At 37.7% G+C, this 122,594-nt stretch overlaps 5 protein-coding genes across 7 annotated transcripts; 3 read left to right on the forward strand and 2 right to left on the reverse strand.

Moving 5' to 3' along the window:
* The first annotated feature begins 411 nt into the window (after positions 1-411).
* Positions 412-29,950, forward strand: LOC588654 (transcription initiation factor TFIID subunit 2). Of its 2 annotated transcripts, none has more exons than XM_030983178.1 (29): positions 412-529; positions 2,050-2,104; positions 3,451-3,523; positions 4,116-4,212; positions 4,590-4,708; positions 5,187-5,284; positions 6,143-6,381; positions 6,931-7,033; positions 7,463-7,581; positions 8,104-8,317; positions 8,831-9,148; positions 9,458-9,550; positions 10,101-10,277; positions 15,121-15,230; positions 16,270-16,335; positions 16,953-17,085; positions 18,302-18,421; positions 19,605-19,745; positions 20,484-20,594; positions 20,928-21,038; positions 21,480-21,696; positions 22,406-22,475; positions 23,797-23,901; positions 24,467-24,566; positions 25,216-25,311; positions 26,556-26,726; positions 27,983-28,103; positions 28,988-29,257; positions 29,338-29,950. In XM_030983178.1, exons 1-28 carry the CDS (start codon positions 471-473, stop codon positions 29,233-29,235), a joined length of 3,684 nt encoding a protein of 1,227 aa, XP_030839038.1. In that variant the 5' UTR covers positions 412-470; the 3' UTR covers positions 29,236-29,257; positions 29,338-29,950. The 2 variants fall into 2 exon arrangements, with proteins under 2 accessions (XP_030839038.1, XP_030839037.1); XM_030983177.1 differs by having other exon boundaries at positions 28,988-29,242.
* Positions 29,951-36,559: 6,609 nt separating this feature from the next.
* On the reverse strand, positions 36,560-63,058 carry SFK5 (src family kinase 5). Its single transcript, NM_001142381.2, is given in 12 exon segments — positions 36,560-37,367; positions 37,919-38,050; positions 38,773-38,926; positions 39,534-39,647; positions 40,272-40,417; positions 40,731-40,886; positions 41,990-42,145; positions 44,432-44,535; positions 48,105-48,200; positions 50,409-50,523; positions 58,662-59,050; positions 62,719-63,058. Coding segments are annotated over 11 exon segments (1,506 nt in total). The 5' UTR covers positions 58,786-59,050; positions 62,719-63,058; the 3' UTR covers positions 36,560-37,158.
* Positions 63,059-66,265: 3,207 nt separating this feature from the next.
* On the forward strand, positions 66,266-75,890 carry LOC586215 (tRNA dimethylallyltransferase). The gene is made up of 9 exons (XM_030983179.1): positions 66,266-66,445; positions 67,211-67,447; positions 67,838-68,478; positions 69,130-69,272; positions 70,676-70,793; positions 71,165-71,361; positions 72,066-72,172; positions 73,075-73,195; positions 74,329-75,890. The coding sequence occupies exons 1-9, from the start codon at positions 66,323-66,325 to the stop codon at positions 74,526-74,528; spliced, it is 1,887 nt and encodes a 628-aa protein (XP_030839039.1). The 5' UTR covers positions 66,266-66,322; the 3' UTR covers positions 74,529-75,890.
* A 2,076-nt stretch (positions 75,891-77,966) lies between these two features.
* On the reverse strand, positions 77,967-94,744 carry LOC756255 (F-box only protein 32). Of its 2 annotated transcripts, none has more exons than XM_030983181.1 (9): positions 88,366-88,504; positions 86,672-86,793; positions 84,865-84,914; positions 83,675-83,767; positions 83,330-83,423; positions 82,377-82,546; positions 80,227-80,412; positions 79,505-79,651; positions 77,967-78,548 (listed from the first exon to the last, which is right to left on the reverse strand). In XM_030983181.1, exons 1-9 carry the CDS (start codon positions 88,380-88,382, stop codon positions 78,420-78,422), a joined length of 1,008 nt encoding a protein of 335 aa, XP_030839041.1. In that variant the 5' UTR covers positions 88,383-88,504; the 3' UTR covers positions 77,967-78,419. The 2 variants fall into 2 exon arrangements, with proteins under 2 accessions (XP_030839041.1, XP_030839040.1); XM_030983180.1 differs by lacking the exon at positions 88,366-88,504 and adding an exon at positions 94,333-94,744 and having other exon boundaries at positions 77,968-78,548.
* Positions 94,745-94,959: 215 nt separating this feature from the next.
* LOC586170 lies at positions 94,960-99,476 on the forward strand. Its single transcript, XM_011665181.2, has 3 exons — positions 94,960-95,090; positions 96,914-97,109; positions 97,732-99,476. Exons 2-3 carry the CDS (start codon positions 97,015-97,017, stop codon positions 98,615-98,617), a joined length of 981 nt encoding a protein of 326 aa, XP_011663483.2. The 5' UTR covers positions 94,960-95,090; positions 96,914-97,014; the 3' UTR covers positions 98,618-99,476.
* The last annotated feature ends 23,118 nt before the right edge of the window (positions 99,477-122,594 follow it).

A 122,594-nucleotide genomic window follows, 5' to 3' on the forward strand; every position in this document is an offset into this window, starting at 1 on the left:
GGGAGGGGGGAGGACACTGTGCCCCAGGCGAAGCGCAGCCTCTGCATTTAGCCTATAAATAGAGAATTGAGCGTCGAACACAAAGAAAGTCTTAATTGTATTATAGATTCGATTATTGTTTTAATTTGTTATGTTAAATATATTATTTATTGTTTAATGGCTCACATCCCACCAGTGTTTTTTTCATTTGTTTGTGCGTGCGCGTGTGTGTGTGTGTGTGTGTGTGTGTGTGTGTGTGTGTGTGTGTGTGTGTGTATATGTGTGTTAGAGGGGAGCCGGGCTAACTCAGACCAAAGACCACTCGGACCCCCACCCCCCCTCCCCCACCCCCTAGCTAGTCGCTTTACTTTAGTGTAGTCTAGTATGTGTACAGTTTTTTCTTTTTCTTTTTGAAGTGACTTCTTGCAGACCCCGTACGCGTAACTTGATTCAAAGTTTACGGTTTCGGAAGTCATGAATATGCCGTAAAAATGAGTAAAAACGCAAGGAAACCTGACAAGTCCTATGAGACGTCGAGGGCATTCAGATTATAAGTATAATTTATTTGTCATTTTTAGTCTTCTACATCGTATTGAAACGTTATTTGCCATTATGAATATCTGTTTAAAATGTCTCAGACTCAGTCCCACACGCAAAGTTTGGTGGTGTGACGATAGTTCGCGCGTGATAGTAGTTCCAACTTCCATTTCTAAAAGAATTGTTAAGATTTCGACATCAACAATAGAAAGAGGAACGTAAGATTAACTAGTGTAGAAATTTTCTTTAGAATTGACTGTAAAATTATGATAATATTCTCAAAAGATCAGCAAATTTCCAGTCTTTGCATTGCTTGCGTCCGCGTCCGTTTAGAAAAATATGAATGGAAATCGAATGAATGGAAATCGAAATTATAAGTAAAATCACACATACTGGTAGGCATAGCAGCATTACTATCTTGGCTGTATGGTGGTGTGACCAAAGTTCGCACGTGACCTAAGTTCGCTATCTCAAAAAATCAGTAAGATTTCGAAAATCGGATATCACCAATGGAAAGAGGAACATTAATTTTACCCAGATATGAAATTCTCTTTGGAATTGTGTACAAAGTTGTGAAAATATTGACAAAAGATCGGCAAATTTTGCAACCTTTTGCGTCCGTTCCGAAAAATTATCAATTTACCAATAAGGGTCTGAAAATCTTCAATTTGAGAGCAGATTTCCTCAAAATTGTAAGAAAAAAGTGGTACCAACTGATTGTATGATGTCTTGCCTTGCAAATTATGACATTACCTTATTTTTGATGCATCACATTTTTTGATAAACCAACTGTAAACCCCTGTGCGTGAAGTTCTCGTTGTTTTTATGACTTTTTTAGATTCAGCGCGCACGCACGATCGGACATCAAATTTTTAGATCCCAATATCTCCAAAATCCTTCCGCGATAATTGTTTTTAGTTGAACCAATCTGTAGCAAAAAACTTTGCCGTCTATTCGGTAATAATTGAAATAAATAAATTTGTGTAGAATATGAGAAATCATAGATCGTCTATCACATTTTGTATTGTGTTCTAAAATGTCTGTGAACTTTGGTCACCCCATCATATATTAAATATTACGATAGTCAACACTGTACTGCAGTACATTCACGCAATATTTTGTAAAACCTGCTGTATGATAGATCTACTCTTTCAATGATGAATTTCACATTAATACAACAGCAGAAAGAATAAAAAGCAGAGAAAATTTTGATTCCATTTCTGTTGCCGGAAATACCGTTGCTTGGAATGTGTTTCTCATTGACTTGTCTGTAATTCTTCCTGATTACTTGCAAGGGGTCCTACATATATACTGATTACAGTGTACTTTATAGTGCCTCAAAAGAAGCATGAAGTCCATTGTTAGAATTTGTGCTATGACTGCTATCATTGCCATCAGAACGAATCTTGATTCATGAGATAGACTCTATCTCAAGATCTATGTGTAGATTTCAGAATCCAATTTCAAATTCAAGTTCTTAATGTTTCAAATGCTAACTTTCCACTTGTATTGTCTTTTTGTTTCTATTTTTACGAGTCACCAGATACTATGCATCACAGCAATCAACTTCAACAGGAGATCCATTGTTGTAAGTAGACCAGTAATAAATGGTTCCTCTAATATCCCGCTATTTGAACTATCCCGATCGCAAATTTATCCAGTAAATTTGCGTCGTCATCACCCCAAATATTTGGTTGGGATAATCATCCCAAGATATCTTGGGTTAGTTTGCAAAATATCCCCCTTTTTTCCCTGTGCGTCTTCACCAGCCAGAAGACTCACACTATGCGTGAACGCTGAGCAAAATATCTCGAGCTAATTTCTCAAGCTCGAGTTTCAAGTTATGAGGTCAAGTCTCGAGCTGATGAAGACACGATTTGTAACTTCAGGATTTTTTCCCAAATCAGAAATAGCTGGCTATTTGGCAATCTCGGGCTGATGAAGGCAGTCCTTATAATGGGCCTACTGTTTCATGGTGTTCAGCTCTCTCTCAGAGCCCTCTTTTTATGTTTTTTAGTGTTATATTATTTGAATAATCTATAGTAAAAACAAAATTGTGAAACAATAAAGGAAATATCAAATATTTCTGAGTATGCTCCCCCAAGTTGCCTTGGAGGAAAAAAAAGAGTGATTTCAGTCACTGAGATGTGACTGTCAGGACTTTCCTCTCGACTTGACAAACCATACTCTGAAACACTAAATAAAATGTCATACAAATAGTTTGTAACGCTTGGTATTTTTTTATTAGCAAATGGAATCAACTTGTTACCTTTATATATTTAGCATGGCTGTCTGTGTCTAAGAGACTTGTGATCTTAGCTAGTAATACAATGTGATAATGTTTTGTTATCAAATATTATCAAATACTTGACTTGAGTTGTGATTTCTCATAAGCCATTAACTGTCCATTTCAGTATGATTTCCAAAATAGAAGAAGAATAAAGCTTCACTTCTGGACAACCCTTTGCGGAATCGTATCCCTTATGTGAGAACTCGTACTGTAAGACATTTTGATCTTTGTTTCAATCTCAAATTTATATGATTTGGATGAAGATGATTTATAAGTCCTAACCACTTTTCATTACCTAATAACAATTAGCAATTTTGAAGAATAGCATCAAATACAGACATACTAGATACTGCTTATAAGTATCGGCTTGCATGGTGATGTACAGTGTAGATATACAGTAGGCCTGCGGTTGCACCACAAGCAACTGCAAGCCTACTGTATACTGTACATTATACAACATACTAGTTTCTTGTTTTTCGTCTTGCACTCATCAGAAGAAATCGCTAGAATGAACAGGAAAGCTGACATCAGACGATATAAAAGGAAGCTATATGTACAAAGAGTGTGAAAGAAAAAAGCATTTTTCATGGCTGAATAGTGTAAAATATATGTAATTTTGTAAATCTCTTTTTTTTCTTCTTCAGGGTTTCACCGAACTACATTTGCTTCCCCTGAGAGCTGGAGTGAACAGAATCAAACTCAACTGCAAACAATGCAATATCCTTTTTAGCAAAAAATGGAAGAAAAATAATTTGAGAGGAAGTCTTTTTGAGAGAGGGAGAACATGGAAAAAAATGTATCATGAACAAAAAGGTCTATTCTAGCAGTAAGATATAACATGAGAAAACATATTTAAATTTTTTTTTGCGTACACCGCACCAGATTTGGAGCACTCTCTGTGTGATTTCATGCGTTATTGTATTGCCAAATCCAACTTAAAGTCGATCTTAGTCTCTGTGAAACACTCCCCAGATCTGATATGATAGGGAAATATTCATCAGCCCGCAGTTTCTATTAGCGGGATATTTGGTCGAGAAAATATCCAGAGAAATCTTGGTCTTGTTTCCAAAATATCGGGCTATTTGGGTAATAGTGGGCTAACTTGCCCCGTCCAAGCTAGTTTGTGATGGGCCTATTGGTCTGGTGAAGACGCAATTTAATATTGGGTTATATGGCAAACTCAAGCTGATGAGGACAGGCCTATTAAGGCTACCATTAAGATATGATATTGCAAGATTTTAAGTGAGAAAAATTGTGTGGACTTTTGATCCTTGACCTTTAACCCTTGACCTGGGGGCTTCCTGAGCACTGGTTTACAGGGTTGTAATCAACGACCAATGGGACGTGACCAAAACCATCAGCTACAACGACCCCACCCTCTCAATATGCCAGCAGGAGATGAAACAGTGAGTCAAACAAAGCTTCCATATATATTTGAAATGTATGTAGTTATGCAGAGATGCCAACCAGTATAATTTCATATATTTAGTATGATAATATGATATCGCCTCTTGAAATATGATTTTTCATCTTAAAAAAAAAACACAAAAACATAATAACCACGGAATTGCATAGAAACATGTACAAGTAAACCCCTGAAACCCTGAAAACATCTTTGCTTTACAATTTTCTCATTAAATGTTAATGAAAGAGCAAACATTTTACTTGACTGTTCTTACAAGAAAAACATTTTTCTGACATTTTACTGGCCAACGGGTATCGGGTTTTCGTAAATCTAACCTCTTGTATTACTATTATTTTGATTTCTTTGTTTGTGTTCCAGACGGAACCTGGTGTTCTTTTCCAACCGCCACAAGGAGGCGGTTGCGTCCGTTTCGTCTGATCGCGGATACGGGGAGCTCATCGTAAAGATCCCCAAATCAGCCATGAATCTAGTCAATGGTATGTTCTACTTGCTCTGTCACTAAACTACAATCAGTCTACGTTGACCCATAGCTGAATCTGCAATAATATACAAAAGGTTCTTGCCTTGTAGATAGCTTTCATTCAATATTCACAAAATGTTCATGTTTCAAAAGTTTCATGCTCAATATTATTAATTCAGATGATTTTGTTCTAGGCCAGGCTATGGAAATCATTCCTTGCTTGCATAAATTCTAACAACATTTTTACTGGCACTATGTATATATACCCTTTCGCCTCCACACCTGGGCATCCCGATGTTGCCACACACATGCACTTATACATCTGCAAAAATAGATTATGCTGAAGAAGAAAAAGAAGAAACTTTCAATTGGTAAAATAGTGCTTCTCTTTCACACCATGGCAGTTACCTAACTTTAACTTCAAATGATAAGACACCAAGATTAAGAATCACTGTGGCATTTGATCAATGTTTTATCCTCCGTTCAACCCTTAGATTACAAGACATTAAGACTGAGCATCGAGTTCTCCCTGGAGAATCCGTCCGGTGGGATTCACTTTGTAGTACCAGATGCAGAAGACACTATGGCAGAGGTAAAAGCCTATTGCAAAGATTGTTCTTTTTGTCAAACATCTGAAACCGTTGCAGATGAGCATGAGACAAACTCTTGAAAGGACTATCATCTTTTAAAATAGCCATACTAATGTCTCCCTTGACCCAGGTGTAATGGGGTTCATCACATAGTGTGATCTTTGGAAATTATGCTCTGGATTCTAGGAACTAAGGCCAGAATTTATCTTTGATTTTTTAAGGTCATGGTTATCATTTTTCAAACACTTTAGACTTGAATATGTGATATCATGATAAAAAAGACCTGTACAAAAAAGAAATTGTTATTATTGTCCTTATTCATTTTGCCTTACTACAGTAATAAATTAAAAATTGCATAAATCCCATTACATGGACCTTAAATATGATACTTTCTCTTATCATCATTAGAGGGTAGCACACATGTTCATGTAGAGTCACAAGAACTTCCGTCTTTGGATCCCCTGCATCCACCCCTCTTCTTGGAATATACTTGTAGAGAATTATGAGAGAATTAAAAGTTGTGCATGAAGTCCATTATTGTTAGTCTTGCCTCAAATCATCACGGCAGGTCGGGTGGTCGCGTTACCCTACCTTTTGTGAAAACATGCCCCTTTATACACAAAATGTGTGGGGTAATGTTTGTTAAATCAACCCCTCTCATCTACAAATGTTCTGGCCCAATTTAATTGACACTTTGTAATAACCCTACAGCAAATCTACGAAAGGTCGCACGATCTTCAGCTTTCGTTTCGATGACCCGATGATTCGGAGTAAGCCTCATTGGTGATATTTCAGATATTTTGAAGTAAGCCTCATTGTTGATATTTCACTTTCCTTTAAAACCACTCTACAACCACTAGAGGGCAGCACACATGTTCACCTACAGCCTCGAGAACTCATCCCGTCTTTGGTTCCCCTGCGTGGACTCCTACTCCGAACCATGCACGTGGAAGCTGGAGTTCACGGTGGACTCTGACATGATGGCCGTGTCAAGTGGTGAGCTGATCGAGACGGTCTACACGCCAGATATGACCAAGAAGACGTACCATTACATCCTCAATGTGCCCACATCTGCGTCGAACATCGCCCTCGCAGTTGGGTGAGTATAGTGACTAATTTTTGTTGTTGTTGAAATAAATCTTTATTCAGATACAAAAACACGGATAACATCATACATATATATTCATAACAAGCACTTTATCAAATGTTTCAATGAGATTAAATTCTGTGTTTACTTGAAAGCAGATTGTAGATGCATTTCCTGTATGGAGACTAACAAATATTAAAAATGTATTTTATCTATGTCCGGCATCGCCTTTGCAGATGGAAGAGTTGAGTGTTGTATGGTGTAACAGTGAGCTGCACATGTATAGATCTGTTGCAACAAATGTGTTTTCCAACAAATCTGAACTTGTCAGATAATTTTATTGCTTGAAATGCAGGTGTACCTCACTTTTGGTTTGTAGGCTGTTGTTGCACAATTTGTAGGCCAAGGCGTTGCACAGTTTAAAGGCCAAGTTGTGGCACAATTTTTAGGCCTCCTAATTTGAATGGAACCCTGTGGGATTTAGAGACTTGTGACAAGTGACAAAATACAATTATAAAACTTTTTTATTTTTAATTTTTTTTTGTTGTTGAATATGTTTAGGCCATTTGAGGTTGTAGTCGACCCAACGATGCACGAGATAACACACTTCTGCCTTCCAAAGCTCAAACCACTTCTGCAACACAGTACAGTGTTTTTTCACGAGGTGAGTTGAATCTCTTATTATCACTCATTGTTTTTTCATACTTGTCATCTTCCTCTTCATGTTCTTCATTGTCATCATCAACTCCACCAACATCATCATCACCCCATCATCATCACCCCATCATCATCAACCCATCATCATTATCATCAGTTTTAGCTTCTTCTTTTTCTTCTTCTTCTTCATCTTCATCATCGTCTCCATCATCAACGTCTCCTTCTTGTCCTTCTACTTCTTCATCATCATCATCATCATTATTGTGGTCGTCACATTTCACAAGTTGTTCAGGTATAGACCTTTGAAGAGAAGCCAACACAAACATTTTGAAATCTTTTAGTTCCCCTGAAGAATAGTTTAATATGATATATTCTAGCATTAGAGAATTTTTCTGAGGGTAAATCATATATTTGCTCTCCTTTTTTCTTCTCCCAGGTGATAGAGTTCTATGAAGAAACAGTTGGGACGAGTTTCCCCTACACATGCTACAAGCAGGTCTTTGTAGACGAGGCGTATGATGACAGCCAGGCATATGCATCAATGGCAATCTTCAGGTAAGAGGGCTTGGTATAGATCGTGCAATTGTGTAGAGTAGCCACTGCAGGGGGATGTTTCTCTCAAAGATCCTAAGTTGAACTTATCTCAAAATTGGACAATTATGGAAAGCTGTTAGCATCTTTGAAAATATTTTGTAAAAGTTATTTCAAAAGGCATAAAATGATGATTCAAATCATTCATATTTTCTATTACCATGGGAGATTTCATGTTCTTGATGTGGAGTTTATGAAAAGTCCAAAATACTTCAAGTTTTGCTTTTGAATATATTTCATTATAAGGCTACAAATGGCTCTCCATAATTTTAAGTCCAATTTAGAGTTAAGTTTGACTTAGAATCTTTGCGAAACGCTCCCCAGGTAACAACAGATGTTTGTTGACAGCCGGTCGTACCAGCAGTCCCTTTGGAGCTCTGCTGCTTGGACTATATACTAACCCCAGAACAAAATATAGCAACAAGACATTTCTTGCTTTCCGGATCCGTCTTATTTTGCTAAATTTCATTATTATTCTCTTTCTAGCACCAACCTACTTCACTCGGCACGCATCATTGACCAGACATTTGAGACCCGACGTCTGCTTGCCGAGGCCCTGGCCAGTCAGTTCTTCGGCTGCTATATCTGCCCAGAGACGTGGGCCGATGCGTGGCTAACGAAGGGTATCACCAAGTACCTCGCTGGGCTCTGCTTGAGGAAGATGTTCGGAACCAACGAGTACAGGTCCCAGATTTATTCTGTAAGTGAATATGCAATATGGCATATATCTAGCTTGTTGGCCAGTGGCCTTTTTTGAGGTTCAATTTGTCTCTCTGAGGTTTGTTTATTTTGAATGGGCCAGTCCAAGGTATTTTTTTCGCATGTTACCGACATCTTCAAAGTCTTTTTAGGATACCTGAGGATTCTGTCAAGTTGATACCCTCTATATAACAAACAATGCATAATCGGTGACCATTGGTCTCCCATGATCCTCTTTTTCTTATGTTTTTTAATTGAGAGCTGATTTGATGAGATAACCACCTGTCCAGTGACCTTGCAGGGTGGTCTAATCCTCAGAAATTTCTTGTAATAGTTTTATTATTTGCAAAGTGTATTTGTATAGTTACCCAAAAAAATTATGTATGAAAAAAATGTAATATCTTTGGTTACCTTTCTGTTGGAAATGAAATAAATATGAATTGAATTGAATTGAATCCCTCCTGTAAACTAGTACAGATGGGCTTTAAACCATCTTTGTCTTTTCCCTCTATAGGAGCTGACAGAACTCTGCAAGTATGAGCAGGAGACCGGAGGCGTGGTCCTCCACCCCTACCCCATGGAGGAGCCCTCCACCGGTTCCAAGTCTTCCGGTGGTGACGCCGGAGCCGATAGCGCGACCCCGTCCTTTAAATCTGCACAGTCATCATCACTGGGCAAGACCACCAAGCCGTCGGTGTGGGGTGGGAACCTTCACTTCCCCTGCACCCAGCCCCACACCGTCTCCTGGAGGCACTGGAAGATGATCATGATGAAGTCCCATCTCATCATGAGGCTCATCGAGATCAGGGTGGGACAGGAGTTGCTCCTCAAGGTTTGCATTTTCAAATTTGTGATGATGAAGAAGATGGTGATGCATGAGTGTATAGGATCACAGCGTCTGTGATATAATATAATAATTATAGAATAATGTTCCGCTTTTATATAGCTCTTTATACAACTACTATGTCTCTTCCTTTAATTGCAAAGTTCAAAAATTTCCCCTTCCCAATAATTTCTTACAATTCTTAACACACAATGATTTATTTTATGCATTTCTTTTCTAAAATATTTCAATTTAATAATCTTTCCACTCTTCTTGTTATATAAACTTGCGTAATTCTTTTTTGTCTCATCGTTCCAGGTCTTCAACAAACTTCTGTCCTTGGCAACTTCAGCATCTCATCAAAAGTTCATGAGCTGTGCCTGGAGCAACATGCTCATTTCAACATCAGGGGTAAGTTAGGTCTCTTGATTGTGTTATAAGCTACTGTAAATGAGGGTCAAGTGCCTTTATAAGCTATGATTGAAGAGGGTAGATATCCCTTGATTGTGTTATAAGCTATAATAAGTGATGGGTAAGGGGATCTCTTGATTGTGTTACAAGCTATGATATATGAGGGCTTCCCATAGCAGTGTTTATCGGTATCTCATCATTATATCAAACTCTTGGTTGACCAAGAAAAATTAAAAGCTAGTTTAATAAATTCATTTGAAGAAAAAAATTGTAGATGATTATGGCCATATTTGTCTTCATAAATGTAATGTGGGATATAATGAATCAATAAAATCGTAGAATGATTGTTGTGGTTGATCACTGGTTAGGTTAGCAACTACTGACAGAGTTAGAATTTTACTTTATTTGTATTTCGTTATCTGATTACCGAATAATTCAAATCTTTACTCAGTAATTTGTAAATCATCTTTGCCTTGTGTCAGAAACTGTTCTTGATATCAAGACAATGCAGGACAATGATGATTTGGTTATTATGTCTTGCATTCACCAGTTCTTGAAGTCCATCTCGACGGTGTCTGGCAAGGACCTCAAGCTGTTCATCAACCGATGGGTGTGCCAGGGGGGCATGGCTCAGTTCCGGGGCACCTTTCACTTCAACAGGAAGAGGAACATCGTAGAGCTGGAACTAAGGCAGGATCCCGGCAGGCCGGGTATCATCAAATATGTGGTGAGTCATCCTGCAGGAGTTGATTGCTCTCTCTCTTTTCTTCCTTCTTTATCCCTGTATGTCTTTCTCTTTCCCTCTCTTTCTTTCTCTCCCCCTCTGTGTCTTTCTTTCAATCGATCAACCTACTTCCAATATGGATGAGCGCATAGGCATTTGCACATGTCCTTTGCTTGCTCTCCAAAAAGAGCTCCTGATTGCTTGTTATTCTTATGTATTTGTACAATTTTATGTTACCATCTTTTTGTATTAGTAACCTGGAAACTACTAGACAAGTTGGAGTTCATGAAGTGTTGTTTTTATGTCATATTCTGATGTATCAGTTTTTGGATTTGGTTGTATCTCCAGTAGTTTGGTAGCCATGTATTCCTGTGTATTTCTATGTAAGTACCATTAGCTATTGTGCATAGCCTGCTTTATTGAACTTGAATGTAGGGATTACAGATCAAAACACAATGAGGTCTATTCATCTTAGTGTCTTTGTTGCACTATGTTTAGGTGCCTCAGTGATTTACTTTGTGCAATGTAGTGAAGAATCTTTTGTACAGCCCATTCAATATGGTCCTCTCACCAGAAAGCACTTTCTCACTAGAAAGCACTTTCTAAAGAGAAGAATTTCCTACCATCCAAACTGTACAGCTTCCTTCCAACTAGAACTCCTGCATGCTGGAGATGTTCATCCCAATCCAGGGCCGGATAGGGAAGACGGTGATACACTCTCGTCATCAGTGAGACATCATACTGATCATCATTTTCAACATGCGACTAAGTATCCCCCAGCCGAACTCTTGCAATGGAGACATCCAAGGTTTCAGCTTCCCCAGGACGTCAATGATATCATTCAGTCACTTGGAATTCATCGAAGGAGAACGCGCAGAGGATCTCGGGGTGGCCAAAGAAAGAACAGTATCAGACGGAAGAGCCATGGTAATCCATCTTCGAACTTTCAACTTTGCTCTGTAAATGTACGGTCTGTCTGTAACAAGACTGCTCTGATACATGATTTCATATGTGATAGCAACGCGGACCTGATTGCCATTACAGAAACCTGGCTGACGGACAATGATGCAACGGTTCTGCATGAACTCATCCCTACTGGATATCGTTTTGTTCACCAACCACGGATGGGCCGTCGTGGTGGTGGAACCGGTCTCGCTTATAAAGAGACAATCAACGTCCATCAAGTTGCTGCGGGTGAAAAGGACTCCTTTGAGTTTGCAGAATATTCTATCTCATGTAAATCATTTCGCTTGCAACTAATTAATATCTATAGACCGCCCTATTCTGAATCACATCCAGTGACGGTTACATCTTTTGTATCAGAATTTAATGACTACATTCAATGTCATTTGTTGTCAAACACTCCTTTATTAATCATAGGAGATTTCAATATTCATGTGGATACTGCCAATGCAGATGCTAGACTCTTTGTAGATCTTCTCGAATCGCTCTGTTGTAAACAATTGGTTAATTTCTCTACACATGTACACGGTCACACCCTTGACCTCATGATATGTCGTCAGTCTGATGATATCGTATTTGGGTCACCATGGCCACATAGTTCTATATTATCTGATCACATTCCAGTCATGTGTTTTCTAAACTCTTCTAAACCTCCATTGCCTTCTAAACTGATATCATTTCGAAAGCTGTCTGCTATTGATGTGAATAGATTGAAGTTAGACATCGCTGAAAGCGAGCTCTGTATGCACACACCTAGTACCCTCACTGAACTAGCTTTGTTGTATGATACTACGCTTAGTGATATCTTAGAGAAACATGCCCCTGTTGTTACTAAACAGATAGTGTTACGTCCCCAAGTACCGTGGTATACTGACTGTGTCAGGACAGAAAAAAGGAAAAAGAGAAAGGCTGAAAAGCGCTGGTTGAAAACTAGGGCCGATAGTGATTGGGACAACTATAAGTCTGTTCGAAATGCAACATTGAAACTTTTGAACAAAGCTCGTGGAAAATATCACAGAGATCTGATCATGGAAAATAAGGGTAATCAAAACAAGTTATTCAATGTTGTCAAGTCTCTATTGAACATGTCTAATAAACAACCCCTGATACCTTGTAGTACTGATAAACATAAGTTTGTGAATGACCTAGGTGATTATTTTCGTGACAAAGTCGTTAAAATCCACAAGAATATTGAAACTAGATTAGATGCAATGAATGAACCCAGGACCTATTCTCCATTAGCAACTTACCATGATGTCGATGTTTTGAGCAATTTCAAACCTCTTTCTGAGCACCAAGTTGAAAAACTTATACTTAACCTCAGTAAGAAGTCATGCTCTTTAGATCCTATGCCCACGAAACTTCTTCTACAATGTATCGACTTATTAATTCCTGTGTTCACATCATTGATTAATCTTTCTCTCTCGACTGGTCATTTTCCCATGCAATGGAAAAATGCCCTCATCACACCTTTATTGAAAAAACCTGGTCTTGACGCAGATTTTAAGAACTTAAGACCTATCAGCAATCTGAAATATATATCGAAGTTGGTTGAGGGTGCTGCTACCCAGCAAATTATGGATCACCTCAATAACAACTCACTTTTGCCATGTACTCAGTCTGCATATAGACAATTCCATAGTACTGAAACCGCACTGCTAAGAATAAAGAGTGATCTATTGATGGCTATGGATTCCCAGAAAGTCTCTCTTTTACTGTTATTAGATCTAAGTAGTGCATTCGACACCATAGATCATTCTTGCTTATTAGAAACTTTAAAGACCTGTTTTGGTATAGATGGTAGTGTTCTTGAATGGATAGAGTCGTATTTGGCGAATAGATATCAGAAGGTCAAAATAGACGATGTGATCTCTGATGATTTGCCAGTGCCTTTCGGAGTTCCACAAGGTTCTCGGCTGGGTCCTTTGTTATTTACTCTGTACACTGCTAATCTCATTTCAAATGTTCGAACAAATTTCCCCGAGATATCATGCCACTGCTATGCAGATGACACACAGCTGTACGTATCATTCAGACCTGATGAACATGCTAAAGAGCGATGTGTCTCACTTCTAGAAACATGTGTTGACTATGTACGTGGATGGATGTTGCAAAATAGGCTCATGCTTAATGATGGTAAAACTGAATTAATGATCATTGGCACACCTAAACAGACATCCAAAATCAACTTGAACAGTGTATCAATTGGAGACTCTGTAATAGAACCATCTGTTAGTGCAAGAAATCTTGGAGTACAGTTCGATTCGAATTGAATATGAGAGAGCACATCACAAATGTCTGTAAATCAGCATACTACATGATCTATAATCTCAGACGTATTCGTAAATATTTAGATAAGGACATTACGAAAGACATTGTACATGCATGTATTACCAATAAGCTGGACTATTGTAATGGTCTACTGTATGGGATCCCTGACTCTCAAATAGTGAGATTGCAACGGGTTCAAAACACCTGTGCAAGGCTGATCTGTGGTTGTTCTAAATTCACACGGATCACCCCAATTTTGAGAAATCTACATTGGTTACCAGTACGCCAGAGAATAACATTCAAAATCTTGCTGATTGTATATAAAGCACTTCTTGGTCAAGCTCCCACTTATATCAAAGAACTGTTGAATTTCAAACCTAATCAACACAATCGCAACTTGCGCAGTTCCCGAGATACTTTGTTGCTACAGATCCCATCTATCAAAACAAAAATAACGCTAGGTGATCGAGCATTTGCTTGTGCAGCCCCAAAACTCTGGAATAACTTGCCATTTGAAGTCAGGAAATCACCATCTGTAAACGTCTTTAAGTCAAAACTGAAAACATTTCTTTTTAATTAACTGTACCGTAAATCTAAGCATATCAGGAGCTCTTGTAGCGCAGTAGAATATATACCTAATGTTGGATAGTTTCTGCGCTTTATAAATGTACTATTATTATTATTATTATTATTATACAGATCTCTCAAGACAGTATGAAAGTGAGAGAAATGGTTAGAAAGAAAGATGGAGAGATCTGAAGAGAGAGAGAGAGAGAGAGAGAGAAAGCAGGAAAGAAAGAAAGAAAGAAAGAAAGAAAAAAGAAAGAAAGAAAAAAGAAAGAAAGAAGGAGCTACTCCTCAAGGTTCGTATTCTTTAAATTGGTGATGATGAAGAAGATGGTGATGCATGAGTGTATAGGATTTGAATTGAATTGAATTGAATTGAATTTAACCGTTCAGGCATACGTTTGTGCGCACCGCGCACACAGAAAACCCGTTTCAGGCAATCTTTTGTTCCCAACGCCATTCACCACTTCAATGCACAAGCCCGGAGGTCTGGAACTCAAACGTAAATACTGGTCTCAACTTATACTTTGTTCTGAATTTAATTTTCGCTAGGGCTCATAATATTAAACTCACCTATATTCTCAAATAAACAGCGAGCTAAATGTTCGAATTTTTCACCTGGAATGCCATGTTTATGTTATACTGCAATCATGTATTCGTTTTGTTCCATTTCCATTGCAACAATCACTTTCAAAATGTTACTACGTTTGTAACGATGTACATTTGATAATTATTGTATTATGTATTGTTCCTGTATTATGTATATATGTACAAAGACTGTTAAACCAGTGAAAAAAGAATTTCCCGTAAGGGACAATAAATTTTCAATTCAATTCAATTCAAAAAGAAAAGATGGAGAGAGCTAAAGAGAGAGCTAAAGAGAGAGAGAAAGAGAGAGAGAGAGAAAAAAGAAAGAAAGAAAGAAAGAAAAAGAAAGAAAGGGGAGAGGGGGAGGGGTGAAAGATAGAAAGTTCATAATACTTAATTGGTTGTTCATAAGGTGAATGATTATCCCGAGTTCTTCAAACACGCTTCTCTTTTCCAGGGCCCTCTGAAGGTGACGATTCAAGAGCTCGATGGTTCATTTGAACACACGCTCCAGGTAGAAGACAACCTGACAAAGGGAGAGATCACATGCCACTCCAAAAGCAGAAGGTAAATATTCAGTACGTTATTGATGTAGAGGCGTAAAAACAGTTTCTAGACAACACAAGTCTCCAGAGCAGGTATTCAATTCTATACTTTACGTAAAACTTTTACTTAGCTTTTGGCTTACCTGAGTAAAATGTCTAAATTCTATTCCGATCACATTTAAGCAATTACTTACCCAAGTCGACTTTACGCCCAAATACTTACTGATAAGCATTGTGACATCACACGGTCAATCAAAAGTAATGTGCAATTTACGCTCGCATTAAATGCACCCTAATATAATTGTGTGCAGCTTATGATGACTGCGTATGAAAACCATAACCCTGTCATTCAATGCTTCCAAAAGAGTGTGCTCAAGTCTGGTAGGGAGCTGTCTTAAATTTAGGGTAAAATACTAATAGCCATGTTACATGTGAATGGCGTGGGTTCTTATCCAACCGTTGCCATCGCTATGATAGATGCACTTGTATTACTGTATGTCAAGGACAATAGTATGATGGTTACGTAACAATTTCTAGGTGATGACATAGATATTGACCCATTTCTTACTGCAACACTGTTACTGAATTGCTATGACTTGCATCATATGTCCTAGTTTGGATTGTGTGAGGCTCAGTCCTGGGACCCGTTTCACAAAGCCTTTTTTCAATGACCAATGACAAAAATCAGTGACAAATCTGCTGAGAACCAATCAGAAGCAAGAATTTCAGTAGCTTATAACAAAAACTGTCATTTGTCACTGATGACAAGGTTTGTGAAACACCTCCCAGTTCTTTGGAACTGCAGTCTGCCAAGTTCTAGATTGGGTTAGATTCTGAGCCACAGCATTGTGTATTATTATTATACCATCTCTCAACAGCACATGGCGAGAAACTGTGTGAAAGAAAAGCTGGGTTTAACAAAGTCTGCAAAAGTGGATTAAAACTTGCCTGTTAAATTATAAGAGTGGTACTTGTAGATGCTTAAACTGTATGCTATGATTATTCCAAGCAATGACAGCTTTCTGTATCGTTATGAAACATTTTCTTTTCTCTGTCACCAGGCACAAGAAGAAGAAGATTCCATTGAAGAATGGTGAAGAGGTGGACATGGATCTTAGTAAGATGGAGTAAGTACGAATGTACAGATAATCTTTGGTTTTGATAACAGAAAGGAAAATTGAATGAAAGTCGTAGATAAGTTCTCAGGATTAGTCTATGTATGCTTTCCAAGGAATCGGAATCCTGAAAAAGGCTGGTGAGCTATGGTAAGAATTCTAAGCTCTGTTAAAGGCCATCTGTACTAGTTTACAGGAGGGATTAGGCCAACCTCCAAGGTCACTGACAGGTGGTTATCTCATCAAATCAAGCTCTCAATTAACATAAGTAAAAGAGGATCATGGGGGACCAACGGTCACCGATTAGGCATTATGTGCTATATAGAAGGCGCAAGTAGCTGTAAGTAGTGCAGTGGGGCCTTAAAGATTTTCATGCGTGGGTATATAGTTGTTTGTGAAGTTGAGAACTTGGCGATCACTCCTGATCACTACATAACACTGAATCAATGGGTATTACGCTCCCCTGGGTACGTCGGTGTGCTGCCCTCTATATACCCATGCTTGAGCAACTTTAAGATAGTTTGGGAGTTCTAAATATTACGATCAGTCTGCTCTGAGGCATTGGCAGACAAAAGTTATATGTACAGGTATGCTAACTAGGACTTGGTCTCTGTGTTTTTTTTTTTTAGTCCTGATTCTCCTGTTCTATGGATCCGAGTTGACACAGAGATGACCCTCTTGAGAGAAGTCATCTTTGACCAGCCTGATTACCAGTGGCAATGCCAGCTCAGATATGAGAGAGACGTTGTAGCACAGCTTGAGGTAAGGTTTTCAATAGAGTGGTGAAGTGTGACGTCATCAAAAATCTATTTTTAGAATTTCTCAATTTTTTCTTCATATTCCGAAAGAACATCAAAAATAATGTCCAAATGTCGAAAACCAATTGAATATGTTAAGTATTGGCTGAGATATGACCATCTGTATGAATATATGTTCAATGGGAACTCAGTGTTATATGCTCTGGCTCCTAACCATTAGGTTAGGTTAGTTCGGTACTCTATTTCCTAACCCTAATGCTAACCTTTCAACCTACATTGTACATGTAGAGGTAATGTGGTCTTGTGGATAAGTCATTGGACTGTGGATCACAGGGTCCATGGTTCGAGTCCTGCCACAGCCCTAATGTCCTTTGGCATGATATTAATCTACATTTGCCACTCTCCACCCCGGGGTTAAATGGGTACCGGTAAGAAGGAATTCTTTGAATGCTGTGAGCGCAGAAAATGGTTGCCTAGAACAGCCGGGGTAATAGTTTGAGCACCATGCATGGTGGATATGTGCGCTTTATAAATATCAAATATTAATATTACTTGTAATTACAGAAAGATTATGGAGCAAACCACTTCAATTTTGTGAAAAGAATTCTTTAGAAAACTTGTAAACTAAATTGCAACAAAGTTAAGATTCCGATCCTTGCTTTCTGGTGGGCAGGGTCCATTTCAATTGATTGAATTAGTTCACTCCTATGGGGTAGTCACTTTTCACTTTTTATAAGTATTATTAGTAAATATTCTGCATCGCCTGTGTTGGGGGGATGGGGAGGGCAAACATACCAATGTGTAACCCTGCAGGCCTGATAGTTACCCGATTTAAATCGGTTTCCCGATATATTTATTTTTTCTCTTTTTTTTCTAGATTTTTTATATATTTTTTTTACCCATTTTTGTTCTCCTCCCATTTTCCAGATTTTTCCAGATTTGTCTGATTTTCCTCTTATTTTCTCTATTTTCCCCTATTTTTCCCCAATTTTCTTACTCAAAGGGGGGGGGGGGGGAGGGATATGTTGTTGGATGCCATTTTCCCCCCGAATCCTCTTCTTTTTTTTAGTGCTCACTATCACTCTTGAATCCTGTGACTTTCTCACTTGATATACTGAATTTATGAGACGAAAAACCTACAAATAGTAGCAGGTTGGGGGAAAATTTTCAAAGCTAACATGATAAATGGTGAATTAAATGCAACTGATTTTTCTCTGTAGGCTGTTGAATGTTTAAAGAAGTTTGCCAGCTTGGAAACGACCCATGCTCTGAGTGACATCATACTCCATTCCGGCTGCTACTACAAGGTCAGAACACAAGCCGCATACTGCTATGCACAGGTAGGTCATCACCCTCATCCTCTTGGTATTATCAGCGGTCATTTGTGTTCTGCAGAGTTAAAGGCATTGTTTAACAATGTCTCCAGTTGTACAAATCTGAGATGCATGGCCCTACGTGTTATCAGTTTCTGTGATATGGTGTAATATTGAAGCCCTCAAAAAACAGTGCGCTTCAAAATGATCATGAAGTGCCTCAAAAAAGTAAAAATCTTTGAGTGACCGGTTTTACCATACTCATTTTTCCCAATAGACTGTAGTGTTATAAAAAAGGTTTTAGAAATTTTGATTTCCAATCATAAGTATCTTGATAATCAGACAGGCGATCGGCATGTAAAAGTCCTGGTATTTCTGACTGGCCTAAAGGTTAATAATTATGATTGAAACATGAGCTAAATCCACGATTTTGTTTAGAATCTGAGACAAAGTTACCGGATCCCTATAAAAGAAGATGGTCGTCAGTTCAATATGCAGTAGGTCATAGCTCGCTGACACCAGACTTGCTGGAAATACCGTTTATGGGTGTAAATGTCTTGCACACAGCAAACTTGTGGTCCCATCAAGAAATACCCCCTAGTCTCCTGGAGAGTCTTTGGGTGAGGGAAATGTAGGATAATGACTTTTCCATAAGGGTTGATACGTGAAAATGCAGAGCATTACATAAGGCCTGTAGGCCAGGAAACTGAAGGCTAATCCTGGTGATTGACAATACCTGTTATTGGGGAAACACCTGAATGGTGTCAAATTCCCCATGAGAGCCCACTGCCATTCCTCTTCAACCATATTTTGACAACTGCTCAGTTTGTGGTTTCTATTGAATATTAGTGATTCAGAGCTGTAGAAAATTGTTTAGAATCGTGACTGGAATGTAGGTTTCCACCACATCTTTGTATTTGTGCAGAAACCTACTGGTATCCTTTAACTAATGCTGCAGCACTGACCTGTTTCAGAGAGGCACACTTAATTCTGCAGTGTTTGGCATAAAAAGGCATATAAAAATTTGATTAAATTCAATTCAAATGAACATTTAATTTCTTCCATTCAATTTGACAACATATATTGACATCTGTTCAAACAATACAATTAATACGCAGGAACATAAATATAAATATAGATAACAACATAAAGAAGAGTTTGAGTTCATCAAATATATATTTTGAAATCAAATCCACTTGTTTGCTTGCAGGTATCCAATGAGCTTGCCGAAACCTTCAGTGGACATACCGCCCTCATTGCCATGTTCAAGAAACTCTTCAGCTCCTTCTCCTCAGAGGACATTGTGAGGCGGAATAACTTCATGGACTTCAGGGCCTACTTAATCCAGAAGGTTGGTTTCTCTCCCAAACAAAATGTACCTTCAATAATTAGTGATCCAATATCAGAGCTGCTAACCATTATTTTTTTCCCGGAATTATTCAGGTGTTTAATCAAATTATGGTAGTACATTTTTTCTTCATAAAATACTTTTTTTCCCCTTATTCATTTGGCACAGTATGTATTACCTGGAAAAACTAATTAGATTCAAAGTGTCAGAGAGAGTGATATTCGGAAAAGTCACCCTCATCAAAGGTAGAGTGGATGTTGTGAGGTACATTTGTATGGGATGAAAACCTGACAGGTTCACTCAATGGGCCTGTCTTCATCAGCCCGAGTTTGCCAAAGAACTCGCTATTTTAACTATCCCGATTGCAAATTAACCAGTAAATTTGCGTCTTCATCAGCCCGCAGATGCAATCAGCGGGATATTTTGTCGAGACAATGTCCCAAGAAATATTAGTCTTGTTCCAAAATATCACGCTATTTGTGAAATAGCGGGCTAATTTGCCCCCGTCCGATACAGTTTGTGATAAGCATATTGGTCTGGTGAAGACGAAATTTTGAGCTTCGGGATAATATCCCGAGTCTGAAAATAGGTGGTTATTTGGCAAACTCGAGCTGATGAAGACAGGCCTAATATCACTTTGCATATTTTCATTTAGATTGTTCTGAAATGTATATTGTTTTTTCAACAGCAGACTTTCATACTTTTGATCGATGATTTCCATTCATGTGATATTCTTTCCAGGCTGTACCTCAAGCCATTGGTCTGATACGCAACATCCACACGATGTGTCCTAGGGAGAGCTTAGCGTTCTTGGTAGACCTCATCAAGTACAACGACAACGCCAAGAATAAGGTGAGAACATCTTCCCACTCTACACTGTATGACCCTCAAGAATTTTACATCGCAATTCTCTACTAAGAACAGTTGTGTTTCTTTAGAAAAGGACAGGTACAAGCAATAGACCATGGCCCCGTTGCACAAAACTTACCATTGATGGTAACTTTGCCATCAATGGTAACTACCATGGAAACCTTGATTTTTATAGGCTGTTAAGCCCTGTTACCATGGTAGTTGCCATTGATGGCAAAGTTACCATCAATGGTAAGTTTTATGCAACGGGCCCATACCTGTCTGAATGCATTCTCGGATCAATTGTATCAATCCCTATTTTTTCTCCCTAATCAGTTCTCTGACTGCTACTACCGGGCCGGTCTGATTGATGCGCTCTCTAACACCATCACTCCTGCCGTTTCCATGGTCAACACCAGTGTGGAGAACCTTTCCCCTGAAACAAAGGTATGTTCACATGTAGTGATCAAATATTATACAGTCAAACCTGCTTTTAATAGTGACCACCTGTCTACAAAGACCACATTTTGTTTTTCCCTTGAGAATGGTTTGTAATTGAAACATGTACTAAAGGAACCTGTCTACAAAGACCATGTTTTATGTTTCCCTTGGGCGGTCGCCATAGACAGGTTTGACTGTGCAAAGTATTGACTGCTTTAAGGGGCACAGATAAAACTGTAGCCCAAGGTGATCTTGAAAAAGTACAGTACTGAGGCATAGTGTAGGCTTGAAATCTTGGAGGAGCTATAGGGAAAAAACTATTGGGAAAAAAAAAAATCTTATTTCGGCAAATTTAATTACAAGCTACAGGATGTTATCTTTCATGTCAAAGAGTGAGTTTACAATATCAGCAAAGATGGTAATATTATCAAATCATTTTGTTTTTAGATGGTTTTGGAGGAGGTGACCCGATGCCTGAACCTTGAGAAGCTCCTGCCTTGCTACCAGCACACCGTCACCATCAGCTGCTTGAGAAACATCCGTCTTCTACAGAAGAACAGCCATCTACCCAGCGAGCCAACGCTCTTCCAGGCCTACGCTCAGTATGGGAACTTCACCAAGGTCAGACTGGCAGCACTGGAAGCGCTTGTGGACTACGTCAAAGGTATGCCCCTTGTTCTTTTCATTTCTTTCATTAGTTTTAACAATTAATAAAGTAAATTCTAGGTGATTGGAATGAGAAGAACAGCCATCTACCCAGCAAGGCAATGCTCTTCTAGACCTATAATTTGTATGCACAGTATGGGCACTTTATCAAGGTCAGGCTTGCAGCACTAGAAGCTCTTGTGGACTATGTCAAAGGTACATGTATGCCCAATGTTCCTCTCATTTCATTCATTAGTTTAACAATTAATGAAGTGAAGGTGTGGGCACTTTATCAAGGTCAGGCTTGCAGCACTAGAAGCTCTTGTGGACTATGTCAAAGGTACATGTATGCCCAATGTTCCTCTCATTTCATTCATTAGTTTAACAATTAATGAAGTAAAGGTGATCAGAAGGAGAAGAACAGCCATCTACCCAGCAAGCAAACGCCCTACCAGATCTACACTCAATTTGGACTCTTCACACGTCAGGCTAGCAACACTAGAAGTGCTTGTTGACTGTGTCAAAGGCATATTCAAGGTCCTCTTTTGATTTGATTTTGTGAAAGTTGTGGGTTGATTTTGTCACCTTTGTATATGTCATTACCCATCCTCAAGATACTCTGTAGTCCTTTGGTCAATGTTGACAGCATCTCTAGTGCACAAATCATTGCAGTACAGTGAAATAAATCATTCTATTCTATTTGTTTCTTGTTTGTGTTTGTGTTGCAGTTGAAGCCAGTGCTGATATCTTCTCATGGTTACTGGACATCGTGGAACAAGACCCTGTTCCCATTATCAAGTGAGTAATTATCATGTACCATGACCCTGTTCCCATTATCAAGTGAGTAATTATCATGTACCATGCACATTTCCATTTACCGATAATATGGCAAAGGATCTGCTACCAATACATGTAGGTAGATCTCCATTTTCGTCGGTGCAAAATGGGCCATATCCTTCTATTTAAATATAGAACACAATAATAGTTGTTGTCTTGTGCGATGTATACACTTGTAAGAGATTGTGGACATTTCCAGATTTCATATAGACCTCCTCTGACAACCCTAGATATTTCTGCCACTATGAAACTGTTTCTACACGAGGTTTTATCCCTTTCAGAACAGGATTTATTTGTAGGGGTAAATTGATCACACTTTGTTCTTCAAATTGGCAACAATAAAAGATTTTATTTTACTGCTACATTGTTAAGATGAAAATGTAATGTCTCCTAAAACATAAACATAGGCAAGAATGTTGTCCAAAAGTTGAAAACATTGCCAATTGTGATCCAAAAACAAGTATTTTGAATCTGTCAACTTGTTGCCAATTTAAGGATTTTAGAGCTTAATTTTCCTTTTAAATGTCCTGGCATCAAACGCAATGGAGCCTTGAAAGTAAAATGGATGCAGTTTGTTTGTGCAGAAACTTTGCTCTTTCTTCTCATACATCTGGCATATTTTTTAGGGCTCTGAAAAAAGAAGAAATTGAACCAAACCACAAAATGTGGATTGATTGTCGCGAAATGGTTCAGTAGCCAAAGGGCTCAGTAGCCAAAAAGTCCCTTATGTAAATGGGAGGCAAGAGGCAGTGTTATGGAGGTAGAATAAAAATTGGATGGATGCAAAGACATTCTGTGTTGATAAGTCTGCTAACATTTTTATCAGTATACATGTAAGTATAAGTACAGTAATATATTATCTATATCAGGAAATTTGGCTTCCACTGGTTACAAAGTAATACAATACAAATGTATTAATGAAATATTACAGGACAGTGATAAACATACACATATGATAAACATACATAATGAATGAGAAAATAAATGAGCGAGCCAAGGTATATAGGGTGGATATAGAGATAATATCAGATTCCATTTTACAAACTTATAACATGACTATTCCATATAAAATCTTGAAATGACAATGAATACATAAATCATTGTTATTATTATCGTTGATTTCCATTTTGAGTAGTATAATCATAACCGACATCATTGTTATTGTTTACTCTATTGATGTCGCGTAGTTACTGGCTTAATCGGTAATTGATAGTTTGATGCAACGTTCATGGCATATGAGATGAACGTGTCTTTGATACTCCTGCATGTATCTCCAACCCAGGCACAAGCTACTACGGCTGCTGATAGCCAACCCACCGTTTAAGTACAAGGAACAGTCGAAGCTTAGCACAGAGGAACTAGTAGAGAGGCTCTGGGCCCACATGAAGTAAGTCTCTTTAATTGACTCTCTCTTATTTTGCAATGGTGGTATTGAATGACACTACTGACATAGCCAGCAAGCCACAGAACCAGACAAAAATTAATCAATCTTTTGAAACTTTGTGTTATTTGCTGTTGAAGTCATGTATTGTGGGAAAAAGATTGCATACATTAAATCCTGTCTGCACTAGTTTGTCCAGGAGGGATTAGACCTCCCTGCATGGTCACTGACAGGTGGTTGTGTCATCAAATTGGCTCTCAATTAACATAAGAAAAAGGGGATCATGGGGGACCAATGGTCACCGATTAGGCATTGTTTGCTATATAGAGGGCACAAGTAGCTATAAGTAGTGCAGTGGGGCTTTAAAAAAAATGAATCTCTCCACCTTGCATGTATGTGTATGTGCGATTTGAGTTGTGATCAGAATCACTGATCAGCAAGATTTTTGTTGTTATTCACAAGAAAGTGAAAAATTCTTATCATGGTTCAATAATTGATTTGTAGTCCTGCTAGTCATTCCATTCGTGAACAGCCCTATTATTTGCTGTTTGTTTTGATGTCCTTGTTACAGTTCAGGTACATCTCACGATGCCAGGTTACGTTGTGATGTGGTGGATTTCTTCTTCGCCCTCTACGGCAAAACCAGGCCTTCATGTCTACCTCTGCCTGAGGTAAGATTCTCTTCCATTTTCTGTAATGGGAGAATAGCCAGCTGAGAAAATGATATGTGTGTAATTACTGATTTGTATGTGAAATAGTGATAAATGAATCAAATACTGGTAATACATTTTTTTGTGTTGTGCATGTAAAGTAGTGTGCTTAATGATTAAAATGTGTGAGTAATTACTGATTTGTATGTAACATAGTGATTAATGAATTGAATAATTAATTTTCACATTACACAAAATAACAAACTTGTGCACATATCTATCCCAAGGCGCCTACAAATTACTATATTACCCTGGATTAAGTCTAGCTTGCTAAGGCATTCAAAACGTTCAAGAGATAAATTCCTACCAGGCACCCATTTTGTACACCTAGGTGGAGAGTGGCAAATGTAGATTAGTTTTTTTACTGAAGGACATTTGTGCTGAGATAGGACTGGAACCATAAAGCATGTGATCCACAATCTGGTGACGTTTCCACTAGACCACAAAATCTTTAGGAATAAACTCTTCTGCATTTGTATTACAATTTACAGTACATTAGTGTAGTACATGTAACATGTAACATGTAACATTTGTCTTGTTTTAACATATAATACTGTATGATATGATTATATGATTTCCACCTAAAAGCATATTTTTCTTTAATTTCCAGCTTGGTTTTGTTGTGAATTTGAAGGAGAGAACGACATCCGTGAATCCAAACATCATGCCTGACGAGCCTGACGATGACGATGATGATATGGATAGTGTAAGTAACATGATGGAGGGATGAATGAAAAGATGGAAGGATGGAAAGAATGGTTGGTATTCTCGAAAGCTACATGTAACTCTAGTTTAATCCACCGACTAAGTATGGAATGCCGAGTGTCCATATGAATATGTTTTTGAATAATTTAATCTGTCACTAAATTAAAATAAAGTGTAATAACATAATAAATAAATAATAATTTAACTATGATATAATTATGTTATCATGGTAATCGAGGGGCATATCAAATTATTCAAAAATATATTCATTTGGACACTTGGCATTCCATACTTAGTCGGTGGATTAAACCATGGAATAAAGTTAGTCCGCTTTTGAGAATACCACCCAATGAGTTGGTGTAGAGATAGAGAGATAGAGAGATAGTTTGAAATACAGTCAAACCTGCTTTAGTGACCACCTACATAGAAAGACCACCTGCCTATCAGACCACTTTTCATGTTTCCCTTGAGCGGTCTTTATATACAGGCTTCACTCATGTATAGTGGGCAGAAAATTATGCATTGGATAACAGGGTTGTTCGGAATAGTTTGTGGATAGTGTACTCTTAAAGTAAGATGACAGGCTGGCACAAGGGAAATTCTTAAGTAAGAGATGGACACATGCAATGTTTTTTGATAAACATCAGCCGAGGGTTACCGTAAATGCTGTCTTGTGCCTTGCTTCTTTATGAGCCGTCCCTTTTGATAAAAGAATTTTTTTTATTTTAGCCGAAAGGATACACGTAGATATTGTTCTTTGTTTGTTCCCAGTGATTTTTGTGTCATAATATACAAATTATACACAGCAGTGACGGCATTAGTAAGAACTACCCACACGAGGTACCTTTGGAACAAAACACGCCCGAGGTGGTAGCCGATGGTGTTTGGACTGTTATGAAGGTAACGAGTGTGGGTAATGTTACTACTGTAATACCCGAACAAATGATGTGTATTATTTGTTTTATAACATTATGTTTTATTTGTTTTATAAAATGATGTTTTATAACATGATTTTACTAATGACCGGTCATTAGAATTGGATAATGACCGGTCATTTTCTAAAATACGCGTAATAGGCAAAATCAATGCCTGGTCATGTGTATGCTTTCAACCAATCATTTGATTAGGATCCATGTCATCATCTTATAATGTTTCATATTTTTTCTGGCAAATGTGCTTTGGAAATAAATAATGTTATTAATATCATAATTATTACAAATACTCCTGTCATATCTTGACATGCAGGACGGCCAGGAGGATTCCTTCGTCGAGATGGAAAGCATGAGCGATCCCCTGGGTGGGGCCCTGAGCCTATCACCGGGCGTGTCGTCTCCTCGGATATCCAAGAGAGAGTCGTCGTCTCCGATCCATGTGGATGTTGAAGAGGAGGATGATCTGCCCGTCTTCCCAACAAAGGTATATATCTCAAAGTGACATGGTAACATTGCCTCAGATTCTGAAATAAAATCCTGGATTCAGCTCTGCAATCATAATTATAAACCTTCCCCTGGGCTTTGTCATAGGTTTAAGGGTGGGGGGGGGGGGGGATGGGGTGAGTGCATGATGTCCCCTCAGCATTTTCAAGAGAAAAACTGTTACTTTAAAACACTCCACATGAAATAAATACATGTAGTTTCAATTATACAACTCACTCCCAGATCCTAATCAAATGATTGGTCATGCGTGGTCATGTGTGACTCATTTGCTGAGCCTATTGCACGCTTTTTCATGAAAAAGCGTTCAATATTATCCAGTCCTATTGCACCCTTTTTCAGTGCGAGTAGTGTGCGTAGAGGTTGGAGCGCTTAATACTGTGTGTGCATGGGCCTATTCTTGCGCAGCAATATGTGTAAATGGGTATAGAGGTAAGTGCACTTGCTATACATGTGTATCTATACTCATGTGTGCGCACTAAATTGAGACTTATAACTTGAGATTTATTTGTCAGTCATATACTGTCACGAAACAATCTTGAATTAATTCTTTTTACATCAAATAACAAGGATCTAGGAGTTTCGTTGTATTAAAGGTAAAGACCAGTATTGGAAACGCCCCAATTTCAAAAAATGAAATGGAAGCTCTCATTACCAATCATGTGAAAGAATATGTTTTGACTATACATGATGATAAAAAATTTGCCGGGAAACCGCCTACTAATTCATATATTTGGTAAATTTGTTTCTCTCATGGTCTGTGAGAGATATAGGGTAGTCCCATATACATCTTTCTGTGTATAGTGCTTGTAACTTTACGAAGAATGGGCCAAATTTCTTATCATTTTGATGATTCCAGAACCTTGCAGATGCTAGATGATCAACCTTTTCTGATCGATTCCACAACGTTTCTTTCACAATGCAATCGCATGACCATAACTGGTCTTTACCTTTAAACAAATGATGCATGTTTTCATTCGTTCATTATACGATCTACCCGCCCTCGTTGATGCTGTGTGTATCTATCACACTCGGCCTAACGGCTTTGTGCAATAGATACACACAGCCTCAACTCGAGTGCGGATAGATCGTATAATGAACTCATGAGCATGCATCATTTGTATAATGATCAACTCACATGATATTCTACAAATATAACGGAATGGAGACTGATTTGAGATCCTCTATCATAAACTCTTCTCCATCTATGTGTTCATTTGTTTTGCATTTGTTTTCCAGAGGGAGAGACTGGACAGTGAGGAAGCCGACATTCCACCTTTTACCCCTGATTTTGGGAAGGTCAAGGATGAGGTCAAACAAGAAGTCAAAGAGGAATCTCCATTATCACCTTTAGAACCAGGTGAGGAATTTTAAAATTGCCTCTGTTTCGGTTTGTGAAATGGCTCTATGGGATCGGCATTATCTAAGATCCATCTAGTTTAAATATTATTTAAAAATGAAATTGACTAAGAGGATCGATCTATACTGCCACTCCAGCTCATGCACTTCCTTTTTCTTCTCCTAGCGACAACATGTCTATGGCCACATTGTATATTTACTGCATCTAATAGTTTTATTCAAGTGTACTCTGTATCTGTGTTCATATGTTAATAAATAATAATAATAATAATAATAAAAAACTTCAATGTGAAGGTGTCGTGGTCTAGTGGAGACGTCAGCGGACTGTGGATCAAATGGTTTTTGGTAGAGTCCCCCCGTGGCAATAGTGTCCAATAGTGGCAAGATTTTATTTACATTTGCCACAGTCGATCGAGGTGAGATAAACGGGTGCTTGGCAGGAGTTACTCCCTTGAAATGCCAGAGCACCAGGAGTGTCAAGTCTGATAGACATGAGCGCTAGATGTGTCGTGGTCGTTTGGATATGTCACTGGACTGTGGATGACAAGGTCTGCGGTTCAAGTCTCGCCGCGACACTAATGTCCTTTGGCAAGACATTGATTTCCATTTGCCACTCTCCAGTAGGATGCGAAAGTTAATGTGGTTGGATTAGCAAGTGGCGCTTGTAAAATGGCGAATAGCTGGAATGCTCCCCAGGAAGTGGAAAATGTGCATACATTGTGTTGCGGGTAAGCCTGAATCCAATGACCGGGGTAATAATATGTGCTGCGCCTAGAAACAAAGTATTAGGCGCATTAAAATGTGAGCTATTATTATTATTATTATACAAAAACCCACTATTATTATCATATTATTATTAATCTTCAAACTTCAATTATCCTGCAGGTGAGGTGGATGATAGCTCAAGGGACAGCTTCTCTGGCGTTACCAAGGAGACGACCTTTCCAGGCTCCCCGTCGTCGTCCTCTCACGCCAGCCTCCAGAGAGACGACTCTCGCTCATCCCTGTTCAGCGATCCGGGCAAGGCCTACCATCATCACCAAAAGAAGAAGAAGAAAAGTAAAGACAAGCACCGGCATAAACACAGGCATGAGAGACCGGAGAAAGAACTGCAGCGATCTACCACCTTGTGATCTGAAGGTCATCCCTATCAACGTCCTCGTGATCTGAAGGTCATTCCTATCAATGCATCGTGGTCATAAGGTCATCTCCATCAATGTCATCGTGATCTGAAGGTCATCCCTATCAATGTCATCGTGATCTGAAGGTCATCCCTATCAATGTCATCGTGATCTGAAGGTCATCCCTATCAATGTCATCGTGATCTGAAGGTCATCTCTACCAATGTCATCGTGATCTGAAGGTCATCCCTATCAATGTCATCGTGATATGAAGGTCATCCCTCTCAATGTCATCTTAAGAAAACGCAAATACAAAAGCTCAAACACAAGGAGACTGTTCAATTCGTCAGTGATCTACCAACTCTTGATTTTACCATCAAGCAAAGAAGAAGAGAAATAACAAGAAATGTTAACACAAGCATGGGTACAAATGTCGGCAGGAGAAAACAGATATTCTTCAGTGATCTACATGTAGCACCTTGTTATGTTACAGTGTTTTATCGCCACCATCATTAGCATCATATTCATTGTAAGATAAGTAAACAAGAATATATGCATAAGCACCATCACAAGAAAGCTGATGAATTCTTCAGCAATCAATGTCACCACCATTATATCGCCGTCATTATTGTCACAGTCATCATTTCTATCGCTATCCGAATGATCATTAGCATCACTATCATCACCACCATCATCATCATCATCATCACTACCACCATCATCATCATCATCACCATCACCACCACCACCACCACCATCATCATTTTCATCATCATCACCATCATCACCACCATCACCATATCACCACCATCATCATCATCATCATCATCATCATCATCATCACCATCACCACCACCACCACCACCATCATCATTTTCATCATCATCACCATCATCACCACCATCACCATATCACCACCATCATCATCATCATCATCATCATCATCATCACCACCACCACCATCACCACCACCATCATCATCACCATCATCATCACCATCACCATATCACCATCATCATCACCATCATCATCATCATCATCATCATCATCATCATCATCATCATCATCATCATCATCATCATCATCATCATCATCATCATCATCATCATCATCATCATCATCATCATCATCATCATCATCATCATCATCATCATCATCATCATCATCATCATCATCATCATCATCATCACCACCACCACCACCACCACCACAACCAACTCCATTCATTCTCTTAATAACTGCATGCACATATGGTCTCCTCACCATCGTCATCTTGTGATATCACTGTTATTAAACCTCCTCATTGTGACATTGTATTCAACATTGTATACAATAGACTACATGTAAAGAAGCAACCAGGGACCCGTTTCACAAAGCCTTTTTTCAGTGACAAATCTGTTGATAACCAATCAGAAGCAAGGATTTCAGTAGCTTATAACAATAGACTGTCATTTGTCACTGATGACAAGTTTTGTGAAATGCACCCCTGAATTAGTGATACAACACTGTTTCTCCACAAATAATTCAATCTGACAGCAATTATATACATGAAAAGATTCTTGGGTATTTATTTATATCAAAATAACCATCACATGTACCACCAGGCACCAAAAAACAAATCATGATCATATTTTATTTTTAATTTCCATGCATGTCAGATATTGTTTCATCATTAAATAGTATACAAATATAAATGGTACTCCTTCGATAATAGCCAAGATTATTATTAATATCATGGCAATAGTACATTTTCTATTATGTGCAAGATACAATAGCACATAATGTTAAAAGACATCATTGGTAAATGTAAGTACAAATATACAAAAAAGAGTACTTTATCATTTGGAAAATCTGTCTTAATCATTAAAAAAAATGAAAGTCAATATTTGAAAGGCAATTTAAATACACAATCATGATATAACAATTATACATGTATATCTATTGTAGCGCTGGTCTAAATGTGTCACTACAAATACAGTCACATTTCTAAGTAGTTGTCAGTTTTAAAGGTGCTAAGACCTACAATTGAAATCTAACTACAGAAGTACATCAATAATAAAATAACAAATATAGCTGTAAATCGTACATGATTCCAGTCTGCATGTATGCAAATTGCATCCATTATGGCTTGATGCAATTCGCATTCTGACTATTGAAATACTATTATACCATTACAGGTGAATGAAATATTTGTATTGAGGCACTTCACAAAGACGTTTGCATGAAATTTGGTTACATTACAAAAAAAGGTCTATTACATTTTGATGTACTCTGTTATGCATACTTTTTAAATAAGCCTCTCTCTTGACAACTAAAAAAAAAACTTGACAGAGCTTTACCCGACATAGCAACATCCATGGAGATACCATTATTCATTTACTGGTACTAATATGAAAAGGAATGTCTGATTCATTTCATGACATCAAATCGAAAAGTTGTACATAGTGTACATTATATGTAAATTGTGTAATGTTGATAATAAAGTCAAATACAAAAATAATATAAGATCTGTGAGTTGTTTTGTTTATTTCACTATTTACAAGTACATCATTCAAGTTGCGACAAAGATTTAGGGTCAATTTTATGAATGCTTGGAAGAAACTTTTCAATCAGACAATGTACTTTTGCATCATGAAACTTGCGACAGGTACAAAAATCTCATGCTGGAAACAGTGGAAAGTAACTTTATTGCTGTGCAACACTTGGCTACAAGTTTAATGTCGCAAAGTATCAAACAAATATTACAAAGTTCCTCTTTTACATTAATTTATGCTTCTGAGCTGTCAACAGGTATTGAACACTATTAGATGTTTACAAAATTAAACATGCAATAAATGTTCATTTGATGAACTTATTGTGCATTCTTGTAATATTAAGTACACAGCGACAGAGCAAAGTTGCACACCAAATGATTCACACTAATTATTCTAACTTCGTTTTGATTCCTTTTACACTCGCATATAACAACTTCAAATAAATCACAAACACTTCTTGAAGAAAAGAAGAAGAAGAAAAAAAAAGAAGAAAAAAAAACTCTTTTAAGATACACACATGTACAAAATGATTAAAGGAGTTGTCTCATTTGTAAATACATAACTACATAAGATTTTTGGTTTTTAAATGCATATTAAATTTGCATTACATGATAAAGTTATCACATGAAGAACTTTTGAGGAATCAAGTACTGCATTATGCTACGTTTTTCATTAACAAGTGGGCATTTATTTGCGAAGCCTATATCCAAATACATTCCTGTGCAAGGAACAAATCTTACATGTATTTTCTGATACATGCACTTATTTCACACATTTTTTTTCTCTTGCAAGATTTAGCTAGCATCTATTCTATAAACATTTGCTCTCTTCACTGAAGAATATTCAATTTAAGGTTCTCTTGTTCTAGAGTATTTTTCATTTCGAAAATCGAACTTCATTTTTAAAGCCACAAGTGCCTTCTCAATTAAATTACACAAGATTATATTGCCAACAACCCAGCCAACAAACACACCACATGTCAAATCTATTCCCATATTAGCTAACTACTTCTATATCCCATAGTAAACGTATCGGTGAGAGTTTGAAATCAGCCTGCAACAGAACAATGATGACAATGCACTTCATGCACAGCATTGTTCTTCAAGCAATCTACTTTTATCTACATTACACAACATTTTCAAGTACTGATATGAAATACACTTGAAAAAGGCACTAAAAGAGATGGATATCAACTTCATGAAACAAAAGAGCACATACCCTAAATCAAAATAAGCTCATGCGCTCTTTCTTATGAGGCACTTAGGGCTACTCATTCAAGATGCGGTAAACGACTTCTAAAAACAGTTAAATTAATGAGACATTTTGGTATCTATATATTAAATGTATTATGTTGCTTCTTGCCAGTAATTCCCATGTTAAATTTTGCTGCATTAAAAAAAAAGGTGATTTAAAGAGTTGTGTCTTATCACGCTGCATTTTAAAAAGGAGGGTTTTAAGAGTTGTGTCTTGTCAGAGATTTCACACAAATGCAGTTCCTGATTTTATAATTTATAATATTGAAGCATCATAAACTTCTTCACTCGTTACTGTACACCGTGTTTGTGAGCTAAATGTAATATTTGTTTACTATTGGTGCAGAAATCTACCTACATGTTGAATTAAAAATTGTACATTTTAAAGTAATTCAGCCTTTAATTTAAGAGCAGCATAGTGTTTTTGTTATTAATATGGCAAGATCATTGTGATATAGTTAATCAATTTTCAGAATTCAAAGATTTTTAAGTACCATTCTCACTTAAGTTCACGTGCCACTCATACCTTGTTTAGTATTCTACAAAGGAAGCAATATAATGGGTATCATTTTCCATTTTGTAACTGATATATCTGTAATGAAAAAACGTGATTCAATTCAAGTTTCCTGTTTCCCTTGACTTAAAAAAAAAGAGTCATGATCATTTGCAATACTAATAGCTAATTGTATTCCCATATCACAATCATATTATGGATGTACGACCCAGAAAATTAATGCAATGGTAAACAAAATAATGCATAATTTTCTGATGAGTCAATGATTATTCATACAGCCTTGAGGCAAAATTGAGTGTCGTTTCCAATTTTTAACTGAGATAAGGAAACAAGTGCTTATCAATAATTATGGCTAATTGTATTCACATATTACAATCATATTACTGGTGTATGACCCAGACAAAATTAATGAAATGGAAAACAATATAATGCACAACATCAGTTGAGTCCATGATTATATTCATACAGCCTCAATCAAGGCAAAATTTAGTGTGGCTTCCCATTTTTAACTGAAATAAGGAAACAAAAGAGCTTATCAATAATTGTGGCTAATTGTATTCACATATCACAATCATATTACTGGTGTACGACCCATGAACAAAATTAATGAAATGGAAAACAATATAATTCATAGTTTTCCGATGAGTCAATGATTATTCATGCAGCCTCAATCAAGGCAAAATTTAGTGTGGCTTCCCATTTTTAACTGAAATAAGGAAACAAAAGAGCTTATCAATAATTGTGGCTAATTGTATTCACATATCACAATCATATTACTGGTGTACGACCCATGAACAAAAATAATTAAATGGACAACAATATAATTCATAGTTTTCGGATGAGTCAATGATTATTCATACAGCTTAAATTAAGGCAAAATTGGCCATGCACAAAAGCACAAGTCTTTGTTAAGTTCCTTGTAACAAATGATTTCATTCACCTGTTATGCATAATTGCATTTCAATAGCCAGATTGCAAATTACAAACATTACACCGGTGTTGTTAGGTAGGATAAACCATAATGTTTGTCCTACCTATTTGCATTCCGACTATTGAAAATTATTTGTAACAGGTGAATGGCATCATTGGTATCGAGGCACTTCAAAGAGACATGCATTAAATTTGTTTATATTACAAAACTGGCATATTGAGTGTAGTTTCCACTATTGGACTGACTACCAGTAAGTAATTCATACAATGAGAAGATGAAGAAGAACTAAAATTTGTTTCTTTCTTTCATGGAAATGTGAATATGTTTCTAAATATAAACTTACAATTAAAATTGTTGACTGTAATCAGACATTGATTTCACTAGGCAGTGCAATTTTACCCTGGATTAATCCAATATATGCATACATGGAAACATACATGTGGGTCTACATGAAGTTAACATGTACTTTGTCAATGCTTTACCTTGAGTTACGATAACTTATGGAATATTTACAATGGTATGATTGTTATCCACAAAATAAATCTTAAATAATTTATTCATTATCAAAATTCATGCACAGGTAATTGATTATATATTCCTGTCCAGGTAAAAAAATATAAAAATTACCTGATTAAGTGATTGAACTTCATTCACGGTTGTAAAACAAACAAAGTATTTTCCCCACCCATGATACCATTTTACTCACTATTCATCATCGTCGTTTAGCGTCCGTTTCTTCAGGATGTGGGGTACGTTGGACGTTTCATTTCCCTTATTAACCCTTCTCCAGACTAAGATCAACTTTAAGTTGGACTTAACTGTGGCAGGCTGTTCATGCCACTGGTTGCTCTCATCATTGGTCTCTCAATTATGATCTCCAAATAATATTTTTTCCTTCAATAATGAACAATCAAAAGAGGTAAATTCTGTAGATTTGTGACCATGATTTGTAAGTCCCTTAAGAGACCAATGCCAGTAAATGGTGAGAACAAACATTGGCATGAACACCCTGCCATAGTTAAGTCCGACTTTAAGTTGATCTTAGTCTTTGTGAAACACCCCCCTGGTCTTGAGCATCTGCCTGGATGAGGCCCGATGTTCTCATACCTTCTTCTTCTAGTGTCTCCTTCTTTCATTGCGGGCTCGCTTTCCTCATGCAGAGTTGATATTTGGACAAAAGGCATTGATCAGCCCCTATTGCGAAAATGTGCCCTACGTCTACGTGTAGTGTAATAATATTCCGCTTTTATATAGCGCTTACTACATCTATGATGTCTCTAAGCACTTACAGATATACTATTACCCCAGTCAATGGATACAGTGTACATCTTTTCCAACTTGCATAAACGTCAATGAAGGACTTGTTTTTATGGCTTTTATAAAAGTATTTGACTCTTTCCTTATTACACACTCTACAGCTCTCTTTACTTTCTTTTTACTACACACTCTATGGCTACATGTACACATACTGTACATGCATGATGTACATCCTAACTACCAATATGTAAAAGAATGATGTTTCATAGAACTTTATGCAGAGATCTTGGCCAAGAGACAAGCCAAGAAGTTGATGTTTTTATCTGTACACCTGATCAATCGGGTGAGGCGGGATTCCTTACACTTTATTTACAGAGAAAACCCTCTTGCTCTTCTCTCGAAATTCTCACGTCATGTAAGTTTGGAGCTCCATTGAAAAGTGGCTTCATTTTCCATTCGATCCGAAACCAAGAACATTCAGCTGCCAGGTTCAAAGGTTTAAAGTTCACTCTGGAGTGTTGTCTTACCACCAAGACAAAAGATATCCCTTGAAGATGGTTTGGAACCTGTTTTGTCAAAGTCCTGTGGCATCTCTACATCTGTCTCTCTCTCCATCAAAAGGTATTCAAAGAATGGACACTGTACATCTACGTTCACATCGATGATCCCTCTACATCGTGTTACTCCGGTTCAATTGACACAAACTGGGAAGTCGCTGAAGATCTCCTGGGGGGTGTTTCACAAAACTTGTCATCACTGACAAATGACAGTTTTTGTTATAAGCTACCTAAATCCTTGCTTCCGATTGGTCATCAGCAGATTTGTCCCTGATTTTTGTCATTTTTCATTGAAAAAAGGCTTTGTGAAACACCCCCCCTGGTGCCACACACATATATTGAGGTCCTGAAGGAAGACAGTTTGGAAGGTCTGCCTCTCAAGCTCTTCATGAAATCATTTTCCTATGGCAGGAAGTTTCATATTGCATTTGCAATGGACTCATACAAGTAAATCACACATCAGTCACGAACTATGTACATGTAAAGGCCTTCTGGATAATAGTACTATGCTCCATTGAGACAAACTAGATTCCAAGATGTTGTAGAAGATCTCTTGTTGCTGCTTCAAAGACATCAAGAAGGATAGTTGGTGGTGGTGGTTGTTATTTTACCTGACTGCTAAGAAAGCATAAATGCCTGTAAGTAAGCAACCAGACGGCCAACGACTTTAGGTCCTTTAGGGACCTGGTGATGAGGATTAATGCCTTACCAAAGGGCACTAGCGCATCGCCTTGGTTTCGAACCCGGGTCACCGGATTACGAGACCACTGCTCTACCGAATGTGCTATCACGCCTCCTAGTTCTTTCAAGGTCCCTATCCAAGAGTATATGCATACAGAGATATCTTTTCCTAGCTATTGCAACAGAGAAGTACCATCCAAAGTCACAACTAAAATCCCTCAGGATCGTGGTACTCCGGTTCCGTTGCCACAAAGTAGTCATCAAGGAAATTGTAGAGAGTCTCAAAGGTGGGTCTCTGCTGAGGCCTTTCGTTCCAACACTTCGTCATGATGTCATAGAGAGAGTCCGGACAGTACATTGGCTTGGGCATGCGGTAACCGCTCTTCACTTCCTTCAAGGCTGTCTGGTTGTCCATGCCTGCATGAAGGCAAGTAGAGAGAATAAAACCCATTACAAATCCCATTGGAAAACCCATTGCAAATCCCATTGGAAAACCCATTGCAAGTCCGATTTGAAAACTCATTACAAATCCCATTGGAAAATCCATTCAAATTCCCATTGGAAAACCCAATGGAAAACAATCAAACATGAACTGAATAGCAAATGCACACGTAAAAGCCAATTATAATGAAGACAGATTGGAAAACAAATTTGGAAAATGATCAGGAAATATATTGGAAGCCAGTTGGAAAACCCAACATGGGATCCATGTAATACTCATTGGAAACCAACTGAGAAAACCCATTGAGAAAACCCATTAAGAAAAACCCATAGAGAAAACCAATTGGAAAAACCATGGAAACTTATTGAAAACCTACTGAAATTGTAAGAGTTCAATACATACATATAGTAATGAAAGCTATAATACAGGAAGGCAAAATGATAATCCAAAACATATTGAGCAGAAAAAAGAGTGGTTAAATGCTATGAAAATTCTGAGATACAACAATTTTTCCCTCTCAATTTACCTGGATAAGGAGTCTTTCCCTTAGTAGCAATCTCTGACAGGAGAATACCGAACGACCAAACATCAGACTTTATACTAAACGTCCCATAGAGGGCAGCCTCCGGAGCTGTCCATTTGACTGGGAATTTAGCCCCTGTTCATTCAAAACATAAAGATAAACTTGTTAGGTAATCAGAACATTATCCATCTACATGGGGATACTTTGGGAATACGACAAAATATCTATGAGATGCGACAGAGGTTAAAGATGAAGACCAGTTCTGGTCGTGCGATTGCATTGTGAAAGAAACGTTGTGGAATCGATCAGAAAGGGTTGATCATCTAGCATTTTACAGGAAATTTAGCCCCTGTGCATTCAAAACATAAAGATAAACTTGTTAGGCAATCAGAACATTATTCATCTACATGGGAACATTATTCATCCTAATTAATTTATAACAGTATCCTATCATACCAGTATCACAATTCATGAGCCTTTTTTTATTTCTAGAAAAATATAAAAAATATTTTTTTGAAATAACATAGAATATGGCCAGTTTCGCCATGCGAGAACACATGCAAAATAGAAACAAAGCAAATTCATTGCAATCATCATTTGCCATAGTCACAATTTATGTAAAAAAAACCTTGCAAAATCTCAAGTAAACACGCCCCCCCCCCCCCAAAAAAAAAGAAACAAAGAAATACATACATGTGTAGATATCTCTCACATGAATACAGTATCTTTCTGAGGTAAAATGTTTGCCGCTTTTCAAATATGTGAGTATACTACAGCAACAAAAGCATGCTCGACTCCATACCCCCAAACTTCCCCCACATCCATGTCATGAATACAGAACTGGCCAATCAGCTCACCTTTTCTAGCCACATAGTTGTCATCTTGAACCAGCTTAGCCAATCCAAAGTCGGCTACCTTAGCCTCGTTGTTATGGCCAATCAGCACGTTCCTGGCGGCCAAGTCTCTGTGGACATAACCCTTTGACTCCAGGTAGTTCATCCCTCTGGCAATCTGGTAGAAACGATAAAGGTTATCACTCATTTCTCATGATGATGATAATAATAATAATACTGATATATTTTAATTACCCAGGGTAGCCTTATCAGTATCCATACCCATAATACTGGTCTCCCTGAGGGCCAGCTATCATATGATTACCCCGGCTCTAGCCGAGCTACGATGAGGCACTCAAGTAATTTCTTCCTACCGGGTACCCACTTACTACACCTGGGTGGAGAGTGGCAAATGTAGAATAATATCTTGCCAAAGGACAGGTTCTGTACCCCTTTTGCAGATCAATGCTAAACATTCATGAACCTACTTTTGAATTTCAAGAAGAAAGACTTGCTTTCTCTATCCAAAAATAAAAAGGTTTTGGTAGGTGAATCTCCGTACCGCACTGAAAAGAGTTTTATGCAAAATAACATGAAGTTTAATTACCCTAACCATGACAATTTTCTGTATTAAATGAGAAAATATCGGTAAATCTACTGGAAGAGAATGTAATAAAAACACACTGCCTGAAATTTTAAAGAAGGAATGCATGAGATGTATGGGACAGAGGTGATTTATCTTGCTGCCAAGATAATTTTGACGACGAAATGAGTGAAGTACATACCTGTGCTGCGATATCTACAAGCTCCCTCAATCCAAGATACTGCCCACCTCCTTCCCTCAGGTATCCAAGTAAGCTACCATTGACCATTAACTCTGTAATGATGTAGATGGGCTCCTGCATAATGAAATTTAGTTAGAGAGGGAGAAGGGAAAAGGATAGAGTAAAGGAAATAAAGGTTGGATAAGAGAAGAGAAGGGTATAAAGAATAATAATGGTAAAAAGAAAGATTGTGTAATTCTGTTTTCTGTTACACATGCTAAAGGCTGATATACTTTGTTGTTCAAAGCAAAGCATTGACCTCTGAAAAAAGTTACAGAAATTTTTTTGTTGTTGTTGTTGTAGTGTGTGTGTGTGGATGCATTCACATCATGTTGACTTGGCAACACATAGGACTGAAAAGCCACAAATTTCTTATGGGCAGCCAGAAAGGTGGTAACAAAACCAAAAAAAAATAAAGGTGAAAAAAAAGGATGTGTGATATGTTTACTACTTATTCATTTTCAACCTCATGGCCACCAGTAGTCCCATAGTAAATTGTAAATCAAATTCAGGCCTAAATGGCAAATTTTCTAGCCTGAATAATGAGAGCTGTGATATCTAATTCTTTCTTCTTCTTTAGGATAATCTGCCTCCTTCACTGCTGAAGATTCTTGCATATGTGTGGCGACATGGGAATATTGATATGGGGATATTGATATGGGGATATGGGGATATTGATATAGGGATATAGATATTTACCTCGTCCGAGCAGATTCCATACAGGTTGACTAGCTTGACGTGTTTAAGCTCCTTCATCAAGTTTGCTTCAGCTAAGAATGCTTCTGGTGACATTGTTCCTGCCCTTAACGTCTTCACGGCAACCTCTACCTTGCCATCGTAGATACCTGGAAGGATAGAATTACAGAAATATGAATACATGGGACTACAACCTTCACACACAATAGGGGCTATTATATTGCACATACTAAAAAATCTTGCTCTACGATTGGTCAAAAGTTTATCACGTGATGAAACATAGTTTCGCACATTACTGATGGGAGAAAAAAAGTTTGTTGCACTGTGTACTATCTTAAAGGCAGCAGTCGATTACCGGTACCGCGGTGATGTGGCGCAAATTACAAATTAAATTTTATATTTTGCGTATACGTCCGTACGTAAGTACTGCGTGAACAAACGCAACCTGGGAATAGTTATTACCTTTCCATACTGCTCCAAACTGCCCCTGGCCCAGCTTGTCCAGGAGTTTGAGAGAGGACCGAGGTAGCTCCCATACCGCGTGTCCGAGGGTGCGTGTGTTGGGGGTCTGTTTGGGGCAGGGTTTAAGAAGCTTGGAGCATAGACCGCCTGGTTGACCTGTTGTTTACAATGATAAGATATGATTACCGGTAAACATTTTTTTTTTCTTTGGTAATGTTTCAATGAAAAACATTAAAGTAGTCACCCGAAGAAAATTCACGACAACTGATAATTATGGACAATTATATATGGATGGAAAGATTTTCTCTTGAAAAACATGAATAATTTGCTGAAAAATCATATACATGTAGATATCATGGAAAGGCCTAAAACGCTTTGTGGCTGTGTCTCGCAGAAAATCTGGATCTCAAAATCAATATTTTTGAGAGATGATTACTGCTGACCCTATATTTGGAAGAGGGAAGTTGTTATATTGATCAGTAAGGCTTCCCCTTCGCAATGATATGAATTTTTCATCAATTCAAAACACTTTTGACTCTTCGGGTGACTACTTTAACAACTAATTATTATAAAACAAAATTTTTGGGGTATATCTATTCAAGATATGAATCTATCAATGTAGAGGTGTTATGGTCTAGTGGATATATCTCTGGACTGCAAACCACAAGGTACGGAGTTCAAGTCCCGCCGCGTCACTAATGTCCCTTGCCAAGACATTAAACTAGATTTGCCACACTCAACCCAGGTGTTGTATCAGTGGGTACCAGGTAGGATTCGTTCCTTGAATGCACTGAGCTAACACTGTTGTAATAATATCCAAAACCCTATGGAAACGCATAGAGATACTATAGTATATCATAATGTGATGTGCTATACAAGAACAGCATATTATTAATATTCTCATCATTATCGAAATTAAATTAAACAATTCAACTCCATGTCTATGTCCAAATAATCCAATGAATGGTGATAACCAGTACACACTCCGCTGTCATCATACATAGGCTAATAATTTAGCAGTTCCAATGCAAAAATCACAATAAATTTTCAGGATTTTTTGCATGTTGGAGGGTTAGTACAGTAGAAGGAATATAATAACTAATAAGACTGTAGGTAAATAACTAATAAGAAACATTTCATACAAAAATTACGCAGTTTTTCATCGACCTTCAACAATGTTATCGAGTCACTTTAACAGGGGGTACTGACAGAACATATGCTATGATATTGGACAATGTAAATTCAAGGGTTCAACTCACTGGTATGAAATTTGACCACATCTATGACGGTGTTGAATTTCCTCTGTGGATTAATGAAGAAGAGTTCGCTCCCGTCTTTGGTCTTGTCTACCCTGTAGTTCTTGATTGTCGGTGGGTGACCGTGGTCTGTTTCCCTCACTGTGAGTGCGTACGTACCTGAGAATAACAAGGAATATGAACAAGTAGTTTAATGAGGATTAATGGAGAAGAGTTCGCTCCCGTCTTTGGTCTTGTCTACCCTGTAGTTCTTGATTGTCGGTGGGTGACCGTGGTCCGTTTCTCTCACTGTGAGTGCGTACGTACCTGAGAATGACAAGGATTATAGTACAGGGCAATTCCACAGTAATGGAAGGACACTCAGACAAGATTTTTAAACTTCAGGTTCATACTAAAAGAACTGTTTTATTAGTATAAGATGTGAAACAGTACAGATATAATACCTATATAAGTGCCTTTAATTCTCCCCCAAAAAATTGTCATTATAGTTAAGTAGTTTAAGAATGTGCATATTAATTATCTCGGTAACGGAAGGACATAAAAATGGACATGGTTTTTCCAGTTAATTAGTGTTTATCCAAACTTTGTGAAGTTGATGAAGCTTTCCACTTGACTGAAACACATTTTGTTCCCCATAGTTTAATACATACTAATAAAACATTTCTTTTAGTATGAACCTGAAGTTCAAAAATCTTGTCTGAGTGTCCTTCCGTTACCGTGGAATTGCCCTACAGTCAAGCCTGTCTATAGTGACCGCCCAAGGGAAAAACAAAATGTGGTTTTTGTAGACAGGTTCCTTTAGTTTTTACTGTTTATTGATTTCTATACAGATCATCATCACTCTGTGATAGACAAAATTTCATACATATTTAGTTTACAACTAAATTATTTATACCCCTTGTAAATTTGTTTTTGTGTTTTTCGTAACTCAAGAATGGAAGGTGGACTGGTTGAATTGGGGCCTTTGATAAATACTTTCAGACGTTCAAACTTTAATACACCACATTGTCAAGAAGCATAAATCGGGGCAAATCTGTTTTTTACATACTTGAAAAATTACAAAACCTGTTAAGGGTATAAATAATTTAGTTGTTAACTGTATGTATACATGAAATAGTTTATCTGGGCCCGTCTTGCAAAGAGTTGTGATTGATCCAAATCAATCGGAAGTCCTCCAAGTTGTAGTTGCGATTGTTGAGATTAATATCGATTCTTTATAAGGCGGGGCCCAGGTCTCTGTTATGATTTCTTTTTTTTACAGTGATTGTATCATCTTGCACCTTTGTAAAAAATAAAAATAATTAAAAAATGGATATATGAGATATGATAATTTGGGCATATTTCTATTATGTACATGTATCTGCAAGGAAATATATCTCTAAGAATATATAATAGTTTGCAGGCAAAAACGGTTAACAGTTTAATGCATAACACAAGGTCTGAGCTAGTACTATACTCTATAGGCCAATTACTGTACACTGCATAGCTACACAACCAGTATAAAATCAGCTAGTCTTCACTTGATACACAATATTTATTGTAATAAAGTGTCAAATATAAAGTCTGCTACATGTAATGTATATATAACACATGTGTCCACATCAATCAAACAATACAAAACATTGAATAGCAAGAGCCTTTTAAACTACAAGTACATACTTGAGATAATAGCTATCAAACCACACAGAGTATTAATCAACGCAAGTGCTAGCTAGAGCTATGCCACTAAAGATTCAAAAGTCTAGTATTACTACGGTATATATTGTACAGTACACCTGTAGGTACAAACTTTGTATGCGATTAAGAGCCATAAAGGACAAATGGTCAGTGCATCAGACCAAATTGCATGTCATGGCACTACCGGTAAATAGGCTACCTGACCAATAACTGATTAAAAAAAATAATTCATGTTTCCAGTTTCATATTATAATACAATATACAAAAATAAGTCAAAATTATTTAAACATAAAAGTAACTTGTGAGTAGACTACTCAACGCACCTGTCACACTAGCATGACATAGGGCCTGCACGTAACCCAAGTCTGGTGGAACCCAAGTTCGACTTGAGTTCTGTGTGCCCCATTATGTTATTCTTTATTTTCTTCATACTCCTTATACAGCCCGGTGAAGTGTTTGAGGTTGATTTTACACATTCTAGATATGTATACACAATGTTTGTTTAAGTTATTGGTGAAATAATTAAGCTTTACATCGAGTTACAATTAAGCTCAAAGAAACTTTAATTAGTTGAGAACTACTTAACAATACATGACAATCCATCTGTAGCATCCATAAATCGGATGTATCTATGATGTAGTACATGCCTGACATATCACCACAACGTGGTGTTATTCACTTTTAGACTTAACTGAAGCTTGAGATATCATTACAATAAATACACTTTTATAATAGCACTCATTTTTCAGTCTACATGTAGATTCTCACCTGGTCTCGTTTCACTTTCTCTGACAAGGAAGGTTCCCTTGGGTAGATTATCAGCCTGTAGTCTCATGATGGCCTCACTCCGCGTACACGAACCAAAGAACCATCTGAGATGGAGAGAGGGAGAGAGAGAGTTGGAGAGAGATAGGGAGAGAGGGAGGGGAGGGAGAGAAAAGATGGGATGAGAGGGAGAGAGAGAGGGGGGGGGGAGAGCAAGGGTAGTGATAGAAGTGATGAGGGAGAGTAGGGAGGGAGAGTAGGGTGGAAGGAGGGGAGAAAAAGAGAGTGAAAGAGAGAGAGAGAGAAAGAGAGTGAAAGAGAGAGAGAGAGAAAGAGAGAGAGAGAGAGAGAGAGAGAGAGAGAGAAAGAGGGAGAGAGATAGAAAGAGAGAGAGAGAGAGAGAGAGAGAGAAATAAAGAGAGAGGAAAACAAAAATAGAGAAGCGAGATAGGGAGGGAAGGGAAGGGACAGAGGTAGAAAGAGAAACAGAGAGAGAAAGAAAAAGGGGAGAGAGAAAAGTAAAAGTGAGAGGAAAGGAGGGGAAAGAAATTAGGAGGCAATAGGGCAGAGACAAAGGGGAGAGGATGAGAAAGCCAGGGAGAAGAGTGAGGGAGAGGAAAGGGAGATGAGTAAGAAAAGAGAGTAAAAGGGAGAGAGCAAGAAAAAGAGAGAAAATGAGAGAAATATATTTATTAAAATCTGACACAGTACTTTAACTTGTATACCATATGTGCATTCTTGTACATTTACAATAACACATGTCATAATCCAACAGTGTAGTATGTCTACCAATTTATATCACTTTCTATCTCAATTCACACAAGAAACAAGAATTAAATGTACATGTTGTTCTCAAACATGAAATACGCCTAGCGTTTGAGTCATATTAAACATGAGATATGCCTACAGTGCAGGAGCAAAGTCCAAAAAAGAAGTACACATGTCTTCAAAATGGCAATTCCCCTAAGCTTAAAGATAAGATTGAGTTCTGGTCATGCGATTGCATTGTGAAAGAAATGGTGTGGAATCAATCAGAAAAAGTTGATCATGTAGCTTATATGTATTGGTGTGTACTGCAACTTTCTGGAATCATCAAAATGATAACAAAATTTTGGCCCAGTCTTGATAAAGTTACAAGCACTGTACACAGAAAGATGTATATAGGGCTACACAAACATGTGGCATAAAAATCTGTCCCGATCTTTATGATGTTATATGCCATATTTAGAATATGAAAGCATTTGAAGAGCCATTTTCAGGGAACATTTTTTATCTGGTGTTCTTCCACACTTGCATATAATAACAATGATGACGCTCAATTTTTCACATTTTGCGTGTATTCTCTATGGGAAATGACTTTTCCTCAAAATTGGATTCTACATTCCCGTCTTTCGCGAGCAATATCTCCGTCGTTTTAGCTTTTTTTTTGCTGAGCTTCGAGTATGTTGTAGCTGAGACAATAAACTATCACAAGTGTGCCCTTTATTTTTCGATCAGATGATGGGATCATGCTCATATTTCACTTGCAAAGTGGAATTTAAGAATTCCAATTTCCGTTCACGTGTAATCGATATGGGAAATGTTTTGGTATATCGGTAACGCACTTGACTTCCGACCTCGAGGTCCCTGGTTCGAGTCCGGGCGTCTCCAACAATTTTTTTCTTCACTTTTTTTTTCTTTTTGACCTTTCACTGATAATAAGCATTGAAGACAGACCACCTAATTCATCCTCATGATGAATTAAATTTCTAGTTACTGGTATTATTATTATTATTATTATCATTTTTTTATTTATTTATTTATTTATTTATTTATTTATTTATTTATTTTTTTTTTGGGGGGGGGGGGGGGAGGAGGCGGTTGTCTAATAAAACAACTCCATCATAAATTGACTATATGTATATGTACATGCTAAACAAGTCAGAATTACTTAAAAATGACTATGAGCAATCATTTTTTTAAACAGAATTCCTCAACCGGAACTCAACCTTTGAGTTCACCTGCTCATAATGCTCTACATATCACGCGTGATTGGATCATGTTTCTTTGTACGATAAGGGTGAATTGGAAACAATGAATGAGCAATTGGTGATAGTTGGTAGTCTGTAGGTTCAGACCCTTGTAAGTCATAGTGCATAACGGGTTCGGGAGAGTCTGAACTACATGAGTGACGAGACTATGCAGACTGTACACTCTACTGCATCCCATAGGCTATGTACTGTACAGTAACTGCTACTGGCACTGAGTCTGAGGGAGTCAGGCTTAGCCCAAGGCTTTATGGATTTGTGTGTTTAAACTCCTACACCGTAGTTCAAATGTCAAATTAGAGTCTCTGCGGGCAGACTAGGCAGTTGGCAAAACCTGAACCATTCCTGTCGCGAAACACAGACAGGATGTGCAAACAGTGCAGTCCCAGACAATGGTCTCTGTGTAGTGTCTTTCATTTTGCGAACATTGACACAATCAGGGAATGACACGGACATTTAGATTTGTCATAATACATGTGTAGCCAACAGGTATATGCATTGTTAAACATACAGCCACCAAATCTGAATGTATGAAACCCTCGGACAGCTGTTGTAATTTGTAAGAGTTTCATATGCCGCAAAATAATGAAATCAAAACATTAACTTTAGGCAATTTGGGAAAGTTTCTTCCTGTGAAAGGAGCAATCATTAATAAGCAGAAGTTCCAGAATTATGTTCACTACATTTAGTCATTTACATACTTTGGTGTAGACCCTACTTTTATGGTAAATCTCAATGTTGCTGTAATTTACTGGAAGATCTGCCTTTTTCTTCAAGGGGGAGGTGGGGGGGGGGGGGAGAATTAATGCATAGTTTTCTTTTTTTATTGGAATAAAGTCCACTTCCTCTTACTGATAGTGCACAATACAAACACATACAAGTTCATGCCAGAATTGAGTTAATAGAGCAAATTTCCAGGATGTTACGATGTAAGCTACATACAGATACATATAAAAAAAAGTTTGAATTTAGCCTTACAGCCTCTCTGTGTGGTATGAATATAAACAATGAAAAGGTTGGATTGTAGTATACTCTACCAATATTAACCTACATTTAGCTCATCTCTCATCAAAATTTGTCCAAAACTTTCAATACTGTACCAAAAACTGACAATACAACAGTACAGTGTACAGTAAAACCAGGTTCATGTAGAACAGTGAAACCTGTATATAAGGACCGCTCAAGGGAGACAAGATACGTGGTCTTCGTAGGCAGGTGATCTTTATGTACAGGTTCCCGTCGAACAGTGAAACCTGTATGTAAAGACCAATCAAGGGAGACAAGAACCGCAGTCAGGTGGTTGCTAAAAGCAGTTTACATTGTAATTGTAGCCATTTTCATGTCTATACAGTGCGTCCAAGAAAAAACGAAACCGAGAATTATCAATGTTTTATCTTAACTTAATCACAATTATAATTGATAATGACACATATTTCCTCTGTCATTTGATGCAACTCATATGATGCATATTTCATGCATGAGTGATTAAAATGAATATGAAGAGAGGAAACCAAAAAGAAATTATAAATGTGACTAAGTTATGACAAAACATTGATAGTTCTCGGTTTCATTTTTTCTGGGACGCACTGTATAAGAATAAAAACTAGAGTAAAATAAATGAAATAACTGAATAATGACGTTATACTTACTCTTCTACCTCTAAGGAGTTGACAGGTGCGACATAGTTGCATGGGATGTAACCCTGGACATTCGTTCTGGTTGAGGATGCTACCCACCAATCACCACTACAGAGAAAGAGAGATAATAATAATAATTATAGGCATTTCTATATAGCGCCGGCTATCTATAAATTCTATTCCGAGGCGCAATATTACCCCGGCTTTACTCTAGCTGCCATTACAGCGCTCCAGCGTTTCCAGGAATAAATTCCTGCCAGGTACCCATTTACCTCACCTGGGTGGAGTGTGACAAAGGGAGAGAGATGGAGAGAGAGGGAGAGAGATGGAGGGAGAGAGAGAGAGAGAGAGAGAGAGAGAGAGAGAGTGAGCGGAAGTGAATGGGGGGGGGGAGGGAAGGGGGAGGATAAAGACAGAGAGAGAGGGAGAGAGAAAGAGGGAAGGAGAGGGAAGAGGGAGAGAAAGAGAATGGGCAAGGGGGAGGGAGAGAGGGAAGGGAAAGATGGAAGGGGGAGAGGGAAAGATGGAAGGGGGAGAGGGAAAGATGGGAGGGGGAGGGAGAAAGAATGGGCAAGGGAGATGAAGGGATGGAGGAAGGGTAGGGAACGATGGGAGGGGAGGGGAGAATGAGGGAGAGAAAATGGGCAAAGGAGAGAGAAGAATGAAAGGAAGGAGGGAGAGAGAGAGAGAGAGGGGGGGGGGGGGGGGGGAGAGAGACAAAGATGTAGTGAGAATGTCCTATTCGGATTACACTATACACTCAACACATACATCATAATCAGAAGTGTACATGCTTTGCATGGTAGCCAAAGACCTGATGGATGATTTCAAAGCACCTTTTCAAAAATGAAAGTATTTAAAAAAATCAATTAATCAAATTAATGGACATAAAACTACTTTATCAAACCACATGAAGACAGATACTCTAAACATTTGATCAATTAATACCAATTCTAGACAATTCATTCTAGTATACATGTATGTCCATTATCTTTAAATGTCTAATAGATTATGAAAATGCTCCATTGTTTGGAAAACAGTGGTACACGTTGATCAATAATCTAGAAGATAATTCATAACCCATATCTCAATGATAGTGCTTTCACTTTCTTTGGATACCAAACGTGATCTCCATGTATATTCATGGCCGTTTTAATGCATCTGCGAAGGTTAGGATACAATTTCTTTATTTGGCAAGGATATTTGAAAATATGCAGAGTGTACTCACTGGGAAAGTTACATGTATATATGTGATGATAAACTGTATAACATACTTGAAATATGGATATCGGGTACTTAATGATTTTGCATCCTTCTTTAAACTATTATATCTCAACGTTAGCTTCTTGATGTCTGGCAGATAAGCAAAAATGTTTTTAAAATTTCTTGTTCTTTTGTTGCAATTCTGATTTAATACAAACAGATTTTTAACCGGTGTTTTCATCAATTATATTCAGTTCATGGATTCACATTCAACAGTACTACAGATATTTACTCAAAATTATGCAAGGAACAAAATATATAACATTCTGAATAACAAAATGTGATATCTAAAAAACAGGCTTATCATTTTAAAATACTAATGAGAAGGAATTTGGAACTGAATATAGAGGCATAAGTCTGTGGTTAGAGGAATCAATAAGTATACATACATGTAAGTATTACAATGAGGGCTTAGATATTACATGGTTATCCATACTCATTTCAACTTTCAATGTGAAAGTGAAATTTAATTTCATGAAGCTGGGCCCTTGAAATTCTGTCAGATATTTACAAGGGATATATTAAAGCATGGTTTATAAACACTGTAGATTAGTTTCATTTAATAATACATGTTATAAACATATTTCAATGGGCTTATAATGGTGCATTAAAGATGACAATTAAAGTGATGACTCATTTTATTGTTTATGGTGTATGCTTGTTCAAGTTCAAATACTCTTTGTGACGTGTACAGTGCAAGAGTAATTCAAATTGTCAATCATTATAATTGGTAATGTTCCAGTTACATGTACTTTTTGAGATTATCTAAACTATTTTACTGGTGAAAAACACCTACATGCAAATGTACAATCACATGAATGTTTATTTCTCATGATTGTCATTTGCCACTTTTGGTTCCTTTTAAATGTAACTTTTGTATTAATGTAAATGTGAATTTGTTATTGTTTTGTGCTCTTGGTCACAATGTAGGCAGTTTAATACACCTGTATGTGTGCTTTTAAAAATCTAAATTCATCATCGCTTTTATTATTATTTTATATCAAGACTGCAAGACCATTCTTGGAGAAATTGAAAGAAAAAACTCAAACTTACGACTGGTCGAATACTTTGAGCACTTCTCCTTTCTCGAAAGACAAGTCACCATCGTTCCTTCCCTGGAATGCGTACAGTGCAATGTAACTCATTTCTGGGGGCCTCCATGGAACAGCTGGAATGGGAAAAAGATCATAGAATTCACAAATCATGATGCATTTATCTAGAAGCGTTTGTCTTCACCCGGGTGAAGACAGAAGTTCACCTTTGTTCATTCCTTGCAATGCACACAGTGCAATGTGACTTAGCTCTGGCTGGAATGGGGAAAAGAAACATTTAATCTAGAAGAGTCTATTCAGAGCAGTGAGCGATTTAGCTCTGGTTTAAAAAAAAAAAAAACACATAAATATCACTGTGAGAAAACCACACTTATACAGTGCGTCACAGAAAACGAAACCAAGAATTATCAATGAATAACAAAGGTATGTTTGTTATTAAAGTTATGCTTGCATTTCCATAATTTGATTAAACGAATTTGTTTTCACTGGCTGCCTGCCGTAGCAACAAACAGAATTGACAAAAGACTTAACTCTGTTTCATAGACGATCAGCCCTGCATCAAGTCGTTTGTCTTCTTCAAATGAAAGAGGAGGATCTAAGCTTTACAAATATGTGTCATTTATTAATTTTAATTGTGATTAAGTTATGATCAAACATCAATAATTCTCGGTTTCGTTTTTTCTGGGACCCACTGTACAACAACGAATCCTAAAAGAGCTACCCGGACGGAAAGTTATAAGAGAAGAATCCTAAAAATGACTTTCTTATAGTGAAAGACGGAAAGACCATCCTGATACCAAGTTTGTAATTTTAGAGAAGCATATCAGTGAATGTAAAAGAAAAGATCTGATAAAGGATAAGATAGTTAATATAAAGGTTCACAATTTGATCTATCAATCGAGCATTCAAATTTTACAAATGTGAGTTAGTGCACCTCTCCATTCATATTGTACTTATTTCCATATATTTCCATTTTTGCTCCTATGAAATTATTTCACCATACTTGTCTCGCACCCTAAATGTTTTAAGGGTAAAAGTTTTTAATCTATCCTATCCGAACCTATCCGATGAAAATACTACTTTATAATTATATCAATGGAAAGTCGAATATTTTTTGATACCAAACAAATGGAGTGCTGCTCTGAACATGCAACGCAGTCGTTGTTAATAAAACAGGAACCTATAGTGTAATGTAAACACTCATTTCTCTTTGAAGAGCAGATTTACGTAAACATTCATTTTCTATCAAAACATTTTTAAGTACCGGTAGCTACTTCAAAAGGACATATACCTGTAGAGCAACATAGGCTATAGATTACTTATATCCAGCCATTTATCATTTGTTAACAAAATCTTTACTTATTAGGGGAAGGCCGTAATTAAAAGCAGAAAATGAAAGAAACAGATTAGTGAAAGGTTTCAGGAAAATCAGATAAAAATAGGAAAGCTATGAACTTTTAATGCAAATTCATGACATAATATTTAGGGTGTACTTCCTTTTCAGGGAAAACTATGATTCCAGTCTTCTTTTTTGGTGTCACATCAGATAAGCCTACAACCATAGTCTACATGTACATTATACTCTGTAATTATTTGCAAAGCCGTTGGGCCATTGATAAATGATTTTTGTTTGAGCATGCATGGTTTGAGAAGGACTTTGACGTTTGCATGGTACTGTATCTTGTTTGCTTCCTTCATTTCAGATGAAAGGTTTGGGAATCAGGATGTAATCTACTTCTTTTTAAATCTTTTTTGTTGTTGTTCCTGTAAAGGTGATCTGTGTTTAACAAGCTGTGCTCTCCTACAGACCACCTCTTTTGCTACATTTTTAATGTCTTTATAACTTTCTTCTTAATTGTTCATGAATTCATTCTTGTTGACGATGAACTTGTTGTTACTGTTCATGAATGTATTGTTTTCAAGCAAGAGGAAATAAATAAATAAATCATGAATCTTGAATCTTGATGTAGCGACAGACAGATAGCATAGCTCGTGTTTGCCAAATAACCTGCTGTTTCTGATCCGGGAAATTGGTCAGATTACAGAATAGCGTGCTATCTGCTCGAGGAAATCTTCCTAAGATATCTTGGGCTAGTTTGCAAAATAGCCCGCTATTTGTGGTCAGTCTTCACCAGCCCGCAGACTCGCACTATGCGCGATCACTGAGCAAAATTTTTTGAAGCTCGAGTTTCAAGCCGATGAAGACGCCATAAAATTGTAACTTCGGGCTAATTTCCAAAATCACAAAATAGCGGGCTATTTGGCCAATTCGGGCTGATGAGGACAGACCTATTTAAGGGCATGAAAATGTGACATGGACTCTGGCTTGTAAAACATAGGTATTAAACATTTAATTGTTTCCCTGTACAAATTCCACATACTTGATGGCTCGTAATGTGACGTAGTTTGTGGGTCACATGCTTAAATCCCTCCCAAAACCCACATTATGAAATCAATCTTTGTAGCAGTTATCTCTGTGGGATCATTGGGATCAACTTGAAAATTTATCCATACAGTTCGTACTTTTATGGTACCAAGTGCACATAATTTCAAGTGATTCAACCACTTCAAACTTATTTCATGGAAATCTGTACGCCCATTTTGTGCGCACAACACTGTACTATGAAACATTGCACAAGAATTGGGCCTTCCCCTTTTATTGCCAATCTTTTTTTATCTGTTTATTTTAGTTCTTCCTGGGTCTACACTTGATCATTGACACAAAATTGTCAATTGCTCCTGATTGCTCCAAGTGTCTCTTCCTGTACATTTAAAAAAAAATATTGGGGGGGGGGGGGGCAATCTTTTTCTACTTCAAATTCCTGAATATCTACATTTAGTACAGGTATGTAAGAGCCTTCTCATAAGAACATCAACAGCTATTCTGTAGTCTTTGTCTTTAGTTAATATTTGTCATGTAGAACACAATAACCATTTCCTTCTTTTGGTTCAATACAGGGCTCCATACACCAAGCCTTTTTTTTTGGAAATGGGTCTAGTAGATTGAACCTGTTAAAAGTCTATGCATGAGTCCTGTGTTGAAAAGTTTGAAATTTGGGCATTATGGGGGATGTTTCATCAATTAAAATCGATCCCCCTCCTCCCTGGACTTACGGTATGTAGATTTTGGGCACCCATGTGTCCTGGATGCCTGGACATTACTGTCCAACCCTGGTCCAATGACGCAAGCCCCCATCTTAATCCTAACCCCAACACTAGCATGTAACCCCAGTGGAAAGTAGAACCAAATGACAGCCTGGGCTGGGTTTCATGAAACCGTCATCAGTACAAGTCCACCGACATCCCATCAAAACATGTGTTAAACTTAATACACATATTTCGATGGGATTTTGGCGAACTTATACTTACATGTATGACGGTTTCATGAAACGATGCCCTAGCTGTTCCTGAGACCATGGACCTACAAAGGCTCAGACTAAAGGAAATGTATCCGAAGCTCATATTTATGGAAAGTCTTATAAAGAATTATCGCCTAGCGAAAGGAGCGTGCAGACTACAAAAACAAAATGATACAAAGATACATGTAGAATAACCAACCCTCAAATCACAATAGAGTAGGCCTACCGAAGCTCTGGGATGGGGTGGGGAGGACGTGTTTTTCGTGGGCTCCCGAACTTTCAGACGTAACTTTGGTTTTAGCGCTCGATAAGCATTATAACTTACATCGATCTACGGATAACAACACTTGGAAGGCGATTTGGAGAAAATCTGGATTTTTTCGTCATCGATGGACCTCATTTTAAAGCAAATCATTCGTAAAATTTGCACTTTTATAGGATTTAATTTTTTTTCAAATTTGTTTTTCTTCGTGTATTCTTGGATATTTGTTTTGAATATTAACGCGGAGAAGCACCTGTTACACATACGCATAGCAACAGTATAGCGCATTGCGCGCACTTTTCATCAGTGTGACGTCATAATAAGAGACTGTGTGCATGGACTGTCTACTTATCTTTCACCACTGCTGAGCTGAGTGTGACGTCACAATAGAAGACTCTGCTGAGTGTCTACTTATCTAAGCGTCCACGTCGCGGGGCTGGAAACTGGACATCGTCCTGAGCTAATTCTACCACCACCATCATCCATCCATCTCATCTACTCTTACCAGCAAGTAAATATTATCTAATAATGGCTCCCACTGATTGTCGCCGGAAGCATGCATCCTCCTCAGGACGGAAGGTAACAGTGATGTCCATCAACACTGAGGGGTTTTCAACAGCGAAACAACAACTCATTGGAAAGCTCTGCAAAGAGAACGACTGTGTAGCATTATGTCTACAAGAGACCCACAGAGGCCACCAACACATTCGACCGAGGATTCCTGGAATGAAGTTGGCTATAGAGAGGCCACATGAGAAATATGGAAGTGCTATCTTTGTTAGGAAAGATGTGATCATCGATCAGACCTCACTGACTGAAGAGGATAACATAGAAGTCCTTGCTGTCAACATGGGGAAACTATCAGTCACTTCTGTTTATAAACCTCCGGGATCTACATTTGCCTTTACTGAACCTCAATCTTTCGACTATGACCTTGTTAATGTTATTATTGGAGATTTTAACAGCCATAGCACCTCGTGGGGATACGAAGAAACAAATGAGGACGGTGACCTTGCTGAGGCCTGGGCAGAGGCACATCATCTTGACCTAATCCATGATGCTAAGCTCCCCCATTCCTTCAATAGCTGTCGATGGAAGAAAGGTTATAATCCAGACCTATCCTTTTCAAGTGAACGAATATCATGCCAAACCAAGAAGAGAGTCCTGGAGCCAATACCACATTCACAACACAGACCAATAATCGTTGACATTACTGCTGCTGTGGTACCTCAGAGAGTTCCCCTACGACGCCGTTTCAATTTTCGTAAAGCTGACTGGGAGAAGTTCGCCATCGATCTAGATGAAGCTTTATCTGATCTTGACCCAGTCCCGGCAAACTACGACCAATTCGTCCGGACTGTACAGGAGATATCCAGGAAGCACATTCCACGTGGATGTAGGGAAAACTACATACCTGGATTATCAGCTGAAAGTGCCTTGATGTACAAGGAGTACATAAAACTCTACGAGGAAGACCCCTTTTCAGAGGAAACCTTGAGTGCAGGTGAGCTCCTCATGGCAGCAATATCAGAAGAACGGAGGAAGTCTTGGCAAGATCTCATTGAGGGTATTGATATGACGCACAACAGTAAGAGAGCTTGGTCTACCATTAAGAAAATCAGTAACGATCCCAAGAAGTCTACACCCCATTCTAATGTTACTGCAGATCAGGTTGCCCACCAACTTCTCCTGAATGGCAAATCGGCACACAAGAAACGCCACAAAAGGAATCCTTGGCCACAGGTTGACACAGAATCTACCTGGTACTTTAACAACTTGGAACTCCAGACGGCTATCGACTCCCTTAAGAATGGCAAGGCAGCTGGTCTTGATGACATACGTACAGAACAGATGAAACATTTTGGGCACAATACACAGGAATGGCTGCTCTCTCTGTTCGACAACTGCGTAACCCTCTCCCAGCTTCCTAAAATCTGGCGGAAGGCCCGTGTGATTGCTATCCTCAAGCCAGGGAAAGACCCTAACGAAGCAAAGAGCTACAGACCAATCTCCCTGTTGTGCCATCTCTTCAAGCTCTTTGAGCGCCTCATCCTGAACAGACTGGGGCCAGTCACAGAACAACACCTGATACCAGAGCAAGCAGGTTTCCGACCTGGAAGATCGTGCACTGGCCAAGTGCTAAATCTAACCCAGCACATCGAGGATGGTTTCGAGAAGAATGAACTGACTGGAGTTGTGTTCGTCGACCTGACAGCTGCCTACGACACTGTTAACCACCGTATACTTCTCGACAAGCTCTATACCATGACAAAGGACTCCCATCTGACTAAGCTTATCCAAATGCTCCTGGAAAATAGACGCTTTTATGTTGAGCTCAACGGGAAGCGCAGCAGATGGAGGAAACAAAAGAATGGTCTACCTCAGGGCAGCGTACTTGCTCCTGTCCTATTTAATGTTTACACCAACGACCAGCCAGTGTACCCAGGGACAAGAAGCTTCATCTATGCTGATGACCTTGGCATAGCAGCCCAGAATTCCCACATAGACAAGATAGAAACAACTCTTTCATCAGCCCTAGACAACCTGACAGACTACTACAACAACAACCATCTGACGGCTAACCCTGCCAAGACCCAGGTTAGCTTGTTCCATCTCCGCAACTACAACGCTGGGAGGAAGCTGTCCCTGAAATGGAACGATGTCTCATTGAAACACTGCGACCACCCTGTCTACCTTGGAATCACTCTTGACCGAACCCTTTCATACAAACAGCATGTTCAAAAGGTGAAGGGTAAAGTTGGGACAAGGAACAACCTACTACGGAAACTGGCAAACTCATCTTGGGGTGCCAATTCCTCCACGCTGAGGTCAACTGCTCTTGCGTTGTGTTACTCTGCAGCAGAATATGCCTGCCCTGTATGGGGAAGATCATCCCATACAAAGAAAGTTGATGCAGCACTCAACGACAGCTGCAGATGCATCACTGGCTGCCTCAAGCCCACGAATGTGGACAGCTTGCACTCCCTGGCCGGCATTGCTCCATCCGATGTCCGCAGAACAGTTGCAAGTAGGATTGAACGCAGCAGACAAGTTGAGGACACCCGCCATCCCCTTTACTCGCATCAACCGGCCCCTACCCGCCTGAAGTCAAGGAAAAGCTTCCTTCATACAGTCCAGCCACTGTCACAACCTCCTCATTCAACCAGAGTGATCTTGTGGGAAGAGAAACGTTCTGAAAACCACCACCATGAAAAGCTACCAATCCCGACCAAGGAACAGCTGCCCCCTGGCCATAGATGTGATTGGAAGACGTGGAAGTCCCTCAATAGGCTTCGCACAGGTGTGGGGCGATGTAAATACAACATGAATAAATGGGGATATACTGACGACACAGACATCAACTGCGAGTGTGGAACATCCGTGCAATCCATGTCACACCTATTAAGATGTCCACTCCTAATCGACCAATGCTGCCTGGAAGACCTGGTGGCAGCAAATGAGAAGGCTCTCCAGTGTGCCAAGGCCTGGCAGAGCATTTGAGGACACGAAAGAAGAATACAAAGTGTATATATCCTTATCTTGAACATGATATTATTTATTTTTGGTGCTTGATAAATCTTTATAGATATTTATCACAACTATGAAATTTTAGATGGTTACCATTTCGTGTTTTTTTTTTTTTTTTTTTTTTTTTTTTTCTTTTTTTCTTTTTACTTTTTTTCTTCAGTTATGAGTTATGAGTTTTTGATCGATCATCGGGTGGGTGGTACATGTACGACATTACTTATTATAGGCTCTGTATAAGCTTGGCTTGTTAGAACTCTTGTGAGTAATGTGCCGCGGGATTCCATATCCTTAAACTGCTGGCGAACAGAGCAACAAGACCAAGCTCTGTAATTATTAGGATCTCTGTCCAGTAGTGCCGTGTTTGTGCCATCTAACTGGATCGACCAAATCAATTGATTCATAATATATGTATATGCAATATTTTTTCCCGTAACATGAGATTAATTTTAATAGTTTCATACTATTAATTAAATGTATTGTTAACTGTAACTGTATAATTGTTTTAAATGGGGGCACGCTACAAGAGTCCTATCTCGCACCCCGGGGCAACGTGTCTGACACGGCCGGTTGTAGCAACTACTCCGAAGATCAAGATTACAGTAATCTTGATCTAAGGAGACACAAACGAACGAACCGAAGCTGTGACATCATAAAAATCTATTTTTAGAATTTCTCAATTTTTTCTTCGTTTTCCAAAAGAGCATCGAAAATAATGTCTGAATGTCTGAATACATATATGTCCTATGGGAGCTCAGTGTTATAGTGCTCTGGTTCCTAATGTTATGAACCAGAACAATATAACACTGAGTTCCCATAGGAAATACATTTATTCAGATGGGCATCTCAGCCAATACTTAATATATTCAATTGGTTTTCGACATTCAGACATTATTTTCGATGCTCTTTTGGAAAATGAAGAAAAAATTGAGAAATTCTAAAAATAGATTTTTGATGATGTCACACTTCACCACTCTATATCATTAAAAAAAAACTATAAAAAAAAACAAAAAACATATATACATGTATATACAGTGAATATTCATATTATATCATTTATACATATATATTCAGTGCCAAGAGCGCAGAGCCGTGCACTGAAACTTACGAGGAGGCTGATCCGGTTTCGACTGAAAGTTTGAAGATATATTTGGTTTAGGCTGTGTTGCGTTGGACGAGTTCGTGTCAGTCGATCCTCCTAACCGGAACAGTTTTCTTAAGGCATTTCCCATTTTGACAGTCTCTACAAGGTGTCTGAGAGAATGACAACAGTCACGTCGTCGTTCGGTCTACAAATCTTCAGATTTCCTCTCTAAGCTGATAAATTGAGTCATCTATGCTCGATTAAAGTTCCCCTTTCGGAGGTCAAAGGTCATCTCTTCATCGATAGTACAAGCTGCTACATGGTAACATGTATACAAGAGTAAAATGTAGAATCCTGCAAATCACTGGAACATTGGGGGTTGGCTTTCAGTTGAATTGCTATGTTGGGCAGACCTGTTAGGATGAGATAATACCAAAAAAAAAGTAAAAATCAAGGAAATATTCTTTTTATTTCATTTGGCATGTTTTTACAGTTTCCATTTTGAAATTGTTTAGTATTTTTTTAAATTAATTCATTAACAGGTGCTCACATAGAATGATATTTTCAAGGCTGAGGCTTTTGCACTTTTTAGAGAATTTTTATTTGCTGTTTGCCCAAGTTCATTCAACCCTTTCTGTTTCATGTTTCAATAAACATGTAAACATTTCTTGGATACACAACATATACAATTTATCCGCTTTACAACATTTTATGGCCTTGAAAAAACTTAAGTAGAAACAATTATGTCCTGGTTGTGTACTTTTTCCAAAAGCATACAAATTTAATGCACATTGAACATCAAAGACAGTATTTAATAATTTTCCTGTGTACTTTTACCAAAGCATAAAATGCACATTGAACATCAAAGGCAGTATTTAATAATTTGCCATGGCTGTGAAAGCATAAATTTACATAACATGCTAATTGCCCGTCTACACAGACATTCATGTAGTATACATCTAGATACTACAGGTAGAGTACAAAGTACACTGTAGATGCATCTGTTTCTGAGATTACTTTCGATTTTGATTTTCAAATAAACCAGTATTTTTAGATGAAAATGAAAGCTGGAATAGTCTATTGATCTAAATAAAAAATATGACTAAAAATGTTGGAAAGATTCCAGCAAAATATATTTATCAGTACTTGAAGGGAAAGGTATAATGTTTTGATTAGACATTTAACTCACTTAAAGCTTGTATAATATCTTACTTTAATAATAGCCTCTAAAATTTTGTAATATCTTGCATCAATTTAGAACCCTAAATTAGGCCTATACACATGTGTATAGACAAATTTCAATCTAAAAAAATCACATGTCCATGATGTACTGTATAGGACGTCCTACATATCAGGCGCAGTATACCTTGTACATGTACATGTACATAGCCAACCCACTAAAGTTCAAGGTCATCATTAACATGTTAATCTAATAAACTGAAATAAAAAGGGGAAAACTGAACAATCGCTGGCCAAGTGGCTTCACTTCAATGATTCATTATCTCTTCCTTTCCTATATCAAGTTTGGGCAAGTTAAATGTTTGGAAAAGGATACGCCAAAGAGGAAATGTAACCACACTAAACGTAATCAGAACTCCGGAAATGACAGATTCTCCCTTATAATAACCTTTGAGCATTGTATTTCATGCTGTATTTTTGTTATAGTTGATTATATACGTGTCATAGTGCACAGTACAGATTTAGCTTTAATCTGCATTTTAGGTCACTGTCACAGTATAGAGGTTCTGAATATAGCTGCACTGGGAATGCACTGGTAGTGTTATTTTCTTTTAGATGCGCGTAGATTAGATTTTTCCATAACAATGTATTGAATGCACACATGTAGGCCTAAAGGTATGAAGAGGCACGGTCGGCCTCAAAGAAAGTAGCCAGTAATTCAACAGAATTTTTTATATTTATTTGTTTTTTTATTTATTTATTTGTGGTATAAAACAACATATGATTAGTAGTCAATGGATGAATTGTTCACATTTTACAAGCAAGTTTTAAAATTACATGAAATAAAATGGTAAAAATATTTAAACAGCAGATAATATGCGCTTTTTCCCACCCTTCTATCGAGTCCGTCCTCATCTTTCCTCTCTCTTTCCTCTTCTCTCTCTCTTTCCATCCATCCATCCATCCATATGATACCTCCCTCCCTCCCTCTGTCCATCCATCCCTCCCTCCCCCCGTCCGTCCGTCCGTCCCTCCCTCCCTCCGTCTGTCCCACTCTCCCCCTCCCTCTCTCCCTCTCTACCACTTTCCCTCTCTCCCACTCTCCCTCCCTCCCTCCGTCCATCCCTCCCTCTATCCCACTCTCCCTCCCTCCCTCCGTCCCTCCGTCCCTCCCTCTCTCCCTCCGTCTGTCCCTCCCTCTCTCCCACTCCCTCCCTCTCTCCAACTCCCTTCCTCTCTCCCTCCCTCCGTCTGTCCCTCCCTCTCTCCCACTCTCCTTCCGTCCGTCCCTCCCCCTCTCCCACCCTCTCCCTCCCTCTCTCCCTCCCTCCCTCCGTCCGTCCCTCCCTCCGTCCGTCCCTCCCTCTCTCCCACTCTCCCTCCGTCCGTCCCTCCCTTTCTTCCACACTCTCCGTCCCTCCCTCCGTCCGTCCCTCCCTCTCTCCCACTCTCCCTCTCTCCCTCTGTCCGTCCCTCCCCCTCTCCCTCCCTCCCTCCCTCTGTCCGTCCCTCCCTCTCTCACTCTCCTACCCTCGCTCCCTCCGTCCATCCCTCTCTCCCACTCTTCCTCCACACCCTCCGTCCCTCTTGGAGATTTTATCTGCAAGCAAAATTGTTGATAAATATAATTTGTTAACAAAAAGTTCATGCACTTACTGTATGTAGTGTGTACCTGTACGTGTATCTTATGGCTAATTAATAAGGCCCTACTAATTAACAATTTATACACTGTATGTTTAGACATTATTTGCTCCAGTGGATTAATTACAACTTGGCAATTATCATTATTACCTAATTAATGGATCTAGTGGGTAGTTGCGGTCAATTCATCATGAAAACTAATGATCACTACATGTACTCTCATTACACTGTATTGAAACTTTTTATTGGCAATAAAATGACAATTGACAAGTGCAGGGTGAAGTGAATTAAGCTATCAAAATTAAAAAGGAAGTTATAATGGAACATTATGGTCTCATAGTTGTTCTACTTGTGCCAAATCAATGTGTTTCTGGACAGCTTTAATTTTGTGAAGGGTCTGGACACCCCTGTCCATCTCGTCATTCATGTGCCAGATATTCTGTTTCTGCATTGAATAGCTATTTCTTATACCTTAGGAGCTAACAAACTATTTCCTATTTTGACTTCACACACACACACACACTCTCTCTCTTTCTCTCTCTCTCTCTCTCTCTCTCTTCCACTCTTTTAAACATTTTAACATTTCCTACTTCTGCAGTATCATTCCCCCTCCCTCTTCCTCCTCCTCCTTCTTCGTCTGCTTCCTTCAACATTGAAGATTCTTCTTCTGATCTCTTTCTCCATTCTCTATCTTGATGTCTCCATCTTGATGTCTCTTCTCTTTTTCCTCATCCTACTCCACTTTGTCTTGACTTCTTCTGCAATATCTTCTTTTTGATATTCTCCTTTCTTTCTCACGAGCTATTAATATTTCTTTTTTCTTTTTTAAACATTTTTAACCAACATATATGTTGGTAGCACATTCATAATCATAATAATATCATGAATTAAAAAAAAAAATAGACAATCAAACCTTGTTTTTATAATACACGAATTACATTAAATACAAAATCTACTGAAGACCAAATTAAAAAAAATCAAAAAGTGAAATAAATAAAGATGGAGGATAGAAAACTGAAAATACAGTCGTCTACAGACTAGTAGTCAGCTGTGGTAGTACAGACACATAGCGATTCAGTATTCATCATAAGTCCGAGTAGAAGTCTATATTTGCTCTCGAGTCTTGCAACTACTATAACTTTGCAAAAAGAATCATCATAAACTCAAGATACTGGAATTGAGAGAGAGAGCACTTTTTGAAAATGTGTAACTTTGTAAGGTCTACTTCCATGAAATCAAAGGTTGAAACTTTAATACGTACCTGTTGATCAACTTGATGCGAAGTATAAATGAGTTTGCTATTCCTGGCAACTCTGGTATCGCGCTTCTGTTCAGTATGATCCCTGTCTGTCCAGGTATACTTGGTCTTGGAGTTCAAACTACTATAAATTACCAGTAGGCTTAGCAGAAAATGTCCGGCAATTAATAAATTAGTCTCTTGAACATGAAGATGACAATAGGTCATCGATTCAAACCACTACTCAACTGTTCACTGTACATCTACTGTCTCAAAACCTGTGTTAATCATAATACCACTCGGAGCGCGCCGCAGATGTGTGCACAGGTAGGTACAGTGCTACCGGCAGCCAGCTACATATTGCGGATTCTTTTTGACTGTCCACTTCCGCATATTGTTTATTTGTCTAGTCTATTTCTGAGCTGATCAGCTTAATTTATTCACTTCTAAATTAAGAAAAATATAATCTGACGGGATTTTTCAAAGAAAATTCTTAACCTTCATCATGTCAACTTGTATTATCTTAATTGATGCTTGACTGTGATAAGATTGTTATGCCAGGAAAAAATATTAGGTTATTTACTAAGCTGTCATAAATTTAACTTTTGACTTGACATGAATTTATTTGTCAAAACTTATTTATCTATTGGTTGGTGGATGAAGAGGTATATGTTTCAAAACTTGTTTAATTTGTTTAAGTTGTTTAATTCAAGCATGATTAAAGTAACTTTACTTTGTTAAGTATTGGAACTGCCAGAGCAGGGGCCAGAAACCATGCAGGTCCACCGACTATTTTTGTTTGTTCCCCCACCCCTATACCCCACATCAAGATCAAAACATTTAGTGGTATATCATCGATCCCCATGGTGTCACTTCATATTGTTCGCTTGTTTGTTATAATGACGGGGCAACTTAGAGATTGTTTTTTTCATAAGAATTGTTATTCTTTCCTCTCATGAACAAAATTTCAAATAAAGTTTTACATTTTATTCAAAATTATACATCAACAAAATTACAAATACATTTTCACATGATCATACATTGTGATATAAATAATTACATGATTCAGAATATAATATAGAATATTAATATAATTTTTTAGTTACACATATAAATAAAGTGTAAAGTATTATTTTATTCGCGCGCGACTTTTCTTCTTCTGCAAGTTAAAAACCTAGAAGTTCAGTCACGAAAAGTGCCCGTATTCGACTTTGTGAGATTCGACCCTATGGTAGGCCTTTTGGTCATAATAGCCCCGATATAAGAAATATTTTCATTTTTCCTGTTTTTCTGCAAAAAGGACTTCCTTTTAAGTTTGTGGAAAATGTTCTTGAGAGTATTTTAAGTAGGACTCAACTCCGCCTGAACGAAATGTGTTAAACCTTCGAACAAGCGACGCCACTTGAAGGGGGGGGGGGGGGGGGGGTGGCTACAGTTCGCTCCCTTAGTAATTTTTGACATTTTTCATAATCATCAGACCGAGCGCTATACGAAAAAAAAGGTATAAAAGTGATGGGAGGGGGGGGGGGTGACGTATCTAGACTTCATCAATTTGAATCACCTCAAGCGGGCCCATCGAGGTAGTTCATTTAACTTATAAGAGATAGAGGGAAAAGAAGACTATCAAATCAACTTGCTTTCAATATAATTATGTAAATATATGCATACATGCATTATGTTTGAAGAGGTCTAATTGTGGTCTACTCCCAGGGGTCTCAGTCAAATATAAATACTATAATTGTAAACATACGTGACCAATAAAACGCGTATAATATTTCACTTGATTATAAAGGGGGTGTTTTTTTAGGTACTTTTTCAAAATCCTGCTGTATGCGTTTATAGGGGTATTTTTTAAAGATCCCGACTCCGAATAAAGCTGATCGGGAAGCCGATTGTCTATAACGTTTGGTTACGTCAGCTTGCTAATGTAGCACATGAAGTCCTTATATACTTCGCCTACTAGCTAGGATAATATATCAATTAGTAGGCGGTTTCCGTATGATCACGTATTAGTATAAACATATTCTTTCACAGGTAATAAGAGCTTCCATTTCATTTTTTGAGAGGGGGGCGTTTCCAAAGCTGGTCTTTACCTTTAATTATGTGACATGCTTTTTTACGACCGGGGTTTACAACGACGTCATCAGCATGGATGGGATCCCCGGAGAGGATGGTAATCCATATCCCCCGTTCGCACTTCAAATGCTCAAGGGGTACTTTTACAATTTTACAATTTTACAATTTTACAATAGGCCTATACTTGTTGAAGAGGACTACACTTAAAGGGATCCGGTAACTTCAATTGTCTCAGATTCTGAAAAAAAAACCTGGATTTAGCTAATGCTGCAATGATAATTATTAACCTTTATAGGTCAGTCATGCAGGAACCCCATGCATGATTTTTACAAGCCGATCGCCTGTCTGATTATCAAGATATGATTGGATATCGAAACCAAATGTTTGCGTTTGCCAAACGGTTTTCATAATACTACAGTCTATTGGAGAAAACGAGTATGGTAAAACCGGTCACTCAAAACAATTTTTTATTTTTTTAGGCACTTCTTGATCACTTTTGAAGCGCGATTTTTTAGGGCGGCTGAATCACATAATGTGTAATGATTTGTTTTTAAAAAAAATATTTTATATCAAATTGCTCTCTAGCTATTATGATTGTTCAGAAGGAACATAATCTTAAAGTTATGGATTTACTAGCACGTACAATAGATGGTAAAACAAATTGTCTCTACATCAAATTTTGTTCTAATTTAGTGCATGATATGTGTGCCACATAGAGTGCTTTGTACCTCTTTATTTATTTCTATTATTATATGTCTCTCTCTTTCTCTTTTTCTCCTGTTCTATTCTGCATGCTCTCAGTCTCTGTATGCATCTCTTGCTCTCTCCTTAAAATAGTCTCTTTCTTTCTCTTTCTTATGTCTCACTGTCACTCTGTCAATTATCCTTTCTATCTATCTATATTATCTGTCTATCTATCTGTATCCAACTTTTTATATCTATCTAGCTAGCTATCTATTTATATGTTTGTATGTCAGTTCATCTATCTATCCATTCATCTGTATTTACATCCATTTATTTATTTATTCATATTCATACTGCTAAGTTCTATATAATTATCAATCAAACTTATTCATATATTTTTTTCCTCATAATATACTTTCATTGGACAACATGATATCAATTTAGAAAATTAATGACATTAGTTAATTTCTTCTAGATCATGTTTAAACATAATTTTATGTGATGGGAGTTGTGTGTCCGGACGCTTAACAAAAATAAAGCCGTCATTTTGCCTTTGGATTTTAGCAAAAGAAATATGCATCAAATAGCACAAACAATCATAAATATTAGTCCTTTAAATATGGTTTAACATGAGATTTACAAGATTTATGAAATATTGTTTGTAAACGTTTTTAAATTACCGTTTTAATCAACTGTCCAGACACATAAAATAAGAGTAGTTGTTAAATGAATGTTGTCTTTAGTTTGTTTGTTTGTTTGTTTTAGCTAGTGCTATAATATTTTCATTTCGAATTTGTCTTTTCAAGTTCACCATAACAGTTATCGGTTGATTTGATTGAAAAGGAAAACAGAGTTCAAATTAGGAAAAATGCAAGCTTTACGAAATCCAGTCGTTGTAGTCCTTGGAGCAACAGGAGCTGGGAAGTCAAGACTCGCTCTAGAACTAGGAAAGAGATTCAACGGGGAGATTATCAGCGCAGACTCGATGCAGGTAATAGACGATTCGTACATGTAGTCCCACACGTTGAAAATGTTGTGTGGTTTACTACCCGTTTTAGCTAGGGCTCTTCAGCTACCCCCACTCCCAGGGGCGTCGCTAAGGGGGGGGGGGGGGGGGGGGGGATGCGGTGCGACAACCCCACCTCACAGGTTATTATCAGTAAAATTGCGCCGTCATCTGAACAAAATGAGAAAAGGGGAAGAGGGAAAGGGAAAGGGAAAGAAAAGAAAAGGAAAAGAAAAAAAAGAAAGGAAAGAGAAGAGAAGAAATTAAGAAAGAGAAAAAAGAAAGAGGAAGGAAAGGAAAAAAGAATAGAAAAGAAAGGAAAAGAAAGAAAAGGAAAAAGAAATTAAAAATTAAACAAGAAACGGTGGGGGAGGGGGGTGGGATGAAAGAGAGGAGAGGGGGGGGGGGGTGTAAGAAGAGCCTGAGAGAGAAGGGGTGGGAGTAAGAGAGAGAGAGAGAGGGGGGGGGGGGTTGTTGGGTGGAGTTGTCTTGTCGAGGGAGCAAGAAAGATATGCATAGTGTCGGGTCAGCTGTGTCTGTTTTTTACCAGAGCTCTTTTTCAATTAATGAGAGCATTTTTGGAGTGTTTTAGAGCTAAAACGGTCATCTATCCTCTGTATTTTTTTCGCTGACAGGTATGCAAAGAGATTAAGAGCAAGTTGGAAAAAACTATTTTGCATCTCATTTCACAATCATGAGATGTTAATAATTGATATCATTTGTTTGTTCTTGTGTTTATATTTATTTTAGGTGTATAAAGGCCTGGACATCATAACAAATAAAGTTACACCAGAGGAACAAGAGCAGTGCCCCCACCATGCACTTGGTATGGTCCAACCCCTACAGCGCTTCACTGTAGTTGACTTCAGGAATCGGGTGATTCCACTCATAGATGGGTTGCTTAGCAGGGGAAGAATACCCATAATCGTTGGAGGGACCAATTACTACATCGAAGCCTTGCTGTGGAAAGTCTTGCTAACAAATGAGGTAAATGTTACAACTACATCCTCCTGCATGCATACATTACATTTACAATTTATTTTGTACTTTTTGTTTAAGTGAACAATAATTGTGCAAGTTTCTGCCCCCTTCCCTTTTTCTGTTCTCCTGCTTCTATTAATTTTTTTGTTCAGACTAAAGAAAAAAAAGAGATATTCCTTCCAATTTCTTTTGGCAAGAAAAGATATTCCACTTGAAACAATGTCACAGTACATAAACTTTGAATATATCAAAGAGTACAGGATGGGTGGTGTACCCCTCATCTTAATTTAGTATAGATCTCTAGGATAGCATGCTAAGTTATCAAAGTTTTATGTTTGAAACCAGATGGTATCTGTTCTGTTCGATTATGTTTCTTTTCTCATCCATTATTTGTAGGAGAGCAGCAGTTCCGAAAGTCTTATGTTTGAAACCAGAGGTGAAGTGGAGAAATTGAGACTCAGACTAAAAAATGTACAAGATAAGCCGTCTCAAAGTAACTTACAAGGGACTTGTTCTAATGAAAGAACTCCTTCTGAGTCATCAAAAACAACCCTAGAGTCACATAGCAAAATTGAAGTACAACAGGATCTACAAATTGATAGGCTTCATGCAAAAGAGTCCATTGTGACAGCCAGCCAATCAGAACATGCCTTTCATCATGAATGTGAAGGTTCTGACCAATCAGAGATGGAGATCAATAAATCCTTGGATGGTAGCCAATCACGAGGTAGGACAGAGATGACATCAAACCAATCAGAATCAAGATTACAACAAGTCAACATGAGCTCTGACCAATCACATGTCTCGGTTCCAAATAGCAGCTTGTCTGATGAAGACAAATCATTGGAATCTTCGGATGAAATTCCATCCACCCTAAATGTTTGTCACGATGGGAGTGGTTCAGAAGATATGGTCGATGGAGTTATTGATGTGAACGTCACTGAAATGGAGAGTAGCGAGCTTCATGGTCTTCTTCGGGAGGTTGATCCACAGATGGCTGATAAATTACACCCCAACAACAGGAGAAAAATTATCAGGTAAAAATGTATGGAGGATTTTAACGAGCAAGCTGGTTCTTGCTCTTTTTCCTTCACTCAAATCACCCTTACAAGTGGAAAGAGAGTATATGTAAGTAATGAGAACAGGGTATATCATTAGACCTGTAAATATATATACCAATTGTGTAGCTGTCCTTTCGCAAACTCCTTGTTCTTTAAATATTTTTAGTGATCCAAAGCTGATTTAAAAAATAAACTGAACATATGTCTCTGTGTATAGACCACTTCACGGTTAGCACATGTCCCAAATGACCCCAAATATCCTCAGATCTTCAAAACATGAAGAGGTCCCACTTTGTACATTTTGAAATAAACACTCCTACAGCGATGGAGGTGCTACTACATACATGTACATAACCTTTGTTTCCCCTTTTCAAACCTTGTGCATAAATGAATAATGATTACATGGCTTTCATGAGCATGTATCCAGTATTTTGTCTCTGTGTATTTCACACTTTGGTCTGCAATGACCTTTATCTGCTCATGCTCAGACTGCAAACGTGAACTGGCTTATTACCACACCACCAAAAATGCACCAGAGGTGATTTTCCATTCTACCACAAATGTCTCCTTTGCTTCTACATGTCAGTATCTTTACAATGTTTATTTGCACACCGTCTGTTTCTGTAGGAGCCTCCAGGTGTATGAGCAGCATGGTGTATGCCACAGTGATCTTCTGAGAGAGCAGAGAGACCAGGTAGGGGGCAGCCATCTTGGTGGTCCGCTCAGGTACCAAGACTCCTGTGTCTTCTGGGTTCAAACAGAACAGACAGGTAAACCTTCCTACACTAAAACATGTACAGTCAAACCTGTCTACAGCGACTGCCCAAGGGAAACAAAAAAAGTGCTTGTTGTAGACAGGTGGTCTTTGTAGACAGGTTTCTTTAATACCTGTTGTAATGAGAAACCATTTTCAAGCTAGGGAAACAAAAAATGTGCTTGTTGTAGACAGGTGGTCTTTGCAGACAGGTGGTCACTAAAGCAGGTTTGACTGTATATGAAGACTGCTCAAGAGACAAGAATGGTCTTCATAGATAGAGGGTTTTCTTTACAGGTAGTTGATAATGCAAATATCACTTTATTTTAGCCATCTCTATGTAGCAAGACACCTAACTTTTCCCAAAAAGCTACCTTGGTGGTCCACTTGGATACAAAGACTCAAAATCTTCTTGCCAAGCAAACCTGCCATGATGATAAATCATTGATCAAGGCTTATTAACATAAATTTTTACGGTCTGACCTACATCAATGATTCCCAGTTCATTTTCCACATAATCAACAGGGGAGCAATTTGGTAATAATTTACTGCTATATGTGATGTCTGACCAAATCTTAAAGAGAATGTAAAGGGTTCCATAAAGCCATATTGTCTTCACAAGATACAAATATTGCTTTGAAAAGAGATATTTCAGTTTAAATATTTACTCTCAGTATATCTAAAAAAAAATACTTTTTGAGTACCGGTAGAATAGATGCCATCATACTGGTACAGGCTATCATAGACAAGTCTGACTTGGGTTCTGTGCGTAAGGTTTTATGGAACACAAATTATTTGTCATATTATATGTATACCCAAACCCTTCTATACCGGTAGATGGAATCCTGACAGAGAATATGAATTCTGTAGAGTTTGTTTGGGCTAATAGTGGCTAAGATGCTCTCTCTCCAAATATAAAAAGGAACATGCAGTTTGAAGGTAATACCCACAGAAGATAATGCCTATAGTAATTACACATACTTGTTTAGAATCAAATCTACCTTTTTTATTCTTGAATATTTCTTTATGATGGCTGTTTCCAAATTTGGTGGCAAAGAAAATGTTGAAGAGAAATGACAAACATTTAGTTAAAAATGCTCTTGGAGAGGTGTGATTTTGGTTGTACGGTCAAACCTGCTTTAATGACCACCTGTCTACAAAGACTACATTTTTCGTTTCCTTTGAAAATGGTTTTCTCATTGGAACATGTACTAAAGGAACCTGTCTACAAAGACCACTTTGTGTGTTTCCCTTGATCGGTCGCTATAGACAGGTTTAACTGTACAACATTTGCTCTTGCAACATTATCTAAATCCATATTGCAACCCTAACCCTACACCTTTGATGAGAGAAAGCCTGAAGAAAATGTCAGCCCTTTTAATTCCATAGTATTGTCAACTTTTTTTGTTCTTTTACTAGTCTTAGATACAAGGCTGGACAAGAGAGTGGATGGTATGATGAATGATGGGCTGGTGAAGGAACTGGAAGATTTCCACAAAGAGTACAATGAGCGGAGACTAGCTGGCAATATTAAGGAGTGAGTACTGATGAAGCTTGATTTTATCTTGGAAAATAATTCTATTTACATTTGTGAAGTACAATTGTTAACTTTGGACAACTTGAGCCACCTTTGCACAAGCATTAACCAATGACTTGTCCAAATTTTGATTTGTCATGACAGTTAACATTATTTTACTGACATGTTTTGTTTTCAGAATACCACCCCAGGTAGGAAGAAATTTCTGTAATGCTTGAGTGCTTTGTCTGGTAAATCTGGGGGATATACAAGTAGTATAATCGTATATATCAAGCATAGTGATTTAGCTGCCCTGCCCTGTTATCTTTGTATTATTTCACACAATGACCCCATTAATTATTATAACCTGTCATCATTTCATAAATTCACAGGGAGGAGCTTTATACCCAAGGCATCTTCCAGTCAATAGGTTTCAAGGAGTTCCACCCATATCTCGTCATCAGCGAGGACGGGAAGAAGAGCGACGAGGGTCAAAGGTCACTGGAGGAAAGCATCGAGAGGCTCAAGAAGGCAACCAGGCAGTATGCTCGCAGACAACTCAAGTGGATCAGGAACAGATTTTTAAAAAGTAAGGGTAGTTTTGTAAGGGCGGCTTAAAAAGCAGTTGCAGGGATCCGTTTAAGCTTTCAGGTTATATTTTAATTCAATCATAAAGATTTCCTGACAGAATTCTGAATCCAAACATTTCAACAAATAGTTGTGACCAGTTCTCAATTGCGTACATATTTTCTTTCCTGTATCTCATTTGAATTGTACATGTTAGATTATAAATTATTTCCCAAATTTGTAATTCATCCATTTCTTACTGCTAACTAGCTAGTTCGATTAGAATTTATTCCAGATAAAGATCATCAAGACTAATACGAAAAGAAGCAGTTTAAAAATTACTTATACACTCATACCCAACTATTAATCAGGATCAGATTTTTTAGTTTAAGACTTTGAGAAGTAAAATCATTCTTGTTACAGTGGAATTGCCCAGAGCATGTACATGTATCATGTTCAAAGAAAGAAAAATTTACTTTCTTTGAAGTAGGCGCGATAGCTCAGTTGGTAGAGCAGGGGTCTTGTAATCCGGTGACCCGGTTTCGAAACCAAGGCGATGCGCTAGTGCCCTTTGTTAAGGCATTAATCCTCATCACCAGGTCCCTCGGAGAGGACCTTAAGCCGTCGGTCATCTGGTTGCTTACTAACAAGCATTTATGCTTTCTTAGCAGTCAGGTACAAAAACAACCACACACTAACTCTCTTTATCTTTTTTTTTTTTACCAGGAGGCAGCAACTGTCCAGGTGTGTATGGGTTAGACTCGACCAAACCTCAAGAATGGGACCAGAACGTTTTGGAGCCAGCGGCCAGGATTCTAGAAGCAGTCATAGAGGTGGGTAGAAAAGATTAAAGAAATGCTGCAAAAGTACCGAATGTGCAGAGGAAGGTTACTAGTGCCCATTGAAATATACCACGTATATTTTTATGCCTCAGTTACGAAGTAGCCGGAGGCACTATGTTTTCGGGTTGTCCGTCCGTCCGTACGTACGTTCTCGTGATCGCGTTATCTTAAGAACCGACTGATGGATTCCTACCCCCGCGCCCCCAAGAAGAAGATTTTTCCTGACTCCTGCTCCTTCTAGAGTAAAACTAAAAGTCTAAAGCAGAACACAATTTTGTCTTTAGTCGTTTCATTTTGATGATTGAACTACATGTCTATAGTGTTTTACATATATACACTTGGCACTTGCACAAGAATTCTTCTATTTATATGAAATTATTTAAGTAATTCTTACTTTAATACCGCAATTGTATGAAAACCTCCTGTCCCACTGCTCATGTTTTTATCTTGTGTAAGAAGAATATATTATTTTCAATTTGTATTTTGGGCAACCATTACAATGAGTGATTTCAAGTTGGGTGTTTAGGGTTGGTGTTGGTGTTTAATAAACACCAACACCAGCCCTAAACACCGAAATGGAAATCGGCTTTGACCTCTGAATATCATCATCTTCCCGTAGCTAGTGTCATCGACTTTGCAAAATTGTCGTCTGCTGAACCGACCTATGTGGCTGGTGTTTATATTTTACGTACAAATGTTCTATTCATTAACACTAGCCCCTAGGGATTAACCAAATGTTGATGTCCAGTTCAGTGTTAGTGTTAAGCTATTGATATTGATATCGTGCTCTACAGTTTATCAGTAATTTTTTTTTGCTTGATTTAAGAGCCCTTAACTGCTCGAAACACTAACACCCAAATTGAAATCACTCAATGTTTAATTTTCCACACCAGGGTAAGGATCCGCCGATTTCACCACTCCAATGCGAAGAGCGGCAGGGGAAAGACCTCTCCCAGACCTTTGTGTGTGATGTCTGCATGGGGAGACAGTTTGTTGGTCAGCAGCAGTGGACAGGTAACTTCATCTTGTGTATACAGGGGAGTGTTTCACAAAGACTAAGATCAATTTTAAGTTGGACTTAACTATGGCAGGCCATTCATGCCACTGTTTGCTCTCACCATTGGTCAATTATGATCTTTAGATAATATTTTTCCTTCAATAATGAACAATCAAAAAAAGGAAAATTCTGTAGATTTGTGACCATGATATGTACGTCCCTTGAGAAACCAATGCCAGGAAAGGTTAGAGGAACTAGTGGCATGAACTGCCTGCCAAAGTTAAGTCCAACTTAAAGTCGATCTTAGTCTTTGTGAAACACCCCCCTGAATTGGCAATCCAATCAAAGTTGTAAAGAGTTGATTTAAGTTGAAGCAGAAACAAAGAAGAAAAAGGGTGGTGAAAATGAAAAGAAATTGGACTGAAGACAGTTATGAATATAAAAGATTTGTCATTAAATTGATGTGATTTCTCAAATTGGCAATTTGGTCACTCTTTTGGGTCAGAACATATTGTGATTATTCTTTAACAATTACCATGACCCTGAAACTTAATGAAAAAACAGAAATTATGTCATAAAATCAATGTCTCATTTTCATTTTGTGACATTATAGGACATCATTTTTCTAAATTCACTTTGTTTAAGAATTACGAAAATGGGAATATGTATGAGGTGCACTGTGCTTACGTAGAGGTGTTGTGGGTTCATTCCCCGACAAGGCAGGCCCAGGAAAGAAACCGGGACCTGGTAGGATGACAAAAGCCTTAATAGTAATTGCCATATACCCTAACGGCGACCATAGGGTAGTAATAGTCCCCAGGGAGTGGAGATGGTGCACATTGTGCGTGCATGAATCCAATGAACCGAGAAATGATATCTGAATGTAATTGAGGGGAACATCGATAGAACAGGGGTGAGTTCCTCCCTGAAAATAGGGCAAAAAACATTCTTACGTGTACATGATCTTTCGAATACTGTATGTAACATGCGATATATAAATCTAGATTATCATTATTATGTCATTTATTTTGTGGCAGCATTTTTTCCATTTTTGACTAATGTCTGTTTCCTTGTTTTATCTGGAAAGGAGACATAAATGTGTCATGTGATGTTGATATTTTCATACTTGTATTTTCTCTTTGATACAAAGCTCATCTTAAGTCGAGAAGACATCAGAAACAAGCGAGAAAGAGAAGACTGAGAGAACTGATGGAGAAAGAGAGTACAAAGAGACAAGCAGCAGCATCATCATCATCATCATCATCATCATCTATCACACAGACAGGAACCCCAACACACCAACAAGAGGCAGGATTCAGTATTGGTGACACCAAAGGTGAAATTAGTTAACTTGAGCTAATGTGCAATAAGTTCTTGATGATTTGAAGTGCTCGGCCCTGTTTCATAAAGCTAGTTAGCAATAACAAGTTCTAATAATTGTTACAAGCTACTGAAAATTGTGGCATTTGATTGGCTGAATTTGTCATAGCAATTTAGCTTATGTTATTGATAAAAAGCTGTATGAAACTGGGCCCAGGTTATACAATTGTAATGTGAAAGGAACTGACCAGGGTAGTGTTTCACAAAGACTAAGATCGACTTTAAGTTGGACTTAACCATGGCAGGCTGTTCATGCCACTGGTTCCTCTCACCATTATTATCTTTTAGATAATATTTTTTCCTTCAATAATGAATTATAAAAAAAAAAAATTCTGTAGATTTGTGATCATAATTTGTACGTCCATTGAGAGTCCAATGCCAGAAAACTGTGAGAGAAAACAGTGTCATGAACTACCATAGTTAAGTCCAACTTAAAGTCGATCTTAGTCTTTGTAAAAGACCCCCAGAAGATTGGGAGGATTAATCATGTAGTATATAAGAATAATAATTGTTTTTTTGTTATTGAAATTTTGCAATCATCTAAAACATAAAACAGATCATGAATCAATCTAATGCTAAATCTTGTTGAAAATCATGTGAAATGAAAAGCACTGCACACAGATATGGTTGTTTGGGACTACATGCCAAAATGGTATCAAATAAAAAAAATAGTGCCAAGCAGTATAGTACCGATACATGTAATACATAAAGGATACCACAACAATTATGCTTTTTTTTCTTCAGAATGATAATTTAATCTATCAACAAACTCGTCATGAAACAAACAATGACAACAATTGCAACAGTCCATACCTACACTAGTAGCGATTTCATCACAGCTCTTTAAAAGCTGTGAAAACAATCACTGAAGATAAAGTTGTACTTACATGTACGTTATACACCTAGACTTGTGCATTACATTATTTTCTTGCAAGTGCTATTAAAAAATGAATGTGTACTTCTAAATGTATTTTTACGGCAGTGGTACAATGTAATAAATGTAGACCAGTACGTGTTACTGTAAAAGCTGTTCTAAAAGTTAAACAGTTGAAGAGATATACCAATGATCAATGTCGGATCTTTCAATTTACAAAAAAAACAATTATAACTGTTTCTAATAAAGCATCATACCAGTTATGACCCGTCTGACCAAAGGCCTTGCGCTATTGTCTTATTCCACATGTGATAAAACAAATCTTGAAGTATTTTATTCACCGATATATACTGACATGCAGTTCATCGGTTTTGCTCTTTTGGGAAAGCTTTGGAAAGACCTTTAACAAATGAGAAAATATTAGACAAGAGAGGGAGGGAGAGAGAGAGAGAGAGAGAGAGAGAGAGAGAGAGAGAAAGAGAGAGAGAAAGCAAAAGAAAGAGAGGGAAATAGACTTAGAGAGATAGAGAGAGGCTCTATACTCAGCCCCTTAACATTTTCTACCAAATCCTTTGGCACATGTTATTTATTTGTAATCTTGAACATTCAGTGTCAGTTTTGTTGGATTATGTAAGAATTTATTTTCTATCATTACCAGAACTCAAGGTTATCTTTATTTTTGAAATCAACAATTCTAAATTACTTGATGGTAAGCAGAAAAATGGTATAAAATTCAATTACTGTCAACAATCAGTGTAGCAAAAATCTTAATCTAAAATCTACAAACTGCTACTATCTATTGCTAGTATGCCCACAACTATGATAACACACAGTATCACACACCTTTGAGTATTACAAAAATGTATTTCTATTATACACTATTGTATAAATAAGGGCAAAAATATACAAAACTCTTATTCACAAATGATACAGTTAATGTTTGTACATAATTACATGTTACATTTTATATACACCTCTGACAGACTTTTTAAAGGAATTTTATTTTAGATGAGTGCCAAATATCTATAAAAAATGTATTTTCGTTCGAACAAAAGGAGAAAGTTTTGATATGGGGTTATGAATTTGGTTCAATTGAACATATTGGAAGCATATGTAAATTTATAATATTCAATGATCGTCACGGTTGGAATCGAGTCTAAAATGATGAAATTGTAAATAATAAACTCTTTGTTGTGTAGCTCTCTCTCAAGACCGATATTAAGTAAGCTTTAAAACTATGTTTCTTGACTACAATCAATATATCAGAACTGCATATTCTGAGATTTTCATGGTCACAGTTACCGGTATTCAAATTCGAAAGCAGAAGTGTTTTAGGGGCTAGATTTTCTAGTGCTTATAATACATCCACAGGGGCATCCCAATATATCAACATTTTAAAGAATTACTATCCATCCAATTTTCAAAATTTCCCAAAACTTTGCATTACCTTGGGATCCCTGACTTTAGGCTTGTTCAGACTTGACACGATAAACCGCAGTGAAAAATGGCAACTGCACAACAAAGGACTTGCACTTAAATAGGCTTATTCTTTAAAGGGAAAGTTGAGCTTTGTTGCAGAGGGCGCTACACAAAATATTTTTGTGTGAGATAATGACAAACTGAGTATCAAATTTGAAAGAATATACATTTTAAATGACAAAATCATCTTTGTTTGATCAAAATCGGTTCAGAGACGGCTGAAATATCCATAAATATAACCTTTTGTAATAATTATTTGTGGGGCACCACACCACTAACATTTGGTAATTTTTTTTGAACCAGCCTTTGAAAAACGTGATAGAGCCTTATACATTTTGTTCCAGCCAATGCCAATATTGGCTTTTTGTTGGCTATAATATGCACAATCAGCTGGCCCGTGTATTGTTATTATTATTTTATTAATTAATTAACGGTCACCATACTTTTTTGGAAAGTGGAGCTGAATTGGTGTGATCGATTTGATCTAAATTCACACATTTGGGGGTCTAAAATTACCTTCATAGCAATTTTAGTTTCTAAAAGGGTACTAGAAATGTCATAAATACGAATAAGAGCAATAACCATGCACTTTGAAGGCATTTGCGGTCTTATACAAGAACTCGACTCTCCCTTTAAGCTTTGTGTTATAAGATACAGAAATGTGTGGTGTATTACACTTTACGTCATCATGCCCTGTCAGCAAGCGCCTTTATGGGCCTTTGTTGTGTGCAGCTCTATGTACATTTTTTTATCATCAGACTCGCTATTCAGATTTTCTACAGAGGCAGTTTACTACGTTATGGAACAAGACATTTTGGGGCTCAAGGTTTTAATCACTGCTAACTTCCCAATCGGAGGAGATCTTCAGATGGAGTAACTCGCCGTAACCTGACTTTAAAATTCCTTTCAAGTGACTGTGACAGCCTCCATGTTTTAATTTAATAATACTACAGTATTTCAAGGAATTAATTCCTGCCAGGTACCCATTTACATCACCTGGGTTGAGTGTGGCAAATGTAGATCAATGTCTTGCCAAAGGACATTAGTGCCACAGCGGGACTCGAACTGTGGACCTTGTGATCGACAGTCCGGCGACATATCCACTAGACCACGACACTCCCATTTACATGCATGACCAAATGATCATCCACTGTTCAAGGTTTCAATAATAAGTCCTATTACCTATTTTGTATCATGGCAAGGGAACAAGTCCAAAAGCATTTAATGAAAATGATCATTCACAAAAAGGTTGATTAGTCCACTTTCAATCTTGGCAAGAGTAACATGTCTGAAAGCATGATTAAATGATCAATTTTAGCGCTGAGCGACCCCAAAACATATTCACTGGTTCTTAAATTCGCGTTGCACCAAATTCAGCCTGTCAGAACACGCATAAGAAGTCATGTTTATATTTTCGCGGGTTCTAAACTCGCGGACACCGACTGTAGCGCGAAATCTGCGAAATTTAAGGTTCCGCAAATATTTCCGCGTTTACAGTAGTCCATTCTCTATCTCGGCAGGGGAAACATGTCTGAAAGCTGCTTGGGGGAGATCCCTCGGCTCCGTGCCACCTGGTGCTCTGGTGCCCTCTGACCCCTCTCCAGGGGAACATCAATAGAACAGGGGTGCGTTCCTCCCTGAAAATAGAGCAACAAAACATTCTTACATAGTCATCCAAAAACTTTTCTCAAAACATAAAGATGCTTATACAAAATATAATATGCAATTATCAAGGTATTGTTCCCAAATAATCCATGAGATGTACAAACCACATAAAGCATTCTGCAGCAAAACAAAATAAATAAATAAATAACAAGAAAAAGAAATGAAAAAAATACACCGCAGCAGTGAGTTATTTTATTTAGCTCTCAACATCTGTAAAAGATTTCTGGTACGATAAAACTAAAATAGTTATTCACTCCTAGAAAATCAAAATTGTATGATCCTAAAAGAACTCTTGCAAACAGAAATACTAGAGCATCTGCAGTATCTGCATACTAGAGCAGATATAATTTAACTATTTCCAGTGCAAGATTAAGCTATACCGCTATTCAAGCCCAGAAATGAGTAATTTTGTGAAACCATTGTGTTGCACAATGTGATCCTTCCGTAAGTTCGTGCCTCTTGTTTTGTTCAAAATTGCACATGTGGCAAAATGAGTGACCATGCAGAGAGACAAAAAAAGGGCAACCAAAAAGTTAAAGGGATTGGGTAACTTTGCTTCAGATTCTGAAACAAAATCTGAGATTTAGCTCATGCTGCAATGATAATTATAAACCTTTAATTCATTCAGGAACCCCATGACTAATACAAGCCTGTCTAATTGTCAAGATATTTATGATTGGAAATCGAAATCAAATTTTGCATTTTCCTAACAGTTTTCATAACACTACAGTCTACTGGGGAAAACGAGTATGGTAAAACCGGTCGCTCAAAGATTTTTACTTTTTGAGGCACTTCTTGATCATTTTGAAGCACAATTTGTTTAGGGCTTCAATATTACACCATATCACAGACACTGATAACACGTAGGGCCGTGCATCTCAGATTTAACATTGTTAAAGGATGCCTTTAATGTGGAAGCTAAACTCACCATCCAGAAAAGGCAGTAGCAGTGGCAGCAGAGTTGAAGCTGATCCGCAAACACTTCATGCACTCCATGCTTGGTCCTCAGTTTCTTGTAGATCTTCTTCCAGTCAATCTCATAGTCTAGTTTGTTCTTAGGGATGGCTGGGGCCAACTGAAATAAGTAATAGAGACAAAATAATTACATATAAAAAGATGCCAATTTGCAACATATAATTTCCTACAATTTGTCTTGTATATCTTCTTCCAGAAAATCTCAAAGTACAGGTTGTTCTTAGGGATAGCTGAAACCGACTGAAACAAGTAAAATAAAATAAGATTGTAAGGCTGTTGAATTGATGCATTTCAAAATGAAGTTCAAGTATTTATATAACCTAGCAAATCTAATTTTTCCTCTTTTTTTTTTAAAAGCAAAGGGCTGAAATAATCAATGTTTAATCTTTCTTTCAATGAACATCCAAATAACAAGTTTGTAAGATAGCCTGTGAGAAATCATATATAGATGTAACCAGAGCCATCTATATACAGAGTTTGGCCAACTTGGTTTCACTGGGTCTCAACATGGCATATATTCTTTTGTTTTGTGCTTGCCCAACAAAGCAGTAGTCGCCATATTGTATCCAACTCGAACCGGGTTGGCCAAACTCTGTGTGTAGATGGCTCTGAATGTAACATCCCTAGTGCTCCATCAGTGGCTTGACCCCCAGGCCTCTACCGCACTGTACTTACATGTTCCTTTGAGAAGTGGAACCTGCAGAAGTCCCTCCACAGCTTCCATTCACTGGACAACCCGTGCAGGAGCTTGTTGGCTTCCCCTGTGTGTGTGATGTCACAATGGTCCTGCATCTTCTTCAGGATCTGCGTCAGGCACTCCTCGGGAAGGTCGGTCAGGGCGGGCTTCCCGTCGTCTTGTCTCTGCCGTAGAAAAAAAAGAGAGCAAATCTTTCGTTAGCCAGGCCTGATAACAACCCGATTTAAATCGGTTTCCTTATTTTTTCCTAATTTTTTTTTCTTCCTGATTTGTTTATATATAATTTTGTTTTTACCCAATTTTTTTTCTTCTTTTTTTTCTTCCCGATTTTATCCTGATTTTCCCTTATTTTCTCTTTTCTTCCAATTTTTTCTTACTCAAAAGGGGGGGAATGTTGTTAAATGCCATTTTCCCCCCTGAATCCTCTTCTTTTTTTTTTTACTCATTGGTTGAGGGCTCACTATCACCCCTGTTATCTAGCAGCTATCAATTGAGCCCCTTGGATAGGATGTAAAGCTGTAATTCCCCTGTTGCTTGCCTCCTGAAAGCCTTGTTCAGATATGAAGCTTCGACCGTGGCGGTTTGTTTTACGATGACTCAAAGTGTAATGTGCTTCACACTTCTGTATCTTTTAAAGCAAATTTAAAGGGAGTGTAGCCTGACAAGAGTACGTGTCTTTCCCTCGGCCTGACTCGGGGGCCAATCGGGTTTATAACGATTATGGATAACGCGACCACAGCAATCACGTGCCTGCAACATACGCAAAACCGAAGCGTGAGGAGAACTTTGGTCTCTTTCGCGAATGCTGACCATGTAGAGATTAAGTCGCTGACTACCGTTAATAATTTGTTTACGTGCAGTTGTCTAAAAGAAGACGTGATGGCATTGACCAGTATTTGCCAAGCTACACTCCCTTTAATATGAGTACCGGTAGGACCTTTGTTTGTCATAGATATGGGCTACAACGCTTCTGCCAAAAGTTGGAAGTGTTTTCTTTACTTATATCCCCCTTCTCTCGATGTAAATAGGATAAGTGTTTTATTTTTTATGCCTCCGTTACGAAGTAGCCGGAGGCATTATGTTTTCGGGTTGTCCGTCCGTCCGTCCGTACGTCCCGTTCTCGTGATCGCGTTATCTGAAGAACCGATTGATGGATTCCTGCCAAACTTTGGTCATGTATGTATCTTGCAGAGCCGATGAACTGATTAGATTTGGGGGTCACGAGGTCAAAGGTCAAAGGTCACAGGGCTCATTATGTATGCAAAAACAGCTCGTGATCGCGTTATCTGAAGAACCGATTGATGGATTCCTGCCAAACTTTGGTCATGTATGGATCTAGCAGAGCCGATGAACTGATTAGATTTTGGGGTCACGAGGTCAAAGGTCAAAGGTCACAGGGCTCATTATGTATGCAAAAACAGCTTGTGATCGCGTTATCTCAAGAACCGATTGATGGATTCCTGCCAAACTTAGGTCATGTATGTTACTTGCAGAGCCGATGAACTGATTAGATTTTGGGGTCATGAGGTCAAGGTCAAAGGTCATGCAGCTCATTATGTATGCAAAAATAGCTTGTGATCGCATTATCATTAGAACAGATTGATGGATTCCTGCCAAACTTAGATCATGTATGTATCTTGCAGAGCCAATGAACTGAGTAGATTCTTGGGTCATAAGGTCAAAGGTCATGGGCTCATTATGTATGCAAAAATAGCTTGTGAACGCATTCTCATTAGAACTGACAGATGGATTACTATTTAACTCGGGACATCTTGCGGAGCCAATGAACTGAGTAGATGTTAGGGTCATGAGGTCAAAGATCAAAGGGTCATATATGTATATGAGAAATTGCTTGTAATCACGATATTCTGAGAACCTGTTAATGGATTACAATTGAACTTGAATTTGAAAAATTTCTTCTGTTTTGGTTTGTAAATTGCTCTATGACGGAGGCATCATTTCGACTGCGCGCAGTCGAAGTTCCATCTAGTTTAGAAGACATGTGCAGCCTTGTTAATTCACATTTCAACCACATTGAACGACTGGTGCCCCCCCCCCCCCCATGATGCCAGTGCCCCTTCAATGAGTCTACTACGCTACCTTGCCCTCGAACGCCTAGCTCTCTCACCTCTTCATACTGTATGTTGTTAAGTTGATTCAGCCAGACATGAGCAATGTGGTAGTGACAGTTCCAGCCCGCCTTGCCCCCGATGTAACTTTTGGTGTGCAGCTGGAGGGCTTTGATAAGGGTTTTGATGATTGACCTGACCTGGTTCACGTTGTACTTGGTTTCCATGGCTACAGGTCAAATAATAACAACAATATAACAATATAATAATACATTGAATTTGTGTTTAAGTATATGAGTTAGTGCGCTTCTGACTTAACAGAAAGTAAAATTTGCAAGGTGCATGGCCATTCCACTTGAAAAAAAATGCTCAGATCCCCTTCAAATTAAATGCCCAGGGCATTTATGAAACAGATAAACAAGACATTCATCATTTTATAGAAAGATTAATTATTCAGAAAGCTGTATCAGACAAACTCTAACTGATGCGTCTCTCATTTCTCTGCTTTGGTTTATTAAAGCCTAGTTGTAGTTGATGTTGGGAAGAGTAGTATGAAAGTCTTTCACTGTGGATGGCTGAAAGAATTACATCCCTGTAGATTGTCGTCCTGCTATGAAATTGGTGTCTAATCAATGTCCCAGAAGAAATAAGGCAATTCTGTAGTCGCTACTTCTTTGTTTCCTTGTCCCTATTTACCTCTACATAGTACATTCCCTGAATATGATTATAGTTGAGGGTTGGGAAACATGGGCTTGGAGACATAGGAATGGCGAATTATCAGGAGGACCCCAGCCAATGTCGAAAGTATTGCTCAGTGCTCCCTTAACTGGCGGTCCAGGGTTCGAAACAAAGTCCATGCCTTTAGATAAGGCATTAATCCTCATTACTAAGTCCCTCAGAGACGACTTGAAGCCCTCGTTCCCATGGTTCCTTATTTACAAACATATATATGCTTCCTTAGCAATCAGGTGAAACAAACAAACAAACAAACAATCAAACAAGTATCACTCACCTACATTAACAGCCTCTTCTACGATGCCAAAGAGACATTTCAGAGCTGATCCACTAAGGGATGAATAGTGGTTCTGTATCACCAACTCTAAGAACTGAAAAAGTAAAAGGGGAAAATTAGAAGAAGAAAAATCTTTGAATACAGTCAATTTGTACCCAACACAATCAAAACTATTTTTTGTAAAATCAATCTGGACTACTTAGAGATCACAGTAACACTTTGTAATAAAAAATGTGAAGAAATGATTATTTGATGCCACATGTGTCAGGAAATGGCCTACATTATTATCCTTATCATTATTATTGTTATTATTAATTTGGTATCACCTGTGCCTTATATACTCACCCTGCAAACATACTGGAATCTACTGAGCTGATGGAGGGCTGAACAGAAGTCGAGTTTCAGAAGTATCTCACCGACCGTGATGTATTGAGATCTCTGATTTAAGAAAACACACGGAGAAGAAGTAAACAAAAACAAACAAGTAATACAAATGATAAAAGTGATGAAAGTGTATAATAGATTTAAATATTTAGGCAAGATGTCAAAATTCAAGCTTGTGAAATAAGCATGTATCTCACTAATCATGAAGTACTGATATACAAGGATTTCACAATAGAATGATCAAGAGATAACAAGAAATAGATTGGTAATGAAACTTAAAAAGGCCTGGGCTCCATTTCACAAAAGTTGTCATCAGTGGCAAATGACAGTTTTTGTTATAAGCTTCTGATTGGTTATCAGCAGATTTGTCACTGATATTTGTCATTTCTGTCATTGAAAAATGGCTTTGTAAAATGGGTTCCTGATTTGCTCTTTCAATGATTTCTTCTAATCAACATAGAATTTTATCTGTGAATTAGTACATACATGTATACTGTACATGTATTATAGTCCTTTCAAAGAAGTATTGTTCACCACTGAAATTTCTTTGTCAGTTGCAGGCCTTCCTTCGATTTCACTTTCTTTTACATGAACAAGGTTATAACATAATAAACAATTGTTTACAGTACAAACATATTTATTACAAAGTTACATTTCCTAATGCAAGTTTAACAATCAGAGAATCATATTTTTTTTTTATTGTTCATAGAAATCATTCCATGATATATAATATATTTAATTCCATGATTTCTATACTTATTTATAATCAAGAAGAAGGATTTCAGTTTTTTATTTACTTATTATTACTATTAATATCTATTTTTTTAAACTATTACCAAAAAAAGTATTTAATTCATTTCTTTACTTTTTTTAATTTTAACTTTTAATTTTTATTTATTTTTTATTTATTTATTTATTTATTTATTTATTTATTTATTTATTTATTTATTTATTTATTTTTTTTTTTTTTTGGGGGGGGGGGGGAGTCAAAGTATAAAAAGTATAAAGATGTAGACTGCCCTCAACTCTATAGTTATAGCGGCACCCCTAAAAATTGTTATGTCCTTCCCTTGTTTACACTAGTACATGCTATTATCATCGTTAATACATATTGATCACAATCATAATAAAAGAAAGTTATATGTATTTACCTCTCTTCCTGCTCCCTTTGGGAGAAAGACATATTGTGATAGCTTGCGGACTGTAGAAGAAAAAAATATGAATAGAAAGATAATTCAAAGAATAATTAAAACAGAAGAACATTTGCAAAGAGAACAACCATTTTAAAGACTTTTGGGAGAAAGAAATAGAGTGTATGAATAGAAAGATGATTTAAACAAAAGAACATTTGCAAACAACCATATATTAAATAACATAATGTTCCATATTCTACTGCCTCGGGTGAACCTGACCCTGGTCTATTAAAGATCACATTTAATTTAACAACAACAAATTTAGACCTCAGATTAATTAAACACCGTTTTGTAACAAATCCTCAATCACAATTTTAGTATCATAAGGCCATTGAGACTTCACAATGAAATGTCAATCAGAATAATTGTGTTAGAAGGCATATATCTAATATATCAAAAGATTGACACATACTGTACAAATGTTTGTATGTTCTAATAAGCAAATGTTTGTGAGACAGGCGATTCATATTCTTGGGAGTGGGAGTCATTTGTTTTACTTAATGAAAGCTTTCCAATTAGAATCAACAAATCTTGAATTATTAATTGGCCCAATTTCCTTACCAATTCCTTTCCTTGATTTAATTTCTATTTTTCTACATGCCATACAGTGTGTCTTTGTTGGATGCCAAACACATGCTTTAGACATAAACCGCCCCACAGTAAATACTTGATTAACCCATGCCCTTTCAATCCCTATATGTTCCTTTATTAACTGGGCATTGGGCCAGAAGCCTGGCATTCCAGGAGTTAAAAGAGGTACCAGAAGAGCACCCCCTCTTGTGACTTGCTATGCTTGGAATGCGGGCTATGCGAACAATTTGTGCATTTTGCCAAGTTTTTACGAAGAGTATCTGATATCATCATCTTGCCATCAACAAGGAGCTAGCTATAGGGTTCCAATTTTCCTTTGTGGCCTTTTAAGGGGCCTTTTTGACGAGGGGTTTGGTTTGTAGAGGACTTTAATTGTTCCCGAGAACGAACAGGCAGAAAGATGGAAGACAATGCAGGCATGGGAATGTGGGTGGGTATATTTTGGCCAGGTCATGTGATTTAATTCAAGATTCAAGATTTTATTGTCCATATATTATACAGAAATTTGTTTTCCATTGGTGTAACATATGTGAAACATAAGACAAAAAAAATGGTGTCATGTGCTGAAAGCCAGAAGGGCGTCATTAATTGTTGGAAATTACTTATTTTCTTTCTTCAGGCATGTTGATGGCTTTAGTTTCTGAGGATAGTAATGGTAATGGTGGCGATCATGATCAGGACTTATAACTGGTGTAACTGTAGTATAATCCCTTATAAAAATGAAACATGCTAACCATGTTTTTTGGGGTCCAAATTACCATCCATCATGGTAACCATGGTAACCATGGTATCAAACAATGATAATTTCATTTGATTTCATTGCTTGATACCATGGTTACCATGGTGGATGGTAATTTGGATGAAAAAAAAACCATGGTTACCATGGTTCTTTATCAGCAATGTGGAATATAATAACAATTCAACAATATCCATCATCATCATCAATTACAATACCTGTTACCTTCTTGATGCATTCTCCAACCCAAAACGGATCCCCTACCAAATCAAATCACTTGCAAACCAATTAGCCATGTCATAGCTGATGGAGGCGGCCATATATATATATATATATATATATATATATGTAAATTAAAACCAAACTGAATTTATTGACTAATTAAAACCAAACTAAACTTATCGACTAATTAAAACCAAACTGAACTTATCGACTTACATGTGGGTCTCTTGGTGCTCTTCCAGAACGGAGTGGATGTGAGATCACCATTTTGGCTGGCATCCCATTCCTTGATGGAGTGGTCCACCTCCGAGGCCAGCTGCCAGTTCTTCACCAGAAGCCTAGAGAATAAAGTTGGGCCAAGGCGGGGTAGGGGAGGGAAAGAAAGAAAGAAAGAAAGAAACAAAAACATGTTAGGATAGATAGACAATGCTCTGGCAACAGTTGCACCAGGTTTATTTTGAGGGACAAGGGATAACAGGAGATATAGCTTCCAGGGCCCCGTCTTACAAAGAGTTGATATTGATCCGAATCAATATCAAGTCCCAAAATCAATCACAAGTTTGCAGTCTCCCATCTCTTATGTACATAGTTGTGATTGATATCAATCACAAATAACGTGCGATTGATATCAACTCTTTGTAATACAGGGCCAAGTTCTTCATCAGAAGCCTAGATAATAAAGTTGGGGCGTCGTGGGGTGGGAAGGGATAGATACAAAATGTTAGGATAGCTAGGTGATGATGCCCTGGCAAAAATAGATTAAGGTTTTATCTGAGGGATGAGGGAAAAGATCGAGAGGTTTACAGCCAGTTATTGAGGGATGAGAGAGGCTAACAATCGGATCTTTACCAGAAGCCTTTAGAGAATAAAGTGGGAGACCAAAACAAAAATCGTAACAAACATGATAGAATATATTGCTCTGATGACAATCGCTCCAGGTTATACATGTATTTCGAGGGATGAGGGCTAAGCTAGAGGAGAGGAGAGGCTATAGCTGCCATCACAAGAAGCCTAGATAATAAAGTTGAGGGGTGGGGGAGGGGTGGAGAAAAAATCATAACATATGATAGGTGACAGTGCTTTGGCAACTGTTTCAAGAAATGAGGGATATTAAAAGAGGAAAGATAAAGATAGACATAGCGATTAAAAGAGATAGAAAGAAGAGGGAGGGGGCTATAAATCGCGAGATGAGAGTTCTGAACAAAGAATAAAGAATCCATTATTATAGGAAGTGTGCATCACAACGCTTAAAAAGGTTGTGTGCACTGTGCACCATTTTGACACATAAATAGAAATGCAAGATGTTTATCCAAAGAAAGAATTCAGTATTTTCCATTTTGAGCCGGAAAAAAAAATCTCCAGTGTCAATTTTAACCATTTATCCAGAGAAGCAAGGACCACCAAAAAAGGGATTCTTTGTGAGATCGAGCTACACATAGCTCAGTGATAATACTCACAAATGCAACTACATAATGTACTAATACTATGAATTTTGTCCTGCGTGCATTCTTATTTGTTCACCCTTCATATACATTCCAATATATTCGCTTCAGTATATAAAATTCCGGTAATATATTTCACAAACTCTGATAATCTTCCCAGTGATGAGAAAGAGCTACGACCTAGATTTGGCCGGGAGTATATTTTAAGTCTGTAGAACGGCTGACATAAAATACATAATCATCCAAACGCTCGCTATCATAATGAGTAATGAGTAAATCAAAAGCAATTCAAAATGACATATACCGGTTCAACATATCATATGCCAAATACAATGATCAATATATCATAACATTGTGATTGGCGTACATACATGGCAACCTGTTGCAAAATATAAGCTACAGGTTGAATTTTAATTCTAGTACATTTACAGTTAGAAAAATATACAATTAATTTAATAAAAAGCTTACATTTTTCCTCCAAACATGATCCCGTAGATATAGTGTCGATCGCAGCGGACTCGGATAATTAATGAAAAATCATTTTGCAAGCAACTGGAGCTTTTACTTTTAGGTTAATTTACACACAAATATTAAATCATAGCCAGTTGAAGAAGGGAGTACCTTATATGGTTCGTTCCAGTCCTGTTAAACATTATACACCTTATTATGCCCAGGGGTTTTAAATAATAGTGACATTGCACAACGTGCATTGATATGTAAAGAACACTTCTTTGCATTATACTGTCCATATATGGGCACGGAGTACCTTACTCGCGATCGGGGTCTATTGATTTTTGGTTCGTGTAAATAGTATGTTAGTCTAGTTGTTCAGACTCTATATGAAATCAACGCCAAATACAAATTATTATGTTTCTTTGAAAAATAACATAAAAACCAAAAGAAATATAGAAATATGATGAGATACACATTATACTCTATAAAATCATATATAACTGGAGTAAAAAGTTAGGTTTTTGAGGCACTTGTTTTGGGGAACCTCTTTCATTGTTGCACCTAGGCCTATATACTATGTGTATTTTTAATTCATTTTCAATTGATCGTAACCATGTACGTAGATAACAGGAGCTTTACAAATAATATGTTTCATAAAGGCTATAAAATAAAGCTAATGCAAACGAAAAGTATACTATCCACAGCGCGAACGGACATACATGCATGATTGTCATTATACACTGTCTAGTTCGAAGACTATTCAGTACAAAATAGGCTTTGTCATTTCTCAATATACACAATGATGTAATTGTAATGCCCATTTTAGGAAGAATTATACGGCTACGCGTGTGTTGTCCACACCATGGCTAGCCTACATTTTTTTTTGTGGCGGACTCAGGGGATGGGAGTAGTGCAGGCGGACAGGTTCCCCCTCGATAAGCCTAGAATAAAACAAAGCAGGCCAACACTAACAGTCTTCACTCAAAAAAGGAGCACCCCCTAACACTAATGAATAAATTATTCATAAAAAAAAATAATAATAAAAAAAAAAAAAAAAAAAAAAAAAAAAAAAATCCAGAAATTATATTAAAACTATTTTTAGGGGCTGGGGTGGGAGGGGTGGGTCCCTTCGTCAACCTGCCCCTCTATGCCGCAGGCGTTAGGTTCATACGGAAGTTTCGACATAATTATTATGTTCACGGGAAAAAAATATTTGAGGAAATGCTCCGAACCAGATTCCAAATACAACCCCTCCAATGCGAATAGGAAATGGTAAAACAAATTTACCCCCCCCCCCCCTGTCAACAGATTCCGGAGCCGCTACATTAGTTGTCCTGAGGAAATCTGAGGTAATGCTCTGAACCCGACTTCAGCTCCAAATACAATGAATGGGAAAATGGGGACTTACACAAAAACGCAATCTCGGCATCGTATAGTCATGCCTTTAAAACCAATAAAGTGTTTCATTCCGTTGAAAACAAATGCATGTTTTATGTCCTGTAAGCATTTCATTTACTCTATTACTAATATCACGTCTTATAACGAGAATTTACACAACAGATTATTTGCGTACACATGGTTTAATAGTTTATGTTTCGAGTCCCGCTGTTTGCGGTTTTGGAAGGGAAAATAACAAAACATAACTAAATATGAAATGTATTTCCCTTCTTTCTTTCACGCGCTGTTAATTACATATGCATATTATAAAACATGCATCTGAATATCTGAATATCGAGCCAAGTCTTTAAAAAATAATATATCAACAAAACTCAAAGCGCCTGAGATGAAGAAGCATCCATCGATTTCAAGCTTATACCGATCACGATGGCGGTCTCCTGCGTTTTTTTAAAATTTTATAAATATTTTATTTACTTTATCACTTTTCATTGAAAAATATTTCTGTTTGTACGCATCTTATTACTGGGCCTATACTGAAAACTTTATAATTATGTTTAATGAAGTAATAATTTGTTAATTTATCGATATGATTATGTAATTTTTTGAAAACGCAGAAATAAAACACAAACATACATACAACTAATTAACACAGGGAAAAGAATAAAGATGAACCAAATACAAAATGCAATTCTAGTATATCTTTCATGCGCAATTAATGCCATAAATGTTATACTTGGGCTTGTTCTAGCTACTGTTGTTATGCAATTCAGCAACAACATTCTGAGTGCATGTAGGCCTACATCTCAAAGCATATAACCAGCATAATGACTTTGACATGCCCCATTTCTTGGAAGGTTTAATAAATCCGATGACGGTATACATGTGAACTTTGCTTTTTATCAGGGATGCAGACTTGTACGGGTTTTTCAAACCCTTTTCTGCATCCCTAGACATGCTTGTCTGAATAAATACAATACAATACAATACAATACAATGTAACTACTCTTCCATCAAAACAGTAATTCACCTTTATTAATATAAGGCATTGGAAGAGAAGGTTTATTAGTTGACGATGGCCCTCGCAACGCAATTTCGGAACACGGGGTAGGCCTAAATGCTTATTTATTAAAGGAATAAACAGGCAAAACATGAGGGATCGGACAAATTTTAATTACCAGGGAATATTGGCGAGATGGATGAGTTACTGGGCAAAATGTCTTTTTTCATTGAATAGAGGGGCAGAAGAATACAAGAATTATATGCGAGCAGATCAATTTGTAGTTACTTGAAAAAAAATCAATATAACGAGCATGGTGAAGATAAACATATTACACTAAGTATTTTTTGAATGACATTGAAAGACAATAATAGAACGTTAATCAACGAATTATGCTTTACTCCTTATATTTATTAAAGTTGGAGTCAAGCCTTCTCGATTACATACATTCAGATTGCCTTCGCGTCAGATACACGCAGGGATACGCGCACGGCAGAGAGGTAGTCTGCATATAACCAAAAATGCACGACCGTGCAATATAACATCTATTGAATATCATGTGACCAACAATCCTCCAATCAAATGACAAGGATCCACGTAGATGTTGTATAAACAATACATAAAACCTGACTAAATTCGTAATGAGAGTAACATGTGAACAAAAGATAATGGAATGTATATTGGTACTGGTTCTCAGGATGAAGAAATGTATTCAAAAATTATTGAGAAATAATAGAAAGGAACATAAGGCCTACAGCAACTATGCATAAGTTGGCCTATTTTGTTTGTAGTCACACTCTCAACTCAAAATATCATTATTATAATCATCAATTTAATCATTATCACTTCATTATCACCATGCAATATCGGCACCAAAAAATCCTCTCTCTTTCTCTTTCTAGTTTCTATCTCTCTTTCCCCTCTCTGCCATCATCATCATCACTATCGCTAATGATTAAAAATAAAAAACAAATAAAACAAGAAAAACAAATTCCAAAAAATGAAGAAAGAAAAAAAAAGAAGAAAAAAAAACCCCAAAGTCATCACATCTGTAAAGGGGGAAGGGGATACATTCTTGCACTTGAGTACAGTTTGCAACGTGCATGAGTTTCAAAGGGGTGTGAAATTGACCCCTTGTGCCCCTTAAATCCCAGAGTTTGTTTAATACGACCAAGAGTTGTATATCTATAACATTCAAGAAATATTAGTTCTTATAAGTGATCATACTCTGAGGAGGAGAGATGGCTCATTGATGGAACAATGGTCTAGTACCCCAGGAGGTCCCGGGTTCGAAAGCAGGTCCATGCGCTGGTGCCCCTTGATAAGACATCAATCCTCATTACCACCTACCAAGTCCCTCGGAAAGGACTTAAATCCGTCGGTCCCTTGATAACGTACTTACAAATATACACATGCTTCGATCCTTAAGATAGAAACCATCAACCATCAACTCAACTCTCTTGTCTCTTGCTCCTGCATCACAATAATGGCTTCATGCCAGAAGTTCAAGCCCAGTTTATTTCTGCCGCCGGGAGGGAGATGATTCCAAATATCAGCTGATCATGATTATTATTTCTCAGTATCCTCGACCCAGCCAAACAATGCATACTCGGAGCTTGATAGTGATAATGTTCCACAGCTGACGTGTGACTCATTGTGCTATACAAAACATTGTCTCATTGTGTCATTGAACAAGATACATGTACACGTGTCTTTTGTTTACAATCTTCATCCGTACGACGAAGTTCATGATCGCATCACATCCATCGCTTATTCTTTTTTTTATTCTCCATACATTATATTTATATTCGTCATTAGACCGGGACATCTGATCAATTTTTATTTCAAGAAAAGAGAAAAAGGAAAGTTAAAAAATATGCAAGGAGAGGGGGGGGGGGGCAATGCCACATGGTATCATATTCATAATGCAAATGGAGATGTGAATTATTTTATCTCGGCTCTCAGCGCACGATTTCTGAATGGCAAGCATTACATAATACGGGAATGAACAAAGATTGTGTCTAAATCATGGGCCCAATCAAATCCTCAATCTTCTCTTTAATCTTATATAATACAGATCGACATGCTATGTGTATATTAAGAACATTGCAAGACTAATCAGTAATACATGTATTTCATTCATTCATTTTAACTTTTACCATAAATTCTCAGTTAAATTATACTTGAGCATGATAATACATTCAGTAAATTGAAAGCGAAAATATAAATAGCAAGAGCTATTCAAGTTTTGACCCATTCAGTATACACCATTATTAATGACATTAAACTAATCATCAAGGAAAATACATGAATCATAATGGCATATATAAAAATCATAATTATATTTAATTGAATCTCCACACAGTCTGAATTGCGCAAAAATATATGCGGCGTACAATGTACATGATTGTACGTAATGTTTTATGCGGATAGATTTTGGCTGAAATACATAGTTATGCACAACGAATGATAGGCCCTATACACGCCTTTAAAAACTCCAAAAACATGAACAACAACAGCAACAACAACAGAAGCAATAACAACAACAAAAACATTATATTGATTTTATGATGCCCTCTCTCCCGCTCTTGGGAATAGTGTGGAAAAGATCGAAGTGGAAAGTAAATAAGAAATGTTGGATCTTTCGTTGCATGCTCTCTACAAACAATCAACAACAAATTACGATCGTTTATGAAACCGGACACATGAGTGAAACCAATAATTTGTGGGGAATTAATTTCGAACAAACAGTGCAGGATATGAGTCATGCGACTTTTGTGTAATTGAAGTACTCAAATTGGCAACGCGAGCCTGATCTAGGTTTCAAAACATTATGTGATGGCATTGAAGTCTAATGCCAGGGCCTGCAGCCAATCCGTTTGAATGCTGCCGAATTGAATGATTACAGACTGTATTGAGTCTGGCATTGGGTTCAGGGACGTCCCCAAAACAGCTGACTTGTTGATTATAAAGGGATTATTATTCGAGTATTTTTTTCAGATGTTATATATAAAGCACATCAGAATACTGATATTGAAATAAAATCTAAAATTAGTTCCTACACTTGCACTTTTTAACGAACAACTGTTTCTTCGTTAATTCTCAAAATTACATGATGATGATATAGGAATGATAATGCATGATGAAGGTGATGATGATGATGATGAAAGTGATACGATGATGATGACGACCATCACCTTCATGATCATCATCATTATTATAATCATTATTATTATGATCGTAATTATTACTATTTCTTGCATTCATCATCAGCATCATATCATCATCATCATTGTGTTAATTCAAAGTGGTAATATATTATAATTCTTATTCAAATGACTGATATATATAATTAGACACACAGAAAACATGATTAGTGATTAACGTAATGAAAATGCCATTTCAGAACAGGAGAATAAATCAGAAACAGAATCAACATCAAACACCTCTACTTTAGCTCCAGCTAGCTATAGTCCCTCGCAATTAAAGATTTCAGTAAGGATTTCACACAAGTTAATACAGCAGACGATCTAATGTATATACCTTTCTTCCAAGTAATTTACACGCTATGCCATGCAAACCCTTACCGATCGTGTGCGAGCTTTTTGATGTGGCGATTCAGGTTTTCTCGCAGGGCAACAATCCGCTCCCAACCTCCAGTATTTTTCACCCAAACGTTACCCGGAGCTCGCCAATCATTCCCTAGAAAAGGCATCCTTTTGTCAGTATAATCGGAAAATCCACTGAATCAGTCGATAGTCGTAAGTCTTCAGATCCGCAATAGTTCAACGTATCTGCGATGCAAAGCGATGAATAAATGAAAGCTGCTGCGCAGTGCATGCAGTGAAAGGATGAAATCGTTTGTTTTGACGGGTTCAATATCATTATCATATTCTTTCCTGCGTCGCATATTATAAGAGCCGTGGGAAACGAGAGAAACACATGGAACTTTTGTTGTCATCACGTGGTACAGGCTCAACGATTAGATTAAAAGGGTAACGTATTATAAAATCTTAAAATTAAAGTCATATTAATTCATAATTTGATTGATAATTTTTCATGATTCTACATTTTTTATTCCATCTAAATGCACACATATTGAATGTAAATATAATTTCCTTTCAAATAGTGTATACAATTAATTGCCTCATTTTATCAGATCCCCTTATTGAAATGGACGCATCCTTACCTTGCATGAGTAATTATGACGTAATCCACGCATGCGTGGAAGAGTAACTACAACAAACATGGCGTGCGGTGAGTGAGTGACTGGAATTTCTTGCTTCGTGTACACTACGAGTCACAGAGAAATATATTTCTTTCTCTATCGAACAAATACAAGCAGGTGAGTTTGCTGTTATTTTGTTAAGTAACATTATTTTTAGGCATATTCTTGTTTACAGTCAGTAATTCAGGACAATATCCATGGTAATTAGACGCCGCATAAGGTTGCGAAATCAGATCGCGATCCGACCCGTGCACTGCGCTGTCACTGTGACTAGAGTCTAGTTCAATGCAATGACATGCAATGTGATGTGTGTGTAGTGTATACGTGTAGCTTAAAGACTGACATGATCTTTATTTGGTTGCGCAAGAATCACTGTCGATAGTGTACTTTCGTATCAAGACTTTGACCCGTAACTCTTGCGTGGCCTTGGAGATACCCTAAAAATACAACTAAATATTCATCAATTGTTCAAGTAGATGGTCAGATTTAAAATTTGTTACTTTCTTACCCCTTTTGTCATTTGTGTATTTTTCCTAAAAACGAAAACAGACAGCTAGATCTAGACTAGACCGAATTTTCCGTCTCTTTCGTTCGTTAGCCTCTTATTGGGGTAGGGTCGGCTCTCTCTTTAGAGACGGAAGCCGTTTATACACATGTCCTTGCTAACGCCACTGCCAGTTCTGGTCGTAGCGTTTTGCCCCCAAAATCCCCCAAAATGTCATTTTACCTCGAGCATGTTATATTGTAAATTAGGCCTAGGCTATAATAAATCAGTTCCACTTACCAACTTGACTGAAATAATCAGTTTAATAGTCCCTTTTTAGGAAATTATGGGTCAAAATCGGAATCCATGTTGAAAAAGATTTTCAAAATGGATTTCGATTTTGACCCATAATTTCCTAAAAAGGGACTATTAAACTGATTATTTCAGTCAAGTTGGTAAGTGGAACTGATTTATTATAGCCTAGGCCTAATTTACAATATAACATGCTCGAGGTAAAATGACATTTTGGGGGATTTTGGGGGCAAAACGCTACGACCAGAACTGGCAGTGGCGTTAGCAAGGACATGTGTATAAACGGCTTCCGTCTCTAAAGAGAGAGCCGACCCTACCCCAATAAGAGGCTAACGAACGAAAGAGACGGAAAATTCGGTCTAGATCTAGACTTGTCTAGATCTATTTTTATACTAGTATCACTATGACGTCTACACTTTCTCACAGGTTACACGACAAACCGCTGCATAATACTATTGCATTACCATATAGCGTAAGGACGGTGGGGTGCGGGCCCGGATGCACGCGCGCACGGATGTGAAGTTAGCGACTGTAAATGTAATCTCAGATCCTCATCAAGTTCATGAGTAATTCATCATTACGATCAATAACTATACGCGCGTGCCCAGCATCCCACCGTCGGTACGCTATACGATACGCTATAATGCAAAAAGTGATGTACACAAAACCTAAAATGCGTTCCTAATCACTGATCTCTCTACCACTACCAGCACTTTCAAGTTGGTCAAGAATTTAACCATATATTTCTAAATTTGAAACTTGAGTGTTGGTGATTTGCTTACCTTCCACGTGTTCCTGATGATAATGAGTTATTTAATTATACATGCTTAAAAAAAACACTGACCTCTCAGAGGAATATAGAAGAAAATTCTTGATACATGTAGGTGTACGTGTATGCGTTTCTGTAATTTCAGATGCGCATGGATGAGACTTTCATCATTGATAATGGATCTATGGTTTTTTAAAGTTTTTTTACAATTTTCTGAAATTATTTTTGTTTGTATTTGTTAACCTCTCTGGCTTCCCATGTCCAATTACCTTTCTCTTTTATTTTCTTCCCTGTTTAATATTGTTTTCTGCCTTATCCTTCCGTCCCCCTCCCCATCTCTTTAATATACTCTCACCTGTCATTTTGAATATGCAGGAAAAAAGAATCTGTGCTGTCCTCTCCAAGACCTCGTTTCCCTGTCCACTTTCCCCCCTTCGTCCCGTAACCAGTCGCAGAAACCTCCAGCGTTGATCACCATGGCAACCCCAAACCCCACTGTTTCGTCTGAAGACGACGACTGGGACGATTACCTCCATGGGATGTTCAAGAAGCTCAAGATGGATCCAGAGAAGTGAGTACACCAGGAACTCGTTTTTGAAAACTTATATCTGTTTACGTTCAGTTCAAGGATAAAGATGAACTATTAATTATTATAACAAACTCAAGTTCTGTGAAATCAGCTTTTATAGTACATGTACATGTAGGTGCTTCCTCGATCACTTTTAATTTTACGTAAATACTGCCAGCTTTGAGTACAGTAGACATTAGTTGGTCCAAATTTGATTTGATGTGACAATTAAAACATTGTTTAACTAACATTAAACATGAGATCATTTTCAGATTTCCATCCTACATGTAGGACACTTACAGTATATTGATATTGTACATTTCCATGCAAGCAAAGGGCCGGGCCCTGTAACAACAGAATGGTTTGTAATCAATTGGCCACTCAAGACTATTGCAACATGCACATATTGTTAACAAGGCTGACTGTCACCCAAACAGAACTGTTATTTCAAATTTGTAATCGATCGCAAACCTTTGCGGTTAGGGTGAGTGTGTGGAGGAAAGGTAATGCACATGAACATTGTAACTTAAATGTATAGAAATTATTTTCCATGAATATTAACTTTCAAACATTTCGATTATAAGTTCTTCTACATGTACATGCACTTCTGATTTTGTCAATGTAGAGTGAAAGGCGCCACCAACTATGGCACCGCTGCATCGAAGCCAAGCTCCAGATGGTACAACCAGACTGTCAAACCGTCAAAGAAAACCCGCAAATCTCTTGCCCTGAGGAGCTCCAGGAACCGGCTGAGTCCCTACAGGAGCCTTCTGACTTGCCACGGAGGAAAGGCCACGTGTGAGAGTCCGCTGATACGAAGCAGTACGTTTTCTGCTCAGTCTGAACAGGGCGGTCGGCTAGCACCCGGCAAGATGTGGTCCGATGCTGGGAACGTTAAAGTGAAGTTTGCTTCCGGTTTGGGAAAGTGCACTTGCAGCAAGCGGGAAGTGCCCTGTCGATGCGACGCCAAGGCGGACGGAACCCTGTGTAAGTGCGGGAAGAAGGTTTCCACGTGCCGCTTCGGTAGCATGTGCAAGTCCAAGCTTTTAACGTTCAAAACACTGGCCACCATCGTGGAGGAATCTGGTGAAGTGGCCACGAAAGAGAAACGTAGCGAAAAGAAATTGTTTTCAGCTGCACCTCCTTGCAAGGGAGGCGCTACGAGCGACGTGGTGAGCGAGAAAGACGTCTTTACCGGTGCTTCTACCCTCCTACACTTTTCAAACTATCGTGCAGGCACAGGTTTCAATTTTTCACCAAAGATACCCTTGCCTGTTCCGACAATCTCAACTCCTTATCCATCTCAGAGTGCAGTGGGGTCAACTGGCAGGACGTCCAACATGCCCAGTCGCGTCCTAGCCCGCCCGGAGTACTCGTGTTCGCAAGAGGCAAGAATGGCCATCGACGGTCTTCCCGATGATACTTCAGTTGACGACCTGGCAGGCTATTTTGATAGCATCGTGTACATTCCGCGAAAAATGTCGGCTATGGCGGAGATGATGTACACATGACACCAGTGAGCGGTAGTAGTTTGGCAGCTAGATTCTCTTTTATTTTCTACGCTTACATTTTATTGCGTTTATTGAGTACTTGTATGTATGTAACAGAGTGATTATACACAAAGAATATCAAACTTTAAAACATCAGAGTCAAGAAATTAATTTGTTGGGTTGTGTTTCTGTCATCTTAAGTTGAACAAAAAAGTGAATTCTTAGTTTCTTGCAGCTCACTGTTTATGAACAGTTGATGATATGTATTTCTTGAGGGGAATGGGATATCACTGTTCAAAAATAGTCGGTGAGAGGAATTTGAGCCCTTTCTGTGTTGGAAGTGTCGTTGACCAGTGCCAAATCCTCAACCAACTCTCCCCTACCCCCCCCCCCCCTTCTGAACTGTTCAGTTGAACAACACTGATTTCTTCTTTCGATGAATAAGCCGCTTATGGCTTTGAAGATAGTATCTGTGCATGGGCAGATAAATGTGATCTGTACTGTAAGACCCCATCAAGATGACGGCTAGATACGCGTTCATTAAAGTTATGTACGGTAACCATTATTCATTTATGCACCGGTAGTATATTCTATCTATGATACACAGGTGGAAGTATTCCTTTCATGGCGTCCATCATAGAGCACCTCCATCACGTTAGCTGTGATTATTCTAAAATGCACATACATGTAGTGGGACGTCTCCATGTTTAAAAGGTCTGTGGGCATTTGGGTGTCATTTGTATAAGTGCTATCTCCGAAGTGGCTCATTATCTGATTCCAATAGGGATACTGTACTACCAATCACTTGAAAAAGTAGTTTGTGAATACCTTGGATGTACTGCATAAGGGTAAGTATATGTTTATGATTACAGAGTATGAAGACAAGAAAGTAAAACATAAAACCCTCGCATGGAACCAAGTCCAACTTCGGTTCCATGTCGTCCCTATTCTACATGTACACGTATGTGAGCACGTACAGTGTAAGTGTGCGTCGACAAGTCTCCTCAACAAGTTGTTCAAAGTATTTTTGCAGAGAATGTATCTAAACTATATCTGGTTGTTGAAGTAATATTTGAAGCTCATTTTTTGAAATTTGAATACATTATCGCGACATACATGTAGACCCCTTTTAAAGGGATCCGATAACTTTTTCTCAGATCCTTAAACAAAATTCTGGATTTAGCTCATGCTGCAATGATAATTATAAACATTTAGGACAGTCAGAAACCCCATGACTTTTACAAGCCGATCGCCTGTCCGATTATCAAGATATTTATCATTGGAATTACAAATTTTGAAAACCATTTGCAAAACGGTTTTCATAACGCTACAGTCCATTGGGGAAAACAAGTATGGTAAAACCGGTCACTCAAAGATTTTTACTTTTTTGAGGCACTTCTTGATCATTTTGAATCACAATTTTTTTAGGGCTTCAATATTACACCATATATCACAGACACTGATAAAACGTAGGGCCGTGTATCTCAGATTTAACATTGTTAAACGATCCCTTTAAAGCAGAATCTGATCGATTGACGTACATTACTGTAAAATATATCATTCTTAAAATCAGTGATTCAAACTATTGAGAAATCAAAATATATCAGAGAAGTTGGTTTATAATTGTAACCATTCATTAACTGTTGGTACAGAAGAGGTTCTGTATAGTATAGGTTGTTCTGTGTACCGTATGTGTTTGATTGAGGAATTATCTGCAGTAATATCGGATGAAACATTACTCCAAAAGTGCATGGACAAAAATATTGACCAATAATGTAATACATGTAAATGTGCACACATTTGAGTTGTGTGGTGAAAATGAATTAATCAACATTTTTAAATGAAAGTAGAATAAAAATCTTTTAGATAACTGTGTAAAAAACAGCAAGGACTACATGCAATGGTGCATGTTACTGCTGGAGAGATTTCATTGAACTTGAATACTGCTTCAAAAAGTAGTTGATTTATAAAAACAGAATTGGCTGTATCATAGAGCAATTTAGGAAGAGCAGTATGTTGTTCACAAATGTATGCAAAATGTCAATTTTAGTTAGATTTTTTTACCCGACATGTGTCTACGAAATGTTGCATAACCTTGCAATGGATTGTCTGGTCTTTTTCAACCAAATTTGCTATAAACAGGCCTGATAAAAACCCGATTTAAATCGGTTTCCCGATTTTTTCCCGATTTTTTTTTTCTTCCCGATTTAAATTTTTTTTTTTTTTTTTTTTTTTTTTTTTTTTTTTTTTTTTTTTTTTTTTTACCAGATTTTTTTTTTCTTCCCTTTTTTATCCTGATTTTCCTGATTCCCCCCTTATTTTCTCTATTCTTCCCTATTTTGCCTTATTTTTTTCTCGCAATTTTCTTACTCAAAAGGGGGGAATGTTGTTAGATGCCGTTTTTTCCCCGCGAATCGCCTTTTTTTTTTTTTACTCAAGGGGGGCGTGGTTGAGGGGAAAACAAAAAACCTATTTTTTTTTAGTGCTCACTATCACCCCTGTATAAAGGAAGTCGTGATCTGCAGCAGTTGCACGGCAGTCATGGATTTTGTATGGGGGGGGGGGGGGGTTCAAATTTCAAACTGACCCCCCCCCCTCCTGGTCAGAATATGTTTGACAAGTTTTCTACATGAACATGTATGATTCTGTGCACAGCTACAGTCGGATGGGATCAACTGTTGTGCCCTCTTTTCAAAATGGCATTTGTTATTTCTGTTCTGAAGCTCATTTCGTACATTGAAGCACACATTTAAAGACTATTCTAATTTTTTTGTCTGTATTTTGAAAGAAATTCTTGTAAGCGAACATATTTAAGTTTTGTTCAGCTATTATCTGCTGTTTTAGATATACATTTATTTTGTTGCAATGAAGAGGCGCGATAGCTCAGTCGGTAGAGCAGTGGTCTTTTAATCCGGTGACCCGGGTTCGAAACCAAGCAATGCACTAGTTCCCTTTGGTAAGGCATTAATCCTCATTACCAGGTCTCTCGGAGAGGACCTAAAGCCATCAGTCCTCTGTTTTCTTACAAACAAGCATTTATGTTTTCTTAGCAGTCAGGTAAAATAACCAACGGCAACACGGTGAAAGGTTCAACATCAAAATCTTTTTGATAAAGTTCGTACCCAGTTATATTTTCAGAGATATTAGATTTTATTAAAACAATATAGTAATAAAAGATCATCATTACTGTTGCCAATTTGAAGAACAGTATTCGATCAATTAGCCTGTTTTGAAAGGGCAGGATTCATACGTTCTGTAAACCTACATGTATGTTTATTTTTGGAAGAGAATGATGGCAAACCTTCAGACTCTAAAAAAATTGTAAATGTGCATTCTATTAGATACTAGTGATTAATTCAAATGCACTTAATATGTTATTTTTGAAGAAATTTTAAAGTACATGTAATATGAGATGAGCAACCGGAGAGGGGATAGGAGAAGAAATCATCTTGGTTTGAAGCTGGCATTACTGTCATCGACATAAAAATATGAACATTCATTTTATTTCATGCATGCTCAACACATGGCAGTTTGTCTTTTTAATTAAACTTTTCTTTTATCATGCATCCTTAATATAATTTATTCAAAAATTCATTTTTATCTTAGAGGTGTTAAAAAGAATTTTTATAAACACAGGGTTATGGCTATTTTTATGGGATGAAAAATATGATGCTTGGCACCCCATACACCTACCCACTTATATTATGATTAGACTACATTTACAATCCATTATGTATGCATGTACATTCTTCCCTCGTGTACGTTGATATTATTTTAGCATTTCATTTTTAACATAATTTGTGATGATTATTCTGATGATTATTTTAAAGTATACTAATATATTCAGGAAAGTTTACAAAGTTAAATTTGTCTTGTGTGTGTATCATTCCATGGTTACTTGTGTGTACCGAGTCAGATAAGAGAGTCAAGAGGATTTTACAAGGACCTACTGAAACATTTGTTTAACAGAGTTATCAATACATCTGTGGTTTATGAGATGGCCAGTGATATCTATTTAACGATAAATTAGCGAGAAAGATTGAAAGAGAAGAGAGAAAGTGCAAGAGAGGGGAGAAAGGGAGGGAAAAGACAAGAGAGCGCAAGAAAGAAAGAAAGAGATGAAGGGAAGTGAGAAAGAGAACAGAAGGAGGGAAAGTGTGAATAGAGAGAGAGAGAGAAAAAAAGGGGGTGGGGTTGATGTAACTTACAAGTACCTTGCCTTTTACTGATGGCGTGGTTGAAAAATGACAATTTGAGATCATTGTCATATATACCAGATCAATATTTTTGTTCAAGTTCAAGAAAAGAGTACCATCGTCACTTAAAGTAGCCACACGAAGAATCAAAAGTGTTTTGAATTGATGCAAAACTCATATCATTGCGAAGGGGAAGCCTTGCCGATCAAATACAACAATAGTAGGAGACCAGCCTGTAGGTCCCGTGACCAATCTCTGGGAACAAAGGTTTGAAAGTGTTTTTGTGTTCCCTGATGAATACCGAACAATTTTGACTTGGGCTGCCCCCTTAAAAATCCCAGGCATTTTCGTGAGGGGTCAAACAACACACCCCCGTCCAAACCAAATCTGAGAACCTTCGCCCCTCTAATTCACTATGCTTCCTTGTCCCTCGCATTTCGTCCCCCCGGTCATGAAAAGAAATCGCCGCCCCTGTATAGTACTACATGTCCATTTAAACCGTATCAATGAAAAGCTTTTGACCTCAGGAATTTGGAAACAATCATTACAGATTTTGCAAATACTTAAATATTAAATCGTAAAAACAAGACAAAAACACTAATTTTTCAACATTCATTTTCTCGCCCAAATAAACCAATAAAACGCAACAAATAATGTGACGTAGGCGATTGTAGAATGTCCTTAAAACATAAAAAAGGCTCGTAACTACTACATGGAGTCTATGGTACTTGCTGTATACACTGTAAAAAAGAATTTGTTCATTGGTAATTTTTACGTATTTTTTCCATGTAGAATATACTTGAAAACATTAGTTTTGCCATTTACGCACTAAATTTAAGTCTTGCTACCTCAAACTTTCAATTTAGTAGAACATACGTGGAATATTTAAGTAAAATCAAATACATAAGAACTTTAAGTAATTTCAGCTTGTATTAATTTAGTAATTTTAACTCAAAATCAGAAATTATACGTATTACTCAAACAATTTATGTTGATTATTCTTATCTTTTTAAAGTAAGGACCGATGCAGTGCGTAATAGAAATATTTACATAATTTATGAATATTCATTAAGACCAAATTAAACTATTTTTTTAAATAAAACAATTCTTTTTTGTGGTTGAATGAAAATTTAAGGACTTTAAAACATTTACTAATTCATTTAACATGGCTAAGCAAAGACAAGACAATTTTTAATTGTTACCCAGTTCAAAACAAATCAAAACTTGATATTTCAGGAAATTGTCAACCAATTTTCCTTTTAAGATGCTACGATCAAGTATATATAAAATTTGGAGCCTTTCAATATGTCTCGAATTGAAGCGTATGTAATAGTTTGTGATGGTGGTAGATATATATATATATATATACGGTTAAATCTTAAATAGAAGTAGTGAATGATTAGTGGATGTTACTTGTTAAATTAGATGGGTACCAAATCGTGCAATATGTAATCCTATCATAGCTTTTTTTTAATTATCTAAAATGATTACAATACTTAAATTATTTACGTTAATGTAACTCGATTTAACTGAGTAAAAATTTATTCAGCAAAATAAGTAAATTCTATTTAAGATGCCGTAGGTAATATTTACTTAATAAAAATAAGGCAATTCTTTTCCTCAATTTTATTGAGTTATTTCGACTATTATTTTTTTACAGTGTAGGTTTGTTGCATGTTTTGATAGTTTTCCATCTATGTCCTTTGAATTAGATAAGGATAAATTAAAAACCAGAAGAAAGTATAATGTTGCTATTTGCATAAAAGTGACGAAAGAAATTATACATATGAAAGAATTAAATCGATGAAAATTAACACAATAATGTAAGTAATATTGCGATCGATGCTGTAGATTTTCATTGTTCTTTTATGCTTATGTATCTGTTTTTCATTTGCTCTATGTGTCAAATGTATAAAATGTATTTTCTTACCTTGTATATTCTTCTTGTTTTTAATGTGGAAAATAAATGAAATGAAAAATGAAATGAAATGAAATGTATTGACGGTCATCATTCGTGCTGAAATCGCACTGACCAACTCAATCACATCAACTCAAACATCGATCAGTGTTTGTTTCGTATTTTGGTCTTGAAACAAATTTCACTTCCTTCTTTGTTGTAAATATTACCTATTTTAGCCCTTTTTCGATGTTAATTACTCCTAACACTCGTCTTCTCCACCGGATTCCGACTGCGATTTGTGCCGTCTGATCTGTGAATATAAGCAAGACTAGTTCGTAATTCGCGATGTACATATTAGGGACTTTTAGATTTGCGTGGACTGATACGTGTGACGTCCATTCAAGGCAGTGCATTAAAAGGACGTCGATCGTAGCATAGACCTATTGTCTTGGTGCGAATCTAAAAGTCCCTAATGTCGGAGGAATTTACCCACTCACGATCAAACATAGGACATATTAAGAGCTCTGTTATACATCCATAAAATTAATCCAAGTTTTTTTTATTATCATCGTTAGCAATGTCAGTTTGGAATAATACTTTGGTTAATTATACTCTTGTATGAAACAAGTATAAAAACACTCTTTAAAAAAGCTAAGCCAGCCCAAATAATTATATTCCATGAAGTTATGTTTATTTTATTTCTGTAGATGTATTCCTTTTTGGAACCAAAAATATTGCATACTGTATGCAAGTTACAACGCATAACTTGAATGGATATAGTAGGCCTACCTTTTGTACCGACCTGATTTTTAAATGCCTTTTTAATTTGTTTTTGTTGGAAATTCAGCTTTTTGGAAATGTCAGTGTATGAGGCTACTGGAAATTGTATATTAATGAAGATTTTTATTTTTTTTTAATAAAAAAAAAATGGAATGAAGTACCTTTTGGAACTCGTATTTTTAATTCCAAAATTACAATAATTTGAAAAAAAGCCCATCGATACCAACAACATCATTGTCACTAGATTCAGACGATATACTGCAGATCCAAGTCACTGTCTAGCCTAATTTCACTCATTTTTATAGATAATTAATTATTAAAATTGATGCTGATATATGGCTACTATCGTTCGTCTAGCGTGTGTTGATACGGCTTCGAAAGTGGCATTGCCTTAATCACCTACGTATCGTTGAAACGCCCAGTTTGTATGATTTCGCTTTCGTTTATTGAGGGAGGGGGGTGTTTAATTTTGAACATCCGATTGTGGCCACATATGTATATTTAAGGAAAAGATTTGTACACGTTTCACTTTCTTTAGATCACGAGCTTTCATTTGACTTGCAATGTCTATTCTAATCAATTTCTACTTTAAATATTTTGATTGAAAAACTTCCTCTTCTCAGTCAGGTTGTGCTCTCACAAAGATCGGTTGAAAACATAAACTGTTAGTGCTTATAGGAATTCAACTTCGGGATACAAACGTCGGAATATGGTCGAAAACATGCATTCAACCGTGCTTTTACTGTTAATTATTATATTCAGTCCTATCTGTTTGGCGAACTATACTATTTCAGGTAAGTGTGGACGATTTTTTTTTCGTAGATCCAAAGAAATGAATTTGTAGCATTTACAGCATAGTATAAAAGGACTATTGATTGGTATAGAATTGGATGCAAATATATTAAGAAGAATATATGAAGATAGGCCTATTGCAAGCTATTTATTTTGTGTGTGTAAATCCTTAATGCTCTGTATTGTAGGCAATATTCAGATTTTTTTCTTCGCCTCGTCTTGTCAATGGCTAATTCCATGACACTCCCCAGTGATGGCCTCATCAGTATTAATACTGTTCTCCCTGGGGCTCTGCAAACATTAACACCCATTACCAGGTTGCCATTTAATACATCTGAGGAGAGAGGGAATGTGGGCAAAACACACTATATGATGTAAGAACGAAGTAAGCATCCAACCCGGGACATCTCGTATGAGATGGTTGGAAACCATCATTCTACCTAATATGTGGTATACAGGTAGATGTGTCGTGGTCTAGTTGATACGGTATTTGACCGTGTGTCAGATGGTTCATGGTTCGAGGCCCGCTGCGGCACTAGTACCCAAGTGAAGTAAATGGGTACCTGGTAGCAAGGGCGGCGATTTCTTTTCATGACCGGGGGGGGGGGGGGGGACGAAATGCGAGGGACGAGGGAGTAGTGACGTAATGAGCAAAAACGTTTTTTTTTGTTTTGTTGGGGGGGGGGGGGAGAAAAATAATCCGCATCACCACCACTCTTAAATATTACACAGGCCCTGGGAACGTTTTTCAAAGTGGGAGGGGGGGGGGGGAAGCTAAAGTACTAACGATCAGGTAGAGCAAAGCAAAGCAAAGTGGAGCGTAAATTGGCGTGGGATCCAGGGGCAAAGCCCCGGAGTTGTCAAGGGGCGGAGTCTCATGAAGGTCCGGGGTTTTAGGCATTTAATTACGGTCAGATGAGCGTATTTTGATACCTTATTTGTGACACTGGCATGCAGGTCCCTCATTGGAGTGGGGTCCAGGGGCGGAGCTCCCGGAAGTTCAGGGGTTTTATGCATTAAATTACGATTAGATGAGCATCCAGGGGCCGCCTTAGGGCCCTTGGTGGGGTCCAGGGGAAAAAGCCCCTGGAAGCTCAGGTGTTTTAGGCATTCTGTTACGGTCAGATGAGCAAACAGGGGCCCACCTTAGGGCCCTTCATGCCATTTCAACAACATTTGTAAATCACTGGTATCGAATTAGAAATAAACCACGTTTGAATTTCATTAGGGGGGAACTGCCCCCACCCCCATCAGTACGCAAGTGTGAGGGAGCATAGTGAATGAGAGGGACGAAGGTGACGGAAGTGACTACCCCCTCACAAATTTAGTTGTATTAAAAAATCACATTCCTTAGCAAAACTATAGTATAACAAAAAGCATTTTATTTTCTTCACACTTCAATTTTCTTGTTATTTACTTGTAAATTTTGAAGGATATTATGCGAGGGAGCGGTTAGCTACCGAGTGAGAAGATTTTTGCGTTTTTATTCGTCTAAATGCTGCACTATTGGGCCCTCCAGAGCCTAAAAGTGTGTTGCAGTCTTTAGTCAGTATTTGCTATATCACTCTAAAAAAAAACTGCTCAATTTGAGTCAAAATGTTACTCTTTTGGGTGGTCAAAAGGAAACCACCCGACTTTTGAGTAAACTTTACTCAGTATGTGTTGAGTAACAAATCTACCCATCTGTTGAGTAAAAATATTACTCAATAAAAGACTAAATCTCTACTCAGTTTGAATGAGTCAACCTTTACTCAATATTTACTCTTTGTTTAGCGGTTTCCTTTTTTACTCAGTACTGGGTAGAAACGTCATCAACTCATGTCGAGTAAGAAACTGCTCATGAGTTGAGCCAAATTTTACTCAATTAACGAGTACATGTTTTGACTCAAATTGTTTGAGCGATTTTTTTGCTCAATTATTGAGTATGTTTTCTGGGTAACGCTTAGTTGCTCAATCAATATTGAGTAAAAACATGTACTAAGTTAAGTACATGTTTTTACTCCATTAGGGGTGCAAACCGATGCAATAGCAGCACCTTTAGGGGTTCAATCCTGCACCCTTTAAAAGGTGCAATCCTGCACCCATCATCGAGGAATACTGGTAAAATTTGCTCGTACACAAATACATATTAAACATGCATGATGTTTCTTGGTTAGTAATCATATAATCAATATATCTATTGCTAAAACGTGAATGTAATTGTAACATGATCAGACAAAAAATGATTGCCAAAGGAAAATACAAAATCAAAAAATTGATGTGCATTGTCATAATTTGCTTAACAAATCATGATAAATGTATTTTTATGTGAACACGTGGAAAGTAATCATGAATATGCATGCAATATGCAAACTTTTATTTTGCACCCTCTTTTGGTCGATAGGGTTCATTTTTGTTGGAAGGGTGCAAAATCTTATATTGCACCCTTTTTTTAACCCCTTTTCCTTCAATAGGGTTCATTTTTATGTAAAGGGTGCAAACTCTTATTTTGCACCCTTTTTTGCACCCTTTTTTCTAAGAGTGTATCTCAGTTCTTTCGCATCTTTCTGCACGCGCACATGCATGCACGAGACATGCACATGACGGCAGGCGCGGATCCAGGATTTCTTAGGGGGGGGGGCCCAAATTTGAAATTATGCGAGCCAAATATTGGTACGTAATGGCGACCAACAGTGACGTAATGCGGGGGGTCGTTGCAAGGGGGGGGGGCGAGTTTCCTCCTCCCAGGCTTTGAAGTTTCATTATATTATTAGAGAAAGAAGACGATTCGTTGTACCGTTCTCGAAAATAATTCTCGTCTGAATTTAATAGTTTTTTTCCCTCCCGCGCAAAGCGCGGAAAATTTTACGATTTGTTAAATTATTAGAGAAAGAAGACGATTCGTTGTAGAGTTCTCGACTCTTAATCCTTGTCTAAATTCAGCCCCCCCCCCTCCACCTCCTACGCGAAGGAGGGAGCTTTGACGTTTAATTAATCTTTTAAATAAAGAAGACGATTCGTTGTACCGTTCTCTACCCTTTATCCTCGTCTGATTTCAGTTTCCCCCCTCCCGCGCGAAGGGCGGAAGCTTTTACGTTTCATTAAATCATTAGAGAAAGAAAACGATTCGTTGTACAGTTTTCGACTCTTAATCCTCGTCTGAATTCAGTTCCTCCCCCTCCCCCTCCTGCACGAAGCGCGGAAGCTTTGACGTTTTATTAAACTATTAAAGAAAGAAGACGATTCGTTTTACCGTTCTCGACCCTTTATCCTCGTCTGATTTCAGTTCCCCCCCCCTCCCGCGCGAAGCGCGGAAGCTTTTACGTTTCATTAAATCATTAGAGAAAGAAAACGATTCGTTGTACAGTTCTCGACTCTTAATCCTTGTCTAAATTCAGTCCCCCTCCCCCTCCTGCGCGAAGCGCGGAAGCTTTGACGTTTTATTAAACTATTAAAGAAAGAAGACGATTCGTTTTACCGTTCTCGACCCTTTATCCTCGTCTGATTTCAGTTCCCCCCCCCTTTCCGCGCGAAGCGCGGAAGCTTTTACGTTTCATTAAATCATTAGAGAAAGAAAACGATTCGTTGTACAGTTTTCGACTCTTAATCCTTGTCTAAATTCAGCCCCCCCCTCCCCCTCTTGCGCGAAGCGCGGAAGCTTTGGCGTTTCATTAAACTATTAAAGAAAGAAAACGATTCGTTGTACCGTTCTCGACCTCTATCCTCGTCTGATTTCAGTTCCCCCCTTCCCGCGCGAAGCGCGGAAGCTTTTACGTTTCATTAAATCATTAAAGATTCGTATTACCGTTCTCGCCTCTGAATCTTCGTCTAAATTCAGTCCCCCCCCCTCCCCTCCTGCGCGAGGCTTTGACGTTTTATTATTAGAGAAAGAAAATGATGCGTTGTACCGTTCTCTATACTCTTAATCCTTGTCTGAATTTCAAAGATGTTCTTTGTCTTCTCCTTTTTCTTCCTACGTCCTCTTCCGATTGGAGAAGGGGGGACCGCCCCCCCCCCCCTGGCTACGCGCCTGTGGTCAGATAAACACATCTTGATACCTTGTCCGACCCCGCAATCTCAAGGGTTTAAGGCAATAAATTACGATCAGATAAGCATTCAGGGGCCCGCCTTAGGGCCCCTGGTGGGGTCGAGGCGGCGGTGCCGGCCCCGGAAGCTCAGGGGTTTTAGGCGTTTATTAAAGGTCAGATGAGCACATTTTTGTGTATACCTTATTATTTTGTGACACTGGCAAGTCACTATTTGGCGTGGGGTCTAGGGGGCGGAGCCCCCAAAAATCAGGGGTTTTAGGCATTAAATTACCGTCAGATGATCATCTAAGGGCCCGCCGTAGGGCCCTAGATGCAATCCAGGGGGCAAAGCCCCCGGAAGCTTAAGGGTTTTAGGCATTTAATCACGGTCAGATGAGCATATTTTGATGCCTCATTATTTTGTTAACACTGGCAGTTAACTATTCTCACTTTCTTGCTCTCATTCTATTTTATTTCTCTTTAATATACTTTGTCAAGAAAAATGGGGGGGGGGGGGGGGGGGCTCGAGGTTCTCGATCCCCGCCTTACCTCGGGCCCTGACATGTACGAATCTCAAGAATCATATTTTTTGCCTGGTTCTAAATTCAGGAATTTGTCATTTTTCAACAAACACATACAAACGTATAATTTACTAAAAAGTGAGGAAAAATTTCGGAAATTATGTCATTTCAGCATTATTTGTAATCCACCGTTGTGGAATTAGAAATAAACCACGTTTGATTTTGATTTCCCCCAAGCCCCCCCCCCCCTCTATCAGTACGCCAGTATCTCCTCTTTTCCTTCCTTTTTTCTTTCCCTTTCCTCAGCTTCTCTCTTATTTTTTTTGATGGGGGAGGGGGGGGGGGGAAGGGGGGGGGGGAACAGCCTGGGAGGCAAGGCCCTTTCGGCCCCCGATCTCCTTCTTCCCCCTTTTCTTTTCTTCTTCCTCTTCTTTCTTTCCCTTTTTCTCCTTTTTCCCTTTCCCTTCTTTTCCTTTCTTCTCTCTTTTTTTTTTTTTTTTTTTTTTTTTTGCGGGGGGGGGGGGGGGGCCAAGGCCCGCTCGGCCCCCCCCCTGGATCCGCGCCTGCATGACGGACAATGAAAGAGTACACAATATCCAGTTCCTTAGGTAGACAAAGGAACATACAGCTGCTATTATGTAAAAATGTGTAGAACAGGTGTCACATGCATATTGACAGCTAGTTGCACTTTCCATCGATCCAACTTTCACTCGCACCCGAGGTTAATTCGGGTAAGAGATCAATGTTGATTTATTTATCACCTGCCGCAGCGTAATACCCAACCGTAGTTTACTCAACATTGATACAAACGAAATTCGTACTCAATGTTGAGTCATTGATTTACTCTTTATCGAAGGTAACAAATTACTCAGGTGACGAGTACCACTAAAATCAAGGTCTTACTCCAGCTTGAGTACTGAATTGCTCATTTTGTTACTCAACTTGTTTTACTCGGCACAATTTACTCGCTGACATTAAGAGTGTACATTTTTTGGCACTTTTTTCAAATTTCGAGGGGGGACGATCGTCCCCCCCTAAAAAAAATTGAGGGGGGACGTGCCTGGTAGAAATTCATGCCTTTGATGATTTCAGCGCCTTTGTGCAGCTACCTTGGCTAATGATAGGGTAATAACTAATAATACTAGTTTAATAGTTGGCACATTGAACATCCCCTGGGATATATACGTGCGCAATATAAATGCAAATATTATTAGTAGTAGCAGTATAATCATCATTAATATTATTATTAATCTATCATTATTTGTTATTATCATCATTATTATTGTTATTGATACTATTTTTATCATTATTGTTATCGTTAGTGTGAGTATTATTATACAAACGCACAAATATACAACCTACTGTATGATAAATAGAATAATCTCAATAACCTTTCCAGACTACAGATTGATCACCAAAGATCGACCCAATGCCGGTATCGTTGAGGTTTTCAACCATGACATCGGATGGGGGCTCGTTTGTCAAGACAATTGGAGCTTCGAACTAGCAAGCATAGTTTGTAGTCAGCTAAACTTCCCAGGAATTTCTCGACGTCTTACAGCACTGGATTTCAACGACGATGGTGATGAGGGGCCGATTTCACTCACTAGTTATACATCAACATATTTTACAAACTGTTCAGTTAGTAAGTACAGGCGCGTACGCAGGGGGCGGGGGGGGGGGGGGGTTAAACCCCCTTCATTTGTTTGTACGTGTATGTTTTTTGAGAAACCCCCCTAAAAGAGATGACCTTACCCCCCCCCCCCAACGAAACGGAATGTCGATCGGTCAATTTTTCAAATTTCGGGACCAAAATAAATAAATATATATATATATCCTCTTACCCCCCCCCCTCCCGCTTATTCAGGGTCTGGCTGAGTCGTTGCGAAAATTTTGGGACCAAAATATATATATATATATATAGGTCCTCTTACCCCTCTTACCCCCCCCCCCCCCCCCCCCCCCCCCCGCTTATTCAGCGGCTGGCTGAGTCGTTGCGAAATTTTTGGCCCGATTTCAAAATGTTAACCCCCCCCCCTTGAAAAAATCCTGCGTACGCCACTGAGTAAGTATAATATGAAACTGTACACTATCGATTGAAAAGTAGATAATACGACAAGAACAATAACAACAATGATGATAATGATAAAGATTATAAAGAAAATAATAATAATAATAATTATTATAACAATAATAGGGTTCTAGGACAATTACCCCATGGGCAATCACCCCCCGGAAAACTACCCTCAAAGGACAATTACCCCCTGGAATATTACCCCCCGGAGAATCACCCCCCGAGGACAACTACCCCGCAAGGCAATTACCCCCCGGAAAATTACCCCCCAGAGAATTACCCCCCGAGGACAATTACCCCCGAGGACAACCCCCCCCGAGGACAATTACCCCCTAGGACACTTACCCCCGAGGACAATTATCCCCTAGGACAATTACCCCCCGAGGACAATTACCCCCTAGGACAACTACCCCCGAAGACAATAACCCCCCGATGATAATTACCTCCCGAGGACAATTCCTCCGATGACAATTATCACCCGCGGACAACTACCCCCGTGGACAATCGGGATTCAATAGCAAAAGACGATCTGACACATTGAGAGATGGCTACGAGCCCATAAGATCCCTGCATGAACCCATATTGTTTCAAATACTATATCACATTGTCTTCCTCATTACTACACATTTCCCTTTTATTATAATTTATGCAACGCCATTGCGGTTGCTAATTTCCACGAAGGATGTAAGTTTTAGGTAATTGTCCAGCGCTTTTCAAAATGCTTAGAAATACATTTCTCTGGAGCAGCATTATTTTAACTTTTTGTTAGTCACGGTACCCCCCTTAAGAAATGAAAAGTTTCTCCAAAATCCCAAAGTCTTTACAGATTATTAATTTTGCATGACTCTGGCTCTCGTCAAGTGCTATGCACATTTAAGAATAAAAAGGAGAAGACATTTTCAAACTGGTAAAAAATTAGTTTGTAATCCACACACAAGAAACTATTTAAAGTACTATATGCGGGCACCTTGCTGCCAAATGTACATAAATAAAAAGTGATGTATTCGGTCATGATCTTGATACACGAATTCGAGGATATTCGGGCCTCACGTTGCCCTTGTTTACCTTGCTGTCAAAATATTGTCAGCGAGCGAGGAAGGAAGACACTTTAGTATCGTCAACAATTTTATTTTCTCATGTAATTACATATTTTAACTGGTTCTGGTATTTGATGTTTTTTACAAAATCAATGTTTTCCAAATCATTCTCTTGCGGCACCCCAGTTGAAAAACGCTGTGCTGGCGTTACAAAATCAAACGAGATGAATTACCAGAGAGCGGATATTTATTTTCTTTTGACATGGCACCGCACATATAACTTGAAGACAATTTCTATTTCAAAATAATTTAACGTACACGAAAACATATTACACTTCAGCATGACAACAGAAATAATAGATAACGTGAAGAAAATCTTAATTATGGATCATGGTATTGTTGAGGGCCAATTATACATACAAAGACAAATACACGATCAGCTGATTAAAAAAAGTTACAGAGGATGCATAAAGGAAATCTTACGTCTTAATTTCTTTGTTGTGCCATCGATGGTGAGAGAAGCTGTAACGCGTACTCATCTGCGCGCAATTTATTGTTCAATTTCTAAGAAATGTTATTTCTGTTTTTTACTCGGTAGCAAAACTACAGGGGAGTTGGGCAACCTCCACCCCCATATCGAATTGAATAATTTAGAAAGACTGAAATGAACTTCATAAATAACAAAGAAAATGAAGGTTTATGCAATTTTCTGTAAATAGCAATTTGGAGAGAAGTTTGCGTTATACGTCAAAGTGTTATAAATTCCTCGGGGGTGATTGTCATTGGGGGTAATTGTCCTCCGGGGGTCATTGTCCCCGGAGGGGGAGTTGTCCTCTAAGGGGGGAGGGGTAGTTGTCCTCGGAGGGGGAGTTGTCCTCTAAGGGGGGAGGGGTAGTTGTCCTCTAAGGGGGGAGGGGTAGTTGTCCTCGGGGGTAGTTTTCCTGGGGGAAAGTTGTCCTCGAGGGTAATACTACTACTACTAATAATAATAATAACGTTTCATTTACCCAGGGTAGCCATTTCAGCTATGAAACTGATCTTCCAGCGGGCCCTGCATAACATAATATGTTATTACTACCCTTCTCCAATTTAATATGCTGAGCACCTAGCTAGAAGGCAGAAGGTCCCATTGATATAAGTCGTTGGTATGACTCGGCCGGGGTTCGAACTCACGACCTCCCGTTCATGAGGCGGGCGCTCTAACCACTGAGCCACCATGCCCAGTAGTGTCCATGGGGGGTGATTCTCCTCGGGGGGGGGGGGGGTAGTTGTCCTTGGGGGGTAATTGTCCTCGGGGGTAGTTGTCCTCGGGGGGGGGGGGTAATTGTCCTTGGGGGGTAGTTGTCCTCGGGGGGTTATTCTCCGGGGGTAATTTTCCGGGGTGTAATTGTCATTGAGGGGTAATTGTCCTCGGGGGGTAATTCTCCGGGGGGAAATTTTCCGGGGGTTAATCGTCCTACGGGGGTAGTTTTCTAGGGGGTAATTGCCCGGGGGGTGATTGCCCAGGGGGTAATTGTCCTGATACGCAATAATAGTAATCATAACAATAATTATGATAATAATGATAATGATAATAATAGCAATTAAATACTAATATTTCCATACTACCAACGATCTCGTATCCCAAACACCGACATCCTACAGACGGGAATAGAATTTATTTGAAGGAACTGTAATATTTTTTTTTTTATAGATGGGATTAACATGCAATGTCAAACGTGCGACAGTGAATGTAGCTGTTATCTCGATACATCGATAGGAGCTGTTACTTGCAAAGGTAATGTTTGCTTATCATTTTTAGTTCACTTATTGATGTGCATGTATACCTATATTCTTGTTGGCGCTGATTTTAAAAATATTTGTTGTCTACAAACTCTACATGATTATTTTTGGCACTGGTTAATACTTTCATAGTGTCGGAAAGTAATACGAATGTTTACATATGGATGGCTGTCTGTCTTAATGAATAGTTATATTTCGGACTTTTTTAACCTCTGACATGTGGAGTCCAACAGGGCTCTGTGGGCGGGCCTACCCGGTTCTTACTTCATTATATTGGTCTAAAAAGTTTTCTTCAACACCACTTTTTTTTCGATATCACATTTACGCAGATGATATTCAAATAATCACTTCATTCAAACTTAACCAAGGCAATGCAGCCAGGTCTATCCAAAATATTGGACCTTCTGTACAGGACGTTCATAGTCGGTTAAATCTACTTTTAATGAAACTCAATCTTACAGAAAAGTGAATTTGTATTTTATTATTCCAAGACTCAGTTTAATAGGGCATCTTTTACTTCCATTGCCCTTGCTGGTCATAATATACAAATTGCTGTATCCCATGTATGTCGTAACCTCGGTGTGTTTTTGACTCAAACTTGAAAATGTCTCCATAAATTCAAAACATGTCCATGAATCTGTCTGGTATCAGTTGCGTAACTTTTTTGTTGTTGTTGATTTTTTGGACCCTCCGACAGGCCATTTTATTGAAAATAAATCTCCGAATAACATATTTGAAAACATGTACAAATGAATATCATATAGCCTAAAACTTCAGAATAAGATATACATAATGAATATGATAAACGATGCCTGAAAGCATAACATATTGATAATAATGATATGATAGTTGCAATACTTTACATACAGAACATGAGAATAACAAAAATGTAACAAGTATGTAAAAAAAAAAAAAAAAAAAATACCCCTACCCCCAAAAAACACATCCCCTCCCCAAAAAAGAAAAAAGAAAGAAAAAAGCAAACAAACAAAAAACTATGTATATATATATATATATATATATATAAACATACACTTTTATTTCATTTCCAGAAAAAACAATGCAACATCTTAACTGAAAATAATTTGGGAAACTCAATTAAAATGCTATCAAACGATCAATATCCTCTCAAAATTTAACAATTTTTTATCAAATTTGTCAGTTTTTTTAGCAAGTATATTACTAATCTGCCTCTCTTATTGGTCTAACTATTCCTGATATGTTGTTTTATTGTCTGAAAGGACGGTATAGATTTTTGTATTCGAGAAAAATGAAATTGTTGTTTAGTCCAGATTATTGCACAGTTGAACTTAAAGCATCATCTCCTTTGTCAATGAAACCAAACAAGACATGTATTAAAGACAGTTTTATTCTACAGCGTGTTACAATGTTAAACCAGTCAGTCAAATGACTCCAAATCAATTTGGTCACATTACATGAGTAAACAAAGTTGCGTAACTTAGTATTCATACATACCTAACTCGCAGTGCCGCAGAGAAGATTACCCATAATTTGATTTCATCCCGTCTTGATTTTAGAAATGCTCCCGTTCATGGGCGAACGCATTGTATTCAAAATTCTTTTGCTCTCGCTTTTATTTCATTGTGTCCACTACTCTGTTCCACAGTACAATATTACTTTGATAACTCATTACGTTCCGTCCAGATCTTTACGCTCTCAAAGGTCAATACTAAGTGAGCCTAATTCGCTGTGGAATGATGTCCCTCGGAATGGCAGATCAGTTGAAGAGTTTAAAACGAACACTAAATGAACTGTTTAATTCGGCATATAATTCATTTTTCTTTCATGTTTGTACGTTCTATCTTACTCATGGTCCTTTGTTCATAATGGAGAAGCTTTAAAGTGAATTCGGCGCCTTACAAATCTCACATATTAATATTATAATTTACACATTAGGTAATCAAAGTAAACATGCACATACTAATACTTCTACTACTACTACTACTACTACTACTACTGCTACTACTACTAGTTTCATTTATGTAGCGCTAACATTTATTAAAGTTTCTAAGCGCCGTAGTTATTATTACCCCGGCTTTAAAGGAATATGCTTGAAACTGACATAAGTGCCGTGACAGGGAGTCGAACTCCGAAATTTGTGCTTCGTAGTCCAGTGACTTATCCGCTAGCCCATGACACCTCTGATCCAATATCAAAAATATATACAAAATGTACATAGGAAGAAAAAAAAACGTTGTGGAATAACTGCAAAATAAATATAACCACGATCACACGAGGTTCCTTTAATTTTGAATAAACTCCCTCTACTTTGCTGAGCTTAAGAGCTTTTTACCCTAACAATTTCTTGTTTTCCCTTTAATACAGAACCAGGTTATCTTGGATGTTTCAATGATAAAAACGCTACATACGTCATAGATCGTGTGCTTTCAGATGGTCCCCGCCTTGACTTTATCAATATTCTCACGATTGACCTGTGTATCAACGCATGCGCAGAGGACGGATACTTCTACGCAGGTGTACAATATAAGTGGGAATGTTTCTGCGGAGGACAAGATGAAAACCTTATCCGACATGGAAGCGATGAAATTTGTGAATTTGCTTGTGACGGAGATCGCCTTGAATCATGTGGCGGATATTATAAAATCGCCATTTACCAAGGTAAAGGCAGGAGTGATTCTTGAAGATTTTCTTTTAATCTTTTTTTGTTTATGAGGGTGTGTCACTCTCGGGGAGGGGCTGGAGGGACTGGAGGGGGGGGGGGGGGTTAGGTCATTACCATAATTTTTTTTAAATACATTTCATTATTAATTTTTTAAAATTAAAATAAATATCAAAGGGGGAGGGGGGGGGGGTTTCTCCAAAACATACACATACAAAAGTTAAAGGGGGGGGGGGGGGTTCATCCCCCACCTCCCCCCCTGCGTACGCGTCTGCTATCGATTATGAAGGGGGAAAAATCCATGAATGTTCTCTTTAATTTCTTGCTACCGAGTGGCTTTAAACGAAATTCCATTCTTCTCTAATTATACTTATTGAGCTTAATATCCATTCTTGTCTAGTTTCCGCTCATGTTATTTTATACTTTTAGAAATTTTCAAAATCTGACACTATCCGTTGTCATTCCAATATTTGTTTCTAAGTTGACCTAGGTGTTTGCGAAGACCCCGGTACACCTCAAAACGGATTTAGATACAATGAAACGGGCTCTCTGCGCTACGGCAACAAGATATATTTTAACTGCTTCACTGGGTTCACCCTCGAAGGACCTGAAGTCATCCAGTGCGTGCAGATGTACGGTCGCAGAGATAATGACATTGCGAACAGCACCCATGCCGTTATGTGGAACCATGGTCTTCCGAAGTGTACAGGCAAGTATTTCCATTATCATCTTGTATAATACACTGTCGCTCATAACGTTGGAATATTTTTTTTTACCCCAATTTATGGAATTATTTTGACAATGATTTATTCCTAATAGATCTAGATAATAGTATACATTCTCAGATTTATTGAATAATAATTTGCGAATGTTTGTTTGGCGTGACTGCTAAAGCATGTGTATGTTAATATGCTTATCAACCAGGGGACCTACGCCCTAAAGTCATAAATGACAGTAATGAGGATTAATGTCCCACAAAAGGGCACTAATATAGCACATCGACACGGTTTTTGATCCTGGGGCCTCACAGTTACGAGGCCATTGCTTTGCCACTGAACCATGATTCCCAATAAACAAAATCACGTGAAAATCACGTCAATATCAAGGTATCGACTTGAGGAGAGTTACGTTCTTCAAACACCGGACATTTACGTAAATGTGATAATACGTTTATTGCACTACTGTAAAAAATAATTTGTTCATTGGTAATTTTTACGTATTTTTTCCATGTAGAATTTACTTGTAAACATTAGTTTTGCCACTTACGCACTAAATTTAAGTCTTGCTAACTCAAACTTTCAATTTAGTAGAACATACGTGGAATATTTAAGTAAAATCAAATACATAAGAACTTTAAGTAATTTCAGCTTGTATTAATTTAGTAATTTTAATTCAAAATCAGAAATTATACGTATTACTCAAACAATTTATGTTGATTATTCTTATCTTTTTAAAGTAAGGACCGATGCAGTGCGTAATAGAAATATTTACATAAATTATGAATATTTATTAAGACCAAATTAAACTCTTTTTTAAATAAAACAATTCTTTTTTGTGGTTGAATGACAATTTAAGGACTCTAAAACATTTACTAATTCATTTAACATGGCTAAGCAAAGACAAGACAATTTTTAATTGTTACCCAGTTCAAAACAAATCAAAACTTGATATTTCAGGAAATTGTCAACCAATTTTCCTTTTAAGATGCTACGATCAAGTATATATACAATTTGGAGCCTTTCAATATGTGTCGAATTGAAGCGTATGTAATAGTTTGTGATGGTGGTAGATATATATATACGATTTAACTGAGTAAAAATTTATTCAGCAAAATAAGTAAATTCTACTTAAGATGCCGTAGGTAATATTTACTTAATAAAAATAAGGCAATTCTTTTCCTCAATTTTATTGAGTTATTTCGACTATTATTTTTTTTACAGTGTAGGTAACTTAAAACACACGTACACTAAATCACGCAATTGTCACTGCAATATCACCATTATAATAACGTGATTGTCCCTACCTTGGAGACCATGGTTTGTAAACCTAATACTCCCGTGTTTGTTTGGTTATGAAATTACATCTTCATAAACGAAATTATCGCGTCACAGAAACACGTGAAGCGTTAGTGATAGTTTTAGTCAAAATATCTGCGTGAAATTCACGTGAATATTACGAGGCTGACTTGAGATGAATCATGTTCTTCATTCACGTGAAATTTACGTCGAAGAGGAAATATGTTACTGTAACCCGCGTTCAACCCAATAATTACGCAAATGTTACACAATAAATGAACCAAAATAATGACGTACTCATCCCGTTTCTGAACATCGTGTCTTGGATCTTCCATAATTACGTCCAGACGCGCCGGAAGCAGTTTGGGATTAGAGGGGATGGGGAGGGGGGGGGGGTGCAAACTTCCCAGAAGAGAAAGCTAGTTGCAACTGGTCCAGTTAATTGAACCAGTTAATGCCAACTGGTAACCCTGGAAATTGAAATGGGCTAAATGATCCAGTTGATCCAGGCCAGTTAGAATTCAACTGTCTAGCTGAGCTATTAGAACCATTTGGTAAAACTTCCAACAAGTTTAACAGCAACAATGGTACGTCTGTATTTGGTAATAAGTAGACTTACATAATTTAATTAATCGAAATTTTTTCATTGACTTGTATTTTATTGAAATTATTTAGTTCATAGTTAATGTTTCCCTTATTCATGTTTAACTAAATGTAATTTATACGAAGTAGCGAAATGTGTTAATAACTGGTAATTTATATTTGTAGTATTTTCGAAATTAATTGCATATAACTAAATCATCAGTAATTAAGAAATATGCTGTAAATTCAGATAAATTGTTTAAAAAACATAGATCTGCACGCACCCCATATTCAATATGCAAATTAATTGGTGTCAGCTGGTTCAACTGGAAATATGCCAACAGTCAGTCACCAACTGGTGCAACTGGAAATATGCACACACTGGTGCAATGAAAATATCCCAACAGTCATTTATCAACTGGTTAACATAGAAATATGCCAACAGTCACGGGATTATCACCTCGGAACTTAAATGGTAACTGTGAAACCATCAAGACACCCAATAATAACATATTTTCACACATGGAAAACACGGAATACCCAGCTTATATTAATACACCGTTTGAGTCACGAGATCTTCACCGCGGAACTGCTGGCAACTTTGACTACCATTTAAATAAGTGTTTTAAGACACCTAATAATTACTAATTTTCACACCTAAATATCACAGATTCACAGCTTAGATTAGTAATCAGTTTTAACTACGTTATCATCACCAATAAAGTTATGGTAACTTTGAAACCATTTAAAAAGGTGTTTTAAGACACCTCATAATTACTAATTTTTCACACCTAAGAGTCACGTATGCCCAGCTTAGATTAATAATCCGTTTGAGTCAAGAGATCATCACCGCGGAACTTATTCCAACTTTGACTACCATTTAAAAAGGTGTTTTAAAACACCTAATAATTACTTATTTTCATACCTAAATATCACGGATTCACAGCTTAGATTAGTAATCAGCGTGAGCCACGTGATCATAACCAAGAAATTTATGGTAACTTTGAAACCATTTAAAGAGGTGTGTAAGACATTTCAGAATTACTAATTTAATATAACCAGAGATTCACGGACAGAACAATAAGACGATTAGCCGGTGTAAGTAACGTGATTATTACCATCAACCTTGGATAACCTGTGAAACCTATCGATAAAGGTGCTTAAAAGACCAAATAATTACGTACTTATCACCACCATCGGTTAACGGACATAAAATTCGTTGCTTGGTCAAGTGGTTATTTGGTCATAAACACTTGATTTACAGAGGTAAGTGGAATCACGTTACTCCAGTCGCGTGATAAATTGGTGGTTTTTAGGTTGGATGAAAACGTGAACAGGAGTACCTTTTTTGTTTAAATGAAGGCACGTGTCGATAACGTTTAAATCTAGTTCAAAAGGCACCATACTTTAAAATCACTTAAAATACACTCCCAAAACAGGTTACTTTTTAGTGTTTTGTTTATTGGGTTGTACGCAGCGGGGGCTAGGGTAGGGGGCAGTTCCCACACATAAAAAACCCAAAGAAAATGCGATAAATTATCAATAATTCATTGCATTTTACCCCGGTCCCCAACATAAAAAAATGCTCTGTACGGCCATGCATTATGGCTCAAGGCATGGGCACACAGAAGATATACAGATTATATAGATATATATTATTACCCCTGTCAT

This window comes from Strongylocentrotus purpuratus, unplaced genomic scaffold, assembly GCF_000002235.5.
Source record: "Strongylocentrotus purpuratus isolate Spur 01 unplaced genomic scaffold, Spur_5.0 spur5_scaffold_13, whole genome shotgun sequence".
Taxonomy (NCBI): Eukaryota; Metazoa; Echinodermata; class Echinoidea; order Camarodonta; family Strongylocentrotidae; genus Strongylocentrotus; species Strongylocentrotus purpuratus.

Bases quoted from the DNA above. Each gene is read 5' to 3' on its own strand.
- LOC586215 (XM_030983179.1), top strand. From the start codon at position 66,323: ATGCAAGCTTTACGAAATCCAGTCGTTGTAGTCCTTGGAGCAACAGGA. The intron at 67,448-67,837 runs GTAAATGTTACA...CATTATTTGTAG, and splicing joins AAGTCTTGCTAACAAATGAG to GAGAGCAGCAGTTCCGAAAG. The intron at 73,196-74,328 runs GTAACTTCATCT...TTTGATACAAAG, and splicing joins TGGTCAGCAGCAGTGGACAG to CTCATCTTAAGTCGAGAAGA.
- LOC588654 (XM_030983178.1), top strand. From the start codon at position 471: ATGAGTAAAAACGCAAGGAAACCTGACAAGTCCTATGAGACGTCGAGG. The intron at 9,149-9,457 runs GTTTGCATTTTC...TCATCGTTCCAG, and splicing joins GACAGGAGTTGCTCCTCAAG to GTCTTCAACAAACTTCTGTC. The intron at 18,422-19,604 runs GTAGGTCATCAC...GTTTGCTTGCAG, and splicing joins CCGCATACTGCTATGCACAG to GTATCCAATGAGCTTGCCGA.
- LOC756255 (XM_030983180.1), bottom strand. From the start codon at position 94,460: ATGCCTTTTCTAGGGAATGATTGGCGAGCTCCGGGTAACGTTTGGGTG. The intron at 84,915-86,671 runs GTAAGTCGATAA...TTTCTTCTACAG, and splicing joins GAGCACCAAGAGACCCACAT to TCCGCAAGCTATCACAATAT. The intron at 82,547-83,329 runs GTGAGTGATACT...TTTGACCTGTAG, and splicing joins AGAAGAGGCTGTTAATGTAG to CCATGGAAACCAAGTACAAC.
- LOC586170 (XM_011665181.2), top strand. From the start codon at position 97,015: ATGGCAACCCCAAACCCCACTGTTTCGTCTGAAGACGACGACTGGGAC. The intron at 97,110-97,731 runs GTGAGTACACCA...TTGTCAATGTAG, and splicing joins CTCAAGATGGATCCAGAGAA to AGTGAAAGGCGCCACCAACT.